General features: G+C 36.5%; 13 protein-coding genes across 16 annotated transcripts; 4 read left to right on the plus strand and 9 right to left on the minus strand.

The window, feature by feature from the left end:
• On the minus strand, nucleotides 4,423–8,696 carry LOC18789618 (transport inhibitor response 1-like protein). Its single transcript, XM_020564884.1, has 3 exons — nucleotides 6,971–8,696; nucleotides 6,117–6,618; nucleotides 4,423–6,037 (listed from the first exon to the last, which is right to left on the minus strand). Exons 1-3 carry the CDS (start codon nucleotides 7,600–7,602, stop codon nucleotides 5,273–5,275), a joined length of 1,899 nt encoding a protein of 632 aa, XP_020420473.1. The 5' UTR covers nucleotides 7,603–8,696; the 3' UTR covers nucleotides 4,423–5,272.
• LOC18788707 (GEM-like protein 1) lies at nucleotides 17,077–20,355 on the plus strand. Its single transcript, XM_007223109.2, has 4 exons — nucleotides 17,077–17,655; nucleotides 17,829–17,930; nucleotides 18,507–18,778; nucleotides 19,863–20,355. Exons 1-4 carry the CDS (start codon nucleotides 17,310–17,312, stop codon nucleotides 20,061–20,063), a joined length of 921 nt encoding a protein of 306 aa, XP_007223171.1. The 5' UTR covers nucleotides 17,077–17,309; the 3' UTR covers nucleotides 20,064–20,355.
• Nucleotides 27,018–32,645, minus strand: LOC18792593 (zinc-finger homeodomain protein 2). Of its 2 annotated transcripts, none has more exons than XM_020559219.1 (2): nucleotides 32,630–32,645; nucleotides 27,018–28,090 (listed from the first exon to the last, which is right to left on the minus strand). In XM_020559219.1, exon 2 carries the CDS (start codon nucleotides 28,049–28,051, stop codon nucleotides 27,203–27,205), a length of 849 nt encoding a protein of 282 aa, XP_020414808.1. In that variant the 5' UTR covers nucleotides 28,052–28,090; nucleotides 32,630–32,645; the 3' UTR covers nucleotides 27,018–27,202. The 2 variants fall into 2 exon arrangements, with proteins under 2 accessions (XP_020414808.1, XP_007222197.1); XM_007222135.2 differs by lacking the exon at nucleotides 32,630–32,645 and adding an exon at nucleotides 28,458–28,706.
• LOC18790365 (serine/threonine-protein kinase-like protein At1g28390) lies at nucleotides 35,287–37,579 on the minus strand. The gene has a single exon (XM_020555530.1). It carries the CDS (start codon nucleotides 37,096–37,098, stop codon nucleotides 35,563–35,565), a length of 1,536 nt encoding a protein of 511 aa, XP_020411119.1. The 5' UTR covers nucleotides 37,099–37,579; the 3' UTR covers nucleotides 35,287–35,562.
• Nucleotides 42,734–44,073, minus strand: LOC18788485. 2 transcript variants are annotated; one of them, XM_020556025.1, is made up of 2 exons: nucleotides 43,773–44,073; nucleotides 42,734–43,626 (listed from the first exon to the last, which is right to left on the minus strand). In XM_020556025.1, the coding sequence occupies exons 1-2, from the start codon at nucleotides 43,826–43,828 to the stop codon at nucleotides 43,101–43,103; spliced, it is 582 nt and encodes a 193-aa protein (XP_020411614.1). In that variant the 5' UTR covers nucleotides 43,829–44,073; the 3' UTR covers nucleotides 42,734–43,100. The 2 variants fall into 2 exon arrangements, with proteins under 2 accessions (XP_020411614.1, XP_007223956.1); XM_007223894.2 differs by having other exon boundaries at nucleotides 43,747–44,072.
• Nucleotides 47,937–59,208, minus strand: LOC18788444 (WD and tetratricopeptide repeats protein 1). Of its 2 annotated transcripts, none has more exons than XM_007221899.2 (20): nucleotides 58,821–59,208; nucleotides 58,616–58,684; nucleotides 57,339–57,416; nucleotides 56,741–56,875; nucleotides 56,540–56,647; nucleotides 56,246–56,374; nucleotides 55,082–55,197; nucleotides 54,880–54,997; nucleotides 54,252–54,357; nucleotides 53,851–53,996; nucleotides 53,551–53,721; nucleotides 53,342–53,452; nucleotides 52,201–52,312; nucleotides 51,492–51,844; nucleotides 50,815–50,905; nucleotides 49,864–49,959; nucleotides 49,704–49,774; nucleotides 49,476–49,603; nucleotides 48,701–48,811; nucleotides 47,937–48,385 (listed from the first exon to the last, which is right to left on the minus strand). In XM_007221899.2, exons 1-19 carry the CDS (start codon nucleotides 58,890–58,892, stop codon nucleotides 48,724–48,726), a joined length of 2,298 nt encoding a protein of 765 aa, XP_007221961.1. In that variant the 5' UTR covers nucleotides 58,893–59,208; the 3' UTR covers nucleotides 47,937–48,385; nucleotides 48,701–48,723. The 2 variants fall into 2 exon arrangements, with proteins under 2 accessions (XP_007221961.1, XP_020409767.1); XM_020554178.1 differs by having other exon boundaries at nucleotides 48,701–48,805; nucleotides 58,821–59,066.
• Nucleotides 60,635–64,354, minus strand: LOC18788680 (transcription factor bHLH145). Its single transcript, XM_007221719.2, has 4 exons — nucleotides 63,963–64,354; nucleotides 63,048–63,722; nucleotides 62,728–62,877; nucleotides 60,635–62,633 (listed from the first exon to the last, which is right to left on the minus strand). Exon 4 carries the CDS (start codon nucleotides 62,614–62,616, stop codon nucleotides 61,522–61,524), a length of 1,095 nt encoding a protein of 364 aa, XP_007221781.1. The 5' UTR covers nucleotides 62,617–62,633; nucleotides 62,728–62,877; nucleotides 63,048–63,722; nucleotides 63,963–64,354; the 3' UTR covers nucleotides 60,635–61,521.
• LOC18789955 (cyclin-D2-1) lies at nucleotides 78,072–81,172 on the minus strand. Its single transcript, XM_007222108.2, has 6 exons — nucleotides 80,232–81,172; nucleotides 79,684–79,770; nucleotides 79,460–79,558; nucleotides 79,138–79,339; nucleotides 78,910–79,040; nucleotides 78,072–78,733 (listed from the first exon to the last, which is right to left on the minus strand). Exons 1-6 carry the CDS (start codon nucleotides 80,544–80,546, stop codon nucleotides 78,497–78,499), a joined length of 1,071 nt encoding a protein of 356 aa, XP_007222170.1. The 5' UTR covers nucleotides 80,547–81,172; the 3' UTR covers nucleotides 78,072–78,496.
• Nucleotides 90,168–93,181, plus strand: LOC18790124 (protein CutA, chloroplastic). The gene is made up of 6 exons (XM_007223460.2): nucleotides 90,168–90,385; nucleotides 90,507–90,616; nucleotides 91,377–91,439; nucleotides 92,092–92,123; nucleotides 92,316–92,410; nucleotides 92,712–93,181. The coding sequence occupies exons 1-6, from the start codon at nucleotides 90,198–90,200 to the stop codon at nucleotides 92,791–92,793; spliced, it is 570 nt and encodes a 189-aa protein (XP_007223522.1). The 5' UTR covers nucleotides 90,168–90,197; the 3' UTR covers nucleotides 92,794–93,181.
• LOC18789763 (14-3-3-like protein GF14 kappa) lies at nucleotides 93,720–96,551 on the minus strand. The gene is made up of 4 exons (XM_007223643.2): nucleotides 95,876–96,551; nucleotides 95,471–95,593; nucleotides 94,230–94,343; nucleotides 93,720–94,137 (listed from the first exon to the last, which is right to left on the minus strand). Exons 1-4 carry the CDS (start codon nucleotides 96,371–96,373, stop codon nucleotides 94,117–94,119), a joined length of 756 nt encoding a protein of 251 aa, XP_007223705.1. The 5' UTR covers nucleotides 96,374–96,551; the 3' UTR covers nucleotides 93,720–94,116.
• LOC18790369 (pentatricopeptide repeat-containing protein At5g18475) lies at nucleotides 97,925–100,862 on the plus strand. Its single transcript, XM_007223258.2, has 2 exons — nucleotides 97,925–98,136; nucleotides 99,015–100,862. The coding sequence occupies exon 2, from the start codon at nucleotides 99,085–99,087 to the stop codon at nucleotides 100,636–100,638; it is 1,554 nt and encodes a 517-aa protein (XP_007223320.2). The 5' UTR covers nucleotides 97,925–98,136; nucleotides 99,015–99,084; the 3' UTR covers nucleotides 100,639–100,862.
• Nucleotides 101,695–107,138, minus strand: LOC18788534 (chaperone protein DnaJ). Its single transcript, XM_020555872.1, has 5 exons — nucleotides 106,770–107,138; nucleotides 106,560–106,637; nucleotides 106,378–106,453; nucleotides 102,205–102,278; nucleotides 101,695–102,098 (listed from the first exon to the last, which is right to left on the minus strand). Exons 1-5 carry the CDS (start codon nucleotides 106,881–106,883, stop codon nucleotides 102,027–102,029), a joined length of 414 nt encoding a protein of 137 aa, XP_020411461.1. The 5' UTR covers nucleotides 106,884–107,138; the 3' UTR covers nucleotides 101,695–102,026.
• Nucleotides 109,423–115,135, plus strand: LOC18793417 (glucose-6-phosphate isomerase 1, chloroplastic). The gene is made up of 14 exons (XM_007221950.2): nucleotides 109,423–110,123; nucleotides 110,227–110,349; nucleotides 110,673–110,771; nucleotides 111,197–111,280; nucleotides 111,686–111,829; nucleotides 111,908–111,973; nucleotides 112,532–112,600; nucleotides 112,719–112,826; nucleotides 113,317–113,369; nucleotides 113,456–113,594; nucleotides 113,712–113,868; nucleotides 113,957–114,035; nucleotides 114,661–114,727; nucleotides 114,824–115,135. The coding sequence occupies exons 1-14, from the start codon at nucleotides 109,584–109,586 to the stop codon at nucleotides 114,956–114,958; spliced, it is 1,863 nt and encodes a 620-aa protein (XP_007222012.1). The 5' UTR covers nucleotides 109,423–109,583; the 3' UTR covers nucleotides 114,959–115,135.

Here is a 116,194-nt window from a genome sequence, read left to right on the forward strand (position 1 = left end):
TTAAATTTACAGAATTGCATCCCACTAAATCGGAGCCTTGATCAACAAAATTAAGAAATATTATTTGTGAAGAATGGAGAATGATCCTAAATTTTCAGAGAATTTTTTGTCGTTAGTCCAAAATTCATATTATACCAACATTTTACTATTATTTTATAGTGAAAACTACTGCCATAAAATTAGGATGACGCAATAATAGAAAAACAAAAAACAAAAAACTTGGATTCTGGCAAAGAAAACAAATGTGAAAATTACTGACATAAAAATTGGTGAGAAGGAATGGTTTTTATGATTAATATATGGAAAGCTGATTTGAAATTCAGATGGTAGTGCCCAATAGCTTAAATCATCATTGTGGGTGTGTGGATTGTGGATTGTGGATTGGTGTACCATTTTCTTGAGCTTGCAAAGGAGTTGAAACTTTTTTTTTCCTTTCAAACAACTTTTGAATGTACAAAACAAACATCCAAAGTGGGGTTCAATCTTATCTCCAATAGGAAATTATGGTGCCCCTCAACAAACACAAAAACGAAAAAAAAAATTTGAAGAGGTGAGGGAGGACCCATTATTCTAGAATCTATGAGAGAGTGCCACGTATGCCCCCAGACACTCTCCTCCAAAGGGGGGCACTTTGTGTTGTGGGAGACTGACCCACTTTCCTATGTATTATGACTTTTTGGTGAGCATTAAAGGAATATTAACGGTTTACTATATGGTTGTGTCTTTTAGGAATTACATGGGGCAGGCTGTGAATTATTGGCGATTCTCACACTCTTTTGATACAAATGATGGTTCCAAGAGGGCCAATGCGGTTTATTTCATTTAAAAAGTGCCTTGATTTGTAGATTAGTGTCTCATGTTTTAATATTCAAAACTATCTCAGTCTTATCTTTATTAAACATCTAATTATAGTATTCTAATGGGATTTGCTTGCTTGCTTTGTTTTCTTTTACTACAACTGAAAACCTCTTTTTCTTTTAATTTAGACTATCGTTTCAATAAATAAAACAAATGATGATTCAGAGAGAAAAATTGAATATCGAGCTTCGAATGTAAGTGAATATTTTTAACAATTTGAATTACAAGCTCTTGTATAGCAACATGAATTCAATTAAGAAAATGGGTAATTTTTGACAAAATATAGCTATAGTTTAACCCCTAATAATACCCATCCATTTTCTTCTTTTTCACAAAAATCTAAACTTTAGTCAAATGTCTAACCTTCTTTAAATGATGCTTCAACTCCCTTTGAATATCAAATTTGGCTAAAGTTGCACTCGAAGCCCCATTTGATAAGAACAAAACTTTATCAAATGGCCCAATTGAAGCAACCTCTTTTTAACTCACTTTAGGGTTATGAGAATTTCATTCTTTCAAATTAAGGAACATACAATATTATCTTTTTTGTCCAACAATAGATATCTTCAACTTTATCATTCTCTCTTTTTATTAATTGAATTCTAAATATATAACGTCTGAATTTACAGTTTACTTTATACTCATCTTTTCATCTTTAAATTAGCAATCGGGGTCAAAATGTGCATATAGGTGCATGGAATTAATGCAATTGATAAGTTAATCATATGTTTATGATCATAATCAAGTATTTTGCATCCTCCATCAGTCCATCCAAGTGGAAGCCATATATTAGGTTTAAGTATAAACATAAAATTTGTTTGTATGTGAGGGTTGTGCCCACAATTTCCAAGAGAAATGGTTATACATCTTTTCTTCAACCTTGGAGTTTGGAATTGGCTTCGATCGGCCTGTTAGCATATGCCATGTTTGGCCACTGTCTCACTGGCTTTGCCAATTTATAAATTTATATACATGTTGCACGTGAATAGAAATTAATATGCCAAGCTTAATGAAGATACCAAACACCATTTCAATAATATTTATAGTTTATATTATAAGTTCAATTATATGATTTAAAATTAATAACCGAGTTTTCTGTTCAGCTAAAATGTCGGCAACCTAATGTTAATATTAAAATGTAATATGGTCACCTCCATGATCGGATCCAAAGTTTTCTTTATACTTATGCTAAGAACAACCCAGAATTAAATTATATAGTAAAACCCTAGCAGACATGCGTGCTTAAAAGTTATATTGCCATACTTGTATTTAAGAAATATTATATGTTAAAGACGGGACATGACTAATCATAAACATTAACTTCACGATAAACATGTTGAATCATAATGTATTAAAATTATTGTAAACAATAATTGAAATATTCGAGATACAGAATTTAGTGATATCTAACTCCCTCCTATGAGTTACATCTGCACATAAGTCGCATATGAGTCAAATAATTATCGAACCAAACCACACCAAACTTGAAATTATAAAAATAAAATAAAAAAGTTTGAATAAGGTAAGAGAAGACGTGAGATTATTAATTACAAAATTTATATAGAAGATTTTTTGTGGCTTGAAAACTAGAGAAAGAAAAGTATGCTGGGAAAGAGTGCAAAGTAGAGAAAAATAAAAACAAAAAACAAGATTTGTTAAAAATGAAAGGAAGGGGCATACTTTAGTGGTTGACCTCGTGCTTAGTTCAGCCATGAATGTGCTTAACAGGCAAAAGTTTAAATTAAAAAAAGAAATAAAAAGCCAAAAAACCGTAACTCTTTTGGCTTCACCGACTTTTGTTTTTCCTTTTTTTGGTGGTTTTTCCACCACACCACAAGCACAAGCAGCACCCACTATCCACCACTTGAGTCTTCTCTGGACTTAAACACCTGCCATTGCCATTTGGATGGTTTCTGTTGTTTGTTTGTTTGTATTAGATTTTAAATATAATTTAAATTTAAACTTTGTACGTTAGCTTCTTCTCTGCTCTCTCTCTCTCTCTCTCTCTCTCTCTGCATTACTTTAATAACAACAACAATGATATTATTGTTAATAAAAGCATGATTATTTATAATTAAAGGGTGTAACTTTCATATTTTAATGCTAATTTTAATTAATAAAATAATAATTAATGGTATCCCCCAGCAAGCTCTCATGCCGTACACGTGACCCACATACTCAATGATCACTTTGGTGGGCCACACCTTGATTTGGGTCTTCTTCTTCACCAATCAGCCACCTCCAAACAAAGCTCTCTCAACTTTTTTTATTATTATTATTATTGTTATTGTTATTAAATATTAATTAATAATGTATTTAATGTGTTAATGTGTTAATGTGTTTGCTTAGCAAACAGTATAAGCATGTGCTAAGCAAATGGGGGTTGATGGGGTGGGGTGGGGGGCTGTGTGCTTATTTCATCCAGGACCATTTAATTTGGTGAAGTTTTTATCTAAAAAATGGGTTGATGTGTGTAAGTTGGTGAGATGGCTCAATCACAAGGGGACGTTTAATGTATTGGACGGCTGAGATTGATTGATGTGTCACTCCTCGTCCTTGTGTAAGGTCCCCATCAGTTTTTTTGTTTTTCTTTTGCCCCACTTGTTTTTGTTGTTCACTTTTTCTCTGGGGACAAGGACGGTTGCTCGAAAAGAGAAAAGAAAAAAAAAAAGCAAACTTAGAAGGAATGATACAATCAAAAAGCAAAGGCTATCATTCTTTCATTCTTTGGCAATGGTCATCCAAGAGACTATTCCCACCATATGCAATGTGGATAAGCCAAAGTACTTGAAAAAACTTGATGTTCTTTTATCGTTTCTATTGAACGCGCGCGCACACATATACACACCCTTATCCGTAAGCAAATCAAACTTCAATTCAAGATCTTCGTGGATCGTGGTCATGACGATCCAAGATACATGGATGAGAGAGAGAGAGAGAGAGAGAGAGAGAGAGAGATACCAATCCTTCGGTTTGCACCCAACATTAAGTTGAGCTTCCAATGGCTCGACGAGAAAGTAAAACAAGCTTTGCTACTTTTTTTTCTTTTTAATTTTTTTTTGTCTAAACCCTTTGTGTTCCAAATCACTTGATCAATTGCACAGTCAGATCCCACTCTGATGATAAGTTTGCTTTTACCATCTTGCTAAGTGGAATACCAACGAAGGCAGAGATAGATTTTTCTCTTCTAATTATGAGATATAGAGAGCTAGAGAGCTAGAGAGCTAGAGAGCTAGAGAGAGATGGTGAGTCATTGGACTTGGCTGCTTTATAACGCAATCACGGGGGTGTGACAAGTCATCAAACTAAAGGGTCCCACTCCTAACTATATACAGGTCATACCAAAATCAATAATGCAATTCAACAGCAAATCGTAGGAGCAACCAATCCTGCAAAAGCCAGTTTTTTTACTCATCCCAAATGGTTTTCTCCATTGACCAGAAATCTTGTGTAAGCATGGTGATTTATATTGATCAGAGGGTTCTTTTTTTCTTTTGGCTAAGAGATTAGAGGAGATGATGCATTCAATTTATCATTCCACATCCAAGGGGGGGAAAAAAAAAGGAGGGCAAAGATGCAGACCTACCAAGTATACATATGGTATATGGTCCATCCATATTTTGGCATTTATTACCCATATCACATTGGCTAACAATAACAATAATAAATTCAACAGTCAGGTGCCACAACAACACATCTGAAAGAAACAAACACTTTGAAAGAGAAAGAGAAAGAGAAAGAGAAAGAAAGAGAGAATGAGATAGATGTATCAGTTTAGGCATTTAAATCTCACCAGCTACAGCTTAAACACTAAACTACCATTTGAATAAAAACTAAACAGACTAAGCTCTCTTCCTTTACTTCTCTACTGGTGGCACACAAGAGGCTAGAAACGTGGAAATTCAACCTGTTCCGAATATCCACTCCAAGAACTATCTCCATTTCCTGGACAAAAGATAAACAATATGGTTCCTTTGAAGATGGATAAATTATCAGTCTCTAATCAGCTCGCAAAACCCTCCCTCCGTTCGCCTCTGGCAGCCTTTGTTTATGATCAAATGAATATGGAAGCAAAAACAAACATTAAATTTAGAAGCGTACCAATACAACATTCGATAATCCAATACCTCGCAGAGGCATCCGCACCCCTCCTCCGAGTTCTCTTGAAGAACCAAAGCAAATAAATGTAGTCTACGGTGCTCCTTTGAATGCCATTGCACATGTGGTGCCTGATTGTCACTGCAAAAGCCCAGCCCAGGATCAGAAGTTGTTTAATCATTTTTGTGCAACAGCCACCTCGCGGGATATATAAAAGTCACCCGCACAACACTTCTTTCCCCCCACCCCGAAAACAAGGGTTAACTTGCTCAGATGCCACCATAATACAATTTGAAACAACTTCTAAGTGCAAAGTTTATAGGATCTCAACAAACTTTGGAATATCATCCCTGGCTCCCTCAAGGGATCGATACATGTATAGTATATCGACATTATCAGGCTCACCCGTGTCTTCCTCTTGTTCATTTTTCATTACTTCCACCACTAGGCCAGGAAGTTCTCGAGCAATCTCACGACAACCTTGGCGAGTTAATGTACACGAAGACATCCAGAGGAATCTCATATTGTAATAGTGATGCAAACCAGAGCGCAATGCTGTATCCCCAAAAGGGCTATCCCTGATTTCAAGCTTCTGCAAATTAGAGCAGCCCTCAAGCACATGTTTTAACCCTGTGTCACTGTCACCGGCAAAGGCAACTGAGAGAGTTCGAACCAATTTTCCATATTTTCCAATGTAACTGAAAGCTCCATCAGTCAGTAAACCAGAGACAGCAAGGCGGGTGAGCTTCTTGCAGTTCATAACAATTGCTCCAAAACCTTCATCCATGGACTCACCGGTAACATGGTCAGGCCGGTGGCGCCCCATTATACAGAGACGAAACACCACAAGATCCGAGCAATTCTTTGACATGGCTATCACAGCTGCATTTGTCATACGTTGGCAGAAATATAAAATAGATCGCAGTTTTCTACAACCCTCAGAAATTGCTTGGAGACCCACCTCAGAAACAGGACCCTCAATATCCTCCTGAGCATTAACTGGGAAAACCCGGAGCTCACGCAGGTCCTTGCAAGTTCGAGCTACTGCCTTAAGTCCTTCATCGCATATTGAATCAAGTACCTGCATGAAGATACAAAAAGTAAGCTCCACAAGCCAAAGTTCTCCAAAATGCTTAAAAATAAGTACGTAGAACACATACCCAGAAGGTCTGGAGTTTGTGGCAGTGGCATATGACTGATTTAAGTTGCTCTGCATTGATATTCGCATAGCTGAAATTCAGAGTGGTGAGATTACCACAAACAGGGTTAATTGCAGGCAAGTAATCCAGCAAGATTTCCCTGAACCCAGATAGATACACTAGGGATTTGCAAGCAGCAAAAGCAGAGCGATAATCCAGTTCTTGATCACCCTGAGCCATGACCTCTGATGTATTGAATGAACCCGTTCCTAAGTGTGTGAGTTGGGGCGCTCTAACCATCAGACGGTATAGCTGCCCAATTGAAACAAAGCGGTTCAAGCTTAGTTTCTTCAGGGAAGGTGACCTAGCCACCAGCTTCTCCAATGCCTCGAAATTTATGAGGCATTCTACACATTCGAACATCAGAGATTCGAGACAGGTTTGACTCTCCGGAAAACAACATATCCAATCCACATCATCGTCCATAACATCAGATTCAGTCAGATCAAGCACTCTAAGCTGTCTGCAAAATACAACATTATTAACCTCAGTATTGGATCCCCATTGCAATATCACATTATCTTAGGCACCTGATTGATAGTGGGTATTCAATTATTTCATGTAGGGGAGAAAAAAGCATTACTTCGGAGATTCAAATACTTAATAAGGGGAAATAGAAAACCATTACTATCCACACAAACCCTCAAAACCGTAATAGATCTAAAAACACTAATCAGATCCAAACAATACCCATTAAAGCTTCAGCCTTTCAACTCCAAATCCAAAACCCATTTCACGGATCTAATCAACGACTGCTTACGCTAACCAAAACCCATGAATTTAACCTGAAACTAATTAAGAAATTAGCAAAGTACCTGCACTTGCTAGCGACCACGGCGAGCCCACTGGTCCCAAACCCATCGCAGCAAACAAGAACAAGCTCTTTAAACCCAGGAAACGACTCAGCCAAGAGGGCAAGATCGTCATCCGTCACAGACATGCGCTTAAGGAAAAGCTTCTCGAGCCAAGGGTAAGCCTTGGCCATGGAAGAGACCCAGGGCGCCAAGTGGGCCCCCCAATGGGCCGGCATGAGATTGAAATCGGCGAACCGGGGCTTCCCCTTGATTGTCACGGCCCGGACCCGGGTGAAGCGGGCCGTGGCCCGGCGTGGAGAGACCGCATAGCAGTTGCCGATGAAGAGCTCGGATCGGGTGAGGGCCTCCGCACGGTACCACGACTTGCAGACCAATGAGGCGGCGTTGCGGTCGCTGCGAGAGGTCAGGAAGCATAGCACGTTTTCGAGAACGTTCTCGAGGACTTGGTCCGAGTAGGGGACGCTGTACTCGATGAAGTTTCCGCCCGACCCGGATGACCCGGATACTCCGGAGCAGTTCCGGGCCTTGTTGGAGGCGATTTGACCGTCGATGAGATCAAACGGCGGAGATCGGTCGTCGTCCTCGGACATTTGGGATGAAGAGGATGAAGGGATTGAAGGGTCCTCCCCCATAAGCCCTTCTCTCACTCTTTTTCGTCTCAGTTTCGCTATCAGTCTCTGAATTTGGGATGATCTGAGTCTGGGTGTTTGATCAAATAGAAATATCAAAAACAAAAATCGAATCTTTTCTCTCTTTTTTTGCTGCTGTTTTGAATTTTTAATTCAGATCATGTTATGGGCTCTGGGAGAGTGAATTGGATTTGGGGGTTTTGATGAGAGAGAGAGGGCGAGAGAGAGAGAGAGAGAGAGGTGGGTGTGATATGCAGAAATGGAGATGTGGGTTGGGATTATTTTAATTGGTCACAAGGGAGAGTGAACAGTAGGGCTCTGCTGTCTGTGTCTCAGTGTCTCTGAGCATTGGGATTCTCCATGCCATCTCTTCTTACACACACACACTCTCTCTCTTCTCTCTCTTCTCTCTCTTTCATCTGTATTATCCAATGGCTCTCCACACATCTCCTCCATTATTTGGGGGTTTTCCCCTTTACAAACCTTGTCTTTTTTCCCTTTCTTTATTTATATCATTTAGCTTCTCTTTTTTCTTTATTTCTTCCTCTCTTTTTCTGTTCTCTTCTTTTCTTTTCTTGTATTAACTATTTGAATAAAATGTAGCAATGGTCTATGAATGACCAGACTTTACCACGTTAGTTAACTTGTCCCATCCCCCTTGTTTTGCTATATGAGAAAAATCCTAAAGATCCCTAGCCGCCCCCTACTCTTCTTACTCCGTCCCATTTTTTCTCCTCTCATCACCTTTCATTTGGATTCAGAAAAATTCCTAGCCGCTCCTTTCTCTTCTTACTCCCTCCCATTTCTTCTCCTCTCATCACCTTTCATCTGGATTCTTTTTCTCTCTGAATTCTTTGTTTTTTGTTTTATTTTGTGCATGATATAGTTGTCATCTTTTGGCCCACGCATGCAAGGATTTGGCCTCAAGTTGTCAATTTTCGATGTAGATTTGGAGCTACAAAGAGGGGATGATTTCAAATTCGGGATTAGCCGATGCAAAATTATGGGTTTAGTCGGTATGATGTTATGGCTCTCATCAGATTGCCTGAGAGGATGTGGAGCAGTGGTATTATTCCTTAGTTTGTTTTAGTCTAATAATTCTCATGAACTTTTTAAGAGTTTGATATAGTTTGATTTTTTGTTTAAGATATTTTATTTTATTTTGGCTTTCAATACGGATTTGTCTTTTACGTCATTGCGCGGCAAATCTTTATTGCATATTTGAGTACATGTACATCTGGTTGCTAATTCGGAGATTTTAATCATTTTTTGAGTTGTGCATATTCTCTCTAAATAAATTCAACTTATTGTTGCGTTTGATCATTGAATAAGTTGCATTCATATTGGGTAGGACTTGGGCTATGGATTTACAACCCAAGCCCAATCCACGACTTGATCCGTTTGAGTCCGATGTGGCTCGATCCATCTAGCCTGCCGAAGCCAACCCATATTATTCATTATATTTAGTCAAAAGATATATTATATTTAGTCCACAATATGCAATATAATTTAGTTTCAATAAATTAAAACTAAATGTACTTTCAGCAAGCGGGCTCGACCTGATCAATCTTAAAAAGACCCGACCCACATGGATGAGTTTGGGCCAGCTTGGGCCGAAGCATTGAAACCTAACATCAACTAGGCTCGGTCTAGTATAATGTCTACGCTTGAAATGGCTCGATCCAAACTCAACTCAAGCCAAAAAATATTAGAAAAAATAATCATAACCAGCAAAATTGAAAACGCATATTTAGAATACAAGTTCCTTGCATCCAATCATGGGAGCTTGTTAACCTATGAAATTATATGCTAAAACTTAATCTATTTTTGAATAGATTATAATTTTAAGGCTTATTATCACAAAACGTCCCTAAGGTTTACGAAACTATCAGATTGCATCCTTAATATTTTTTTGTGTCATTCGTGGTCCTCAAGTTTAGTATGCATTATTACAAATGGTCCCTGCCATTAGGCTCCGTCAAAAACTCCGTTAGTTTGCTGACGTGGCATATGTATATCACAAAACATCCCTAAGGTTCACGCACCTATCACAAATGATCCTTACGAAATTTTTTAATTTTTTAAATTTAAAATTCATAAAATTTTTGTTTTCTTTTTAAAATTTTATGATTTTAAATTATTTTAAAATATACATTATATTTTAAATACATTTGATACTATATTATTGTAGATGTGGACTCCATATATATGCCACATCAACAAATTAATGGAGTTTTTAAAAAATAATTTAAAATTTAAAAATGACAAAACTAAGGGTTTAGGGTTCATAAATGGTCCTCAAGATTAAAATCCTTATGTAAATGGTTTTTTCATTTATAAATCATTTTAAAAAGAAAACCAAAATTTTATGAATTTTAAATTAAAAAATAAAAAAATTTCATATGGACCATTTGTGATAGGCGTGTGAACCTCATGAATGTTTTGTGATACATATATATGCCACGTCAGCAAACTAACAGAGTTTTTTATGGAACCTAACGGCAGGAACCATTTGTGATTTCACATACTAACCTTGAGGATCATGAGTGACACAAAAAAACTTTAAGGATGCAATATGATAGTTTCGTAAACCTTAGGGACGTTTTGTGATAATAAGCCTAATTTTAATGACATGTTTACTTACCAAAGAATGAGAGAAGTAAGGAATCATGGAATCATGAAATTTAAGAATGTAATGAATTGGTACGGGAAGAAGTCTTTCTCATTAAGTTGTTTATTAACCATATGGAATCAACACATAAATGTGAATCGTAAAGTTGTAAGGTTGTTTTTGGAAGGCAATAAGGAAGAACATGAATGAGATATGATCAATTGCCCCCCTTTAATTGATCTGATTCATAATTTTGAGAGTGTATGATTATCAATTTTAAGATAGAACCCTTTTTTTTTTTAATTCCTTATTACTAATAAATATAAGAAAAGTCAGAAATTGAAATTAATTCCCTTCTTCCTATTTCCATTATTTGTAAGTAAATATAGGGGTGAACAAAATTACTCTCGCTGTAAATAGAGACACAAAAACCACATGTATCTTTAGTTGACAGTTTGATTATACAAATTACAAATAGCTTTTTTCTCTACACTCGACCAAACAGAAAAAGAAAAAAAAGAATTTTGTCTGTAAGCTTTCTCTAAAGAAAGTGAAAGCACGGCCTAATCAAAAAGGAGCAAATAGTTGTTTTTAATTGGAGACTCGTTTGGTACACAGGACTGTCTTGGCATGGACTATGCTTAGGGACTGGCTTGACTTGGCTTGGCTTGGTCTAAGTTGGATAACACTTATCCTGCGTTTGGTGTATGCTTGGACTAGGACTATAATTTTTTTTTTTTCAAAAATATCTATATATATGTATATATGTATTTTATAATATATATAATATATGTATATATACATACATATAATATATATATGTATATACATGTATATAAGTATATTATAATAATATTATATATTTTAAATAATATAAACGTACATACATATATATAAGTGTATATAGGTGTATATATGTATATTATAATATACATGGGTATAATACATATACTATATATACATGTATGCTATTATTATAATATTAATATGCATGTGTATATGGGTATATTATAATAATAATATACGTGTATATATCTATATGTATTTATATATTATATATGTATATATGTGTTTATATATATACATGTATATACGTACATTAATATATAATATAATATATATTACATATATACATGTATGCTATTATTATAATATTAATATGTATGTGTATATGAGTATATTATAATAATAATATATATGTATATATCTATATGTATTTATATATATTATATATGTATATATGTGTATATATATATACTTGTATATGTGTATATACATGTATATATGTACATTATAGTATATGTGTATGTAATAATAATAATAATAATAGTAATATATGTTATTAGTATTACAATATAATATATGCATCTCATACATTGGTAAACATAGGACTAGCTAATCCTCCCTTTCTACATGGGATTAGTAGTCCCCTCCTAAGGAGGTGTTTTTGGTGGGCCCGGTATTAGCAATCCCATCTAAGACTAGAATTAAATGAAACAAACATGATACTAAATTTAGTCCAAGCCAGTCCAAGCCAAGCCTGTGTACCAAACGACCTCTTAAGGGCTTCCTTGAGAGAGAGCTGACTAAAGATGAAGCAAGATCGCAGGCTGTGCTTGGCGCTACATGCACGCGCAGTATATTCGCGTCAGAACAACCTCCCTCTACCTTTTTCCCTCCACTTTTGTATTTATTTTATTTTATACTTTTTTAAGCAGCAAGATAAATAAATAACTAAATAAAAATAAAAGAGTTGATGCAAATTGCAAATGAAATGAGCCCATCAGTCTCTTGCTTTTTTAAGTTTGAACCATCATTTGCCCTTTTTACTCGGATCTTTTCTGTAACATCTTTTGCCTACTATTTGTTTATTTATCTTCTTCTTTTTTTCTTTTTTTTCTTTTTTCCTGATCTTCTGTGCTTTTTGCAAATTGGTTAAAAAGATTTGAGTTGCTTAATTGATTTTTATGGTAAGGAATTTCACTTCTAATCATAGGTGGGAAGAGTTTTCATGTAGCTTTTTGGTTAAATCTGGCATCTCATCACCTAGTTGTCATTTACCCTTTTGGGTTAAGTTCAAAAGGTGACTGCATAATTACAAGGTTCTTTTTTTCTTTTTCTTTTTTCGAGAGGGAACTTTTTTCAATTTTTCTAACCTTCTTGGATGTAATATATTTGTATCACATTTTCTAACACCTTACGCATTATATTTCAATATAGTGTGCACCCGAAGAGTCGAGGGCTAGTTCTGCACAATACAATCACTAAGGAACTTAATTATATCTCTTGATGCATCAAGTTTACAAGTTACAACAACTTAATTAACGCTAGAAATATAAAGACTTTGCAGACTCCTTTTGTTATGATGTTGATATAAGCATGTTCAAGTTTGTGATGGGCCATGTAGACATTGGCTGTATTTGTACAAGAGCAGCGTGTTTGTAGATCGATGTTTCCAATTTGACAAATGTCAAATGCTAGCAAGATATGCAAATAGATCTTCATGACGCAAATAACAACTTGAAGAATAACTTCAAGCCATGCATGCTCATAATTATCCGATTACTATTTATAGTTGACAAAAAGCTAAAAAACATATTTGTCATTTTACATCTAATGAGATGATAAAGTCACTGCATAATCTTGTTCTCAATCTTTGTTTTGGGAAAATTTGAGAAAACCCATGTGTGGTTAGCAGCCAAATCTGACTTTCCTAACTATTAGCATGCTTTCTTAGTTCGGATAAATGGATCGTGGGAAGAAAAATTTGGAGATTTTATCTGCTAGCTAGTTGTACTTCTCTGAAAGGAGGTTCGAATCTCTTTCCTATCTCTTTCCTTAATGTCAATGATAATGTAGTTTGGTGATATTAGTCTCTATTTTAGGTTCAAATTCTATGGATAAGAATTTTATACCGACTTTTGGAGTATGCTAGGGTCGGCAATCTGGTTACTACAATTTTGTGTTACCAAATCATGTTTCTAGAGTTGCATTTTTTCCAATTTGAGCTCAATTGTTACTCCAAACGTAAACAATTTTTTTTTTTTTTTGTGGCCAAAGTTACCATGGGGACTTGGATCGAGGATCACTTGGGAGCACAACAAAAGTCTAGGCCAATCCAACTAACACTTCATTGGTCAAACTTAAACAAAGTTGATGACCGTAATATTATTGAGTTATTTAATTGCTTAATTTAATTGTAGAAACATTATTTATGCATATATAATGTATAGTTATATGTGTGAGCAGGAATAATCATTCTTAAGCTTATGGCACCCTAGCCACCAGTAAATATTTTTGCAAAAGTTACATGTTCACATGAATAAATAGTGCAAAGTTATATTTTGACATGAATATATAGTGCAAAATTACACTTAGACATGAAGATATAACACTACACTAATGAATAGAAAAAATCATTCTTCATCCCCTTAGTACTTTTGTAGGTAAATCGTTCTTTATCAGGTTTATACCATCGTACTTTGTGTCTTATGATTTAGCCACTCAAATATAAAATTCTAACTCCGCCTCTAATATACCCCGTATTTTAGGAACTCAAAATACCATCATGCAATGCTTTCAAAAACCAATATATATCTCCTCGAATTTTGTAATTAGTATTAATTTGAAAAAATAAAGAAAGAAAGAATAAAATAAAAGGTCAAAATCTCAAATTTTGAATTAAGAAACTTTTATTGGAGTGTCATTGTTCCTAATGGCAATATAGAAGAGGGGAGCCTCATCAATAGTTACTTCAGAACAAAAGGAATCTTTAAAAAAAAAACAAAAATAAGAGAAAAGTAAGAAAACAGATTGGAAAAGGAAAAAGGCAAGAAAGAAAATTGGAAAAGAATGAGTTGTGGTTCCTATGCCTCCTCCTTAAATTAGCTTTTTCCAATCAATGTTGTTCTAACATCGTTTTCCCCTCTAAGCAAATTACCCTTTTTTCCCTGAGAACAAAGTTTAGAAAGAGAGAAAGAGAAGAGCCCCATCTTTCTTTTTCTCTCATCCATCACAATTCACAAAGTAGCTATCTGGAAGATCGATCTAGGCCCCCGCCCAATTCATACGTACAAGTACAACCGTATAAAAAATTTCAGTTCATCCTCCTCAATTATTCTCAATGCATTTTTAATTTTGCTAGCATCGATCACATGTAAGCGAAATTTAACCGTTGACAGTCGTTAATTATCCGCGACTCATGCATTTTGTTGTTGAAACTAAATTTTGAATTTTTCTACATACATAGACCAAATATATGACCCTTGATACATAAGAAGTATAGGGTTTGTATTTAGGAAATCTATTTAAATAGGAGCCCATCATTTTTGGATCTAGATAAAAATTCATTGAATTTTGTGCTAAAAGTAATGAAGGATGAAGCTAACTGCTAAACGACGGAAGAGGCAACCACTAAACAGCCCATGTGGTGTGGGGAAAGCACTGCAGCCGCTGCTGCAACCCAAAGTCAAAATTTAGAAATACGTATGGGGCTGATTTTTGCATGAGAAGTGAATTAATTTCACCTTCAGGCTTCAGCTGTTGATTTGAAACCAAGACTGCGTGTAGAAAAACCTGCATGGTAACTTCGTTTTAACCTAAGGATTAAAATTAAAGCACACACTTCAACTCTTTCGACTCAACAGTTTTTACTCCAATTTGAAATTTACTTACTTCAGACCAAATCTACATGGATTTTGGAAAGGGTTATAATTTATAAGTCTAAATCAGCTAAGTTGGGTTTACAACTCCTACCTAAACAAGACCCTTTGCACCGTTATATAACCATTCTCATGAACAACTTAAGATACACAATCATCATAGCTCTAGCCTACTATAATTTGAATTCGTTGTTTGTAAGGTTATTGACTTCGCGTTATAGGTCCTTGGTCAGTACTACACATGTACCCTCTTACCTTTGAAGCTCTTCTTTGTTTTTCTCGATATTTTCGTACATTTATCAATCTTGGAAATCACGCTCGAACAATTACTAAACATTTCAATGAGAATCAACTTTGTTCATCCAAATTGCATATTTTTCATTGGAGTGCCATACATTTCGATTCATTTTCATTTAGATTCATTCTCATTTGATTCTAGGTTCGTAATAATGTACATCTTCTTTAACTTGAAAGATAAAACTTCTATCATACATTTTAGATCCTGGTAGATCTTTTCTGGAGATATTCTCCACTAGCAGAATTTTTTGTTTTTAATTTGTTCCAAAAAAGACTGCATTTTTCTGGTGTAGATGGCAGACAAGCTTGCATATCTTGGGTTGAACAAGATTGCTCGTGAGCCTTTTCTCTGTACTGCTATTGATTGGACTGGACAAACCAAGAAGGTAACCCCTTTTATCATCCCTGAGAATTATTGAAGCAGCCATTGAAAATCGAAATTGCAAATAAGACAGCTTATTTTCTTAGTGCTCAATTTGCTATGTTGTCTGGGGAAGCATTGTCCTAGTCAATAATTCCAGTAGGCACACACCAACATGCAAAAGAGCTTTCTGTTCTTGGTTTTTTTAACTTCTACTGGTCTATTTGGATTTACATTGGGCAAAAAGTCATGCTTATCAATCAGACCGCAGAATGGCATTGCTTTTAAACTGAACTTTTGGTGTAGGCTTTTTAGATATGGCCAGTAAATGACAGAAGCTATATATATATGCTGTCAAGTTCTGGAAATGACGAAAGGAAAAAAAAAAAACTTCCATGGTTTTGTGGGTTGGCCTGCATTTTGACAATCGACATAACCGAGGCACGTAGGACATGCATAGCCCTAGTGGCTCTAAAGTCCATGGGCCTCAGTCTCTTTTCTTTTCCAACAGTGCATGGCTGCAAGATATGAATGGTACGTGAAATTCTTATCCTAACATGTTGATAGTCGTTTTTCCTTATCTCACCAATATTCTTTTTCAAGTTATATTAGTTGTGTTCCTTATCGTCAACCTATTCTATTCGTAGTTATGAATTTAGATGGCTAAGAACCCATTAAGACTTATAAAAAATATTGAAGACTACACAAACCACAACCTAATCTTCCGAGTTGATAAATAGAATTAACAATATCAAAGAATTTGAATATTCGTATCTAGGCCACATCGTAGTCCTAGTAAAAAGAGATTAGTTCATTAAGGACTCAATGGAAAACATGATGATTGATGAAGACATGAGAAGCATTGAATTCTTGAAGTAGAATGTCAAGGTTGCACAAGCTTTGTTCTTGTTCTCCTTAAGGTGTTTTAACTATGACTATGAGTATGATATGAAGGAATTTGATGGTGTTGGATTATATTTTTACAGTAGTGGCCGAATCCCCCTATATATAGTAGTCCTAGAAATCCTACATAACTAAGATATAATTACAGTTATTACAAGAATAGGATTCCTACTATAATTTATTTTTTTTAATTTCTCCTTGTTTGACTTGATGAAACTTTGAACCATCTTAAACTAGGAATGACGCATTCCTTGTGACACAAGAAATGATTTCTCCTTATTTGAAGAACCGCTAGATTTTCTTGTTGTTGTTTTGTACGAGGGCTGTAACAAATAGTTTTTACGGACATGATTTTTGGGAGACAGGGGTACTGGTACTCTATTAAAGGCAAGATTTCTTCTCCTACTTTCAGTTGAAAAGGTAAGACTACGTAATTAGATTGACAATTAAACCTGTATGTATAGAAGAACTCGTATAACCCCTGACGACATAGCCCAATTTTTATACTCATTGCTTATCCTCCTATCAACAAAATAATATTGCTTAAGTTTATAAATTTAAAACAAAAACAAAAACCAATCCTCCACTAGAAATGTACACAAACGAATATTAAAGCCAGTGTTGAATTGTTTGTTCATGCATTTGGGCCTTGAGATTTATATGTATAGAGAAGTTGGCCCAAAGCCAATGTTGAATTCCCATTTACAGACAAGTTCATTGCCGAATCCAAAAATCCCCAATAAAACGCTTCTTCCCCTCAAATCCAGTTGCCCCAGGTGTCCTCTCTTCTCGTAGGCTCCGCCCCAATCGAGCCGTTTGAATTTCACAGCAACAACAGCAATCAGACAAAGATTCCATTTTCAATCACAAGAATAAAATGAGCGACCACAAGACCGCTGCAGCAGCTGCAGCACCCGATCACCACCCACCATCTCAGACCGCGAAGCCTCTTCCTCACTCCGAAGACTACGCTCCCTACCCTAAGCTCGACCCCAAGGACGTCGTGCCGCCTCCCCAGCCCGAAACTTGGACCTCTGTCTCTATCGCCTCTGAACCGCCGCCGAAATTGGAATCACCGTCAGCGCCGCCGCCTCCAGTTGCCGATCCTCCGGTTCACGTCGAGGCTCGAGCGCCGATTGCCGGCGAAGCTGCCACCTCCATGCCGACGGAGTCCAATCCCTACGTCGCCACTCCTGCTCCGGCTCCCTCCTCCTCCGTCAAGAGTGAGTATCAGTAGCCAACCAGCGCTCTCATTTGTTGTCAATTATGTGTATACATTTATATATATATATATATATATATATTTGTATATGTTAGGGTTTTGTTGAGGAAATGATGAATTTGGGAGTGTTACTGTGGATGTTGGAAATGACTGTTTATTTGTTGTGTTATTTAGATAAGATGGATTCAGTGAAAGATGTTCTTGGAAAATGGGGAAAGAAGGCTGCGGAGGCCACCAAGAAGGCCGAGGATCTTGCTGGCAACATGTGGCAGCACTGTAAGTTTTCAATTCCAGTGAATTAAGCTGTTCTCATGAGTGTTTTCAATTAAGTGAAAGATGTTAATTTTCCATGGTAATTGTCCTTTGCATCACTAATATTAGGTATAAAGCCAATGCAATCAATTTCCATTCACAAATGCTTTGTTTAGTATGCTGTAAAACTGGGGTCTTTGTTTTTTCTTAAATGATTAAGCAATTGCATGGCCTTTCTATGTGGGAGCATTCTGGTTTTTGCATGGAAGAATGGTGCCAATATGTGTGCTGGGAGTTGGAATTCAGAAATGCTATCAATATATGCGCTTTTAGATTGCAATGGATCTTAGGGTTATGGATTTTGCCTCTTGATTACTTTTTTCACTTACTTCTTTCTTGCCCCATTGTGATCCCATTCCTCATTTTTATGACTTTAATTACTCTGTTATTTAGTTATAGTTTCAGAGGTTGTGGTAGGAACCGTGAATCCTTGATGATTTCTGGGTTTAAAAATTAAAATCATTGCTTGATTTCGTAGTAAATTCTGTGCTGTTTTATTTGTGAGACATAAATCATGTACTGCTGTTTCCCTTGAACTAGTGAAAACGGGACCTAGTTTTGCTGATGCTGCTGTGGCAAGAATTGCGCAGAGCACTAAGGTACTTGCAGAAGGTGGTTATGAGAAGATCTTTCGACAAAATTTTGAGACTGTCCCAGAGGAGCAACTTCAGAAGACATATGCTTGCTACCTATCCACATCTGCTGGCCCAGTAATGGGAATTTTATATTTGTCAACGGCAAAGCTTGCATTTTGCAGTGACGATCCCCTTTCATACAAAAATGGCGACCAGACTGAATGGAGCTATTATAAGGTATAGTGGATTAGTATTGTTTGCTTATTGCCATTGAACCATTTGCCACCTTTCTTGCTTGAATTATGACTTAGGAGCCATTTATGCTTGCCAATTGTGATAGTGAAATTTGAATTTCTTTCAAATTTTTTCTGTTTTAGAAATTATACTAATCTCGTGTCATGTTATCAGTGCTGAACGCAAGTATTAATACTGAGGAGGTAGGTTTTAATTGAAAATATAAATTTCATTTTACTGATGAGTGTTTAGAATGATAATAAAGCATATATTAAATTTGTTAATTCATTTGTACGTATGAAAGATACAGATACGATGATGAATATGCCAGTGATCAACTTTGTTCGTAGATCTTTCTAAGATTTACTATGACAAGGGAGATTAATTTAATTCTCCATATAAGAGGGAGGCTTTGGTAATTGCACTTAACCTCAGGGGAGGTACATGTAATTTACCCTATAATCTTCAAGTTTCTTGTTATGTAGTAATCGCCTCCAGTTATGCACTCCACTTGTAATTGCCTAATTCTTGGTTCATGAATTTTGTGGTGATTGGTGCAACCATCGATATCACCTTCTTTTGAAAGCTAAACAATTTCAAGTGGAATGACTTGGTGTTTCTTCTATTTATGATAAGTTGTTCCAAGAAGTGTCAACACATTTCCAAGTAGGTGTCGGCCACATTTTCAACTCTTTCCCGGTGTCTGTTCAACCATGCATGTCAATGTCCCTTCATTTGTATTATCTATATATCACTATAAATCCAAACCTTCTGAATGTTGAAATCTCTTAAGCACAGAAAAATGCCCTTTGTTCATTTTACCCTTTTGTTTTCTTTCTGGTATGGTGCTTTCTTACTTAAAGGGTTACAAGCAGTGAAATCAAAACTCATATATTTTCCCCATTTGAAGATCTATTGTGATCCCATTAGTCAATTTTACTTTTTTGCTTTCTTCCGATAATTTTTTCTTTTTGATTAATTTCTTCCAATAATTTTCAAAGGTCTAGATCTAGAAGTAGTATTTATATATTGAAATCTCTCTATTAGCTATGGACATAATCCGGTATGATTCCCTTCTCGTATGTAGGTCGTTATTCCATTGCACCAGCTGAAGGCAGTCAATCCATCAACAAGCAAAGTCAAATCAGCTGAAAAATACATCCAGGTGGTCTCTGTTGACAACCATGAATTCTGGTTTATGAGCTTTGTACACTATGACAGTGCTGTGAAACATCTTCAAGAAATATTGCACCCCACCCAGCCCCAGCCCCAGCCCCAGAGTTTGTGATGAATTTAAGTCCAAACCTTTGCCCTGTTACAGCAGAGGCATCATGTTGGCAAGACGTCTACGTAGATGAAATCATGCGGGATATGGAATATATCAGCTATAATGTAGATGTTGTATGTTCTTTGATTTGTGAAATTGCTGTGATGTATTTGTTATTAGAACCCAGAGACTGATTTTTACTCTTCGGGTATAGTGATACATTTGGGATGAGGTAAGTTTCAGTCGAGTCTATATTTGTTGTAAATGACATTTGTGATTATATACATCGTATTTTCAGACTATCACCTTATTGTGAAAATATGGATGAAAACGTGTATATTCCTCTGATTGTTGGCAACTTTCTGTAGAACTACAAGTGAGGAAGGATACTGTCAGGGATAAAGCCTATAACCACTATAGACGATACCTTGCCTTTCATATTATCTATGGAATTCAAATCCAAACCCGCTACGAAGAAATATTTTATGTAAGGGAGATGATTTTGGCACTTCAGAAGTCATTTTTCACTCTTTCTATGAGAAGTGTGTTATTTGATATTGTCTTTGGATTGTCTAAATCATTACCTAAGTTGGAGTCTGGTCTATGAGGTCGATTGTTTGAAAGCCACTAATGGATTGACCCAGGCCTACACCTGCAAGGCTTAGAGCAGCTCCAGCGCTGCTATCAAACCGGGCCAAAGGCCCCCCGAGACAGCCCAGACGAGCTCCAGCGCTGCAGACGAAGCCCGGGCAAGTTGTGGGTTCCACGAGCCCGGACAGGCCCAAGGGCGAAATCAGACTGGGCTCGAGCCCGAGTTTGGTGACGTCAGCGCTGACGTCACCACACGCAGGCTCCAACGGGAAGATGCCACGTGTCGCCACCGGGTGTCTTCGATTGGTTTTTTTTTCAGAAATCCTACGGTTCTCATTTTTTTGGCTAAAAAAATTTTAAAAGATCCTAAAAAATTCTGAAATTTTTTTTAAAAAAATACCAAAAAATTATGTATTTTTTCCCTATAAATACCTAACCATTTTATCTACTTTCAACACCAAATCTTCATACAATTTCTTCTCCATACAATATTTTTTACTCTCCACTCACATTATTCACTTTCCACACCAATTCTCCATACGAACTCATCTCCTTCCAATATTTTTTACTCTCTACTCATATTTTCCACTTTCCACACCAATTATCCATACAAACTCTTCTCCTTCCAATATTTTTTACTCTCCACTCACATTTTTCTACTACTTTCCATTTGTAGAAAATAAACAAATGGCATCTTCTGTCGAAACTGGAGACTCGTGGTCAACCCAGGAAGATATTGCGTTGTGCGAGTCTTGGGTGAACGTTAGTCATGACCCTATCATGGGCAATGAGATGAAGTTCCATCATATGTGGAGCAAAATTCATGGAGAATTTTGTCAAAGATCGGGTTCCATTCGGACCGAAATGGCTTTATCTAGTAGATGGAAACTTCTAAATAAAGAGTTAGGGAAATGGAGAAATGCCTTGACAAAAGCAAGGGAGAACATTCGGAGCGGTCAAAATCTTATCTGAAATATGAGATTATAATTTTTTAAAAATATCTGAAAATCTTATCTGACATGGGACACGTGGCACAATTTTAGAGGGTGAAAATTTTATCGGAAATCTGAGATTATAATTTTTATTAATGAATATCCGAAAATTTTATATGGAATAAGACACGTGGCAACCGAGATTCTCATCCGAAAATTTAATTACAAAAGATTATCAAAATTAATGATTTAAAGTATAAAAAAATAGGAAATAAAGTACAATGAATAGTATTTGCCCTAGACTTTGCCCTCATAGTTGGAACCACAAATGGCAAGATTGATACTATTCATGTAAATAGTGGCAGCCCTTGCTTGCCCTTACCTTAGACTTTGTCCTCATGGATGGAGTTGCTCTTAGACTTTGGTCAAGCTCAAGCCCATTGCTTCGTTGGAATGAGAGCAACCAGACAGAAACCATTAGAAAAAGGAAAAAAGAAAAAACAACCTTGACTAGACACTATTTAGAAAGCAGAGAAAAAGGAAACAGAGAGTGAGTGGGTGTCTTCTCTCCAAACGTCGACAGTCACGGATTATGGAGGCATGTTACGTTGTCAGTCCAAATGAGGAAAATAAGGAGATTGGACACTGACTTGAAACACAAGCTACTTTTTGGCCCTCATATCATATCAAATGAAAAATGGGCCATTTTTCATTTTGGCCCCCAACGACTCACGCCCACACATTTCCTCACTAGGTTTTATATCTATCCTGTGACAAAAACTTAGGTGCAATTGGTATTTTTCTAATTGCCAAGGGGTTAGTGGTAAAAGCATTTGCATGTATATTAGACATTTTAAGTAGGAACGGAGTTAAAATTGTAAAGTTAGAGGACCGAAGTAGAAAATACAAGTACATAAAACACTTAAGTATTCAATAATTACATATTTATAGCTAAATATTTATAATTTAATCACGTTTAATTTGTTTTAAAGGAAACTATAACTTAAATTATAAATTATTTATTACAAATTCTATATATTTTATATAATATAATAGAGGAGAGAAAAATATGGGGGGCCAGACCACTCCAAGCCTAAAACATGCGAACTTATGAATTCTATTTAAAATTAGGGGTTGACAAAAATATGGGAGGGCCAAAGCCACTCCAGGCCTAAAAATTAGGTTTCGACCCCAATCATAACTCCTTTCTCCCTTTCAAATTTTGGCAAAAAAATTAAAATAATGATGTATATACATTAAACACCCAACATGTTACTTATGAATTCTATTTAAAATTAGAGGTCGACAAAAAACCACTTGAACCTTCAAATCAGACAAATCAAACCGATCTGAGCATTAGGTTTCTACACTAAAAACAAATGTAATCATGAACCGAATCGAACTAAAATGTAATTAGTTTGGCTTAAGTCGGTTTGATTTCGCTTAGGTAGGTGTGGTTTGGGCTATTTAGAAACTGTCTAGACCGAACCAAACCACTTTTTGGCATTTGGCATTTGGCATTTTCTTGTTGGTATTATTATATTTCATCTCACACATTGGAGATTTAGAAATTAGAATAGTGACTGCCATGTTTGAGTCCGACACTCCACCTCCACCCCCACCCCCACCCTATCCCGCATCTCCCCTTACCCCATCCTTCCAAATCCGATGCCGGAAAAGTCATCGGTCTCTCCTCTCTCACCATCGCGATGAGAGAGTGAGAGACTTTCATGGGTGTTTAGTCGGAGGAACGTTGGCATGAGCTGATGCTGACGACAGTGGCAGCGAGCGGACCAGAAGTTTTTCTTTTCATCTTGAGCTTTTCTTGGTCTTAGAAAGGTAAATGTTGGAAGATGGGGAGGAATATATGCTGACTTCACAAACAAAATGCAATGATGCTACTCATTTATTTAAGCAGATATAATAGCTGTAATGTCAGTCCAATTTGTATTTTGTGGTCAGGCTTTTCCTTGGATAGAGAGAGGCATAGAGAGATAGAGCCCACCTGTTTAGAATAAAGCAGCAACAAGTCGATCCAACTTCACATCGTTTTTTCCAACACCTTCAAACACTCCACTGCCTATAATTTGTATTCTTTACGACTTTCACCAATATATATCCCTGCATGCTTAACGTGTTGGAAAAACTACCTCTTCAACAGAAACAACTTTTCGCAAACTAGGCTGCGTTTACACCAATGGCCAATGGCTTCACATATATAGACAGAGACCTGCTTTAAGCAATCGAAGGATATATATTGTTGTTAGAGCTAGCTTGTCGGGGATGTAAATTTATGGTCTAAATCATTCTCGGATTGCAAAGCTCAGTAAGGCTTGCATGAAGGTGTTAAATATTAATACAAACTTGTGTGATAAAACTTGAAAATTCTAGAATAATTGAGAGAATTATCAAGTAAAAGATGGTTGACTCTTATTCAAATCATCTAATAATTATCTATTATAATTATAACTAAAGAAATCTAGAATTAGAAGACAACTTGTGGCCGAAAATGACTTTCTAGAATTAGAAGACAACTTGTGACTGAAAATGACTTTGGATAAGTCGGTTACTGCACAACCGACTTGTCCAAAGTAAAGTTGCCGACTTAGTATCCCTATAAATAAGCCTACAGCCTCTCAAAGTAATCAAGCTAAAAGCAGAAAAAACTAGCAGCTGTCCTATATTCCACTAAGTCCTATATCAAAGCTTTGTACCTTTTCTCCTCCATTCAAATAAAAATTACTTTGTTACTCTTTCAAAAGTTTTCCATTCCAAATTAAACTATTGTCCTAAACACTAAACCAACCATTCTCTAAACATCTTCTTCCTTAAACTAACAGAAGGCTACAATGTCAATACAATTTTGTATCAAAATAATATTTTCTCTACATATTATAAGAATGCCTAATCTTTTAAAATATATATGATGTATGCGTGTCGTGTGTCAAATATATATATATATATATATCTATCCTTTGTGGTGTCATTGTTTTGCTTTTTGGCAACCAAAAATGATTTTAACTATGTTTGGCAAAACAATTAAAAAATAATTATGGGGTCATAAAAGTGCTTTTTTTTTTTTTTAAACACAAATTTTTACCAAAAATTATCGTCGTTCTTATGATACAAGCGCTTCTAACAAAAGTAAACGGGCTCTAAGGTCCACAGAGTAGACAAGTTTGTTGATAGACTTTGTGCTATGGAGGTCACAAATTGATGATTACGCGGTTGTTTAATTGAAGATGACCATGGGTGGTTTGGTAAACCTACAAACGTGTTGAGTTAGAGAAGCTGAAATCTCTGAAGGTTATTTTAGATGAACATATCGAGGCCTCTCATAACTGAAGAATTAATGATTCCATGGGAAAGTTATAGTCTAAACAGACCAGTCAGGATGCTCCGAGAGAAGGTGTGCTAGGAGTTGTATTGGTAATCTTGCGAACCCTAATTAGAAGTAACTATGAAAAAACACCAAAGTGCTCGTAATTGTTTCTCCCTGTTATTCTGCAGTGAGAATCTCATAGTAACTCAGTGTCATAGCTCATACGTGTGAATCTCGTAAATTCTTGTATTGTTCTTTGTGATTGGTTTACTTTTGTGTTTCTCGATCACATTTATTTATTTCACACCTGTTATTTCTAACCCCAACATTTTTCAAGCTGACAAGAACACTCCAACAGAAGAACTTTGTAGAGTCAAACTATCTAGCAACCCATTATTTCTTGTGTTTTTGAGGTCTAAGTAGGTTTTCTTGAACTCTTGGCAGCGTACCTGTTCATGCAACTTAATTTCCTTTCTTGACCAGCGTGAAAGAAATTAATTAGGGACTTGACATTGAATTGCTAAAATTAATCAAAGATCACTCAAAAATATCAAATTCATCCATTGATCATATGTTCCATACGCAGCTGAGCCTCGCTCGTCACAAACATCGATTAAAATTGTTCCAAGTAATTAACCAAATAAAGGAAAAAAATTGTTCCAGGATAAATGATCAACCTAAATACATATTGGCCTCCCCCAACAATTTATGGGGCATTTTCTTCAATTGACTATAATCCTAAGGATGTACTCAAGTACTTGTTAAACCCTTTTCTAGGTTTTTGGCTTAGAACACTATAAAGCCTTTAATCACCAAATGTCACCAAATACTGGTAACTGTTACTCTTTTTTTTTTTCCTTTTTTTTTGGTTGTAGTGGAAGAACGTTAAATTGTCAGAGCACACCAAAAGATGAACACATAAAGTTCCCCATATAGTCCAAATTAGTACATATGTAAAACAAGAAATTTTGATAATTAACTGCATTAATATGAAGTTAACTTCTCATTATTTAAATTGTTAAAGAAAACAATAAATGTTTATATAACACCAAAGTAAAAGAAGAAACAAAACCAGCATAAGAAGATGAAACACAAGCTGAATGGATTAAGAAAACGAGAGCAACCTGACTAGTTTCTAAATTCAATATACGTGTAAACCAGAGCAGTCATATTAATTTTAAAATTCAATATACGTATTATAATTTGTATAAACGAGAGCAGTTTGACTAATTTCAAAATTCAATATACGTGTTATAATTTGTGTGAACTTACAGCGCGATATCGGCATGCATGCTACGTGTCATTAACGCATGCATAATGCTTTTCGAGAAAGAAAAAAAATCCAAAAAAATATTTTCCTAATAAAGAAAAGAACAAATTTATTAAACCAATCCAGTACACCCCGCTGTAAATAGATGCTCTCATCTGATGAGATCACATGTGTCCGTTAAGCTCAAAAATCGGTGAATTTGATCAGCTTCTTCAGTTTCATGCTGGATGTGTCCAGAGATTAATGCAATATGGAGGTTGAGCCAAATTAATATGAGAGAGAAAAGATAAAGAGAGAGTAAAGCTAAGGCGGTGATCATGGAAGCAAATAAGGATAAGATGACAAATGTGGATGAACGTCCAAAACCCAAAACTCAGAACTAATCCAAAAGAAATTAATAAACAATACAAAAATAGCAGGTTTCAGGTTTGCTTTGCATGCCAAAAATTACTGGTTTCGATTGGAGTTTTTGGAATTCTCTGCTTCCTTGGTAATGCGAACTAATCACAACCCAATTTAGGTTATCTTAGCATAATTAAGCTTACCCTTTATGTTGGTTTTCCTTTTTGTTTCACCAAAAAAAGAAAAAGAGAAAACTCTTACACTTCCATGGAATAAAATGGCAGAGCTGTTTTGGGTTTTTAGGGGTTAGGGCAATGTGCAACATAGGAAGAAGATGCTTAACCAAAATACCCAATTAATTATGAACACCATGATTAACCTTAAGATTAGAATCAGAGCCAGAGATTAATTAGCAAAAACACTGAAGAAGAAGACTTAATTAATTAAAAGTTTAGAACCTGGCGATGAAACCCTAGCTAAGCTAGCTACTAAAATTACCATGAATTAACACTAAATTAAGGAAAACCATTCACACAATAAATTTGCAAGGAGGCTCTCTTTCTTACGTACATGCATGAATGGGTGATGATAATCTAACTGGGTAAACTCAACATACACTGCAACACTCTTCTGAGCTAGCTAGGTAGCTAGCTAAGCTAGCTAATTAGCTATTAAATGAAATTAAAATGGTTAATCAATTAACTTAAGGCCCTAATTTCTTACCGAGGGTGTGCTTGTTGTTGTGCATCCAAACCTTGAGAACCTGTCGCTTCACTCCAGTCTCTCCACAAAACTCCTCCACCGCTGCCTCGTCATGCTTCTGAATCCTCCACCCAACTTTCTCCGCAAACTCCAGCATCTTTTCCTTCTGCTCCTGCGTGAACTTGGTCCGGTGCCTCTTCTTATTTATCCCAAATCCTCCTCCTCCTCCACCGCCACCGCCGCTCGAGCTGGGGTTCGAGACATCCTCACCATCGTCCCTACTATGAGACCCACCGCCACCGCCTGATGCTGCAGGCAAGGTTAGAGTGGGCCTTGCGTGCGGAGAGGTGATCAGGTAGCCAGATGGCGGTGGCGGTGGGCGATAGAAGGCCGAGGAAAATTGGTGCTGGAGGAGGTGGTGGTGGGACCCACCGCTCTGGTGGTAGGGCCCAGTAGTACCACCCTGATGGTGATGAATCAGCTCGCCCTCGGGCTCCTTGCGGTGGAAGTTGCGATGGCAGTTGCAGGCGGCGCATATGAGCGCGTCCATTGTTCCCTCGTCCCCGGCAGCCAGGAACTCGCAGCAGCCGTCGACGGCGTGACCACCGATGCTGACGGCGTGATTCTTGAGGCATTCTCTGTACCTGACCATGGTGGTGAGGGTGGTGGTGGTGTTGGTGATTGCCGCTGTGGCGGTGGGCCCCCTCTTTCTTGCGGTGGAGACGGTGCCCTCCCGGGCTGGCCCCATTTTGGCCCTGGAACTCGCCCCAGCCGAGTCGTAACCTGGGGGCGCCGGCTGCATCTCCATCTCCATCTCCTCCTCGTGCTCTTCGTGCTCCTCAAATTCCATTCTCTCTCTCTCTCTCTCTCTCTCTCTCTCTCTCTCTCTCTTGATTTCTTTGATTGTTTGGTGAGGAAATGAAGAAGTGAAGATCTACATGGTTGCTGAAGAGCCCAAGAAACGGATTATGAAGACGATCAACAGCAAAAAGCTTCTTCCACTGGAGATGGACATTTGTAAATGACTAAGTGCAAAATATTTGTTTGTATTACATCCAAGTGTTGGTTTGTGTTGTGTAACAGTAATATTTAAATCTTAAACTGTTAATTTTTATTTTTATTTTTGGGTTTTTTTTTGTTTGTTTTGAAATGGGTAATACTTTTTTAATTTTTAAAGTTTCTCAGGGAGGAGAAGATAAGAGAGGGGTGGAGAATTGTGGCCATCAATTCCCCTCTATGCATATCATACTCTAAACCTCTCTCTTTCATTTATTTCTTTTTATTTCTTTTTTTTTTAATCCCTAATACTTAACTAGGGTTAATTTTTGAAATCTCTACTTGTTTTGGTGCTTTGCTTCTAACTTTCTTCTTGGCATTTCTTGCTAATTGCATAATGGCATGCACTTTGGTTCTTTTTCTTGTTTTCCTTTTATGTGGAAGCACTACTTTGTTGTGTTTTGTTTCCTTTTTTTCTTTGTGGTAAAAGTGAGATTGGGAATCACTTTCTCAGTAATAGCATGAAAGTAGAAAAGGGAAATGGCAGAGAAAGAGGAAAACCACTTGCCCCAAAAAAATGACATAGTACTAGAAGGGATGATGTTTAGTAAATGGTAGACCTGCTACCCTATATCTAAAAAGCTACTCAAATCGCACCACAGTAAAATTTTCAAAGATTTCCTAAAACGAGTATTTTCGCATAACGACATTTAGTCTTCATTTTGTTACTAGGGATTCAAAATTTAAATCACATGAATAAGAGTTTATTGTATTGTTGAATAGTTAAAAGAAAATAGCAAATTCACAATTAGGTAACTCTGAAGAAGCACATATTAACTTTGATTCACCAAATTTGAATTTAACCAAATTTCTGCATATAATTCGAATTCGAGTTTAGTTTATTTGAAGTCCGTCAAATTCAAATTTTATCTTAAATTCGAATTGAGTATATCAAGTTACCCTCTCGATCTTACCCTACGGACAACTCGTTAGTAAGGTAAACGAAAAATATGCATATCAAACAAGGGAGATTGTTAGGGGACAAATTGATGAATAGGAGTGATGAGGGCAAATCAAATAAGCGATCCAGGCTGGATGGGGATCAAGAGGTGGGGTTGATATATGCTTCAAGAACTGGCAACACAGGTGAGGTAAGCTCATGAGGACACTGATTTTAAACTGTCGGCATTTTTGGGAGCTGCCTACGTGCCCTCCATTTTCAGACATCATGTGTGAGTGTGTGTCTATGTGACGTCTTCTACCCTCAACAACTTTCAACTCAATGGCTTTCAGGATATTCTATCTCAACTTCTCATGGACTTGTTTTCACAGTACCATATACCATATACTCGACCAGGCCGCCATCTCATCTTCATCCAAGTTTCGTTTGAGTGCCATTACTTTTTTGCTTTTTAATTCGGATTTGAAGAGATTTATTTTTCTTTGAGGACTTCTTTATTGCGATGGGACGATAATATATTAAACTCACACACACTAGCTACACATATGCTAGGACTCGAACTCATAACTTTGTCTGAAGAAGAGATATATTTTCTGATTAGTTGTTCATCAATCATATGTATGTGGCCATTGATTAGCTAGTATAAACCTTATCATCGTCGAATATCAAATATCATATGTATGTGGCCATTTATTTGTCTAAGACATTGGTTATGTTTTAGTTCTCCGGTCAAATATCATTTATGAAAAAGTCAATAAAATCGGAAATTGTTTATTAATTTGAGTAACAATATAATCATTTCAATGTTTATGGTAAACATTATATCCGTGTACATGCTTGATCAAAATTACATAATGTTGTGGCTTTCAAATTAGCTAATTTTCCGAAAGGGTGATCTTCAAATTGAGTCCACGGGGTTGGGGAAGTGCCTTTGCTCCCTTTCCCAATCGTTGCCCCAGACAGTGAACTCGTAGACTAGGCTTTGTCCCGAATTTAGAAGAGAATCGCGCTTGCATCGCTTGGCTCTAACTGAGTTGGAAATATGAGGAAGCAGGCAAGCAAGTAGCCCTGTCCTAGAAAACTACGTCGAGGGAAAGATTAAGAGAAAATGAAAGTTAAGAGATAGATAGGCAACTGGAATTAAGCACATGTTAAAAATGAAATAAATTGTCATATAAATTTGAAATGATTTCGATGGTAATTACCTGACTAAACTATTTCTGATTTAACTAATTTTTTGGATAAATAATCATTAAAGTGAACCTAAGAAATAGGCGCTTTTGATGATTAAACCGCAGATCATGTGCAATAACTTCCAATAATCCATCATACTCATAAGATTTCCCTTGAAGAGCACAGATTAATTCATCGTATTGTATATTGATTTTTTCTTCTCTATCTTCAACTTACATAATAATTGTGTATGTTTGAGTCTAAGCAGTGTCAAAATCATGTTATATATGAAGTGATTTCTCACAAATATATAGTATTAGTGGATGGATTAAATTAAACCATGCCATGATGCCATCACAAGGATAAGGAAGAAGCAACTAACTTTGGAGTGTGGATAGTTGGATTGGATTGGATTGGGTTCTGCAGGATTGGACTCGTCAACTGGCCGTTACACACTCACCCTCAGCATGGAGCATTGGAGTATGGAGGACTGATATGTTGGGTTGATGTGGACTTGTCTGCCAGAGTGGGCTCCTTCTACTCTCTACTGGTAGTCTCACACGTGACAGAGATCTTCAGGTCCACACACACACATGAGAGAGTCTAAAGAAAAAGGGAAAAATAGCAACAGATTTGTACAACAAGCACTGTAAATTTGGCCTAAGGTTGATGAATTTTAGTGAATTGTTAAATCATGTAATTAACGGTCCAGTGAATGTTGTCGGATATGGAACAGAAGAAATCACCGTTGGATTTGCAGGTGTACATTATCGGATATTTATGTCTTAAGACATGTGCATGAGCAAAAGAGTGGTGCATTTCCAAATTTTTTTTGAAATACAAGTGATTGTCTAAATTAAAAAGAGAAAGAGGTTTCAAACACGCACGCACACAATTAGAGTGACATGAAGGTTCGAATATGAGATCACTGGTCTGCAAATCTAGATCTTTTTTTACTTTCTAGACCATGTTATTAGCTCCTAATTTTTTTTAATGTGCATATAAAAGTGAAAAAGGATTCTAAAATTCAGTACTAAAATTGGCCTACAAAATAATAGGGGACATTAAATAAACTAGGGTGTCCAAATTTCACTAAAGATTTGTGTACGGAGGAAATGATGCTGAGAATAATATAAGTAGAGCTCAATTTTGTGTGATGTTCTATGTTTTTGTGTTAATTAATGACGCAATGAAACTGATTTAAATTTTAAGTTGTCCTTTTTTGTTTTATTTTGGCAGGTGATGTCATCCAAACGTCATGTGATTCCCTACCTTACCCTCGAATGCCAAAAGCAAAGCCTGCTTGCTTGCTACATGCTAGGCTACTTGCAAATTGCTAATTTGGTTGTGCTTATCTGACGCAACGCCTGTCAGCCACCAGGAAACACCCTCCCACTTCTTTGAACCACTTTTCAACTTTAAGACACTCAACATAAAGAGAGCTTTTGTGTGTTTGGGGTTTATTGGTTACAGTAGTGTTAATAGGAAGGGCCAGACTCACATAATTAGTACTCAAAAACATTGGTGGAGAATGGTAGGGTTAACCGTGGTGCTTCTACTCGTGGCTGGTCTTTAGTCGTTGATGTGTGTGAATTTTATTTTGTAAAATGTATGTTACTTACAAAGAAAGATATACTTTACAACATTCATTATGTGATGAATGTTAGATATATCCCGATAACACAACAAGGTCACATAATGAATGCTATAGACATAATGAGATATACCTCGATGACGCATCAAATTCTCTCATTTATGCATTGTTGTTTTTTGTTTTTTGAGTCTGAATTGCGCCAAAGCCGCCAGCAAAAACAACAAGACAAAACTACAAGCAAGATGCAGGCAAACTAGAACCAAGCCCACAACCAAAAAGAACTAAACTAATTACTGATGGGTGAACTCCGCCGGAGGACAAGGAAGGCCATCAGAAACCAATGGAGCAATGGTCCGTAAACTTGATTTTCCGTTGCGTTTCAGAAATATAATTGGGTCGGGGATTTCGGGTAGAGGTAGATTCTTTTGGATGTTTGTGTAAATTATATTCGTGAGTGAGTGAGTGAGATTTGATATGAGGGAAGAAAGCGGGGAGAAATAGAGCAGCAGCAGGGAAATGAAAGGGACCACAAGGACAGTGACAATGACAAGATAGAGAAAAAGTTGTGGAGGGGTTTGGGGCTTTCTGACCCCCGACCCTTCATTTCCTACATTTCCATCCTTTCTGGCAGCCTTTTCCATATTTTGCTTCTCATAATCCAAACATTGCTATCTTTACCATTCCTATTTCATTATTAAACCTACCTCTCTCTCTCTCTCTCTCTCTCTCTCTCTCTCTCTACTGTCCACTGACGCCCTCTCTCTCTCTCTCTCTGGTGGCCCTCCCTACAGCAACCATTTTAATTCTAAGAGAGTAGCAAACCAGTCCTTTCATTACAAATTCACTCCAAGTCTTCTATGCAAATGATCCCAACTAACACAACAACTAACAGAGCATGTGCTACCAGAAGAAAGAAAAAAAAAAACACTGACATTACATGTGTCTCCGAATGATGCATTTTGTGTTCCATGTAGGTGAGGAGAGGGAGTGAAAGAAGAAGAATTACGGGCATAGATTAGCTTCATGCATGGGTGGTGAGCCCACTGTCTTTCCAATCCCTACCTTATTGGGCTTTTCTATTGTGCTCTTCCCTTGGAAATTGTTTCATATTTTTATAAAAGCAAACATTTGTGCCCTTTAAGGATTTGGGTTTAGCCCATGAAGCCTTTTGGGTGAGTTAAGCCGAGTTAAGAGTTCAAGTTGGGCCTTCATTGATTGAAGTTTCTACAATACTGTTTGAATTACACATTTCATTGGAGATCATTTCATCTTAGTTTGCCATGTTCAATAAATGCTTCATACTTCAACAACGTAAGCATCAAACTCACGGGAAACAAACACCAAGCCATGTGTGATGGTGGGGATGCATCCCTAACACAGATAAAGAAATTAATGGCGTGGGACAATATTCAAGATGGTGACAGGGCTTCAGATGTACCCTTATGGTAAAAATAACCGAACTCATCCGACACTTGTATAATGTCAATTAGCTCTTTGTTTAATGGTTTTTTTTTTTCCTACTTAATATTGAAAAAAGTATTTAAGTTCGAATCCCTTATACTCATTATGAGAAAAATAATTGATGAGTTTATCACTTATATATAGGTCGTGAAAGAAATATAGTGACTGATGGATAACGTCTGAATGTGAGGCTTTCATTAACTGTGTGATAAAACATATGTCAAATGAGTATTACCTTTAGCTAATTATCTTTAGAACCTACAGGTCCTATTATCCAGAAACCACATTTTTTTCTTTTTTTTTCATGAACCTTCTAGCCGACATTGACCTACATGCAATGCAATGATGCAAACTTGAGCAGGAACCACATTTCACATTTGGTTAGATAACCATACGAAAACGAAAACAGAAAAAAGCCAAAAGAGCAATTGCCAATTTGCATTAAAAAGTATCGAATACGGTAGAAGAAGCATTGATTGCAATCAAACCCAACTGACAGACAGAATCTTAAAGATGATCACTGCATTAAAATGTTTTTGGAATTCAGCCCGACCGCAGTAAACCGTGGACCATCAACCGTCCACCATTTGTTAAGTAGAAGACTGAGCATATAAATGGATGACAGCAGCCACAAATCGGGAAACTTTCAAGTGTTTGCACCCTCTTATATAATTTTCCCGGTTTTCCGTTTTCTAGGCACTGACCTAACTTTCCTACTAATCAGTCTTTTTGGTTTTTAAGAAATGTCGACGCATTGATATATACAATGGGATATCTGCCGGCTTTGTATGTTTGTATGTAAAATTCATAAAACGTATTTTCGAAAGAGTACTTTCAAATTTTGGAAAATTAAATTACTCATAGTAGGTTTGGTAATTTAGATGTAGGGTTGAATCAAATACGCAATCTTCGATTTCCAAGAATAGTTCAGCAAATTCCTAAATTCCAGAATTATGACTTAATACGTGTGAGGTATTTGATCCAACGATAAGACATTTCATTTTTCATGCACTCATGCTAGCTAGGAACATATTTTGCAAGTCTGATATGATTTTATTCCATTAATCTTCTATTATTTAGGTCAATTAGAATCCCTTTAGGAGTGCAATCTTAGTGAGGCATATTTTTCAATATCTTTTATTTCTTTCATTAATAATCATGGCTTATCTTTTAAGTAAAATAATCCTTACTTGTTGATTCTTTTTATTTTCCAGTGCATTATTGATCATGTTAACGTGATTTATTTGTGTTTGTTCCTTATAATTTTTTATCAGCCTATTCAACCCCCTCCACACATTTCTTAGCTATCCTACAAGTATTTTCAGGGATTCATTAATATGAAATTGTTGACGATAAGATAAATCAGAAATGCATGAATTTCAAGTGTATCACTATATTTAGTCATTTTAAATTCAAAATATTACATTGTATATAGTTATTCTAAGTTTATATAAAATACATTGTATCTAGGGTTCAAACATTGTCAAAAATTGGTGGTTTAAAAGCACTTTCAGTTGTCAAATTATATGTTAAAGTCTTCTAAAAGCAGTCTCAAATATGTCCTAAACCTTGTGTAGTTGTCACTCCTTAAATAGAAGTTGACACAACCTACAACCAACACATCTAAGTTAACCTACTACCTCTATTCTTCATATAGATAGTTTTGCAACTAGAAATCAATTGCCGTACAAACATATAAGAGCATCTCCAAGGGAGATATCAAATACCAAACATTAAATTTAAATTTGATGGCTAATGTGACAATTTGACATCTTACACAGCTTTACACTCCACTCGATATGTCAAATTAAATTATTATTTTATTACATTTTAGTGTTTATTTATTTTTAATTTAATAATAAAATATTCATTTGGCATCTTTCTTTTGGGATGTCAAAAATAACATCTCAATCTCCAACCTTCATTCCACATCAGTTGGAGTGATGTGAGAAGTTATTTTTAGCAATTAAATATCTATGTGACACTTTTGACACATCAATTCGAGATGCTCTAACAATTTTCTTTGTGGGTCAGAATCAAAATAGAAACATTGTTTATGGGGGTGACCAATATGAGCTTGCCCCAAAAAAACTTACAAATATTTAATTCTACAACATTCCAATCCCCAACAAAATAATCCAAATCCCACTTCTTAATCATCTAATTAACCACTTTGTTACATAGAAACCAGAGGTTTCTGAAGCATCTTCCTCTCGGATTTCTCATCACCCTCCAAACTAATCACCCACTTGGACATATCCAACTCCACCGAATCAACTTCCCTCCCTCCAAACTCAAACACAAATCCTCTTTTTTGATGCCGCACGATCCTTGGACTATTCAACACTCCCGTTGACCTCGACTTGTTCAGCCTCACCACCGAAGGCACCTTCACCGCTACCCCTGCACCCTTCCGCACCTGATTATTACCGCCCCACGCCTTAACCTCATTCACCGACCCAATTGACTTTGACTTCGCCACGCGTCGATCAATCATCTCCTCGCCCTCACCCTCACCCTCGCACTCTGCGCCCAACACACTCGATACCTTCCCGTTCAGCTTCCTCCTGCTCCCTCCTCTCACAAACTTCGCATTTCCAACCTCTTCGTATTCGCGACTTTCACCACGTCGATGCTGATGCTTCCCCTTCTCCACGCGCTTCATGTTCACGCGCCGCTTCAGGCTACTCCAAATGGACGGCGCGTGGATTCTCTTGATCATCACCTTCAGACACTCGACGACCTCGGCCATCGTCGGCCGCTTCTCCGCTGTGGATCTCACGCACTTCGCTGCCAATACCGCCACGTGGCGGATCACGGCGGGGTCAGCCGGAGGTCCAATTCTCTGGTCGCAGATTCCGGCGAAGTCCCCGCGCTTTATGATCGGCACGGCCCAGTCCACCACCGACGGCGGGCTGTAGTTCACGTCAATGGCGTTTCTCCCGCTCAAAATCTCCAGCAAGAGAATTCCGAAGCTGAAGACGTCGCTCTTGGCGCTCAGATCCCCCGGCGCAAGATAGCCCGGGTCGAGGTACCCTAACGTCCCCGCCGGTGGCGTGCACTTTATGCGAACGTCCTCCACGTGTCCCCTCAGCGCCAGCCCTAAGTCGCCGAGCCTCGCGTTCCAGTCCTTGTCGATCAAAACGTTGGACGATTTGATGTCGCGGTGGATGACGGGCGGGCTGGACGAGTGGAGCGCCTGAACCGCTTTTGCCACGTGTAACCCGAACCGGATCCTCCGGGTCCAACCGGGCGGTCTGGAGTTCAAGTGGAGGAGGTCGTAGAGAGAGCCGTTGGGCATGTATTCGACAACGATCAATTTAGTGTCGTTTGCTGAATCGGAGCAGAACCCGATGAGATTTACGAGCCTGGGGTGGTGAACTCTGGAGAGAATCTCGATCTCATTCTCCGCGTTGTGAAGGCTGGCCGACGACGACGTTGTTTGGGAGGATTTGGTTTTTTTAACTGCGGCGACGAGACTGCCGCCGTCGAGAAAGGCCTTGTAGACGCTGCCGTGGCTTCCTTTGCCCAGAAAACTCTCGGCGGCGAAGCCATTTGTTGCGGCGACGAGGTCGTCGTAGTAAAAGTGCCTGATCTTGATCGGCTTGTTATTGGGTTTGGTTTTGTTGGTTTTGGGTTTTCTTCTGCGGTCCCAGTTGTACGGATCGCAGGTTGCGATCGCCGACTCTGCATTGCAAGACAGGTAGCCCATTGAGCTTAGTTTCTCACAGTCAATTAATCGAACACCGAAGAGGCAAAGAGAGGTGGGCTTGGGTGGTCGATTCTGTGGTGGGTTCTTCGAGATGGTGAGAGTAAAGAGAGAGAGATTGAGATTGAAAGGAAAAAGGAGGAGTTAAAGGAAAAGGTGGTAGGGGGAGGTGGTGGTGGAGAGCCGCAAAAGCCATTAGTGCAAAAGAGAGAATGGGGGTTGGTTTTTTTTCTGGGTGCTTAAAGTCTTCTTAAGTGGTGAGGTAATGTATTTTACAGCTTTTATTTCTGTGGTAAAGAAGGGGAAGATGTGAAAACAATCAAAGGTGTGTGCAAAATTTTGAACTTTGGCCAAAGTGGGGTTTTAAAAAAAATCATTTTAAAATTATTATTTTATTGTTTTTTACATGCAGAAGAGTGCAACTTTGATAGGCATTTCTTGGGGTTGTTGGTCTTTAAAGAAATTGGGCCTTGTGGTGGACCCATAAATTTTTTGCTTCATCATCATTGAGAAGTTATATAATACTAATTTATAAAATGGATAAACGATAGTGTTTATTTTCTCTCTTTTTAGAAAATAATATCTATAAATATTTACTTTTATTATAATACGTATACAAAATGTATTACATTCTGCCATAATATTCTATAATCTCTCACAATCATGGCTGTTGCACTTTGATAATCATCAACTTTTATTCAGAGAAACCCTCATCATGAATTGGAATTGGTTTTGTAATTAAGTAATTAACAGATACAATCGAGGAATATATCATTGACTGATAACCCATGAAAGTTGAAAGTTCAAACAAATGCCATCATTTCATTTGAGCATCTTTGTAATTAATGAATTTTGTTGGTGGCAATGGCATTCTTTGGTTTTGTTTGATAGAATATATTATTATAGGCAGGCAGTGACGGATTGTTTTGGAGCTTACTGGGACATAAAAAAATAAACTTCCAAATATATGTGTTCCAATGGATGGCACAAGTGGACCCAGATGTTTTTGTTGGGCATGATCGCTGAGACAAAGCTCACATTGTAATAAATTTTTCTTTACATTAGCGAGTGAGCGAGTGAGCGAGTGAGCGAGTGAGCGAGTGAGCGAGTGACGTGAGTTTGTGCGTGGTAGGTAAAGGGCTGGCGGTGACAAAACGATAGTACAAAGTAGGTTTTTAGGGTTGGAACATGTGCTTTACGTGCACAATTTATGTAAGAGTAGGTAATCAATAACGTAATTCATGGGACAAAGGAGAAAAAAAGTGAAGCAACTTCTATTATCAGCCACCTATTGGGGACGCCGGTGCCCCGTCACCAAGGCGTGCAGTTGAAGAAAACTTACTTATGACATGTATTTCCGTTCTTTACTCGATGAGAGATATGGAAAGAAAGGTTTTTTAGGAGTTATGGTTTCTGAACTTTGTACCCATTTGAGCTTTAGTCTCTCAACTTTCAAAATAGCCTTCACAATCCCTCAACTCTACTTTCGTTTGTAACAAAAGTCTTGAAATAACTTATGTTACTTTTTTCCGTGAAAATGAGGGATAAATTGGTCATTTTAAGTGTTTAGGTAAAAAAAAACAGCAGCCCAGCCTCCTTCCCCAAAGCGACCTCCTGCACCGACGACGATCCCCCAGCCACCTCCAGCCATAAACCCACCCCAAATTGCACGACCCTCCCCTCTCTGTCCCCATGTTTCTGTCACTTTCTCTTTGATAGGATTGTTACCTATGATACCTCACCCAAATCGCCACTGAAGTTGAGAGAGGGAAAGCAAAAATTGAACGAAAAAAGATAGAGAAACTCCTAATCCTATGAGAGAAGAAGACGAAGAGCAGAGAGGGTTGGGGAGTTGAGTTTACCTTTTTTTTTATTTTAGAAAACAAAAAAAAAATGACCGAACACTTAAAAGGACCAATTTGCCCATCATTTTGACTTTAAAAAGTAACAAGTTACTCCATGACTTTGGTTACAAATGAAAGTGACAGCCATTTTGAAACTAAAACTTAAGTGAGTACAAAATTCAGGGAACATAGCTCCTAAAAACCCTAGAAAGAAATGGTGTATACATTTATTTTACATAAGTTTTCTCGCCATTGGTCAAGTGAAAGATGTTGTATGTGACTTCAGATGAGAGTAAGTCAAATGCCCAAATGATGAAGTTGAGTTCTACTAGTTTTGCAATTTCGTTAATGATCAGATTAAATGACTTGTAATTTCCTTATTCTTTTTAAGAAAGAATCTCAAAAGTAATAGTAACTACTTGAATTACAAATTATTATCAAAATATTTATCACTAAGTAAAAACTCCCCAATAATAAATTGCTCTTTCATGGTGAATTAATATTTATACTTATGGTCTTAAGTTCGACTCTCACTTTTTAATATCGCTTTAATAGAAAAAACAATCGACCTCCCTTTTGATAAGGAACTTGGGGGCACTAATTAGAAATTGATTGGATCTTTTTCTATAAAGTGTAGATAAGAACAAAAGAAAAACAGATAAACATAAGCGTGATTGGGAGGGCATTATGCGGTTGGCTTTAACGGCACTCCAAAACGTGGAGTTAAAATACTTTGAGTTTGGGACTTGGGCTGGGTTTTGACCCCGAAGCCATTTGAATTTCACAACCTAACAGCAACAGTACGTTGGACTTCCACTTGAAGACAACCAAACATGGGGAGCATTTGATTTGATTTGATTTTTATTTTTCTATTCTGGAAGATTTGATGGTGCGGGCCATGACATGCATGGTAGACCAAATGGAAAATGCCACGCCATTATTTTCTTCAACTCCCAACTGATCCCACTTCAACTTAGCCACACTTGCAAATCATGATTTTATCTTGACTAGATTTGCCTCCCAATAATGTTCAAATGATTTGTGAGTTTTTGATCTTATCTTATCAAAACTTAGCAGGTGTCAACTTGTAAATCTACCTAAGAAAACAAACAAATGAATACCCATAAATAAAGTAAAATAAATTGAAATTCAAAAGCAAAAATAGGATCATTCCATTCCTGAAATTCAAAAGTAAAGGACTAGCTATATTCCCATTGATCCCTTCACCTCCTACTACTTCTTTCATTTTGCGCAATGTGGTTTGATAATCAAAAATGTCTATCTCTGTAGAAAATCAACCAAATAAAAAATAATTTAGTATTAACTTTATCAAATATTATCTCTAAAGTAAGCGCTTAGTTAAATAATTTTCAATTTCTTTAATTTTTTTTGCATGAAAAGATTAACTCGAAAATGAGCAGTTTTGATTATCATACAATATTGCATAATGAGAAGAGAATGGAGAAGGTATGACAGAAATGTAACAAGCATTCACCTGAAACTCTTGTCCTTGAGCCAAGAAGAATAATAGTTTTCGTCGTCCTTTCGGGCAAGACAGCACAAGATGGTGTTCACATTATGGCTGAAATTAATTAAACGTAGATATCGGTTGGACGAATTTAATTAGACCATAAATTAAGTTGGTCAACTGTCACGCTGACAATGTTGCAAGGAATATATCAAACACCTTTAAAAAACAAAAAACAAAAAACAAACAAAATGGCTGATGGCTAGTTATGTGGCCCATTTTGCAATCATGGACCAATGGTTTCAGGGCCTCGTGTGTCTCAAAAGATGGAGACTGGAATCGAAGAACGACCCATTCCCCAATTTCCATTGTCCAGTTACTACATGTAATGTGTATCATAGATCATGTCACATGATAATGCTACACACACCAAAAATTCTCCCAACACTCTTAAAATCGACTCTACATGAACCTTACACGATTTTATAATATTACGGGACTCACATCACGTGAGAGATTTGAGATAAAGGCCGAGGAACTTTTATTGAGTCTCTAGTACTTTTGATGCACATTATTAAGTGGCATCTTCAAAAAAGAGTTTTGCAGATTGAATATTGCGGGCCTTTATTGACCAAGAGTAAGGGTGGCCTGGCTATAGTAAATTTAACAAGTGGTATGCAGCCCAATAGACTCTAACACAAATTGTCCATGTGACAGGAGTTGCAATTCATATTAACGAGTCATGTTCATGTCAAGAAATAGTCAATTCTAATCCGACGTAGTTGATAAACTGTAAGATTGCAAAAATAAAATAAAAATTCTAGTGAGTCATTTGCAAAAGGGTATAACCGTCGTGAGCATAAAATCTGGATCTTTTACTTTCAATACTAAACCTAGCAGTGGCCAAGCACTAAGAATGGCTGGAAATTTTCGTCATTTTTTTCTTTTTTTAAGTTGGGTTGCTTTATTGGATCGTCATTTCTTTTGACAAGTCTCATAATTGTCATTATGAAAACACGTGTGAATTAGCTATTAGCTATTGACTACTAGTTTCATCATATTGACGATTTAGTGGTATTGAAATTTGCACATGACCATGATGATGAAAATTGTTTCAAGGTGCCATGCCAAGGGGATCCATAACAAATTATCAGTAGGACCACATTATGGAAAATGGTCAATATAGCTGGGGTGACATTTCACTAACGTCCATATAACTGTCTCATAGTAGTTGCAATTACATTCCGTTAATTTAGTTGATAAAAAGAACACGGTGCGTTTGAGTGAGAGTTTTAGATGTTCTCATTTCTTTTTAATTTGCAACTCGCCATTTATTTTTAGATTAAAAACACTTTGTTTCTTTGGGTAAGAGTTATAATTCAGATATGGAGTTTGTATTTCTCTGACTATTGACTTCATCCACCAGATGGTTATAAACCATGCCTTTTTCCAAATCAACTTATTCCAATATTTTTAACTTATCTCTTTGAGGATTATATACCAAAAAAACTAGTTACATATTCTTTTACAACGTGCTAGCATTCTGATCTTTCTCCATGGAATCTGTCAAGCTTTCCAATTAAATCCAGAGAATTCGATATGTTCCTTATACCTTAGCAACTTCGAATCTTTAGATATCCCACTTTGAGTGGAAAAATGTAGGTTCCTTTTGTTTGTTTGTTATTTTTTCTTTTTTCCGAGAGAGAGAGAGAGCTATGTTCTTTTTTTCTTTTTCTTTTTTTTAATTTTTTATAGAATAACGAAGCTACATTTGATTGTACCTATTAATTTGTTTATGGGTTGTGGCATTGTACACACACTACCATTGGGAGTCTAAATTTTACCTCATTTCACCTAATAATTTGTTTATTAATTGTACCTATTAATTTGTTGTAGGTACATTTGATTGTACCTATTTTTATAACTAGGTTTTTTTTTTCACATACTAAACTTACACACACTACACGGATGCTAGAATTCGAACTCAAAATCTTTCTTGAAAATAGCATTTGCTTCATCATTACACTAGTGAATCCTTTGCATGAATCTAAATATTTATATTTCCTATATATAATTAGAATTGGATTACTCGATTAAACAATTACAATGTGTTTAACAAAACCGTAATTGATTTATTTTTATATCAAACAAAACCTAACCTAAGTTTTCTTATATTTCTTTTCAAAATACGATAGAAAATTATACTTGGGGGGTTTTGTTCTATGGTGGTATGGTAGCGAGCTTTTTCCCCGACACGCAAAGCCATAATTCTGACTTCCCATCTCTATTTCCCTCAAGTATAACCGGCCCTCCGATCGGTGAGGTATAAACATGTACACAACTGGTTTATTTATTTTATTTAATTATTTATGCGAACATGTATACAACTGGTTATAAATAACCAAAAGTTTTTTTACTAAAATTAATACATTTCTCAACGAAGCCTAACCGAGTTGAAAATGACATTACATATAAGCGGTCTCGGTTCTGTAGTTATTGCAAATTCCCATACACTAAATTAAACTTGCCACTAGCCTTATACACAACACATATAGACTCTGTACACTGAACCAAATTCTATCTGTAATTATATTTGTATGTTAAAAGAAAGAGGAAAAAAAGAGTGAGAGAGAGAGAGAGAGAGAAGAAAAAAGAAAAAAAGAAAATGGGAAGAGCTAGTGGCAGTCAACCAGTCATTGACTTGAAACCTCATCCAAAAGCTTGTACCTTCTCACCTTGTTCCTAAAGACCTGCCTTGTAATGATCCCATTGTTTAAGTTTGATATGTCCTCTGACCTTGTCCTCCTAATCTTCTCGGCCTCCTTCTGCCCATTTGTGAGGATCCTCTTTCTGGTGGATGGAGATTTTGGAGATGGAGATGGAGATGGAGATGGAGATGCTGATCCAAAACCCTGATGGTTATGATGAAGATCAAGTGGTCTCTGTTTCTTTATAGGGCCACTTGGCTGCAGCTGCATGGTGCCCCTTAGACCCCCATATGAATTACCTCCATGCCCCTGCTTGTTCTGATGATCACTGGTTTTTGATGAGTTCGTTTTCTTGTTGATCTTGGCTGGGTCATGATCTTGGCCCTCTTTTCTGCATGAAGATGAAGAGTTTGAGGAATTTTGGGACTTTTCTTTTGTGTCCTCCTTCTGGGTAAGGCACCAATTGCAAATTCTGTAAGACTCTGCATTTGGGTAAAGATTGCTACAGTACCTGTACATGAAATTGGATCATAAAACTGTCAAAATTGAATTATAAATGAATTTTGATCATAACCCAAAATTTAAAAGAAATTAAAAACATATAAAAAGAGTAGTTTGTGTAATTTGGGACCTGTGCTGAGATCTGAATTGGCAAACCTTGCATTGGAAGAGCTCATAGGAGAAGCCAAAATCCCCACACATGCAGCACTCATGGGTTGGTTGGGCTGCTGCTGCTGCTGCTGCTGTGGTTCCTTTGCTGCTCGTCATCTTCTTGTTTTTGTTGTTCTGTTAATTTCTATTTTCATGCAGAGAGAGAGAGAGAGAGGGATGAGGAAGAGAGAGAGAGAGAGAAGGGGGAAGGTGTGATGAAATAATAGAGATTTTGGTAGGCCGACGGCCACACAACAAAAAGCCACAAAACATGTAAAGGGCTGTTTTATTGGGTTAAATAAATAATTATACATTATATAATAAGAAGAAGAAAAAAAAGCACATCATTTTTTAAAAGAAAAAAAGCCAAAAAAGTCATATAGAGAGGTAGAATATGATTTTTTTTAACGTGGGAAAGGCTTTACTTTCACAAGGCTCCTCCGTTCTGTCACACAACCAATAATTGCCTGACACTTGTCATTCAGTGAAAATTATAATTTGGGCTTGTTTTTAGTTACCTTTTCTGGATTCCGCGGTTAAAAGCCTTCGAATCCATGCGAAGGATAATTGTTTTTGGATTACATTTGGGATGAGATTACAATCAACCTCACTTTCTCGGCTAACGGTAAATAAGTCTCATGTACAAGTCGGACTAATTAGTCCTGGAGGATAAGTTAGTATTTCACATGTATAATATCATGAATATTTATAATAAGTGCACGAATTATACTATTTTACTGCGTTAACTTTTCTATACTTAAATTATAATGTGCGGACAAATAATACTTCATGACAAGACATGTTAGAAATTTTTTCCCAATACGCATGACTAAATTATATTCATACCAAAATCAAATTTGGCCTAGCATCTTTCATTTTAGGAATTGTTGTTATTAATTTCTTATTATGTAAAAATCAAATATTTTGTTGATACCACGTGAGTTTTAAATTCAAAACACGTAAGGAGTGTTAATAATATTTATTTTTTTACTTTTGAATGAAATTATGAGTTCAAATTTTATCGTATTAAAAAGATGACGATGATGGTGGTGATAGAAAGGGTGTAGATTGATTAGCTTCGGGAGGAAATGGGGTTGAAAATGAAAAGGGCAGTTGAATGATATATAAAGTTGATTTAACAGATTCTAGGGTGGTATATGAAGAAAGGTCAATACAATATATAATGAATTCGATCTGGAAGACTGCTGCAAACACTCAACGTTGTCCAGCTGTTATGAAGCATTTAACAATATATATATATACAGAGAGCTTCCATTGAGGGATCCCTCAAATAAGCTTATTTGAGGGACACCCCTTGTAGGCCCCACTCCGGATTGTATTTCACTAATCCAAACCGTCTATTTTATAGATACTCATTCAAAGATCATCTCTACAAAAAATCACTTGAATCCGATATCATTTGACCACTCAATTAAGTTATTGAAATTTTAGCATTTTCTTGAAGCACCGTGTTAATTGATTTTGTAAGACACAATTGGATGTCGAAACGGTTTCCGATTTGTCTAATTTTTTGTAAGGATGATCTATAAATGAAGACCTAAAAAATAAATGGTTTGGATCATTGGGAAAAAAATTGTAGGATACCCTAAAGGGCGTCCCTCAAATAATTTTATTTGAGGGATCCCTCAATAGAAGGGGACTGTATATATATATATATATATATACAGAGAGCTTCCATTGAGGGATCCCTCAAATAAGCTTATTTGAGGGACACCCCTTGTAGGCCCCACTCCGGATTGTATTTCACTAATCCAAACCGTCTATTTTGTAGATACTCATTCAAAGATCATCTCTACAAAAAATCACTTGAATCCGATATCATGTGACCACTCAATTGAGTTATTGAAATTTTAGTACTTTTCTTAAAGCACCGTGTTCATTGATTTTGTAAGACACAATTGGATGTCGAAACGGTTTCCGATTTGTCTAATTTTTTGTAAGGATGATCTATGAATGAATACCTAAAAAATAGATGGTTTCGATTATTGGGAAAAGAATTGTAGGGTACCCTAAAGGGCGTCCCTCAAATAAAATTATTTGAGGGATCCCTCAATAGAAGGGGACTGTATATATATATATATATATATATGTTGAAGCGCTCCTTTGGGGAGGATGAGACACGCTCAAAGTGCTCAAAGTTAAATAGATGGTCAAACTAAAACTACTTTTTAAAATTGTTCAAACCAAATAAAATTCAAGCCCATTGGACTCCATTAATTATATCTAAATTATATTCTATCATGAACATTGGACTCCATTATTGAATTCTTCTTCATTCTTCTGCTGAAATAAAATTCTGGTAGCTACAGATAGTAATCTAGGGTCAAGGTGAGCAAAGAATTTGAGGTAGTTGAGGTTTTAACCCTAAAATTAATTGGTAATATAATTCTTCACTCTTTATAATGATTATAAGCGCTTGTAAAGTTTCTTAATATTTTGAAGTGAGATAATTCTTTACATTCTCACACACTCCTAATATATGACGAAATTTTAAACCTAACGTATGAATAATTTAACTGAGTGACGTTAAACACGTGTGATCATTGTGCTTAACACATATGCAATCCAAACTCTGATATCATCATACCATAAATATAAAAAAGTTGAAACTCTAACCTCAAAATCAATTGACAATTTGAGTTTACACAAGATAGATCATATAATCCACAATCTCCCTATAGCCTCTAAAAAATTCGACAGTAAATTTTTGGACCAAAAAAAAACTAGAAGTAGGTGTATAGATGAATTATATGAGCACATGGCTTGGCATTGCTAGAACACAACCATTAGTGGACCATGCATTGCATTGGGGATGATACTTGAGCTTCTTGGAATCTAAATACAAATCAACGTGTCACTCTCCTGGTCCCCCTTGTCATAAATACATAATTCTTTAGCTGTGCATTATTCAATTCAATAATATATATATATATATATATATATATATACACACACATATACATACATAACACACCGACTTTGCAAGTGAACACATTCTGGCTCTGTCATGTTATACACGTGTTTGTTTGTACAAAAAGAAAAAATATAGGTTGAACAACTCGAATAATACGCCTACAAAACCAAGTGCCAACTGTGGCCGGCCAAATCATATCTGATGATTGTCATGAATCTTTCTTCGGATAAACATATTGAAAGTATGACGATTGAACTGTTTATTTTGCAAGTCATCTTAGAAAGGTGATTCATGTAAAAGTTCAACCAAAATGAAAATTGTTTAATCATTTGATTAATACTACAATAATTCAACGTTTAATAGACGAATGAATAATTTTTCGATTTGACTGATTTGTTGAAGAGATGATCTTTAAATGTTGGTCGAAAATATAAACGACTATGATAATGGAATTATAAAAAAATGATGAGAACGGAATGAGAGAGTGTTGAAGGGGAAGGTAAAGAAAAAGCACTGTAACTAGCATTCGCCACACGGTTAACTTGGAAGTGAAGTGATCCCATAGCCAAGTAAGACCCTCAAGAGTGAGTGACGCATGTAATAATAATCCTATTTGGTGGCTGGTGATGGAATAAGTATCGTGCTACTATCAGCACAATACTCTGTCCTTGGTTTGTTCACAGTCGTTTTAATTAAAACATGTTTGGCCGACAATATTACTCGGGAGTATCCAAAACATGATTTTTAGGGTTTTGCAGTCAAAACCGTATGGCCGCCCAATTGATTGTTTAGCACTATTCTACTCACTCTGCATTACAATAATGAAGTGCATTTACATTACACATACAAACCACCATTATTTAAATCAAAGTGACAACGTAGGAACACCAGACAGCTGTGGGTGCATAAACTACAACCACCAAATCCAGCAAAAGGTATCCAACATCGAAGTTAAATTGCCATTCGTTCATCTGTTTTTTATTTTTCTTTTACTTTTTCGTTTTATACCGGCAATATTGAAGGAGGAGAGTTGAAATAAGAACTTCAAGTGTAAGAGTGAATACTCTTAACTGCTTGAGTTGCAAGTACTTTTACTATTTTTACTCTTTTTTTCTCTAAAGTTTGGAAAGACGGGGCAATGAATCGGAACTAGGGTTGAAGTTTCGGATCCCTCATAAGTTGTCTAGTACTGTGGTGCTAGGTTTTGATATTTGCTCTATAAAGGAAGAGATAAATGATTAATAGCTCTATCATTCACATAAAATGTTTTTGGAAGAGAAAAAAAGCAACATTACGCGTGACTTTCCCCTCATAAGCGTCAAATATATATTAACTCATAAGACATGAGGAGTTTTCCCTTTCTTACTTTGTACACGAAAAAACGATAATCGATAAACGATAAACAAAATGAAGAGCATTCTCAACTATACACAGTGATGTTGAACAATATATCAGCAAGGCAAATTGGACGGGATAACAACAAATTACATTGGGTAAAACTTCACGGTTGAAAACTGGATAATAACACCTCACTCTTTTCGACATACTTACGGTAGCCCATAAGACTTTATATGTCCTGCAAGATTTCTGCCACCAGCAATAACAGTTGACCCAGATCGATCCACTTCTGGCACTACAGAGAACATAAACCTGATTGCCCTGTTTACAATTGATCGTAATTTATCTGCAATAACAGAGAACAAAAAAAATCAGAGCCAGAATCATATGCATCTTGTTAAAAAATCCGTAACCTCATCTTCCAACGTGCAAACTAGTTTTGTTATTGGCAAAAAACCTAAGCAATGAGATTTCCCATTAGACCACTTTAATCTCAATCACATATAACCAAAATCCTCAAACACAATTGGTAAAGTTGAGGCAAGTCATGAAAGCTTATCCTATACTTTACACACAAATTCTATATGGCTATAAGTAATTTTCATAATTTAGCAAATGGAGCCTAAAGGAATTTCAAGAAGGATTCAGACATGATCATTACCTCCCTGCTTCGGTTAGACCATGTCAGCTTTGAGCGCACTCAAATGGGTGCAAGCTTCCTTCAGCAAACTCATGTATACGAAAATGCTCCAGAATTTCAGAACGGCTGTATCTAACATAAATGGCATTAGTCATTGGATGAAAGAGAGGATTTCAACACCATGAGATCAACAACACATATAATCTGAAATGAAACTGGGGATTAGACTAGTTAAAAGATCTACAATTCCATGTGCACAATCGTGGATTCATTTTTCTCCCATGACATGTTTGTATTAATCTCACAGTTTGAAGCACGTCTTATACATGTTGAGACAAAGTTTGGGAATTTCAGGTTTGAATGGGAAACCCAGAGCACTCAGCAAGAACATGGGCTTGAATTCAGAGCAAAGAGAGTGAAAGGTCTGGGTGGCAACAATTTCCTTTGAAACATTCTATAAGCGGCAGAGGAGGAGACGGCTGAGGTCGTGGGATGGCAGAAAATACAGTTCGGGAATGTACACAGTTCGAAAGGTTGCATAACTCCAATAAAGCAATTTGGAAGCTATCACTAGATACCACTGACCTAGTTAGTTGGGATGTGGTTGAGCATGGCTGATTAAATGTGTGTGTGTGTTAATTCATCAATGCTCCAAACAAACTTAAAGAAATCACACAAAAGCACGAAAATGTATAGTTTTGTTCTAAAATATTTTATGCAACATACTTATAAAAAGCAATTTTTCTTTGTAACAAATGGGATAATCATATAGACTTGGGAATTTTGTAAGCCTTACAGGATAGTTTCACGATTATGAGTTAATCTGCGCTGATTGGCTTCCATCGCTACCAAAATGTCAGCAGTTTCTGGCCCTGCGGATCCACCAGCTACAATAGATGGGACTGAGGCACTTGGTGTCCATATCTAGAATAATGAACCACAGAAAATTCAGATATGATTTCATAATCGCCAGCCGCAGACCACCCCAAAAGAAAAAGAAAAGGGCTGATTTAATAATACCCACTTTTATTGTGTTGTCAATTCCACTAGTTGCCACAACACAATCAAATGGATGGCACTGTACACAGTTCACAACTGCAGAGAGGCATGAAAAAGTGTTACTCAATAAAACTACTATAGGAAGTCAGTAGTCCCATTATTTCCGTCACAGGGGAAAACATTACCAGCTTCATCTCCTTGAAGCATTTTTATCAGTCTACCAGTTCGCTTCTCCCAGATAAACCATCTGCCATCATCACTTCCACTAGCGACATATTCGCCTGCAAATCAACACAGATAAGAAAATGACCACGAAATATTTATAGTTACTACCGGTTTCCTGCAAACTCAAACTCGTTCTTATACATGAGATAAATGATATAACTCATTAGTACAAAAGTAAATCTACAATGGATGTTTCACTAAAATAATAAACATAAACACCATTACATTGATTCAATTTTATTTATTTATTTAATTATTTTGATTGGAAACAGAAACTTTTATTCAATAATGAAAGATAAATTACACGAAAGAGCCATCTATGCTCAATAGACAAACAAGAAAGATTTCTTACATCAGCTCGTGGCTAACTACCAATCTTTCTACATTAAACTGAAGGTAATATCCCTGACATGCACGAGGAGAAAGTGACAAATGGCCCATCCACTTTGTTGGAAATCAAGCAGAGACTAAGAGATCCACAACATATCATGCAGGGACTACAAGATCCACTTTAAAAAACAGATGTTAAGGGTTGGGCTCTACATTAACACCTTAATACTTGAGACCTACAAACCACCCTGTCAAGCAACAACAATGACACTGACAAAATCATCAGTGTCATGTCTCCACCTAGTGATCAGATCCAAGACACCAAAAATATATTTTAGGATGTCATGTAGCACTTTTATGATGAGGCATTGAGGTATCTCTGCTATGTAGATTCATCTAAAGGAAGTAACCACACACGACGACAGCGCATAAATAACAAAGGTTAACATTTCACAAAAAGATGTAAATTGCGCACATTTAATAGTAACATTCAATACCAAGAATGACTCAGAACTAATATGATCAAGACTCAACTTGCATTGTATCCTTATGCAATGAAGAGCAACACCAAAAACAAGTACCTCTCTGGCCAAGAAAGCTGGCCTGTTTTATGTCAGTTCCAACATTACAATGGCCAACATATCTCTGTTTCATATCAATAACTGCCTCAGGCTGCAATATAAATTTAAAAAGAAAACAAACATGTATTAAATTGAAGAAATCATTTTAATGATGTTACAGAAGAAAACAAGAGGATTTAACTTTGAGGCAATCCTGCAAAAGTAAAGGCAATTTACAAAAGAACTCGGCATAAGAAAAATGGACTGTTCTAAGCAAAGGGTGATGCAGAACAGAAAAATAACAGAAGAAAATGAAATAGAAGTAAAAATAAACAAATGAAAAGTTCAACTACAATCTTTATATAGGCAACCTCATAATATTAAAATATCCAACGTATCCTGAAATAGACTGTAAGTTGTATAAATATAGTTAAATATATCATTAAAATCCTTGTGCCTAAGCCTAAAAATACCAATTTTCTTCTTGCATCTTTCAATTAAGGGCATATGAAAACTTCTCATGAAAAAAGGGCAGAAAAGAATCTGTGACTACAAAATCAATACCTAAAATGAGGCTTAAAGAAAAAATTAGCACAATTGCATATACGTTCAGGCATGTCCAAAGGTGACTAAAAGGCAACACTACATGTTATCATTTTGAAAGCATCAGAACTTTACATCATAAGAATGAAAGCAACCTGATATAGCAGCCTTTCATTTTGAGATGACGAAGAAGGGGATCCACATGAGCCGTTTGAACCACCAACTTCTCTAGCAGAATCACTTCTTCGATGAATTCTCAGGTTTAAACTTCCTTGTAGTATATTGGGCTCAACGTCATGCTCTTCATCACCTGATATCGACGTTTCAAAGTCAACCTCCACTTCCTCATCATAATCAGAATCTTCTCTCTCAGATCTTGGACCATCTTGTGAAGCATCACTATTACCCTCCGATCGATAAAGTATGTCACTCAATGATAGTACTCTTCCACCTCGAGGTTCAGACCTGGGTGCTCCATCATTTGGCTTACCATTTCTTTCAGATTCAGCTGACCATGAAACTACAGAGTTAGAATCTCGTGACAAAGAATCAATATAAAGATATCATAAATATAATGACTTATTAAGAAATACAATTGACACTCCAGTATGCCACCCTAGTTATTTAAAAAGACAGCAACAATAGAAAGAATGTACTACTGTAGTGGATAAAAAGGCGAAACATAACCAACTTATAAAGGCAAAACGTTTTAGTTCTAGCCTACTTATAAAGGTCAAACCAGTACTAACGTAATGGATAAAAAGGCGAAACATAATCAACTTTCGGGACAGCTATTAGAGGCTGATCAATTGAAAATCTATCTGGGGAACGAAGGAATGTACTAAGACACTGAAAGTCACAAACCTGCAGCAAGATCCCTTTTTACATGCTCCAATCGGTCTGCTACTTCAGAATTTGATGGAGCCAAAGATTGGGCTGCGATAGCAAAGTCTAGGGCTTCTTTATGTTTAGCCAACTGCAAGGAAATAACAATTACCAACCAAAAATTGCTTAACAAACACAAATACAGGTTCAACCTCATCACAGTTTCCTTTTTCAGCCATAAACTAGCAAATAGTTCCGAAACATTATAGGCTAAAAATCTAGGCCCTCAAGACAACAACAGAAATGGATGGTCTAAGCTAAATCCATAAGTAATTTATAAATCCAAGCCGAAAAAGCACTATATATCGTGTGTGTCATTCTATAGTGGCTGAGCCATGAAAGGCCCTATGAGGCATTGGTGTGAAAACTTTATAACAGCTTTACATCTCTACACATTACTTTCTGGAGCCCATAACACAGAGAATGTGCTACTGTCTTTATAGCATCAAAGCTCTGAATACTCCTAATTTTTAAATTAAGTTCTTCAACCCAAATTTTTTTTTTTTTTTTAAATTTTTTTGGACGAAAATTATAATAAATTGTTTAGTCCGAGAATATAGGTTTGCCAAGTAAACCCTTGCTTTTGCAGAAGGTCTGTGAACAAGAGGAATTTGAGAAAATAATTAGGAAATTGCAATTGGGTCAAAGCATATTTGGACACACCATTTATTAAGTGACACAGAATCTAACAAAAACAATCGAGTGCAAGTCCAAATTTTTTGAAACTATCAGATCTATGATCTCAGCTCAGGGATGACAAGGAAATCATGACCAGATGGGAGAAGGAATAGATTCTCAAAGCAAAATGTTCTATTGCATCTTAGGTAACACCTATTCACTTAGAAAAATATTGGTTCTCTTAAGCTCAAACCATGCTGGCCTACAGAAGACTTAATTTAGATGAAGCTACATGAAATAATTTGTAAAATGTCATAACGACTTTAGACCTACAAAAATAAAACAAATAAAACATTCCAGTAAATTGGCCAATTGGGAAAATCAGGATGACTGCAAAGGCAATGTTAATTTAAGTGGCTGGATTGGTCACAACATTTGGTGACTGCAACGCAATGGCTAACCAAATTCATACACTCAACTGCAGTAAGCACCACAAATTTACCTGCGATAAAGCTTCAGACATATAGTAATGAGCTCTGAAAGAGGAGCTATTGATTCTCCGAGCATTATAACAATCTCTTATAGCCATATGAACATCATTTTTCCACTTGCGCTGGGAAAAGAAAAAGGAAAAAATAATTAAATACCGGAAAATATCAAACTAATGAATAATGTTCCCAACCAAGTAATTTCGCAAAATATCAAGAGAACCTTGAGCAACAATGCGGCACGAGTACATAAACAATCATGCTTCAGTGTGGGCCCAATATCACAACCATATCCATCCAACACCTCATTGCACGCCTCAATTCCATAAAAATACTCTGTCCCCTCCTCCAAGGATTTATCCGCAATTTCAATTAGTTTCCTGCACTTTGCAAGCTGAAACAACTATATTAGATAGCCAAAAAGGGTTAACAGAGAAATACCAGCTATAACCAATTCTTTTTGGCAAAGCCCATATAAAAATGACAAGGATACAAGTATAAGTAAACAAGAAAAGATCCACACCCTAGCAGTGATATTGCCTCTTTTAGGAACACCATTTGTGAAGATCTTGGATGCTGGTTGATGCAGTTCTACCCCATTGAGCATAGGAGTGAAGCTTGTTAACTTCGAAACATCTTCAGAAGTATACTGCACAGCACTCCCACTAGCTGGAAATTGCAAAACCAATCAAAATTGTTAGCTGGACATTATTAATATGATACAACCAGATGGAAAGAAAATTGACAAAGCAGAAAGTGATATCTAAAAAGCTTTTGTTGTCACATAATGTCCAAGCATAAATTGGACCTGCATCTGAATCAATGATAAATTAAGCAATTTTGATCCTATAAACTACACCTGCATCCGTAAATCACACCATTCAACTGCATTAGCAGAATAAGAATCAAGGCTAATTAACATACCATGATTTACATTCATCAAATATACATGCTCCCCACTATAACTAAGTAGAACCTCTTCTCCATCTGGACTAAATGCAACATGAGTCAAATGCATGCTTGCACGTCCCTGAAAAAAGAAGACAACTTTCTTCGAATTATATTTGATAAACTAATTGTTAAATTACTTCAGCTCAAACATACTAATAAACATCCAAAACTTCCGTCGACCATTTCTTGTTCCCCTTCCTAAAACAGGTTGGACATGAGGGGAAGAAGATTAGGATAGCAAGAATTTTTTTTTTTCCTTCAAAAAGATAAAAATAAGTCATAATCATAATAACTGAAAGAGTCCCCATGTTTTTGGGGTTGAGAGAAAGATGTGGCAATCGCCCTCAAACAAAAATCATATGTTATAAAGTGTATCCATAAATGCCTAAGCAAGACTTCAAGATTAAATTTTCTGCTAAACAATGCAACACCGTTGACTTAAACCACTATAATATATTGAAAAAGTACTAAACATCCAAAAGTTTTATCAAATAGCAGGACATAAGCACAACCCTCATATATTTTACCCCAAAAAAAAAAAAGCATTGGAGGTTTTTATAATGACAGAAAGCAGTTTGCTAATTAAGAACTTTGAACTAACACGATCAGAGAGGTGCATTGGACAGAAATAGTTAACACAAGGAGGTGGCGCCGTCCTTTTCCGACAGGATGTCAGTGGCGGTAGCATCCTTCTATCATATAAACGCGCAAACGCATCACTGCAAATATTCACAACGAGAAATCAGCTGAAATTGAAGAGCAGCAAGAAAGTACATAACGTCATTGACACAGCAAGTAAATACCTTCCACCAACTAGGAGCAAATGAGGCCTAGTGGAACTGATATCACAAGATTTCAAAGCAAAAGTTTGTTTCGGAGGATCTGCCAGTGACTTCTTTGCTCCACACCGCAAGTCAAGCTGCCATTAAGAACTATATGTGAAACCAATGATTTCCTAGTAATTATGGCAGAGAGGCAAATGCAAAGCACCTAAAGTTTCCGGCTCCAAAACAAACCTACGTAAGTAACTTTGCTGAATTTTTTTAAAGCAACAGACAAAGCTCCCTAATTACAAAGAGCTAAACTACAATTAATATTTTAGGCAGAGCTCACAAAAAACAAAACTACAGCAACTAATTGGAGAATAGTACAGTGAATAAAGCAATGAACCCACAAGAGAGCCTACTGTGTAAAGGATCAAGCCGTTGCCTACTGATTGGGCTCTTTGACTCACAGTTGCCCCAAATAAGATTCCTTGATATAGGCTTTTCATGTAAATTCACAATTGTATTATTGATATAGAAAGAAGAAAGCAAATATTCACCGAGATAAAAGATTTAATTGGTAGTTCCTTAATCAACCTAAGCATATTATCAGTCAATCGTGGACATGCCACACTTGAGAAATCACATCATGATTAAAAGAAAGATTTCACATCTAAGAACCCATTCCGGTGCCTGGTAAAGACTAAAGATAGCTACTTCCGTGTATCAAAAATATGAAATTAGGTTTTAGTTCTCTCGTTTCCTTCATCTTTCGTTCCCACTCTATATACTAACTTGCTATTAGATTATCTTTTCCACACAAAAATGGAACTGCATTTAATTATAAGAAATTAAAAATTAAAATAAAACCACTATTTTAATTTAACATCCCTAACCCCCTCTAGAATTCCATCTAATTTTATAACTAGATAGAAGGGAGCCATCTCCAACATGCTTCTCATGTGTGAAAAGGTAAAATATGCATGTGTGTGTATTCAATAAAAAAAATTGGCAAATATGCATGCCAAATTATGAGATATTGCAGAAATACAAAGAGATCAACAAGTCAACAAAAATGCGTAGCTAAACCAGTTGCTAAAGCCTTAATTTAGCAGGACAGCTAAAATCCTCTACCAAGGAAATTTGATGTTTTCATATAACATACGATGAACATAAAAAAGTCTAATTAACATAAGTGCTTACTAAAACATTGCGACATTCTTGATGGGTGGATCCAGCAGGAGGGCATGAAGTTCCCTCTCGAAAGTCATGCTGTCTCAAAGTTCCATCTTCACTTGCACTCCATACTACATTGGGATTTCCAACTTCAACCTGCAATGAGAGGCAGTCAGAAACTGTGAGACCCTAGCAAGTATAAGCAAGGTTGATATTCATAAAACAACGAACAACCCAACAATGCATTAACTTTCTTTCCATGCCAATATAACTACCATAAACAAATTTAACATCAAGTTTTTCTATATGCTGGAATCTTACAGCTAACTTTTTAACTCTTCTAGTATGACATTGATACAGAGCTGATGGAGCGATAGCATTATCATCAGTTCCTCTCCCACTCAAATGAGACAAATTAAATAATCGAACCTGCGGAAAGATAAGAAAGTTAACTTATAATCAGTGTTTAACTGTCAGCAAAAAGCATTCAACATTTGCAATTTATAAATATCCAAACATTACTTCTGCATCTCCAGCTCCAGAGACCACAAGCTCATCAGAAGTTTCAGGGACAAATTTTGTACAAAATATGTTCGCACAGTGCCCAGTCTCTATAGAATGCAAAAGCTTCTGACTAGCATAGCTCCAGATATTTATCTGCAGAATATGGTGAAGGCATTAATAACATTTTCATGTTGCAAAACATGTACAACTACATGTCCCAAGGTTTCATCTTCACTAGCCCTTTAAGAAGCATTACTGAGTTTTTGACCTCAACAACAAAAGATCATTCCAATGGAAAAGAAGACTTAACTTCTGCTAAGCACCATATATCTCATCCATATTTCCTTATCCATGCAGAGATAGCCATATAAAGAGCAATCTAATGCAATGTGAAAATAATTTTCGATAAAGAAATATACGACCCGTCGGATTTTTAGTTCCGAAGCATATTAACACATATATCCAAGCCAATAGGATGAAACAAGGAAGTATTCTGTATCATTAACTACGTACAATAATACTTCACACACCATACCAGGATCTTGTATTTTGTGCTACCAATATGTCACTTAGGAAATGTTATGAGTAACAATATGAAATCAAGTAATTAACATACCCGTGTGTCATCTGATCCAGATATCAATAGTGAACCTCTAGAATTCCAAGCGATAGAATTGACACAACCCTGATGCCCCTGTATAGAGAGAGAGAGAGAGAGAGAGAGAGAGAGAGAGAGAGAGAGAGAGAGAGAGAGAGAGAGACATTAAATGACAATTATAGATAAGCAACCATTTTTGTTTTCCGACTCAATGGAATTTTTTCCATGGCACATGTCCAAAGAAAAATTCAGAAATATACTCAAAAGGTGAATTAAGAAATACTCACTAAAATTAGTATACACAGCCAAATTTTCATATATCCTAACCACAACTGCCCACCGGAAGCTTAAGATTAGAAATCATACTAGTTTGATGTACCAAAGAACGTAAGCACCAAATAAGATTTGCACCATTGTAGTTGTACGTATATGTCAAGAATGAAGTTTCACCAATAAGACACTCTACAGTCTATACACTCTTTTTATCTGTTTAGGACATTTACAGCATAGATATCTTTCTCCTGCGGTTGAAAAAGTGCCTCTGTGAACAACGTGATATGATGAACCCCAGTAAGACATCTAGGTTCCCCAAATTGTAGGAACTCATAAATAATGACCACGGCAAGCCCCATATGCAGAAGTTTAATTGGCAGTTGTCCCCCCACACCACGAGAAGTTCACCCAGATGCCTTGGAAGTGTCATTACAGTCTCCAACTCGTCCTGAGAGTGAATCTCTTAAGTTGAGTACAATTGAGGCTGTGTTTGCCCAACTAGCTACTTAATTCAGTTTTGTCTCTAAAAAATTCCCAAGAAACAATTTGATCATATTTGAAATTGAGTGGATTTATAATAGTTTAACTCACCAATGAACACTAGCATTCATTGAGAACTAGTTTTCAGTGGAACCATGTTTTCTCTAACTGTAAATCCACAAATAACAGCTGAAGAACCAGTATGTTACTTCGATTTTTTTTTTCTTTCCTTTTTTAAAAGCAAAAGTGCAAAACTAAGTACACACGACTGACCGAACTCTCAACTCTGCCTACAGGCAATAAAATTACATCATTCGTGTATTTGGTGGTAACAATGAGAATTACCAGTAAAAGATTACAACATTCTGTGAATACTTACCATTAACACATTTCAATTGCCTTAGATTACCACACTCTCTACTTCACACAAAATTCACATGTACTGAAAATTTTTGAGTCCTTGGCAGAATAATATTAGCTGGAAGCGAAATGAAATGGTGCATAGCTATAACATGGCATAAATAAAGAAAATTGAAGCCAACCTCCAATTCTCTTTCCTGAGAAAGCCTTCGAACCAACGACGAGTGCATCTGCAAGCTGTGATTGCCATTCTACACACACCAAAAATTATTCATCTCATCACAAACAAAAAACACAAGCGAATTGCGAAAGCTTAAGCAACCACAATTCCAAACGCGAACGCGAGAGAGAGAGAGAGAGAGAGAGAGAGAGAGAGAGGAAATTTACGTTGCGAACGTCGACGTATCGGCTGTCAATCAAGTCGTGGATGTTACCGTCGTGAAAAGGCACACCCTCCATTGATGAGAGAAAAAAGCCGAAACCGAAACGCGATCGTGTAGGGTCCGATAATCTCAGTCAGCTACTCGCAGAAGAAGCGCTTCTCGATTCTTCTTCCACAGCTTTTTACTCAATTTGTCCAATTTTTTAATGAACACGAACACTCGGCTTTTTCCTGAAAATTGTTTGATTTAATTTTATTTATTTTACAGCTTCTAATTATATTTTACACGCGGAAGAAATCACGATTTATTTTATTTTTATTATTTGTGTAGAAAATTGTAGTGTGATCGTGTCGTCTGGGAGCGCGCACTTTCCACGTAAGCTCGACGGCTGTGATACGTTTGCGTTGTGTTCAAGCGCCGTTGATCTTCTTTTTATGGCGGTGATTGATATGGTTGAAACTTGGAGCTTGAGTCAGGTTCTGCATGCGGGACCCACTATATCGTCATGTATTGTTTGTTACCTCTAAGTGGGGCAGCGGTATGTCGTTTTCTAAAAGTTCAGTTTTATGGACCAAACGACGAGGCTTGGGCCATCACTGTAGAGCTAGAATTTGACCATGCTTGGGCTTCTTTTGGGGCTTTCTTCCGCGCTGCACAATTAGAAGCCCAGATGTTCGGCGAGGGCTCAAATAAGCGCACGAAAAACTCATGGCAGATGTTTGAATTATATGGGTCTTTTCAAAGCCTGAATCATCATCATCAACAAATATTAGTGATACTGATATATCATGCAACATATATTTTTTTTTTTTGTAATCAAATTTGCATGATAATAAACATCATATAATTGCAGGATACTACACTGATATAGGCATATGAGTCAATCAAAAATGACGAATAAGCTTTATTAAGTTTGAGATATTGGAGAAAACTAGAGTTCAAATACTTTATTTATAAAATTTACATAAAATTACACGTTTACTAATCATCGTGGCCAACGTATTGAGAGTATATATCACCAGGGCACATAATTTTGCCAACATTTATACATTGGATTTTTTTGGCTTAAGTTAAAATATCTTCACGGATCACACAAGTCGGATGATGCCAAACAGGTTGGCATGTGGTTTGAGGGAAATGATTTCTTATTGACCCATCTTATGTACACACTTTCTCCGTACTGTTGCAACACACTACCAAACATTGGAGATTTGTACTTCTTTGGGGTTTTTCTGTTCTATTTGTTCCTTATACCGAGATATGCTCACATTCCCAATCTCATCACTTATTTTATCTACGCTAATTTCTTGTCACTCAAGTATTTTTAAAACCAAGAACAGATAAACCATCGTCTTTCACAGAAAATATTTAATTTACCAAAAGAAAAGAGAGAGCAATTTCTTGTTAGCACATCACTCTTCCAGTGGACGTTCCAAGTGTGATTATCTATTCATGCAACCTTCACCACTTAATTTTTTTATTTAACATCAAATAAGAAATTTCACTTGTGATTTATCTGCCAGTTAATTTTGTGCATACCAGTGAAGTTAACTGCTTTACATAATTATTTGATGCTGCTTGTTAGCCATTTTGATTTGAAGTAAGAGTTAAGATTATACATGTGTTACATCATAGGGTTATTTTACATTATTCCTCCCACCGGCACCCGTGCCCTTCATGCACATATATTTTCCTCTCACTAATAATGCAAAACTCAGTGGTCCCTTCACCATCAAAACAGCATCACATCACATCCATCATCTACAATTTTAAAGAAATTCTGCAACAACATAATTTGAACAAAACAAAACCCAAAAGGAATCCACACAAACACATCGCTGTCTCATATCATAAATGCGTGCATGCGACGTAAGTACATATACATCAGGACAACAAATAACACCAACCAACATAAATTTACATCAACCAAAACTCTACGGATAATCACAGTAAAATCTTCAAATAACAGTGCCAATACAGTGAAATTTCCATATTTGTTTTTTGGCTGCCTCTGTTCACATAGCTGTCTTGAATTGAATTTGCATAAAATGGTTGGTTTTGGAGATGGAATTGGGGCCCCTTTTGGCAAGTTGCATGATGGAGTGGAGAAGGCCTTCGCTTGCTCGTGCAAACTTACATCAGATAAAGTGAAAAAGAAGAGAGAAACCCTACACAAGATGAACATGACAAGTAAACAAAAAAAGCGAGAAGAAAGTGAAGTTTGGGACCCAAAAACAACCAAAGGGGCGTGCACTCTTCTCTTTCTTGGGGCCCCTCTTGAGAATAAATAAAGTCTTTCAATCCACACCCCATGCCCAGGTGCGGATGTCACTTTCTCTTAAACCTAAAAGAAATCATTCACCTCCCTTTATTGGGACATAATGTAAAGCACCCTCTTTTCTTCTTCCCTTGGTTTTGAGAGAAAATATCACAAAACCAAAACTCTCCGCTGATTTCCCACTCCAATCATTGAAGAAATACTCTTCAGGAGGGGTTCAAGCTCTTCTTCCTCTCCACTTGCTGCTACAAATTTAACCACACCTTAGCTGGAACCTCTTTCTTATGTCAGACCATATCCACAAGCAACTCATGTACACCGGACTTATTTTCCATAATCACGTTAACAATTACTAATCAACAATACTTGAGAATGACAGAGAGTAAAGTGGCCACTAGAAACAATGCTGGAACGGACATATCCGAACTCAGAGAGAATCAAGTCCGAAGGCTTTGGCTTTGAGCTTCAATGACTTTAAATAGTGGATTGCTTCGTCAAGCACCACCATTGCATCCTTCCCCTTGCCGCCAGGAATTATGTTCTGCAGAATGTTCACAGTTTCGCGTATTTTTTCCTTTCTCATTTTCTTGTTGCTGGATAAGGAATCCACTTCTCTGAACCCAGAACTTCGGTTGCAGGCACAACTGGATTCTGCATCATCCTCTAACTCCAACGATCGGTTGGGTTTCATGGAACTCGCAGTGTCCATTATGGATGGTACCTCACCATAACCTCCATCAAATAGCTTCCGCTTTTTAGTCACTCCAGCAGAACTAGCAACTTCTTCGGTCCTTTCTTCAAACCAATTTTTCTTATCATGAACTGTCATTGTACTAGGGGAATGACCTGTGCTAGTAACTTCATCGTCCTCTTCGGTATAATCACTATCACCATCTGAGTAGAGCAAGGCATTCAGTTCTTCTGTGTCCTCATGCATCTCACTTTGAGCACCACTTGCATCGTTTCCTTTCAGCTCATCAGTCAAATTTGCTCCTGATAGATTTTTCAAATCTCTTCCAGTTTGAGGACCATCCCCGTTCAAATAATAAGCCCCTTGCTGGTTTGGATTCCAAGAAGTACGGCACAGCAAAGGATTCACAATCCCAGAACCAAAGACAAAAGTTGTTTGATCCCCTGACGAATTGTTAACAAGGAGTCTCTTCTGTTCACAGACAGAGTCTGCATTGGGTACCAATGTGTCCCCCGGACTTTCATAACGGCAAGCAGAAAGTTTCTCTCTGAGAACAGAGTGTGCAGCAGGCACGAAGGCCTGTCTGATACGGGGTAAGCAATAGAACCAACCGTGAGGTTCATTTGGTCTGCCAAGTTGTGGATGGGGCAACTCAGGAGATGCATATGCTGGCGAAGTACCATTTGGCACAGGCATATTAGTGCCAGGATTACCATATGCAGAAATGAAGTTTTGTTGCCCCAAGCCAAGTGGAGCACCGAAGGAATTTGGATCGGGAGGTTGCCAGCCAAGATGCAGCTGAGGAATCCACGTTCCAAAATCTTCACCCATCCAACTAAAACAAATACCTAAAATTTAAATAAATTTTTTTAGAAACTTAAGAAGAAAAAAATACCAAGAACAATAAATAATGATGAATCAAATGGACAATATAAAACATACCAGAAGGACGTATGTACAACTAGAAACAGCTGATTAATGTCTCCCTTTCAGCAACAATGAAATAAACTAAAAACTCCAGCTTAAACTTGAACACAAAAGCACAGAATCTTCCTACGTTACAGGTTTCAGCAAATGACGAAAGTATTCAGCCTGAAAAATACCCAAGAATCATATTAGGCATCATCAACCACTGCCAAGCATGAAAAAAGAAAAAGGAATCTACAGAAAATGAACGGATAAATTCGAAACATAAAACAGGCGAATCTGATTCTTCTCTCTTAAACGTACTGGCAACAAGTATTAAATTATCCTTGACTAACCTGGCAATCCTGGAGAGGTTGAAAGCATGCTATAACTCTAACAATTATGGTGGCGCTCCCATCAATCCCATTTTCATGTTTCAAAGCCCGAAATCTTGTTTGGCTCGCTGCTTGGCACACCATAACTAAACAACTTCCCGGCACTTGAATATTTTGGGAATGAGAACAGTCTTCCAAACAACAAGAAGTCCACCACACAGTAAAACCCAAAACTAGATTGAGCAGACTGATAGACAAGAAAGAGAGACTGAACCAGCAAAACAAGCAGGATTGGTTGATGAATGAGAACGAAGGAGAGAAAAAATGAAAAGGGTTGATGATGTAAAGCTAAAGTTAACCAACTGCAAGAAAATGAATATGGACTGAAACAGAACTTCAGCAAAAGGTTTCAGATTTTTCTGATTCAACTAATCTGACGAACATAACAAGGAACGACGATGAAGAAAGTGGATCCCATGGAAAATATCAGGTAAGACAGACTAAGAAAATTGAAGGATTTTTATTAAACGCTCACAGCTCAGTAAAAAAGAACAATTACAGAATAACTCTACAGTAAAGGTTCAAAGAGATGACTTTGCGAAAAACATCAACAGAGAGACTCAGACACCACCGCATGCTGTTCTGGTCTTACCCACAAGCTAATTTGTCGATCTCCACCACTTCTTCCTCTATCCCCTGCAATGGAAAATCCGTCTATCAGACACAGTTCAATAGCTATTTCACTTGGTTTTGCGCTGAGGCAAGCTTTGCCTGCTCAAAGCGCAATTTTTATCAAAATGTTTGTGTTTTCTTAACCAAAAAAAAAAATTCCCTTTCCATTTTCCGGCGAACTAAACTGAGAGTCAAGATCCAAACAAACATGAACAAATCGACCATTCCGCCATTAAAATTTACAAGATTGAAGAGAAAACTTACAGTGTACGAAAACCCAATTCGAGAACAAGATTGGTTAAGCCGTGCGTGAGAGAGCAAGATCGAATTACAGAACTCAGGAAGCTTTCAGAAGAAGCAGAGGAAAGCGGGTCTGAGAGAGGAGAGAGAGCAGAGAATGCAAATACAGTCAAAAACTAACCGTGGGGTGAGCACGGAGGCTGAGATTATATAGAAATTAATTTTACCGAAATGTCCCTGGTTGGGGGGTATCAATTTCCTTTTTGTTTTTTTTTTTTGTTTTTTTTTTTTTGGCGACAAAAGACAGATAAAGGGTGTTGGGGTGGCCCCGTGACCGTGGGTGGTTTTATCATCACCCTCACCTGGAGTTAGCGTTTGAGTCAGGTCAAATAGTCAACGGCCTTATTGACCACGTTGTTGGGTTCGAACCAAACACGGCCTTAACTCTGGTTGGCTTCTTCCGTCTGAGTGTTGGGGACGCTTCTGCTGTACTGCACACGTGTCTTGTTTCTCTTCTTCGTGCATCTCATCATTTTCTATCTCTAAATTTCCTAAAATACCCTTATAGTATCATTTAGTATGATCGCGTATTTGCCCTTCTCATTATCATTTTGGTAAGCATTAGGTTTTATAATACTTGCTATTTTTGGTATAACTTTGCCCTTTTTTCTTATTCTGGACATGGAGGTCTTGAATTGAATTCTACTTATAGTCCTACCACCGAAAGCAGAAAATTAGAACTCACTTGGTATGATTTTACTTTTTTTTTTTTTTAAATTTGCATTCGAAACCTATTTCATGATGACAAATGAATGGTTTATATTTTTTTTACAATGCAATATTCAAACTATTTTAATGTACAAAGAGGGAGATCGAATTGAAATGCAACACTGCCTTGGTCAACTTACCTTATTTTATGATAATTGATCAATAATAAACTTTAACAAGCCTCATCAAATTTGCCATGTTTGTCACTGTGCTCTCTAACTTTTTTTTGTTACATTGGAGGAAAGAAATCTTATTAGAGTTTGATCCTGAGTGCGATGGGGAAGGGGGAATCCCCCACTACTGTGGTGGGAACCCATTGACTTAATTCTCTACCTTTCAATTCAACTCAAACTATTCTCTTAACTTTATCCCGCGTATTAACAATTTTTATGAAAGAAAAAAAAAACACATTAAGAAGTTGTTATTTACAACCACAGTTTGTCATTGTGCAAATTAATTGTGAGTGAGAATAGAATTACCAACCTTATCACAAGTTTGTTATATTTTCAATAATAAAAAATGGTATAGTCACAATTTTACTCTTTCAATATTAATTATGAAACTTCTCCCCTCATTCTCTATTATATTTGTTTTCTCAAAAAAACAAAGTATTCTTTAGCATTTACCACTTTATTGTTAGTCATTTGTTTTAAGATTAACAAAAGAATACTTACTTTGAGATTTCATACATTAACGACTATCAACAGTTCGTGCATAACTTGTATGCAAAAAAGTTGTTACATTTTCGCCCTTGTAACTGATAAACTTGAGTTGAATATCGTCCTTTATCTTGATATCATGAGAACCACTTAAGGTGGTAACATGAATGGAAGCATATTAGGTGCTCTCACTTTTCAGTATGCCACAAACCGTGAAAGATGCAAGGCAGGGCAAAAGGGATGGTGGAAGAAGAAGGAAAGGCAAATTAGGGCAAATGTATATACAGGTTATAAAGATTAAAAATAATAATTAAAAAAAGGATGGCATCCAATGTTTTACATGAACACCAATAATTTGGAGCTTGACCATTCAAACACATGAATTATAGATGCATTTATGGGGGTCCCACTGATCTGGATTGGGTAATGTGATATCCAAGACTCACATTCCACCTGACATATTGCATCTCTTCTCTTTGCTACTATTTATCCATCAATGTCCTCTTTTAGGGTTAGGGTTAGGGTTAGGGTTAGGGTTAGGGGGTGGTTAAATGGCCAATAGGTCTAGACCCCGCCACATATAGGGTACAATAATACTTTTCATTGATGTAATATATGGATGTGCCTCAACCATCAAAGTAGCCACTCAATTGGTTGGCCCAAACCAAGAGCGAAGAGTCGGAAGCATTTGATTAAGCTTAATCACCCTATGATTTACAACATGGTTCACATTTATTTAATCAAAGCATGTATTTCTTTCGGTAAATCAAAATTAGGATCATTTTATGTTTTTGCTTCAAAAGATGTATAGTTTTGTAGTTATCCTACTGTAGACGACATTCAATTGCACGTCCAAAGTAATTTTTCACACTTTTTTTTTATATGTTATTTTGTCAAGAGCATCTCCAAGAGTACCACAAAACTTTTTTTTTCAAAAAATGACACTAGAGTTTGTCTCCTTAAAAATAAAGAGGAGTGAAAATAAGAAAAATAAGTCAAATTCAACAATTGCTATTTTTATGGGACACAACTTCTCTTTTCTTTTATTTTTTGGTTGGATGGTCTTTCTTAATTCTTGAGTAAAAACACAAAAATAAAAAACCAAAAGGGACTAGTATAGTAATAATTTTAAAATATAACTTACATTAATAATAAGATAAATGGTTCGACATAGGCAGACAAATGAAGAATAATAATAATTATTTAAAAAAAATCAAAAAAATTCCCTTATTTAATTAAACTGCAAAATTTATCATAGGATTCTAATTTGAAATGTGACGGACTTTAAACAACGAGACCAAACAGACAGGGGCCTGCATTAAAAAAAAGTATGAAGAAAAAGAAGTGGAGCAAGAAGAAGCTAAACCCTAGTGGCTAGTGCCCACTGTTGTTAAACCAAAAAACATATAATAATAAAAAGGTAGACCCATGATTTGATCAGCTGAAAGAGATCTTAAGGCACAGATAAGAAGATCTGAAGGACCTAATTATAAATGTATTTAGGGTTTATTTAATTGGCAATAATATACATACTTTCATGCCCTCTTGTTTGGAGTGGAGGGAACAATGGCCACGCCCAATCAAGTCTCTTCCTCCCCTCCCAATCTCATTGGGTCGACCCTTTTGGTGGCACTGAAACACTCTCCCTTGTACAAACTACAAAATGAGATGTAAAGCAAGGATTCTTTGTTCAATGTTCATCTAAAAAACAAGTGTTTTTTTTTAAAAAAAATTAAAAAAGAAAAAGAAAAAGAAATATTGCTTTCCTCCGCACGTCTTATGTGTTATTTAATCATCATAGCCACTTTGAATATCAGAGAATTTTATACTTTATGATATTTCAAGAATAAATTTGTTGAATGGTGGTTGTGGATTGACCACTTGACTAAAGTCCTTTTGTAGCACGAATTTTTATTATTATTGATTTTGTTTTGTTTTTTAAAGTTCAAGCTCAGCTTACCCACCAAGAAGAAAGGAATGGATGATTCTGTGTAACGCATTTGAGCTGAGTACTAATCACAACTAGTGGACCCTCCATTTTCTGTGGATGTCCGGCGGTTTTCTGTTTTCTTTCTAAAAACAATACATTATTGCTATAGGGTTAATGTGCTTTGCTTCAAATTTATGTAGGAGGGGAAATCTAATTTGTGTGAAAGCAATCAGCACACTGATCTGATCAACTAGTTAAATTTGTATATATTTTATTGAGCTAATTTTGTTATAATCTTTTTAATTCGTTGGGAATTTTGGTCTTTTCTGTCTAATTGGATGTTGATATTCTCAAATGAGGGAGCCAATGCGCATATTCGACAATATTGTTAACAGATTAAGATACATGAAACAAATTAATTAAAACGAAATAATGCAAGCTTATAAGGACCAAAAATGTGTTTAAATCTATAGTCTTGATTTAACAGTCTAATAAAGTATTTATGTTCTTAAGCTAAGAATGTAAAGATGTATGTTGGTGTACATGGTTTTATGATTGACATAAATGATTTGTTTCAACAAATAATCATATGCAAATGCTTTTAGGGTTTAACTTGCCTTCAAATCATATATAGCACAAGCTCATTCATAGTCATGGTGAAAGCAATGGACAACTTCTATCAAGCATGATAGATGCATATTTTTTAATTAAATCAACTGTAAGCATTGATTGGGACATTTTATTTGATCTCGAAATGTTTTATGTTCATGTTTCAAAAAAAAAAAATATATTAAATTACTATCTTTTTCAATATGCATTAAATGAGAGCAATTCTCAACCAAATTTATTTGAAGACATTAGAGTTGTTATTGACACTTCGAAAAAATTATTGTGCATTTCAAAGAATATGTTATTCTTCTATAAGGGGAGAAACGTGTAATTTCTCCCTTTCGTTGTTATAAAAGATGAGTGCATAATGATTTTTTTGAAGTGCCTAACAGCTTCTAAATATATGATATTAACTTATACAACATTTTGGATTGTTTGATAAGATAGACAGTGCTACATATTACAACCTTCTATTGAAAAAAAAAGAAGAAGAAGGAAGAGTTGATAGGGCCGGACATCAGACGATTAGAGACGTGAAACGTATCGCGTTGCAATTGACCGAAATTTTATATAATTTTATTTTATAGGAAAGAGAGGGAGAGAGAGTTTCTTTAGGAGAGACCATTGTGATTAAAGTTAATTAACATGTATTTGAGTTTGGTGGGGGAGCGTGGGACATGAGACCATGGAGCCATTTGGTTGTGGAATCTCCAACAAAAACATCCACGCTTAGAAAGCTAAAACAATACTCTCTCCACCAGCCCGCACTAAAAGCTCATATGCCGTGCTTTTCATAAAAATAAAAACACAAAACCCACAAAATAAAAGGAAAGAGAGCAAAAAAGTGAAGGAATCCATGCCCTCTTTCTCCCTCCTCCCATATTTTATGGCAACATACATACCACCCACTTTCTTAGACTTTTTTCCACCCTAACTTTATTTATTAATTAATTTACCAAAAGAAAATGTCCCATTACGTAGTGTCAACCCTCTCCATCTCTTTGTTTAATTTGGTGTGTTTGGAAGTTAATATAGTAGTTGTTCGAGATTGCACGATTGATTAAGTTGGTATGGTTAGGCTTGAAATTTACATCATCAAACACGTGCAACCAAGCACGCCTACATGAAAAGAAAAAAAATATGGAATTATGATGGGCAAGTTTCAAGTGTCTTCCTCTAATTATTAAGGTTCTGATGTAAGGTTTGGTGCTTATATAATTGGTTTTGGTTGAGGTCATTTCTTAGACCTAATTATTAAGCATTTGTGGTTAGTTATATGTTTTTGTTACAATCATATAAAAATATAAGTATTCGGTTTTAGGTTTTCACTAAACTACGTATATATTTTTAATTTGGTAATTATGTAACGAGTTTTATATAAAGTTAAAGATCATGTTGTGCTCTCAAGTGGTCTTGAGTTCAAGGCCCCACGATATCCGTGTGTGTGAGTTTAGTGAAAAATAGGTTTTGGTCAATTTGAACATAAAAATGGTTTGAAATATCTTGTTGCACGCCAATGTCCCTTGGATGGCAAGAAAATAGAAACTTTGGCATCACAATCTATAGATGTGACGTTGAAGAGGTAAACTTCTCATCCACCCACTAGTTAAGATAGAGTTGAAATTAAGCGAAAGAGTTGGGACCTTTTGAGGTAGCACCAATTATATGGTGTTTGAAAAATAAAAATTTCGAACAAGAGGAAATATTGATGGTTATAAACTTCTAATCATGCCAGCCCTATATCATTGGACCCGAACACACGACGCACATCCATTGAACATTAGGCATCGCAAGTCAACAAAAGAAATAGTAACACTATGGCATTGGCGCTCCAATCAATACAATTCAGAAAACCGATGTCGAGAATGATATTGATGTGCGGTATAAGAGGATGTGGACGACGTTAATCATCTTGAAAAAAATATGTTTGAAATAACACATGAACTACTTATGATGAAAAATCAATCTTTTCGATCTTAGGCGTGCGACCCGATTACTTCTTGAAGTGCGGATGTATTGTGGCTTCGTGTTAATGTAATAAGAGCAATGTAAGTGGAAAACACTTTTTTGTTGGGACAAAGGGGAAGACATTATAGTAGTGGACTAATTGCCGCTAATTAAGTTCTAATGAATTGAACCGTGCGTACATTTCTAGGTAATAATAAGGGCAATACCAATGTCACATATATAATGAGCTCATGCTTCCACATTACTTCTATGCTAAGGTTGAAAATAATGGATGAGAGGCATAATTAGGGTGCTTATGTTTCACATTTTTCACCCACGAATGAGGGTTTCATTACAATTTTATATATGGATTACTTTGTGTTAATTAGTTTAGGACCACTAAGTCAAGGTTATCCACCCATAGCAGTGCAGTAATTATGATTTTGACCCATCAAAGTAACGTCTATTAAGCTAATACCCATTCACACAAAAGAAAAGTGTGCTTTTATCTTAGTGGGTAACTTGGACCTTATGACCTAAATTATACATTTTTTTGGTAATTGGAAGGAAGATCACACGCATGCGTGTAATGTGAAAATGTAAAGAATGTTAGTTGGGATGTGGGTGAATTTTTCAATTTTATTAATTGGAGAGGAGTCATTTGAACTAAAAACGTCTTTCAACATTGAATTAATCACTAGACAAATATCTAGTCGGTTGTGATGCGATTAAAAAGGAATAATTTGAACTTAAAATGTCTTCCACCGTTTAAAAAAGAACTATCAATTATCAACCAATACATTTACTATTGATAAAAATGGATGGCCTAAAACTGTGGTTTGGTACTTAGCTGGGTAATTAAATTAATCACTGACCTTGTAAACCAAAACACTTAAAAAATTGGAAGGTTTTGAGGAGATTAAAATAAGATTAATAAAAAAAGGGAAGAAAATCTATGAATCCCAGACCACCAAATCTCCGGGTACAGTAAGGAACAGCAGACTTTAGGGAGAAAAAGTTGGTCACGCGACCCGCAAACTTTAATTAACAAGGCCGTCTTATCATCCCCCACCAGAATTGCTCATTGCTGCCACTACTGCCAGTTTCCAGCTCGACTGTCCACGTGGCAGAATCTGTGAGTTCACGCCCGATAAAAGTCGTCACAGGCGGGTGAGGTTAAGGCAAAAGACAGAAAGAGGAAATGATGAGCGTGAAAAGCAGGGCGATCTGCTGTGTGATACGCACCGTATCGGCGTTGGGATCTAGTGGCAGGAGGCGCATGGCCGCATGCTCTGGGCTCGCGGTTCCAGAAGAAGAGGAGTTTTGGTCAAACCGTAGTTAAATGGGCCTTTCAGCCCATGCACGCGAGGCTGCAGCAGGGGCCGTACGGGGGAAGTTGGTCGGATGGGCGACACGTGGACTGAAGATGGAAACCCTCGGGTGTAGGGCCCACCGCATCAGCGGAATTATTGCGAACGCGTAGCCGCCAGTTAAGCGTGCTTTCTTCTGGCGTGTTTTTACGCTTTTTTTTGACAGGGAGTTTTTCTACGCTTTTGTCATGTTTTGGGGTGATTTTTTCTGCGTTTTGACCCCTTCCTCTAGTTTCGGGGATTTCTTGATTTCGCCCATGTCCACCATGCCTCCTATATTTTGCCCTTTTCACTTGAACAATGTCCAGCCAAATCCAAATGAATGGTTTTCTACCAAACTAAATGGCTGATTCTATGATATAGACGCAATCAAGATAAATTGTCAATTCATGACATTCAAAATTTGAAGTTTAAACCTTCATGAATGCAGTCATTTAAGTTTACTTAATACGTATGGTTTGTAGATGATTGCACGTATACGTAGTTTATATTTACATGATAATAAGTTGTGAGAACTTTACTCCCAACAAAAATATTTCTAATTAGATTATTTTATATATTATGTAATTCGATCTTCAGTTAAAACCAACCACATGTATTCAAATTAACACATGATTATTGTTCATAAGTTGATATGAACACCATAACAGTATGAGATTACAAAACACTTCATATTGACTAAACTTTTATTGCATTTCACCTAAGCGATTTATCTTCATCGAAACCCTAAACTTACCAAAGCACTTTAAGGTCAAAAGTTCCAACCATTAACAATTTGTAATGACTAGTTCCGCAAGTGTTGCGAAACTTGTAGAATATATTATTACCCATAGGCTTTAACACTCCCTATATTCACATTCCTTAAGTCACGTGTAAATATTAGGCACACATGTATCAATAAATGAATCTCATATAACCCAAACCAACTAATTAGGTACTTGTTGAATCATCTTCACTTCTTTTTTTATGCTGCCACCAAACTTGATGATTGTTAGGCGCATATCTAGCCCTAATTATAACATGAAATCAACATTGAAAATGAAATTGCAATTCTATAATATTCATCTGGGGATATGCAAGAGAATGGAGTAGAAATACAAGTAAATAGAGGGGGTTAAAAAGAATAATAGCAAAGTAAAAGGGTATGAGTAAATAAATAAATAAATTTAAAAAGGGAAATCACGCGTGGGGTCAACCCATCCAATTCAGAAGTAACTCCAAAGTAGGTGACAGCGATGAGGTCCTTTAGCCGTGATGCATTAGATTCCTACTGGATCGTCGTCAACCTGGTATATGAAGGCTAAGTCTAAAAGGCAAATTAGGGTTTACTTTTTTGTAACGACGCGTCGCTCTACTGCATAATGGAATATTCGGATTTTGAGAAAGAGGCTGAGGCGGCCAATGGACTGAAAATTATGGTTTTGTGGTCCAGTCCATTGGTGTCGTATGATTGTGGCGTTATCTTTTTGGATTGGCCATTGTGAAATTATCTAAGGTCGAAGGTGATGCTGTACATTGGGGTCGATTGGACCTATCAAAATAAAGTTGTGGTGGGTCGGTCCAAGGCTGATCTTGCAACTATTCGTAAGTGATTAACGAGTCAAATAAAGTTTGCCCCATGAGGTAAGTATATGACTCATGATCCTACCTAATAGCTTAACCATTTGTTACTTTTTAGGGTCGATTCCAGCTAGGCTCCAAAGTTTGGCTTAATTGCAATGACACTATCTTAATGCATGACACACACGATCTCTATCGGCAGTCAAATTTGACAGAACATGACATTTGAATTGGATCATGCTTAATTTGCTGATAAAATATATGCAATATTGAAGAGGGAAAATCAAAGGGAGATTCACGATTATATTTAGTATAGGAGTCTAAATTATAAAAAAATTACATATGAAATGAATTTTAGAAACACACTTAAAGTTCATTTACAACATAACAAAGAGACTTTTAACTTTTTATAAATTACAAAACTGTCATCGATTTATTAAAACAAACCTAATCCGAAAACTTCATAAAAAAACTCAAAACACTCAATGAGTTTGTTTTTAAAAATTAGTACTAAAAATAGATATACGACTCAATATATCTCAAAATAAAACCTAAGAGCAAGTCCAATTGCTGGGACTCCAAAAAGTGCATATAGAGCTCCGACTAATCTAAAATCGTGCTCTCAATGGTTTAAAGCTCTAAATACAAAATGAATGTATGGAGCCCATTTATTGTAAAATACAGGGCAAGTAAGCTGCAACTTTTGTTCCGCATGGGATACACTGGGTTTCAGGGGCTTGAACAAGCTCTATACATTTGTGGACTTGGTTGCAATGTTCCGGTTGGGTTTGACCATTTAGAGTCAATCCTATTTCATTAGAGTAATTCTATCCATTTGCCCCTTGCCATGACAAGGGGGGAGTTAGGGCAGCCACTATTCACGTGAATAGTAGTTGCTATGGCAAAGGGCAATTACTATTCATTTTTTTGTTTTGTTTTTTACAAATTTGTTTACCTAAACAATTAATTTGGATAATATTTTCGGATAAGATTTTTGGGTTCGTACATGTCAATATTTATTATAAATTCAATATCTCCATCGGATAAAATTTTGGTATTTATAGAAGAAAAAAAAAACAGTAATTCAATTTTTTTTCATTTTTTTATTGCACAAAAATTGGCTGCCGTTAGATTGGATAAAAAAATCTGATCGGAGAGCCTAGAGCGTGACACGTGGACGTAGCACTGTAGCGGTACTGTAGTGCTGACGTCAACACCAAAACGACGGTTGGAGTTTGGGCCAACCTTGCCCTCGGGCCAGCCCAGGTTGCTAGGTCCCACCTTGCGCCCGAACTTGGGCTCCTCGCTAGAACTGGAGTTTTTTTTTTTTTTTCTCCCCCCAACCTTGGGCTCAGCTGATCGCTGGAGTTGCTCTTAGGGATGGGTTTTTGAGGTGGGTTGCTATACTTTGCAGCCCTAAGGTGGTTCAGCCCCAATTAGAGCTCTCATTGGACTTGCCTTAAGACTTTAGGTGCAGTGATAGATACTCTTAATTATTTGGGCTACAATCTCCTTGTTCCCTTAAGCTCATTGAAAACAAACTTTTCTTTAAACAATACCCACTATACCAACCCCGGCACCCTCTGTGATCCAAATCAAGAACAAAATTTCGAAATCGCATGCTCGGGGCACCATGGTCGACGAGATGGAGAGGCGAGAAAACATTTTGAGCTGACGATAATAAGGGAATCATGAGCAAAAGCAAATGGATCAAGAAGGTAACACAAAACAAAAACGTGGCTTCATCTTCGACAACAAAAACGAATCGTTGGAAACAAAAAAATATTACAACGTGTTAAATTACCACATAAGTTATGAAATCAAAATTTATCATCTTTCATTCTCCCCTAAAATGAGAGGGTCTGGTTCATGCACAGTCGTGGCGCTAAATAGCGCAGGAGGGCTGCTGGAACTTTTAATGCACGATTTCGTATAGTTTGGGTCTGTTTGGGGCCTATTCAACCAAAGCTAGGCCTTATATGATGGTACGCCCAATACGAGATTGAAGGGCCCAACAAGAGGGATATAATAATAATTGAAGCTTCACCGCCATTCACTTGAAATCAAACTTAACCAGTCCCGCCTTTTCTTTCGCTATTTATGGTCCTCCGCCATTTCCAGCTCACATCCAGCTCTGCGCCCCGGAGGGAGAGGGAGGGAAGAGAGATTGTGGTCTGCATCCTGGAGAGCTTCTTCTTCAACGAAGGTCAGTTTGCATATTCAACTTCATCTGATATTCTAGGTGAATCAGACTGCTTAGAATTATATTGTCGATCAATTTTCAATTGAAAAAAAAAATTAGGAAAAGAATTTGATTAAAGGTTCATATGCATATTCAGATTCATACGATTTTATACCTGATTAAAACTGCTTCCGTCTTGTGCAGTTTTTGTTTTTTTGGTGATTCATGGAAAATCAATGTTCAATATAAGATCTAACAAATAATCATTATTATTATTTGTTTCGGTTACCGTTCCATGAATTCATTCTTTGTGCCATTCCTTTTTTCTTTTTTTTGTCGATGATATTTCATGACCTATTCGACGCTTGAATCTTTGCTCACATTGTAATTTTGTATGATCAATGTTCTTAGACGGTTGAGTTTTTGTTATTTTCAGGCCCAATTCAAGCAACTTGAAAGTGTTCAATGAGCATTGTCCACATGCTGCTATGTGGTATGTTTTCTCACTTGGGCTGATTGGCAAATGTTTTTAGAGATATAAGGAAAAGACAATTTTTTATAAATTTTTAATCGTTATGATTTGTACTGTCTTAGTTACACCTGTTCTTTGATGAGAATTACCTTATGACTCACAACTACCAACCTCATCAGTCATCACCCTTCTCAGCCTGCTCCTCTCTAATTTAATCAACATATGTATACACAATAGTAGGTAACTTCCGATTGAGGGATCTTAAAATAAGTTTATTTAGGGATATTATTGTATGGCTTCTTTGGCATTGTATTTCAATAATTCGACTGTCAAAGTTTAAATAAGTGTATTTTAGGGATATTATTGTATGGCTTACTTGGCATTGTATTTCAATGATCCGACTGTCAAAGTTTATTCCTGCAAAAAACCGACCTGAATCAGAAACCACTAACCACTCAATCATCGTCATATTATTTCTTACAAAGATGATCTTTGAATAAATTTTTAAAAAATGAACAATTTGGAATTGTTGAAGTACAAATGCAAAGTGGACTCCAGAGGTACCCCTTAAATAACTTTAGGGATGCTTCAATAAAAAGGCTGTCCACACGATAGTTTTATAGAAGTGACAAATCAGGCTGCTCTGCATGTTCATTTTCTTGACAAATGATTGATTCTCACCAGCCTGTTGCAGCTTTGATGAAACTGGGAAAATGACAATTCATTCACTTGGATTGGACCTTGAATAAACTTTCTCATTTGCCACCCGGATGGTGGTAGGATAAGCAATAATGTGAATAGTTATATATATATATATATTTTTATAGCTAATGCTTTAGGATAGTTTTCTTTGACATCCTTAGGATAAGCATCTCCCATACACTAAGCCATTCCTCATCTACATCCTTTAAATTGTCACAAGCTTGGCCTTAGATTTTTATTGTTCTGTATCATATTGAACTGTCATTTCATCTTAAATTGTTGTCTGAGACGTTTAGATTTCCAAAGACTGCTTAAATAATTGTTTGGACTTTTTTGTTTGTTTGCTTGAAATTTCATAGATCAAGAAAATGATTTGGCATTGGTGCTTGTCAGTCTCATAGGAAGGTAGCTTTTAGAGTTTGGACTTTGTCTAATAGGTTCAGCTTTGCAGCACATCCTCAACCACCACGGCTGATTCTGCTCGATTTGCTTTGGTTTCAAACTTATTTCTTTTACACTGAGGTTCTGAAATTTTGTTTTTGAAGGACGGTGGTTTTACAGTATCAAGACTTATGTCCTTTCCTTCATATATTTATCTATTTCCCTCAACGTATTTTCAGGGTTCTCTGCTATTTGTGATAATTCTTAAAATAATGAAAAAACGACATTACTTAGTGGAAAACAAACGTCTGCTGTTGGCACATTATTGATCAGAGCCCTTGTACTATTTCTGTTGATTTTCTTAGCCTCATTTTGATTGATTTATATATATATATATATATATATTTTTCTCTGTGGAGAATATCCCCAAATGGCAATTTCCTTAGGCTAGTAGTATTTGGTGTGATTCTCACGATTGTCGGTACAAATTAACTTTGTACAATCGATGTGCACATGACATTATTCTTACAGTGACTTGTTGTTCGATTAGTCTATTGTTGTTGTTGTGATCAACTATTCCTTTGAGAGGTTGATGGGTTTTTTACTTTCATACGTTACATAAAATGCTTGTGGTCAGTGTTTTAGGTGTTCTTTTGATTCTTCTTTTTGAACCATACTTTGCTTTTGAGTTATAGAATCATTCGTAACAGTTGCCAGGCTTATCCTGCATTTTCATATAGGGTGCATAAGAATCATTTGCATATTTAAATTAGGGAAATGCTTAAAAATAATCAGCACACACCCGCAGACAACCATCAACCATTAGTGTGTGTAAGCTTCCTAGTGGATCTACAAGCATCTTTGGTTGACAATTACTGGTCCACATTATGTATGTGCATAGATTGTCACTAATTTTAACCTAAACTACAAAATATGAGAAAAACTTACATAGTACGGGATGTATTGCCTCTTTAAATATCTCTCTATAAGTGATTTGCACATAAATCAGGAAGTAGGAAGGGAGGATTCTGAAGACGGGATAAGTTATCTCCCCACACACTATGTGATTATATGTTAGTCACTTGAAAGAATAATGTTTAGTCACATATCACATGTAAGTTTCTTTAAAGAGAACCATAATTCTTTCTGCTAGCATTAGGACAAGCTTTAAAGACACTTTAACCTAGAGCTTAAGAGAGGCCAAATATTTGACCTAAAAAACCAAGAGAGAGCAATTACGACTTAATAGGCCTAGAAATAAATTCCAAGGATGGGTTGAAAGGTCATATACGTTAAGTGTTGCTTTTGGACTTGGACCTTGGTGTGGTGACAGCAACTAGATGGACAAACCTAAATGCTGTAGGTGGATAAAATAGGTTCCCTGTTCTCTGACAAAGATATCACCTTAATTTTACATTAGTATATTCATTATTGCATTCCCAAAGTCCCAATGTTCATCAAAGCTGCAGACCCCATCACCCCCACGGTCCAAAAAGGACAATCAGTCAAACAGAAACAGAGCACTAGATAAAGTAAGACTGACAATAAAAATATAACATAAGAACATATAAAATTCCTGCAATCATATATTACTTTTTATCTGTTCCAATTTTTTCTTTTTTCTTTTTTCTTTTCGTAACCAATTAAAAAAAATACAAACTCCAAAAACTAAACCAAACTGTATCTCACAAACAGAACTAGCTTTTCCATTTCCATTTTGTTCCCCACTTTTCTCTGCTCATAGTCTCTGGCTGCTAAGAAGTCTAATATTTAACAGCTGGAGAGGTTTTCTTCTTCATGCCAAAAGCATGGCACATATTGTTTCCCTTCTCCATCCTCCATCCATGACCTAACTTATTCCATTCCTCCCATCATTGTACTTTTCCAACCTTTTTTTTTCAAATTTTTTTTTTTCCTTTGATCAACTTCATCAAACACACCAATCTACTTATGTAACAAAAATAAAAATAATTTAGCTCTATAACTCCACCTCACAGGCTCTGTTTAGCTTCCTTCTTTTAGAATCAGAGCTATTGTGGAAGGAATTTGCACATGACCCAACTGTGCTCTCTTCACTTTTATAGCTGAAGCATGCAGCATCCAAGACCCCAATTGGACTCTGGGGCACAGACTGGGCAGAGCCACTAGCATCCTTAAAGGCCCCACTCATTAAAGACATATCATGAATCAAATTTACACACTTTACCACTCTCTCCTGCAAAAACCAAAATAAAAACAAAAAAATTCAGTATGGCATGTCTTTTAGGGCAATCATATTTGTATATTTGTATTTGTTTGTAATTGTAATCAACTCAAAATGATATGAGCAAAAGCTTTAAAAAAACCATCATTTATGTCTCCCTTTGGGGACTTGGACCACCAACCATATACCTTTACTAAGTCTACATGTTGAATGAGCATAGAGATTGCTTTCTCAGTGTCTAATGTTTTGGCTTCTCCTGCAACAGAAATTGCTATTGCTGCTGCAACCTCTGATGGCCTGAATTCCAAGAAGTCAATTCCTGCATTCAATTCCCACCCACCACAAACATCAGCCCCTCTTTCATAATACTGGTGCAATTGCAGAGAAATTATAACATATAGCAGAAAATGCAGTACCTTTAGCAGTGGTCAAAATGAGTTGGGATGATCTCAAGATTGAAGCTCTGAGAGGGATTTGATCCTCATTGATCTGGAGAAGGAAAGAATCTATGAAGGAGAAAGGGGTAACTGCTTGCATTCTCCATCTTAATGTGCTCAAAACCAGAAGCTCCATCCTTTGAATTGTTCTAGCCTCAAATACAAATTTTGACTCTGCCACCTGTTTGATTGAATGAAAATCCAAATCTTTAGGACAATTAAGATCATCTAAAACAGAAAAATCAAGAAAGATCAAACAAAGAAAACTTGACAACAGAGGATGCAAATGAGTTTCTCTGACCTGTAAATCTAGAGAGAGAGGAACATCAATCTCCTCCATTTTGGCTGCAAGAGACAAGCAAGCCACAGCCAACAGTTGCATAGTCCAAGCTTTGCCATTCTTCACATAGAATGCAAAAAGAATAGATGCAATCAGCAATGGACTTGGATGCAATAAAAGAGACAATGTGTAAGAAGCACAGGTAGGTACTATAAGTCCTGCTTGATTTTTTCCTTCAGACTTACAGGTAATTCATAGGCAGAAAGGAAGCGATCCAAGTAGTTTATGGATAGATATTGGCAGAGAGGTCCAAAACTGAAATGGGCATTTGCCTGTTGAAACCAAAAACAATGTTAGCAATAATCATTAACTTAATCAACCCAAGAAAAATATAATCAAACTTTTCCCCTCTTTTTCTGGCTTGGTCCTTGGCATGTACATCTAAGAACAGGGTAAAGGGTAAAATTCCAATTTCTGTTTTGGCTTTGGCCCAAAAGCAAAACAAAAAAAGATTCCCCACCAAGCCAAACTAAGAATTATTGGGATACAATGAGATGTCCAAATGAAAGACAACCAGAACCATGTTCATCCAAAACCCAAACATAAAAATTTACCCCAAAAAAACATTAAACTTAAGGTTCACTTGCAAAAACCCAGCACCCTTATTTCTTCGAACCCAAAAACAATTGAAAAGAAAAGCTCTTTCTGATTGGAGAATAATACCCATGTCATAAAACTTACCATCAAATGAAAAGAACCCCAAAAAAAAACAAAAAGAAGAACAAGAACCTACCTTTCCAATCCAATCAAGAGCCTGTTTTCTAGCACCCAGGTCCAAGTCTCCACTTTGCAACTTCATCAAGTAATCAGAACCAGGCAAGTGGTGGCATTCCTTTTCAACCATTGAAGCCAAATACTCATCACTCTGCAATGGCAGTCCACCCTCATCATCAAAGCCACGATTTTGATGATAGTTTCGATGATTTCTAAGAGGCCACATAGCCTCCTCACACTCCTCCAATCTCACAGACCCAAAATCGTTATCATCGAAAATGTTGTCTTCTGCGCAAAGCAGGCTTGAAACCGTACAGTCAAAACTGGGTGCCATTGCAACAACAACAATAATCTCTCCAAAACGGACACAAACTCTCTCTTTATCTCTCTCTCTCTCTCTCTCTCTCTCTCACTTTGGATACCAAAATTTCATCAACTATGAAACAAAAGTTATTAAAGACAGATACTTTGGTTTTTGTTTTATATATGCAGTGTGTTTGTGGAGTGTTTTCAGATAATGGGGATGAAGAAGATGATATTTTCAATCAAAGAATAGAAGAACAAAAAATAGATGGAAGGAAATAAAACCCAATAAAATGAATAGTGTATTGAAGTGAAGCAGAGACCCTCTCACTCCCTCTCTGTCTCTCTCTCTCTCTCTCTCTCAAGGTTTGCTGAAAAGACTGCCGCTTGAGAGGAGCTTATGAAGGAAATGAGTGGCTCTTTTTAGGGTAAAGTGAGTATGAGAGAGAGAGAGAGAGAGAGAGAGAGAGAGAGCACCAATAGGGAGATTGAGAAAATATACACAGCTGGAGACCAGAAGGGTAATTGCCAGATTTTGTGTGTGTGAGAGAGAGAGAGAGAGAGAGAGAGAGAGAGAGAGATGTTACTGTCAAGGAGTGAAATGTCATAAGGGTGTGCATGGCAAGAAGATTTACTAGAATTTTAATTTTGGATATTTTCTATGACAATAATAAATCGATTAATAAATTCGCTTAACTACCATATGCTAATGCTAGCCACCTTGTTATTTTCCGTGTAAACAATAAATCAGATTATTCAAATGTTATTCTCTTTAAATGTGAATCAGTTGGTTCGTGTAAATGAAATCAATCAATCATATCCATTCCAAGACCAAGAAAAAGTAGTGACAAAGGACTCAAAACCATGTGATAGAAGAATCAAATTGCATAATCAAAAGTTTGACCATTGCATCAAAATATTGTTTTTGTTATTTAGATTTGTCATATTGAGCATATCTAAACCACATGTAGCTTTTCTAAAATTCCTTTATATACTTTTTTATTTATAAATTATCTTAGTTGTGTTAGTTTTGTAATACTTGTTTGGTACGGAACTTATTTTTACTATACAGTAAATGGCATGATAAGATATTCGCATTACCAGATTGTGAATTTAGACTAAATTTCATATAAGAGAAACCTAATTAATAGTCAAAATTCAACATATCCATTTTATGCTATATGACAAGAGAAGAATTATGTCCGTTTAGTTATTCATATATGTTTGGTTCTCTCTTTTCTTTAATTATAAAATTTCCTATCTCAATAAAGAATTGCTGAATTCCCCAAAAAGACACAAATAAAAGGACACTTTCGGGCTAGTAATATGGTTCAAACTATGAGGGTAAAAGTGTAAATGCGAATAAAGAAGAGGGAGCGTTGGAGCATGAGGCTGTCTTTTTGCTCCCATGCTGACGCGTGTACAAGCAGCGGATGACTGTAAGCATCCGCTTCTGAAATTGGACCGTCTTTGGCCTTTCTCATGCGTGCTCTTTATGAAAAGAAAGTATTTCCTTGACATACGTGTTTTCTGAAATTTAACTGTTTATTTTTACCTTTCTTTTTTTACTTGTTAAATAGTTGCCACATCTTAGACCTCTTGGCTAGGACGATATTGAATTCTAAAACTTCTGTAATTAAAGGTGGAAGAAACCACATTCGCCAACACTGTGTGAAATGTGTTTTGAATCAGTTACCTTTGCATATTTTAAAGCATTTGTAGATGTTTACTTGTAAAACGTTATAAATCGTTATATTGTTAGTTACGGTAATGAGAGGCATTATACATGATACATGTTTAAATTTCTTTATCAAAATTTGTAATTCTTTTATTGTTTTATAGTAACAAAATGTGTATTGACTTAAAATGGTAACGATATAAACTGCTTTAATTTCATCAAAATCGTCTCAATTTTAAATTTACTCAAATCAAACTTTCTATTTATTTTACAACAACTCATTTTTTATATAAGTTATGTTCTATATACAAAGAATAAGGTTGTAAGTTGTAACTTAACGAGACAATATAATACCATTCAAAAGGTAATCATGATTTCATGTAAATTTATAAATAATGATAGAATTGATAACGTGTGGTGTTTTAATGTGTTTGTGTCATATTATATTTGTATAATGTGAATTTATTCTATCCTGAACATAAAAATGTGGCCTTGTGTTTACCCATTTTACCTATAAAGAGAGATACAAACATCTTCATGTCAATAGTGTTCAATGAATGAACATTGACTCGATTTATTAAGAAATATTCATTATTGTGTCAAACTGTTAGGGATTCGACCCTAACACTTAATTTTTCATACGTGTTCATGTCGTGTTATTGTTCATACATGATTTTTAGCAATGCTACACAACTTACTCTTACCTATTTGGTGGCTCGCATTCTAGCACCGGAAAGGCAACAAGCTAAGCCAAATTTGCAATGAGAATAGTAGCTAATGACTGATACGTAGTTTAGTGAGTGGTAATAAATTGTCGTAAGTATTTAATACATGAAAGGGAGATTGAAATTAATTGAAGAATTTATTAGCATTTGAGAAGTAACTAGATATTGCAAGTTGAATTTAAGCATATTTCTATGTATGCTTGAAAGTTAATGAGAAGAACATTTTGGAATAATATTTCAGCTTAGTTACTCTAGTGTCCTTTTAAAGATGTCATGAATCTCATTTTGCCTCATGAAAGTCATTTTTACTCAATTTGTCCTAAAAATTTACTTTTTGTGTCCCAATTTAATTCCCACCGTCAAACATGTTAAATTTTTCGTCCAAAGTAAATGTATAGTTCTTTTTTAATGTGGTTAACTATTAAGAATATATCATCAATCAACGACATCAAAAATTATAAAAATTAAAATATCAATAATATCGACAACATATTGACAATATATCGATCACGTAAATCCATTACATAAAATATATTGTACATATGCATAGTAGTTCTAGCACTGTTACAAATCGAACCCGAGACTTCCTTAAATTTCCTCTGTATTTTATATTTAAAAAATAGTTAGACGCTCTTGAAGTTGCTTAATATTTTATGTAATTATCATTTATTATGAAGTACGAAGTTTAACATAAACCTTGGCACTAGCACTAGAATAAGATAGAATGTCACATCACAGAATATAATATATAGTGTCAAACCCTGTTCTTTTATTTTTTTTAATTTTGGGTCGAAACGCAATTCTGCAAAACAAACTTAACTAATTAACTATTCAATTCTTTTTTCTGAAAATGCCAAAGAAGCATTGTATATATCATATTAATTAAGCCTAGAAAGAATTAGAGATGCTTAAATCTATATATATAAAGCAAAAGGCAGAGAATGGTGAAACATTCAAAATACCAGAAAATGCCATTTGTTAATTCAAACATTAAGAATTGAAATTATTAATTAAATGAGGATAATATCGTAAATTCATATTTTTTAATATTAAAAAAAATAAAATTAAAAACAAAATAAGATAATAGGTCCTATTTTTATGGAACATAACTACCCTGTTATTTTTTCTTAATTCTAAAAATAAAAATAAAAAAGAAAACCAATTGGCACATGCGTGAGCATGTGTCAAGGGGCTAGTATATATAAAGCAAAAGGCAGAGAATGGTGAAACATTCATAATACCATAAAATGCCCTTGGTTAATCCAAACATTAAGAATTAAAATTATTAATTAAATGAGGATAATATGATAAATTCACACATTTTCATATTTAAAAAATTAAAATTAAAAGAAAAATCAGATAATGAATCCTATTTTTATGGAACACAACTACCCATTACTTTTTTAAATCTAAAATAAATTTTAATTTAAAAAGCCTCTCGCAGGCGCGGAAGCGCGTGCAAAGAGGCTAGTCTTAATTAAAGAAGAAAATCACATATATATTCACATTTATAAATTAGCCTAAAATGTGCAAATAGTACATCCGTGTATTTCCTATTACCTTTTTAACCGCGTGCATCTCATGGCCATAGCACCAAAAGCTATGTTAGAAAAAAAAATTAAAAAAATAAATTAGGGTTTGTCTTTTTAGTGACCAAAAAATCCCAAAAAGAGATGTACTTTTGCTTTTTTTTTTTTTTTTGGTTGTTGCTTTATTTATTTATTTTATTTTTACTTTTAGGCATGATATCTATTTTTGGAATGTGTGAAATTGGGGATTTATATGTAAAGTACAAAATTTCCATAACATTCAGCAATAATGACTGTTAGTCTTGTAGATTAGGACACTTAATCACAAAGCATAATGACAGATTTAGATAACAGATCTTATAAACAACGAGTCTAAAGAGAGCCTACGAATGCTAAGTGGAGACCTTGACTTGCTAAGTTAACCCGTCCCCCCCTCAGTCAATATAACATTATATCTTTCTCCTTGAGAATGCTGTTGATGATTATTTACTTAGTTTAAAATTCTGGGGGGACAAAAATCATGGAAATTTTCAACTTTAGGGTTACAAAAGCTGGTCCATTTCCTATGGTCCTTCTCTCAGATGCTTCTCGACTATGCCTTGCTATTGATTTTGTGCAGAATGAATGGTTTTGGTCACTGCAGCAGAGTTGAAACTTGAAATTCAAGCTTTCTTTCTTTCTTCTTTTTTTCCTGTTTTTTTCTGTTTGTTTTTCAGGTGGGAATCAGAGTATTGTTTATTAGAAGTCATTGATTAAATTGATGGGACTTAGTGGTACTAATTCAGCTTAAGAAATTATATAATCAGATTTCAGTCAAAATATTTGTACTTGGATGAAAAAAATTTCAACTATTTGATTCCTTAAGACAGGATTAGGACACTTAATAGTGACAAATTTGTGTGATGTAAGTCCATAAAATTATTATTTCATGACTTGCAAAAATTATTAGTTCTTAAATGGGTTCCTATTTGTTTGATTACTTTGACCATGACCTAGCAAACACACTGGTAAAAATAAAAAATAAAAAAAAAATTAAAATGGTTTTGGACCACATATTAGAGTAACTATGTTTTTAACCTTGGATGCTTGTTCCTTGGATTCAATATTAAGGCATGCTTATATATTCTAGATCCAAAAGAGACTTTAAGGGACACAAATTTCTAACCCTTTTCCCCCCCTTCTGCCTTCTTTCAAATGCTCTTTTTCTACTCTTTAGAATTCACCTTTTTTCTCTTTATTTTTTTTTTAAACAAAAACAAAACCAAAACCCTAATATTAAACTCTTTGTCTATGTCAGATCCTGTGCTAATTTCAAAGACCATAACCCTCTTTATTTCAATAAAAGATGAGGCCCCCTCCTCCTCTAAAGACTTTTCCTTTTGGTATATGAATCTTAAAGAGAGTCTTCTTGTTTGAGATCTGAGCATACAGAGTGTCATTCAAACCCACTACACATTTTTTTAACTCATCCAGTGCTACTCTCTTTTTTACTGCTAAATTTCAATGACCAATGCTGAGCCATATGACTATATTTAACACTTGATGCAAAGGAAATCCAATGTTTTATTTCCTCGCCCCTTAATATCGTTTGTATTAAAATAAAATATAAAAAATTCACCACCTCGTTGCACCATTCGTTATTTAATGACGTTTATAACTATTTTAACTCCTTAAGCATGCATGGAAAAACAATTCATGGGGAGGATAGAGATAGGGTTATTATTATAATCAATTTTCATGATCTTTGTCTTTAACTTGAATTTCTACATAAACAAAGTGTTCATTTGGATCACGCTTGCATTATAATTGACTAATTAAGCATTCATCAGCTGCATCTAATTGGCTAAATCTTTGATTAAAATTTGCATTTACAATAGACCTAAAGTGCTTGAGCTATTAAACTCAAACCTAAGTCCTTGAGATTCACCACTTCATTGATTAATTTCACTTACAAGTTACATCCTTTGACTGCCAAAACCAATTTGAAAGAGCTTACTAACAAAACCCAAGTCATAAATTAAGCTTAAAAAATTGGTTAATTAAATTTTAAGAACTAAATATTCTATGCATGTGCAGCAGCAGCAGCAACGCCGTGGTCCGCCATCCACAGAATCCAGAACATCCGCCGCGTCTTCCGTGTCTCCACGACAAGCCTTAGAGCCATCGATCAAAAATAAAGGCTCCACGTGGCACAAGATTGGGGTCCACACGTCCGCCCTTTTCGTGCCTCTCGTGCAATTTTATATGAACACCATGTCCTTAGTGAATTTTTAATTTGGTCTCCCATTAGCAATAACATTCTTATTATAGACGTTAAATTCTTTTCTAACGCAGATTGAGCTGGCAAGCGAAGCAAGCCCACCTGTCTTAGCATTCTAGCTTCATTTTGTTAAGCTATCTTGAAGCTTTGTCTTTTATCTAACTTATTATAGAATTCATATGGCTATATAGTTCTATCTTAAGAAAATACTAAAATCTATGTTATCGTCAATCGTTTATGTATATGTTTACGATTTATTAACATAGATAAATGTAGAATTCACATTTGATGAATGATTAGAATGTAATTTCTGACCAAAGAATTAGTTGATTAAAATGTAACTATTCATCCAAACTCTTTAATATACCGTAGTTTTAATTCCTGAATCGCATTGAAGATATTTGACTTACTTAAATAAGATCGAATAATTCAAATATCAACTTGAATTAGCATTTTTAGAGATGACTTCATATCGTTACGGTTAACTAACAAATCAACAGCTATATCATGTGATCAACTAATATGGTCATAAAAATGACGGTTTCTAAGCTGCAAAACTTATGTGAGTTTTCTTCCAATGCTTACTGTGCGTTGGGGATTCTGTGTGTGTTTTGTAGGTTGGGACCATATGGTTGGGAGAAGGGAGGTACATTTCTCATGTCATGTCCTTAATTAATAGATTAAATAAAGTATTAAATTGGGAATCCCAGTCCATGATTCATCTCATGTTTAGTCAAATGCACTCTCAATGTCTCACTGTGGAGATGCCAAACTCCATTTAACAAAATGCCATAGCAACCAACAAAACCTCGCAATTCGCATGGAGATGGAGGAGGGGGACTTCTTTCTTATTTGTGCTCCTCCTAGGACCATTTCTAACCACACTTGTTTATTCAGCCATGTCTTCGTTTCATTTGTCATCACATATTTCCATTTTTAATAATATCTAAATATGACTTCATGTCTTTTGTTTATTAATTACAAGTTGTCTTTCCACTTCAAGTTGTTATAGGAGGGAAAAAAACTTATATATAAAGGGGATAACATTATTTTGTTATCCTCAGTCAATAACACAATGACATATGAAAAAATTATTCTATGTATCATTGCGTTATTGGCCAAAGATAACATTTTTACTATCCCCGTTGCATGAGAGTTTCTCTCCATAGAAAGAGTTGCGACTTCATGAGTAATAAAAGAGAAGGTGCTTGACCAAAAAATAAAATAAAGGAGAAGGTTGGGAACTGAGAATAATGTATTGGATGGAGTAGATCTTAGAATTCATAATACTTTTGATGGGCCTCAAGAAAACTGCAACACTGGATGGCCCAACCCAACATCTTAATGCTAAGGCTTTTGTATAAGCCCATATCTTGAGGGTGGCTGTAATAAAGGCCCAAATATAAAAATGATACATTAGACCAATGCAATGCAACATGGACACTAATTTTTGTCTCGCCTATAATGTTACGAAGAATAATAGTATTATTATTTTAAGGCTTTTTTTTTTTTTTTTTTTTTTTTTTTTGGGGGGGGTTGCGAAGCCCCTAGGGCAAGAAGGTCCGAAGAGGTCAAAGTAAAAGGGAGAAACAACATATAAAGGAAGATCATTCTCCCACAAGTAGAAGGAAGGAATTTCATGCCCCAAGTTCGCTAAGGCGTCAACTACAAGTTTAGCTTCCCTAAAAACATGCTGAAAAATGACAGCCTCAACAGTACCCCAAAGGCATATATCTTGAACAATTTATTAAATATGCCAAGGAATCGTAACTTTCTTAAGAACGTAGACAATAATCAACTTGGAGTCACCTTCAACCACAAGCTTCTTCTAGTTGCGGTTAAGGGCATTGGCAAGGCTATCTCTCAGAATTATGCCCTCAGCTAAAATGATTGTCGATTCTCCAAGCTTATTAGCATCGACAAGTAACACATGACCATCATAGTTTCTTATCACAAAGTTAGTGGTACTTTGATTTTGACCCGGGTCATGCTAGAGAGATCACATTTTATATATCATCTTGTGTACCACATTTCTAATATAAGTGGAGGCCACCAATATGATGGGTCTCATCAGTGACGGAGTCAGGATTTCACATTAGAGGGAACCCTTCACAAAATTTTAAAAATTAATTAGAGGGTTCTCGTTTTATTCAGTGGCTCAAGCGCTAACTGGTTAATCTACATTAACTACTTGTTTTGGCTCACCTCATACTATCATTTTATATTAATTAATAAGATATCAATTTAGTATAACCATATAATTGTTTTGAATTTCAAATTTAAAAATGGTTGAAGATTAATCTCATCATCTACACTATTCAGACTCAAAAGAAATACAAAAAAAGTTCATAAATCCCAAAGTTATATAAAAAGGAAGAGAAAGATTTTTTAAACATCACAAGAAAAAACAAGCTAGAAACCAATGCAAAAGGCCCAAAGTCAACAAGAACTAAAAGCTACCGTGCGAATTAGATCACCCAGAGAAACAAATGACCAAAAACACCCAATTCGTGTATACATATATATACATACATAAGTACACATATGGAAAAAATTGAGAGGGGCATGGGCCCACTCTGGTCCTTAGATAGCTCCGCCCCTAAGTCTCACATCTATTAGAGATATGGTGCACAAAGTAGTATATAACTGCGGTCTCCATAACATAACCCTTATTATAAGTTACAATTGAAAATTATTTTATTAAAATTACGAAAAAACTTATTTGAAAAGGAAGTATATTTGTTTTATTTTGTTGTTGCACTTGGAAGTTGGAACCAATTACAAGTTACTTGCATATTTTTTTTTATGGAATCAGGCTAACTCGTAATTCATTAGATTTATTTGGTATTTTTTGTGATAGAAATTTGGATAGAAACTTGGGGTTTGGATATGGATATTTAGCTTCATTTTTTTTTCTTCTACAAAACAAAATTTAACCTCTTTCAAATTACCAGTCGGACATTATTAGAGCATTTTCACCCATGACATTTTGTCATGAAAAAAAGCCCCCTGGATTAAAAGAACCTCTCCACCAATGCATTCTAATCCCGGCAAGACATGGGCTGCACCAAGACTGGACAAGCCAAAAGGTAAGGTTAGCCTGAAAAGATTTTTTTTTTTTTTCAAAAAATCAAAAAAAATTCATAATTTTTTTAATACATACCTAGCAATTTTTTTTTTTTTTCTAAATCTCATACATATAAATAAAATCAATACCATGTGAATAGTAATTGCCCTTGAAAGCACAAAAGAATTACTAGAACATGCACTATTCACATAAATAGTAACTATCCTTACCTCCTTTTGTCTTTTGTCATGACGAATGAGTTAAAGTGCTCTTGGCCCAATAGAAATTCAACCAAGAAGGAGAATTGCTTGGCTGATGTGATTATGTTATCCCGGGTGGGAGCATGAAGTAAAGCATCCCAAACAGGCTTAATGATGACGCGCAACAAAAATATGATAATTACACACCAACTGCTTCTCCCAAATGGCTTCAACACTCTCGTGCAGAGCCAAAGCCATACGCGCCCTATCCTCCCCCACCACAGTACGACGTCGTCTGCCCCTGGTGGGAGCATTCTGCGTGCTCAGCTTGGGCATCTCCAACCTCTTTCCTGCTCTTTCCTTGTCCGCGTTCAAAACGGGCTCTGCTCAGTCTCTCGCTCCTCTCTTGAGGTACAGCGCCACCAGCCTTCTTCACCTTGTTCTTTCTCTGATTTCAAAAGTTTTTTTTTTCTTTCTGTGATTTCATTATTTATTGTTTAATCAGAATTTGTGTTGAATTGTGGGTTTTTAGATCAAGGTTTGGTAGCCAAGCAGCGGCTGTTCACTCTGCGAAAATGGAAGGGACTAGCACCACTGTACCAAGTATTGTTGTTTATGTGACTGTGCCTAACAAAGAAGCAGGTTGGTGTTTTATGAATACTGGGTTTTCTTTATTTTTCTTTTTGGTTTGTTATCCCTTTGAAAAAGTTATGTGATTAATCATTATATGGTACTAACTCTTGAGTAAAAAGGATGGGTATGGTTGAATTGATGTGCAAAGCAAAGTTATGAGGACTTGAGAGTAGTATGCATGACAAATTATTCTATGAGCATTCTGTAACAAATAGGTGAGCTAAATGGCATTTCTAATGATTGGATATTTGCAAATTTGGGGAAAATGGGACAATATCTGCCGCAGGAAGGCACAAACAACTGGAGGCACAAAGTGTCATTCAGTGATGTAGTCCTTCACTAGCTGAGAACTTTATACATCCCATTTCAAGCCATCCTGCTAGCTTTGCGTTGTATGAATTTAGGCCAGAAAAGTTAAACATGGACATATTGGAATGCTTACAAGCAACAAGCACTTAGAGACGTGGGATATTCTTGTGTTTGAACTTTGTTTTTCCAGAGAGGGTTCTGTAATTAGATTTATGAATAAAGTATTCTTATTCGTTTTCATATATTGTGATATATTTAGTTGAGACTCCAATAATAACAACACACATGGGCTTACAATAGCCTATGTTTGCACTGTACTCGATCAATATTACGAGTTGCACTATTTGCTCATAACTTCTAAACTGCATAACTACTGAGTTTTTTTTTTTTTTTTTACCATCTGGAAAACTGAAGTTGAAACCGCTTTATTTATTATTTAAGACATACTATCTTTGTGCAGGAAAGAAGTTAGCTGAAAGCTTGGTCAGAGAAAAACTTGCAGCATGTGTTAACCGAGTACCAGGTATGCGCTTCAGCTTAATCCTTTCATTATGCTTGTATATTGCATGGGCTGCTAAGTTCACAGTTGCTTGTTCCCATGATATTACCGAACTTTTTTGTTAAATAGCAAAACTCAACCACAAAGTACTGAACACATTTTCCACAACTTGATATTTTCTTATGTCTGAATAAGTTTTCAGGTCATCACCAACCATCCGACTAGGAACTTCCCCGAAGTTTTGGATCATTTAAGTTGTCCAGATTTTTGCAGCCTGTCAACAGAACGTTGTTCTTATTTCTTACTGAAGTGTTGCAATCTAATCTTTCTAGTAGTCATCTAAAACATGGTTGTGGCCCGTAGTTCTTACTGAGATTTGTACCTTATTTATTACTCTTTTTTTCTAGTGTTCAGCTTGTCATATATTACTAGTAGACCATGGACTATGTACTGCTTAACATAAACTGTATCTACTTTGAACTACTATTTGCTTCTTCTTAAAATAGAAATATGTATAATAAGAAAAAGAGTATTTACGTCCTCCCTTCCATTGATATTGTGCTTTAATCTTCAATTGACAATTGAACATTTGAATTTTCTTATTAATATTATTGCATACAACTTGCATCAAGCTTTTAGTTTCTTGTCTGATTCATGATAAACTCTGTGAATGCAGGCATTGAGTCCGTCTATCAGTGGAATGGAGAGGTATGGATCACATTCCCCAAGATATCCTGGATTATCACATGATCATAGAGAAGGGTGCATAGAAACCCTTATAACCCTTGCCATTTGGATTATTTACATGTTACTTTGTTGCATTGACATTTGTATATTTGCACAATTCATGAGATATGAAAATATGTTGTACTGATTTCACTTTTTAATATCGGTTGATAGGTCCAGACAGATTCCGAGGAACTTCTTATAATCAAGACTAGGCAATCCCTTTTTGAAGCTCTGACAGAGCATGTGAAGGCAAACCATCCATATGAGTAAGCCCAAAGCTTCTCCAGTATAAATTTGACATAACTGATTTACTTTGCTTTTTGGTGAACTTTGCTGTATCAAACTTAGTTGCAAGCTGAAAATGGCAAACAAATAGAAAATGTGGTGGCCACAGTACTCTACGGAATTAATACACAAGATCATATGCCTAATCCCCTCCGTTGGGACTGTTGCCACAAATTGTACCTGGTAGAATCAGATGTTTATGCATTCCCTGATGGCTGAAAATAGAGCTCCACCTTGACATTAAGTACTCACTTCTTTTTTTGATGTTTCCTCATTGATCAGTGTTCCAGAAGTTATTGCGCTACCTATCAACGCAGGCAGTCTCCAGTACCTAGAATGGGTCAAAAACAGCACAAGGGGCTGACTTAAAGCTCATTATTAGGGTTCAAGTACATAGAACCATTTGACTGGTTCTTGAAGTGGGCAAGCAGATGGTTTATGTGTTTGTCTGTGTGCAAGTCTGTGTGTATATGCGCATCTCAAATAAAGCGAGCTGCATGCCAGCTTCTTAGCTTTATGTATCAGCTTCTTAGTGTTACAGTTGTAATGGGGAATCTTTAATCGCCTTTGGGTTTTCTGTTGGTTACTTTCTAAGATAATGTGCGGACTTATTTTAGTAAAAGCATACTAGTTGAATATGCCCCTGTATGGCATTCTGCTTCCTCACAGATTTGTGTCATCTTTCAGAGTGTTTTATTTTAACTATAGGACGGGTATAATACTTATAAAATGTGGGTGTATTATTTGGCAAATTTCTTACGCACATACGGTGAAAAATTCGGTCATCACATAAAAATTTGAATTTGTTTATTTAATTTTTGTTATTTGTATTCTTCTTTCATTAGCAGTAAAAAAACAAGGCATAAACACATGACGAATATTGAGAAGGGTTGTAAGAATTGGGTTAAAGTGGTGAGTAATAATAATTTATGCAGAAAATGCTTTAAAAACGTCAATACGTGAATTTGAAATGGGTATTATGTTTGGAACAAATTACACAGATGGAAATTGGCCGTTAATTTTCCTCCCGTGTGATGTGCCGTGAGAGATAGAAACGCGTATGAAACATAGGATTGACAAGGGATAAAAATAATTTCATTCGAAGTTCAGGAAACTAATTGAACAAGTATTTGAAAGTAAATAAATTTAGATCCGATTGAAAGAAACTAACCACATGTTCCAAGTTCGTCCTTGCGTCACTATGAGTTACAAGGTTTTCTCCCCATAGAGAAGTCACTATGAGTTACAAGGTTTCTCACCATAGAGAAAAGCAAAGTGTCCCACAACACAGATTCTAAATTCGATTCTTCCTTCTCGTTGATTAAGAAAAATCTAATTTACAAAGTTTCGATGAATCCCATTAAACAAGTATCAACGAATCCAATGACACTACCATTTTTCTCCTTTGCTATCCTCGATTATCTCATATGCTATGATGCTATAATCCAAATTCAGAATAAAAATAGCTCAAAAGACAGCTGGTTGCTGCTATCAGATTCTACCCATTCCAAATCACTTAACAAATCAAGAACAAGTTCAGTTTCAATGTTTCGAACAGCATATATTGCATGACCTAATATACAAATTAACACACTTTCTTTCAATCAGCTTCACACAGGCAAATGACATTCAACGCCCACCTCCTCCAAAGGAAGGATAGGAGGACCCTTCAAGCTTTCAATGCTCTCTATGGTTCATCCAACTGGTCCTGCATAAACCCAACATATAATTAGGTCTTGATCAATCAGATTCTGAGAGAGAGAGAGAGAGAGAGAGAGAGAGAGAGAGAGAGAGAGTTACCGCATCTGAAGTCCAAAGAGTGAGGTTGTCCCTCAAAAGTTGCATGATCAGAGTGCTGTCCTTGTATGATTCTTCTCCCAAAGTGTCTAGCTCAGCAATAGCTTCCTCAAATGCCTAATTATAATAAAAGCAACTTAACTTAATAAATATGTAAAATCCAATGGAATGTTTGTAGAAAAAGGCCATTTCAAAGTAAGAAATATTGAACCACAACAAGCCTAACATGGCCTTAAAGTGTCAGTCTTTCAGGCTTTAAATGCATGAATGTCAGGAAGCAAGTGATTTCCTTTGGTACTTAATGTGGGGCATGTTTCTCACAGAATATGTTTAATTTCATCATCTACTTAAAGTTGGGACATGTAAGGCAAATCATGAACCACAATTTATATTAATATCCCCTTGAAATTTTAAGCCATCCAAGGATATAAAAACTAAAGATCAAGGAATTTCAGCAAAATGACTTAAATGGATCATATCAAATAAACAAATTCAGCAAGATTTTAACTAGACTGTCAACTTCCAAACACATGTGGAGAGAGGTACTGCTAATAAACAATCGTACCCCCAATAATTCATGTCACTACTGGTACAGCAGGGATGAAAACAATAATTTACAAACAGAACATGATCTTCTTTCGTTTCCGTATATATCTTTTTTCATATTATATTTATGCATATAATATAATTGTAAATTATTAATACAGTCCACCGCCAAACAGATGTGCAAATAGGTATTCAAAATAAATACATACCCAACAATTTATGTAACTTCTAGTGCAGCAGACATGCAAGCAGCAAAGTCAAAGAGCAATAATTATCAACACAATACTCGTGGGTGACTTTCTTAAAAATCAAAAAATCAAAACCTATTAAAGTCCCATCCCCACAAAGTCATATGTAAAACAACCCAAATTCAGTTATTATCATGACTTGTTGTGACTTGATGCCTAAAAATACACCATACAGAAACCAATTATGACAAATTAAACTTCACTCCATTCACACAGCTAAGCAGATGATTCAAATAAATAGATAAATTGACCTTATATAGAACACTTGAGCAGTGACACAAAACAATATACAAAATTCACCACATCAACTTACCTAATACCTCACATGAGTAATCAAAATTTCAAAGTGATTCAAAGAGAGGACAAGAAACAATAGAAAGAAAGAAAGAAAGAAAACCAATAACTGGAAAATCGTATTAGATTCTAACAAGATGGGATATCGAAAGATACCTGTTTGGCCATGCTGCAAGCTTTATCAGACTGATTGAGAATCTCATAGTAGAACACTGAGAAATTCAGCGCTAGACCCAATCTTATCGGATGCGTTGGTGCAAGATCCGCAAGCGCTACGTCCTTCACAACGAAAATTCAAGCCTCAAAATTTCAGCTTTCAAATTCTAATCAATACCAATTACCAATCTTTTTAAAAGATTGAAATCGACAAAATTCCACGTTTGGGTTTTTACTCGCAAACCCAAAAATGAAAAGACAAATAAATAAGTGATTAAAATGTCAACGCTGACTGAATGACTGCCTCAAAACTCTAAAACTGTAAAACCCCCAAAAAATAAAGGTGAAAAACCCAGAGATGTTTAAAAGGTCAACACTTTAGAGTACATGAAATGACGTCATCACCTGGGCAGCCTTGTAAGCGAGCATGGTGTCTTCTGCAGCAGCCTTTCTCTCATCAGCAGCCTTGAACTCAGCCATGTAGCGGTGGTAGTCGCCCTTCATCTTCAGGTAGAAGACCTTGGACTCGCTGGACTTGGCGGAGGGCACGAGATTGGAGTCCAAGATCTTCAAGATGCTGGCGCAGACATCAGAGAGCTCGGTCTCGACCTTGGATCTATATTCCTTCACCAGAACCACGTGCTCCTCGTTCTTGCGACCCTCCTCCTTCTGCTCGATCGACGACACGATGCGCCACGCGGCTCGGAGCGAGCCGATCACGTTCTTGTAAGCCACGGAGAGCAGGTTCCGCTCCTCCACTGTCAGCTCGCCGGCGGGGGTTGCGCCGACGACCAGCTTCTCCATGAATTGGACCATCTCTTCGTAGCGCTCGGCTTGCTCGGCTAGCTTCGCGAGGTACACGTATTGCTCTCTGGTTAGGTTGTCGGGGACCACGGACGCCATTGGAGTGTTTGAGAAAGAGCTCTGCGTGTGATGTGTTTGTGGAAACGACCAAGAGTAAAAGGAGGGGGAGGGAGGGGATTATAAGAGAGGGGAAGTGGGGCCCAAGGGACGGGGGTTTAATGGGGGCCGTCGGATTTTGATAGTTGGTGGTGACAGATATGGCTTGAAGAAGGTTGGTTTATTGCTAAATGCCAGTCAGCAGCATTGTCATTGGTTCACTTTACTTTCCTAAAATTAAATTTTATTATTTTTATTTTATTTTGTAAGTTTGTTTAGGGTTTTCGTTGGGAACAATGTCTTTAGCCTTTTCCTAATGCCGTCAATGCCTGCCTTTAAATTTGCCTCGTCACCCCTTTGGAATTTTATTCGAAATGTTTTGGACCCAAGTGGGCCACAGTCTAAAAATGAGGATGGGTTTGCATAAATAAAATATATTAATAATGGTTAAATTTGGTTTGGATTGGATCAAGTGAATAGGATTTGGTTCGATTTTGAGTGAGGAGACAAAAAGAAATGGAGCATTTAAAAAGAAACGCTAAATTAAAAGTGAATACAGAGATCAAGTTTGTGTAGTTAGAATTTTGAATATAGAAATGAAAAAAAAATATAGATGTAGTTAGAGAGATAGAGTTTAGATCGTACGCAAAATTAAGCCAATAAAAACGTACCACTTGAAAGTACATGCAATATTTAATTAAATATTAAGTCATTGGGATTAGCTCAAGTGTTGTTTTAGAATTATAATATGCTCAAAGTTGAATAAATGATTATAAAAAAAAATTTAGGACATTTTCTATTAAGAGAGACGATAACATACTAAATTCATATATACTATATAGATGCTATGACTCGAACTTATGACCTTTTTTAGATGAATAATTATTCTAAACCAGTACACGTGGGGCCTTCGCATAAATATTTTTAATCGAATAAGATAAAGATGAAAATTAGCATAAATCGTTTTGATTTGTGACTCTTTAAACTTTGATTTAAAAGATATAGAGATAAAATTCGTCAAATTAGAAAAGAAAAAGATATAGATATAAAATTGGACCAACCAAGTTCGCACGAGTTCAATCAATCAGTTTTCTCTAAATTCAATACGTACCCAAGTGTGGCATATCTTCAATGCATCAATGCACTAATTAAAATAAAAAATGTCGTGATTTGTCAAATTGGGAGCATCTAGCCCCCCTTCTCATATGAACGAACTACTTTATATGGAGTCTCCTTCTATTATCTCTATCTAAACATGGAGGAAAGCAAAATAACTGGTTTTATGTAGGGACAATAACCAATCATGGCTATTTTTTGAAGATAATTATAACTTATTTAATACTTTAATCAGTGCATTCAATCATAAAAATGGTCAATTTAGGATATGTTTCTTTGTCATGTTAGGCAGCTGATTAATTATCAAACGCTTATGCAGGAAAAAAACAAACAAAGATCTCCCCCGAAAAAATTAAGAAAGAAACTGGCCATATGCAGCTTGGGCTTTTTCCCTGGCCCTCAAAACCCACAATGCTCATGACCAAAAACAAACCCCACAACGCTGCGTTTTGAATTTGGTGCTCCTTCCTCACTCAGAACGGAAGCAAGCAGCACTCTTTCGTCTTCTCGCCCTGCTGGGACGATCCAGTCCAACTTTACTAGGTTGAAAGTGGTATGAGCTCAAGTTAACAGCTAGATTTTGGTCATAAAGTGATTTTTTTTCTGCTACAAGGCAAAGGGTGCTGCTGCAGATCACATTAATTACTGAGGTCAGTTTTCCAGGCATTGCAATGTGTAATCCAAAATTTATGTATTTGTTTGCCTCTTCTCATACATATGAGTTTCCATGAGTATTAAGGAATTTGGGTTTTCTTTGTTCTTTCTTTAACTTCATTTTGTGTTGACCTTCGGATTGATTTCAAGGAACTTTGATCGAAATAAAAGGAAACCCAGTATAGGAATTGAGTTTAGAAACTTTCTTTGCCCACGAAGCATTTCATTTCATTTCTCTTTTAAACATTTATGGGGCATGTGGTGGGTTGGATTTTCAGAGAGCAGGTTTAGAGGATTAGGATTAGGATGTGAGAATTAATTTTACTAATTGAGGATGGAGAACCCATATCATGCAATTGTGATGCCCCTATGTTCATGAATTTTTTGTTGTTTTTGTTATATGGCATTCAACTTTCACAGCAATGGTGTATAGTGAACTGTTTTGTGGATTTGATGGATGGTTCAAATGAAACAATTAGTATCTAGGGACCCAGGGTGTTATATGAATAAGACTAAGTTCATTCAAATTGGCGGTCAGGGCAGAAATATATTAGATATCTGAATCCGTTTGCTTTGTGTTCTCTTTTGGTTGATGACTTTTGTGTGTATAGCCAAGATAATTCCAAGGGTTTCCTCATTAACTCATTTTATGCGTCTTGTGTCTGTTTATCGTATTGTTTGAGTCCTACTCAATCTTTTAAGTAGAATGGATTTTTCATCCAGGTTAATGACAATTACTCAATTTGCAATCGTTTGGATGAATCCATGTTTATACAGCTGCTGTCTATGGCTATTATCTTATGTGGTTGTTGTTGTCATCGCCATTATTCTTAACTGTGCCATGGACTGATTTTACACTATTCCTTTAAAACAGCTCGACGTAGGTATTTAAGATCCTCATCTTCTTCAGATGGGAGGGCCCTAGCAAGACAGCAACAGTTTTCATGAATGTTATGAGAGTTAACTTTAGTCAGTGCCGGTGGTTCTCATCCTCTCCTTCAACACTCTCAGCATCACTTCCATGGATCTCTCCTCTTCAGTTTACAAAAGTCAACACTCACAAACCAGACCCCCCACCCGAAACCACTACCACCCAGACGGAAACCAGGAGGAAAACCAAGTATATTTCTCACGAATCTACCATCAACCTAATCAAACGTGAGAGAGATCCACAACATGCCTTGGAAATATTTAACATGGTATCGGAACAAAAGGGTTTTAACCACAATAATGCCACTTATGCAACTATCCTCCAGAAGCTTGCTCAGTCCAAGAAGTTCAAGGCTATCGATGCAATTCTTCACCAAATGACCTATGAGACCTGCAAATTCCATGAGGGTATATTCCTTAACCTCATGAAGCATTTTTCAAAATCCTCTATGCATGAAAGAGTGCTTGAAATGTTCTATGCTATCCAGCCAATAGTTCGTGAAAAGCCCTCTCTCAAATGCATCAGTACTTGTCTCAATTTACTGATTGAATCGAATCAGGTTGATTTGGCCCAACAATTTCTCATGCATCTGAAAAAGAATCTTAACTTCAAGCCAAATACGTGCATTGTCAACATCTTGGTTAAGCACCATTGCAAGAATGGGGACCTTGAATCTGCCTTTGAGGTTGTGAAGGAAATGAAAAAGTCTAAAATTTCTTACCCTAATTTGGTTACGTACTCAACTCTGTTGGGTGGTCTCTGTGAAAGTGATAAACTCACAGAAGCAATGGAGCTCTTTGAAGAAATGATTTCAAAGGATCAAATATTGCCTGATGCCCTAACTTACAGCGTTTTGATTAATGGGTTTTGCCATGGTGGGAAAGTTGATAGGGCTAGGAAGATATTGGAGTTTATGAAGAGCAATGGATGCCAGCCAAATGTATTCAATTACACGGCTCTGATGAATGGTTTCTGTAAGGAGAAAAGATTGCAGGAGGCCAAGGAGATTTTTCATGAAATGACGAGCTTTGGTATAAAGCCTGATACAGTTGGCTACACTGCTTTAATCAATTGCTGCTGTAGGACAGGAAAAATGAATGAAGCTATAGAGTTGCTCAAAGAGATGAAAGAAAGAGAATGCAAAGCTGATACTGTGACTTTCAATGTGATACTTGGAGGGTTGTGTAGAGAAGGTAGAATTGAGGATGCTCTTGAGATGCTGGAGAAACTTCCTTATGAGGGTGTCTATCTGAACAAGGCAAGCTACAGAATTGTGTTGAATTTCTTGTGTCAAAAAGGTGAATTGAACAAAGCGACACAGTTGTTGGGGTTGATGATGGGTAGGGGGTTTGTACCACATTATGCAACTTCAAATGACTTGCTGGTTCGACTTTCTGAGGCTGGAATGGCAGAAAACGCTGTTATGGCTTTGTCTAGATTAGTGGAGATGGGGTTCAAACCACAGCCTGATTCATGGGCTCTTTTGGTAGAGTCAATCTGCAGAGAAAGAAAGCTGCTGTCTGCATTTGAACTGCTCGATGAGTTAGTTGTTATAGAGCAGGATTAAGCCCATAGATGGATTTCAGATGCAACAGAAACTTTAGATCCTGGCTTAAAAACCCAACGGATGAAGATGTTCATAATAGAAAACAGTTATGGAATTCTGACCTATTTTGTAACTGTGATCTACATCTTCTATTCGGTAAGACGAAATGGATCTTATTTTTTGATATTATTCAAGAGACGCAGAAGCTTTAAATCCTTCACATGAAAATGGAATTTGAAAGATAGTATCATGCTACAAAATGAAAGAAAATAAATTTTCATTTGAGAAACCCCTTGGATCTTTGTTCAAGCCAGTATTGGAAGGTCAAGGGGAAGCTGTTGAACAAAGAAAGAAGAGAAGAAAGAGGTCTATAAATTGTGCTAGGGCACCTCTATTTTTAAGGGAGCATCAGTAATTAACCTTGTTTCTATAAAAATTGTATCATTAACCAATTACATGGTAGTATTCTTTGACATACGTAATGTAAAATCTTTTTGCTGATTATATATGAGATAAAATTTGAAACCCAACAGCATGCTACGGGTAGAGAACTCCCCATCATTTTTCGGTTTTAAACACTACTTGAACACCTGCGTCCTAATAGAAAGAGGTCTAAGCCGCTAGGCAAAATAACCAGGAACATTCTCTGCAGTTGTTGGGCCATGCCTTCAAGGCTTCAAAAACTCATATGTTGGTTGGGTCAGTTGCAAATCTGACTCTTGATATGTTTTGAACCTCACTCGCATGAACGAACAGGAATCGCTCATGATACATCAATGAACAGGAACAGGAATCGCTCACGATTCAGGATTGACTGTTGATACGGTTTGAGCCTCACATGCATCAACAAACAGGAATCATCCATGATTAACCATGACTGACCCGTAGTATTTTTCTTTAATATTATTCGGTGATTGTATTTCCATGTTTTGATTGCAATAGATCTACCTGGACTAAAATCCACAGATTACCAGTAGGATAAGAATTCAACAGAAGAGATCAAAAGGCAAAACCTGAAGAGCCATTAAAAAAACATAAACAATCTACCATGTGCGCTCACATGCCACCCACAACCAATTTTAGTACCCAAAAAGAGAAAAAGGATTGTGTTATGTTTGACCATTGAACAATTCATAGTTAATAGTTAATGGATAAGCATAGGGGCAACAAGATTATACAAATAGAACTCTACAAGAGTAACGTGGGCAAGCATGAGACATCACAACAAAACGATAGTGATATCCCCATTTTCTATTTTATACATGAGCACATGATAATAGTAACCCCAGAATACAACCAAACCAACCCACCAGTCCTTGTCCCCAACTATGCCAGTGTCACCAATAATGTGCCAAGCATGCCGTAAGGTTTTTCCGTCCACGCCAAAAAGGATATATGCATGTGTTGTCTTACCAAATTGAATGCCTTATCCCAAGGCCATTGCATGTCAATATAAGACCTTTGTAGCGATTAAGATACTCCTGCAGACAAAAAAGTAAAAGTTGCAAGGCAAGCAAGCCACAAAAGGGAAATGTAGAAGCAGAAAAAGAAACATATCTGATACCAAAGAAAGAGGAGGATACTTACAGTTACATTGTAATCATAGACATAAAGCATCCCTTGCTTGTCATATTCTCTTCTCTTCACTGGATCACTCAAAACTGTATAAGAAAATCAAAACACCTTGGTTAGATTCAAATCATTTGCTACACATTTCATTACAGTTATATTATAAAGGAGAAACAAATATATACATATACATGGAAAATTATAAAGGATGAAGGCCACACTGGCTCAAATAAGTTTAATCTCAATTGGTTTAGTTACAATAGTCTTCTTCTGCCATTACATATTCTCTCATATATCCAGTACTTAACTCCATATGATTTTTTAAGGGGGGGAAAAAGCCATACAATTTTAGGCCTCTCATTGTGAGGATACAGTTTTCAATTCCCACTATTTAGCTCCTAATATAATTAGTAGTCGTAAGTGGCAATTAGTCAGGTGGCCACTAGTACTCAAATCTCACAGTGCTCTTATATATTAATCAATGTTATGTCAAGATAAATGAGTTACACATCTAAAATCACATTTCACACAATTATAGTAGAGACTGGATAACATAATTACCCAACACAGTTGATATTCCAGGGTTACTATCACACATCCGGTCTATCAAAATGGAGAACGATATGATTTTAAAGTTTTCTAAGGCCATTAAAATACGTGAGACATACATCTATTGAATATTTGGCATTGTCCATATAATACTCCAAGACTGCATTTGTGTATGAGGAATATATCCAGGGAACCAATCTAAGTGATTATTGCCTCAATCATGCTTGTTCTGCAAATCCAGCTTATCTTAGGTGTGATAGGCACAAATTAGGGGTGCAGAAAGCCAAACTATATGCTCCAAGTCCTATCTGATCTAATATTTTGGGGAGCCAATAAAGATCCAAATAAGCAGCTAAAAACCAAAGATATCAATACAAAAGAAAGGGCAGTAGGAAACAGATAAAGCCCAAAATCAAGTAGTTTAATCTAGATGTAACCCTTGCGAAGCATGCCTTCTGAATGTTATCAAACACATTGACAGGACCCGCCCAATTCCTTGGAACCCGGGACGAATCCCATCGTATTTCCGGCATCACCCCGATGTCTGGCCCACTTACTAAAGACCGAGACTTTTTACCAAAATTTTGGCAAAATCTCCCCTGTAAATTGAATAGATAAGGGTACTTGGCCCGCATCTACGCCTTGGGCTCCCAAGTAGCTTCTTCAACAATTTGACTACACCACAGGAAGGGATCTAGATGTAACCCTTGCGAAGCATGCCTTCTGAATGTTATCAAACACATTGACAGGACCCGCCCAATTCCTTGGAACCCGGGACGAATCCCATCGTATTTCCGGCATCACCCCGATGTCCGGCTCACTTACTAAAGACCGAGACTTTCTACCAAAATTTTGGCAGAATCTCCCCTGTAAATTGAATAGATAAGGGTACTTGGCCCGCATCTACGCCTTGGGCTCCCAAGTAGCTTCTTCAACAATTTGACTACACCACAGGAAGGGATCTGGAGCGCAACATTTGTTCTTTCCTATCCAAGTTGCTCCTCATATGTCAAATCTTCTCTCAACTCCACGGGTTGATGTTCCAGAACATGAGAAGGATCAGGCATGTAATTCCGTAGCACGGATACATGAAACACGTCATGGATCCAAGATAGTTCTGTAGGTAAGGCAAGTCTATAGGCAACTGGTCCAATGCGCTTTGCGATCTCATAAGGTCCAATATAACGAGGGCTTAACTTCCCAAATCTCATCACACCTTTCCAAGGAGAGAGTTTCAAGAACACCCAATCTCCAACAGTAAACTCAAGATCCTTGGACCTGTTGTTTGCATAACTTTTTTGTCGGTTTTGCGCGGGGTTTTCAACTTCTCTCTAATCATCTTCACCTTCTCAAGCTCGAATACTTTCTACCTTTTCCACTTTCTTGTCACCCACCTCATTCCAACAAGTAGGAGTTCTACACTGCCTCCCATATGAAGCCTTATACATAGTCATCTCAATGCTCGAATGATAACTGACTCCACCAAGGCAAGGTGAGTATTCCAATTATCTTTCAACTGTAATACACAAGATCTTAGCATGTCTTCCAAGGTCTAGATGGTTCTTTCTGACTGTCCATCGGTGGAAAGCAATACTAAAACGTAACTTGGTACCCATAGCCTCATTCCCTCCAGCATACTCTCCGACAGGTGGAGGAAATGAGCTCAACCTACGACATTTATTATCTCAGTTCACCCGAACCGTGAACCGTGTCTACGGCCTTGCAAGGGAGACATACTGAGGGCTCCGATATAAAGATGGTTAAAGAAATGGGGGCAAAAGAGTTCTATGGTGGTTCAAATCCTACTGAGGCCGATGCTTGGCTTACGGATATTTGAGGTTTTACAGTGCCCTGATGGAGATAGGGTTCGCTTGGCCGCCTTCCTTCTGAAGGGGAATGCTTATCACTGGTGGAAGACAGTCTGCAGAGGGTATGCTAACCCTGCTGCCCTTACTTGGAAAGAGTTTCAGAGGGTATTCTTTGATCAATTTTACCCGTATTCTTACACGAATGCGAAGAAGTCTGAGTTCGCAAAGCGCATTGGACCAGTTGCCTATAGACTTGCCTTACCTACAGAACTATCTCGGATCCATGACGTGTTTCATGTATCCATGCTAAGGAAGTACATGCCTGATCCTTCTCATGTTCTGGAACATCAACCCATGGAGTTGAGAGAAGATTTGACATATGAGGAGCAACTTGTCCAGGTCTTGGATAGGAAAGAACAAATGTTGCGCTCCAGATCCACTCTTGTAGTGAGTTTTATGGCAAACTCAAACTGTTGAAGAAGCTACTTGGGAGCCCGAGGCGCAGATGTGGGCCAAGTACCCTTATTTGTTCAATTTACAGGGGAGACTTAGTAAAAATTTTGGTAGAAAGTCTTGGTCTTTAGTAAGTGGGCCGGACATCGGGGTGATGCCGGAAATACGACGTGATTCGTCCCGGGTTCCAAGGAATCCGGGGCGGGTCCTGTCACACATAGTCAACGGAAACTCATATCTAAGATAATAATTCTAGATAGCGTTTCATCAAGTTGGGAAACTTAAATGGATGAAATATATTGACCATGAGAGATGACGCCCACATTACTTATAAGGATTCTCAAGAACAAAAATGAAGAAACTGGAAAAACCAATTCTGCAAACATTTACGTTCCCCACTATATTCTTTTGCAAGGCTGTCTAACTATTCCCTCACATTCTGCATGATACATTTGGTAGTAAAGCAATCATGCATCAAGTCATTGTTTGCCCATAGATGTTCTCCATGAAGCAACTCTTGAACTATTATCACCATAGGGTTCAAAATCTACTTCAATACTGCCTTAGTCATAATAGGGTGGTGAGCCATTAACAATTGCTGACACGCCAATTTCTTTAATGAAATTTGGTTTGAATCAGCTACAGCATGAACTAGATGAGCCACAAAATGTACAACTCTAAAATGAAATTCTCATCATTAGAACCATAAAAGGTGCCAAAAATTTGACCTTGAAGTGCTTGTTGCAAGTGTACCACATTCAGACGCACATTCTATAACAACCTCGAGCCACCTTCCTCACACTCTTATCTGGCAAAGAGGGGAACACAAGGTTCCCAAATACTACAGCTGGTTCATTAACCCTATCTGGTTGACAGTCAAACTGCAAAGCACTAAAGACGTACAAGAATAATGAACAAAGGATTGAAACACGCTAAATGGGTAGGATGATTCAGTGGTGACTGGTGACACCTAAATGTTGCACTAGAGTCCACTAACAATACACCAGCAACAGCTACCTAAGTGGTCGACTGTTAGGTAGATGTAGCAAACCACCAAACGAGATTTTTAAACCCCACAAACGTCTTCACCAACATATACTCTTGTAAAAAAATTTAACCATGAACGCCACCACTTCCTAGCCCGAAAATTATTAAACCCCACAAAGCCATATCTAATAACGCAGTCTCTGATTACTACCCAAATCAAGACATATGCTCCCCAATTAGCACACAAATAACTCATGTCAAATAGGATGTTCTAAGCTCAAATTTTTGCACCAAACCCAGGCTTCTTTTTCTGACAACCTAAAAATTCTAACCAACCAAGCAAAGCTCAAAAGTATAAGCAAAATGCAAAAGGGTAAGAAAGTGAGTGAGTTACCTTGATATGCCTCGTTTATCTCTTGAAACCTGGTGGTGGCACTGTCCTGGTCTTTTTGCTTATCCGGATGCCATTTCTGCAGGCAGAGAGCAAAAAAATGCAAACTTTAAAGCATTGCAAAGTAGTAACAAACAAAAATAAATAAAAACAAAAAATTTGTATGAAAGAGAAAAACCACAAACCAAGGCGAGGCGGATGTAGTTGGAGCGAATGGCGTCGTCGTTGGCATCATAATCCACTTCCAATATCTTATAGTAATCCTAAATATCCATGTAAAATAGAAAATTAAAAGCTGCCCAATTGAAAACTAAAAATTTCAAAAAAGACAAAAACAAAAAATAAGAACCCTAATTTTGCGGTAAATAAATAAATTAAAAAGAAAGAGGAGGAACCTTGGGCTTGGAAAGATCGGAGAAGAAATCGAAATTCAAGTGGGAATCCGGGTCGGGTTGCTGCTGTTGTTCGGTGTGGGAGAAATTGGCGTCGTCCCACTCGTCCCACATCATGCTGGTTGTTTGGTGGCGGTGGGTTTGGGAGGTGCGGAAATGGGAATTTTGAAAGATTTGGTGTTGGGGTATATGATATGCTGAGCCTGAGGTGGTCTTGCTGTCTTTTCTCTCTCTGTTTATCGCGAGAGCCGATGCGTCTCTGCATAAATTTGTAAAATGTAAGTCATGTTTTTTTGTCTGTTTATTTATGCATAACCTCCTCTTTGCTCCTTTTTTTTTTTTTTTTTTGGTTTTTTGTGTGTGGATCTTTATCAAAAACTCATTGTATTGATCCAAACAATGAGCACAAAAACAGTCAAATTTATAAATATATCTGGTTTCTAGAAATTTACACGCAGTTCGGTGTTTAGATTATTTAATTAAAAAGTATGCGTGGGTTACGTAAGTTAGTTAAAACAGTGAATCTGTTCTCTTGCACTAGTATTCGAATTTTCTCCTTATAAATTAGAATAATTTAGATCATCACTTATATTAATAAAATTTTTAAGTTAAAGATAATTTAGTTTTTTCTTGAGTTGGAAAATAATAATTGGTCGTTGATAGTTGCTTTTTTCTAACTAATCCTATATTTTTGTGCGATGATAAAAGCTAAACCCTATATTTTCTGTATAAAAGTAACGACATTTATCCGGAATTGATAAGAAATATCTTTTTAACTTTTGAGTAGTAGATATCTTTTTTGTTAAGCTATTTTCCTTCTTTTGGTTATATATTTTTTGTCAAACTTGAACCAGAAATATTAGGAGGAAATAAGAAACTTGATCCACAACAAAATAAAAAATAAAAATCTGATGTTTGGTAAATCACGGAGCCCACGTTGCATACCGGACCGAAGGCCCGGATCCAAATCTGCAACCTTGACCCGAAACAAGGTCATAGTTGGATTGGATGGATACCATGATCATGAAAAAAAAAAAAGGAAAAAGGCCGAAGACATTTATGTCGAATTGTTTTGTATTTTCTTTTGGGTTGAACCCATGAGCTGCTCAACCAACACAATTGCTCCCATTAATTGACATTTTACTGCTGGGAATTTAAAAGAAAAATTATATTGCTAACTACGAAGTAAAATTGAAGAAATGTGATTGTCCAAGTTTGAAATAATGTATCTTTTAAAGTGAATAAATGCATTACTTGGGTCACATATTTTGAATATTCTAGTTATTGGCGCAATCGAATTATTTATACACTTGTATATACATACACGCAATGCACTAATGCTGGAGATGTGGACATAACTATAATTATAAGATTGAGAGACCGAAATGTAAATATTAATTTGAGAAATACATAAATATTAAAAACTTTTTATTCCTTCGTGTACTCATTTGTTGGGAGAGGAGGCCATTGTAGTGTCTCATAAAAGAGTCAATATGAGTGTTGAACACTAATTTAGTGCAAGGATCTTATGGTTTGAAATATTACTACCCATATTTATCTTAATTAAGTATAGTGATACAAGTGATAGTGGAGTGCAAAATTATCTTAATTACTTGTAATTAATTTGTTAAATATATATTATGACATTATGAAATAATCATGTGTTGGCATTTTACCTTTTGTGATATTGGTGGGTTAAGAGCACATCCATCTCTATACTCAGCCTGGGCAGGAGGTCTCTTAGGTCCGCAAAGCAAGTAGTCCAGGCAGATGTGGGCTCCATAAGCCTGGGCAAGCTCAAAGGCAAAAACAGTTTTGTACTGTTGCATGAGGATGAAAAAAAAAAAATTTAATAAAAAAAACTTCTGAAAAATTCCAACAAATTCAAATATATATATTTTTATACATACCTAGTATTTTTTATTATTATTAATCTCATACATATAAATAAACTTAATCTCATGTAAATAGTGTTTGCCTTTAGGTTGGCATGACAATGGATGGAAACAGAAATTGCCTTTTACAAGGGCTGTCACTATTCACATAAAAATATTACCTGCCCTTACTTGCCCGCCCTTACTTGCCCTTGTGCTTTGCCATAGCACCATGGGTGAAAATGCTCAAAGAGAACAAGATGATGTTTTTATAGAATTACCTTTAATTTGGTCATGCATACGAAGGTTGTTGACAATTGCATTTTAGCATATTTTTCATATCTATTTATATATATATAAGTTGGCTCAATTTCTATGTTAAAAAATTCAAATAAAAGGCCAACAGAGTCAGCCTCTTATTTGTAGATTAGTGGTCTCTAGTTCAAACATGTGTAAATTACAGTATGGCTTGTATTTAAAAAAAATTAAAAAAACAAAGGAAAAAAGAGAGCAAGGGAGGCTATAAACGTGAATCGTCGTTGATGCTAAGCTGAAATAAAATAATCAACGGCACTGAAGCGGATCGATAGCGTTTGACAAAATTGACCTTTCAGGACCTAAAGGGTTAGTTAATCCCGCGCCGGCAAATGACGAAGACCAGAGGGCAAAAAAGAGCGCGCAGGAGAAAAACGAAGAATATTCGAGGGTACTACCGTAATAACAGGACCAACAGAGGCCCATTTCCGTCGAACGACAAAAAAAAAAAAAAAAAAAAAAACTACCAACCAATCAATGTGTGAACCTTGTGAGACGCCGCCCGTTCACAACAGAGCCAAAAAGACAAAGCCGCTTCTCAACTTCAACTCCCGAGCACCAAGAAAAAACCAGAGGCACATCCATGGTGTGAGGCCAAAAGTCCCAAAATTCCTCAGTATCAAACCAAATGGCTTCAATTTCAGGCATTTACTCGGCTTCCCCAACTCTCAAGCGCCAGAAACCGCTCCTGAAATCGACGAGTTTGTTCCGGAAGGACTCGGGTTCCGTTTCTGTTTCATTCTCCGCCCGGTCGAAATCGGCCGATCGGGGTTTTTCTGCGTCTGTTGCTCGGGAGATCTCGGCGGAGTTGTCGACGGCCGATGGGGCTCCGGCCAAGAAGAAGGGGCTGGTGAAGGATCCGCATGCGCTGTGGCGGCGATACGTTGACTGGCTGTACCAGCACAAGGAGCTCGGGTTGTTTTTGGATGTGAGTCGGGTCGGATTTACGGACGAGTTCGTTTCGGAAATGGAGCCCCGGTTTCAGGCGGCTTTTAAGGCCATGGAGGAGTTGGAGAAAGGCGCGATTGCTAATCCCGATGAGGGTCGTATGGTCGGCCATTACTGGCTTAGGAACCCTAAGCTCGCCCCCAACTCGTTTCTCAGGTTGCAGATTGAGAACACGCTCGGGGATCTCCTTAAGTTCTCGAACGACGTCGTCAGCGGTAAGGTCAGATTTTTGTGTTTCTATGTGCATTTGTGAAGTGTTGTTAAATTTGATAAGAGGTATTGGGGTGTTTAATAGAGGAAATGGTGTTGGTTGAAAATTGCAGATTAAGCCACCATCTTCTCCAGCTGGTCGCTTTACTCAGGTACTTTCAGTTGGAATTGGAGGTTCAGCACTTGGGCCACAGTTTGTTGCTGAGGCATTGGCTCCTGATAATCCTCCTCTTAAGGTAAACTAATAAGCATGCAATGCAAACACCCCTTGCTTTTTACTCTTTCTATCTCAATATTTTGTGGTTGGGTTTGTTTGTTGGGTATGGTATTTCCCAATTAAGTGCAATATCTTTGCTGCCTATATGCAATTTTTTATAGACTTCCCCCATTGAACTAAGAGCGATGTACTATCTTTATATGCTGAAAGAAGGCCCAAGCTTCTGCTTTTGTATGAAATATGCTATTGGATGCGGTTAAAGTTGAATCACTTTATCCCTTCTATTTTGATCCTTTAAATATGTGCAACTTAACACCCGTTTTTTTTCCTTCTTATTGGTAGATAAGATTCATTGACAATACCGATCCAGCAGGAATTGATCACCAGATTGCACAACTTGGCCCCGAGCTGGCTTCTACACTTGTAATTGTGATTTCAAAGGTTTGAATGGACATTTAATTTTCCCTTTACTCTGTTGATGTGTTAAATTGTTAATGCTACTATATGAAGTAAACTATCCTTCTGTATAGACTTGTGTTTTAAAGTTTGAACCATATCTAAAAATACTAGAGATATTTGCAAAAAAATAGTTGTAACTTTTTATGCCATATCAAAGAATTTTACTTCATCCCCACTCTACCGGCAAAAACCTTCCTACATCGTCCTTTTTCAGTTAACTCTCTGATACCACAGATTAGAGAGAAATAATCCTTAAAGTATACGACAAATGTGAGAACCTAATATGAGACAATGTGTGTGCATGCATTTATGTTGCATTGCCAGCTAGTTTTGTATTCTAAAGTTCTTGTTCTTGATTATATTGTGATGCATGTTGCTGATATAATGCCGATTTCAATTGTTTTCAGAGTGGAGGTACTCCTGAAACTAGAAATGGTTTACTGGAGGTACAGAAGGCCTTCCGTGAGGCTGGCCTGAATTTTGCAAAACAGGTTTTGATCTCAGGTTTTTCTTTCTGCTTTATTAAAATTCCCCTGCTCAATTTATGAGATGTTAATTTTCTCCCCGCTCCATAATAGAAAAGTAGAAACAAGTGTTAGTGCTATTGGGACTGATGAAAAGGCATAAATTTCATGGGCCTGCGGAAATTGCATTTGTCCTTTTCCATTTCTATAGTGGAAGATGATTGTTGGTATCTGTCATGGTTTATTGTTTCTATTATAGGCAACTTCTGAAACCTGCTCCTAAAAGCATTATTGCTTTGTTCTGGTTTGCCCTTTTGAATCATAATAGTTAGCCTTTTGAATCATAATAATAGAGTATGATAGAGGGATAGTACTCATGTCCACATGGGGCACCCATAACAAAATTGTTCATGCTATTTGTGTGTGTTGTAGGGTGTCGCTATAACTCAAGAGGGTTCATTATTAGACAACACTGCCAGAATTGAGGGATGGTTAGCTAGATTCCCCATGTTTGACTGGGTTGGTGGTAGAACATCTGAAATGTCTGCAGTTGGTCTTCTTCCGGCAGCACTTCAGGTTGGTGACCTTAACTTCAGGTTTTGGTGCAATCATCATTCATGTTTTTATGGGATATGTATTTGATCTTTGCTTCAGGGAATTGACATTGAAGAAATGCTCGCTGGTGCCTTGTTGATGGATGAGTCAAATAGAACCACTGTGGTAAGTATTCGTTCGTTATCTCTGATTTTTATGTTTGGATATATTCCAGTTTGGCAAGGGCGAAGTTACTGATTCATAAAGTCAGTATGAAATATTTATTCTGATTTTGACGGCAAGTCATGATTCCTGTGATGTACTTATTTGGGGCAAACGAGCAAGGCTATCAACAAGGGTTAATTTTGTAAATAGTGGAAAAAATTATTCAGTTTATGTGATGGATAATTCTGCTGTTGCAAATATTTCTCTTCTGTATCTGACTTGATCTGCTACGAGTTATGATTGAAAGTCATTTACTTGCCATCTCTGTTTACTGTTGTATTCTGCTTTCATCAGTAAATCCATTTCTTGTTGTTTGTTGCTGATAATATAATTTCTTCTTTTTCCTAACGGTGAATGATTTCCCTGTAGAACTTACATGAGAACAAAATTGCATAACTAAATCGAAAGTAATAAATAATGACTAGTTCTATTGTTTGTCTAGTACTTCCCTAACCAAAATGGGAGTGGAAAACAAAAGATTAATGTTTTTCACAATTTCACAATTTTTTTTTGGTTCAGGTTAAGAATAACCCTGCTGCATTGCTTGCTCTAAGTTGGTATTGGGCATCTGATGGGTTAGGATCCAAGGTATTATATGCTCCCTCTATTTATACTCACTAAATTGTGTTACATTTGATTGAGATTTCTTTATGGTGGGTTTTTCTTTCTGAATTTTTTAAACTGTTCATCCTTTCTCTTTCCCCAGGATATGGTTGTTCTTCCGTACAAGGACAGCTTATTATTATTTAGTCGGTATTTGCAGCAGCTGGTCATGGAATCTATTGGGAAGGAGTTTGACCTTGATGGTAATCGGGTATGTGTAACAAATCTGCATACCCATCTTTTGTTTTTTAATCGAAAAATGAGCATCCCAAACACGCGAGTTTGATTGCCAATATAAACATATTTGCAGTATCTTGAGGTGTTAGTCTTTCAACTGCGGGGCATGATTTTCAGCTAACAACAGGGTAGTTAGTTGATTCTTTCATTTGTTTTTTAGTACTCTCAGAATGCCATTTACCCAAGATGATGAGGCTTCGGCACTTTTACGAGGCTGCATAAATGATGAGTTTAGTATTAGTCATGCAGCTCCATGAGCTGACTTGCTTCAGAGTTTATCACTTGTCAAATAGCATAGTTTTCATTCTGATCCTTCTTGGTGGCCAAGCATAATGGATTGTTTAAGTCTGTTCCTGCCGTACTTAGTAGTATCCATCATTAAAGATGCTCCACCCCTAGGTTCTTTGTACGTATGTATAGTTTCATCATTGTTTGCTTGCAGCTCACCTTTTTGGCTTTCACAGGTGAATCAAGGACTTACGGTTTATGGAAATAAGGGGAGCACGGATCAGCATGCGTGAGTTCACATTTTTCTTTATTAAGTGCAGCTCATCTATATCTTGATGCAAACTATTTGCGAGCCTGATGCACCTGTTTGTGCAGCTACATCCAACAACTGAGAGAAGGCGTCCACAATTTCTTTGTGACATTCATTGAAGTATTACGCGATAGGCCTCCTGGTCATGATTGGGAGCTTGAACCAGGCGTCACATGTGGGGACTACCTGTTTGGAATGCTACAGGTTGGAATGCTACAGTTTTTATTATTATCTGGAGATGATATTTTAGTTTTATTGTTTTACAGCTTGCTCTCCTTTTAGTTCCTGTCTACCTATATCCATCTGAACGAGTTTTTACAGGGAACAAGGTCAGCTCTTTATGGTAACGACCGGGAGTCAATTACAGTTACTGTGCAAGAAGTGACACCTAGATCTGTTGGTGCTCTTATAGCACTTTATGAGAGAGCAGTTGGGATATATGCTTCACTTGTCAACATTAATGCGTATCATCAACCTGGTAAATAAATATGTTTATCCATCCTTGGGTCTGGAAGTGAGAAAGCTTTTCATCTTTGTTAACCCCTTTCATTTTATTCTTGGCTCAGGTGTGGAAGCTGGTAAAAAAGCAGCTGGAGAAGTTTTAGCTCTTCAGAAGCGGGTTTTAGCTGTACTCAATGAGGCCAGGTATGTTGTCAATTATTAGCAATCTAGCTCATTTTGTGTATAGGTTCTGAAATGTGTTGACTCCGCAATTCTGTGTGTGGTGGTCCTTGCAAATAATTTTGATTTGTCCAAAATTAAAGGAAAAAAGCTATTTGCTTTAGGAACAAAATTGGTGTCATTCACAGACATCCTTGTATTGAAACGCCTGATTTTGAGTGCAAAGTTCATACAAATATGGGTATGGCGGGGAAAAAAAGGTGTGTGCAAGATGTTCCTGCAATACTTTTGAGAATGTGACAACAGATCATTATTTGGAACGATTCTTAGAAACAATCCAGATCAAGTAGTTTTGTATTTTTACAAAATTAAAAGGAAAAAGGACAATTGCTATGGAACAAAATTGCTGTCACATCCTGGTGTTGAAATGCCTGATTTTGAGTGTGAATGTGTTTCAAATATGGAAAGAAAATATGTGGAAGGTTTTTACCTGTTATCCTACTGAGAATATGACAACATTATCATTATTCGGAAAACAGACAAAACCCAGATGAAGGACCACCTCTACCATGTCACATAAACTAAAGATGTGACTGGATTTGTCATTGTTTTTAATTTTCACCGTTCACCACCATCTTTCTGTTTTCAGCTGCAAGGAGCCTGTTGAACCGTTGACGCTTGAAGAAGTAGCTGACCGGTGCCATTCTCCCGAACAAGTATTTCCAGTTTCTCAGTTTCATTCTTTTCTTTATGAAATCCCGTTTCAAAAATTAGATACTTTCTTCGCTAACCTTGTTACATAATTGCTTCAGATCGAAATGATTTACAAGATCATCGCTCACATGGCCGCCAACGACAGAGCACTCATTGCCGAAGGCAGCTGCGGTTCACCACGGAGCATCAAAGTTTTCCTTGGGGAGTGTAATGTCGATGCGTTGTATGCTTAAGTTTGTTTTCCCCTGTATTATGCATGTGTTTGAATTTACACATCCGAAGATTTGATCTTCCTTCCCATTGTATCTTGTCTCTTATTTGGCAAAGTTAGCTTGGAAATAATAAAAAATTATGTTCCGACATTTAAGAATAATAAGCTGGTTTATCAGAAATATTTATATAATATTGTCATAATCTTCATCCTTTGTCAACATTGTCTGCAGTGTGTCAACATTTTTTTTTTCTCTTGATCAATGTTTATTTGATTATAGTAATAATAATAATAGCAGATATTCCAACACCCCAAGCACATGAAAGTATTGATGGTATGATTGAGGGCCCATATGGTAATATACACTTATTGTTCATAAACGCGTTTATTATAACGTCATACTTTTCGTTAAAATTTCAAGTGCTTTTTAAGTGTTAAGTGCTTTTTCAGAAAACGTTTGTATGTCTTATAAACACTTTAAAATTGTTTTGTCATTATCAAGGCTTAGGTTTGAGTTATACTTCTGACAATCCCTCTTTGTGGGTAATATGTAAAAATAAAAAGAAGGGATTAAGAGATGGCGTAGCCTCCCCTCCCTCTAAACTTTTAGCAAGCAAAATAATTAAAAAAAATGTTCTGTCAAATGCAGTTAAAAACGTTCTTGGTTAATTCAGAAGTACTTTCAGAGTCAATTTTCAAAATTTCAAAATTTCAAAATGCTTTTTGAAAATGGTACTCGACTAAAAATTGACAAAATAAACGGTCTCAATAATATGGTCCAGCACAGAGGCTGCAAAAGACAACAACGGATGATTGTGTGTTTGGGGCTGTGAGATTGAAATCCAATTTGTCCATGTCACTGTCCATTTCCAAGGCTCCAACTGTTGCCTACCCTGTTTTCATTATCAAACAGCACACGCCTAATAAATTCCTTGTACTCCTAATACTCATAGTCATTGTCTTAATTAAATAAGATAGTTTGAAAAGTGCACCGCTGGAAAGCTTCATCTTTGATTTTTTTTCCTTATCAATGTATCCATCTTTTGTGTATCTTATGGGAAAAGGAATGTACAACTACTAGTAGCACTCAATGGAGTACGGACAATCCAAAATTTTTAGATATGACCTTAGGAGACTTTAACCATACACTATCCATATAGTCAAGATGCATATTATTTTCACTCTTGTTTTTGGAGATTTGTCGTATCGCTTACTCAATCGGTATTTTGTATTCATATATGAGTAAAAGATGAGTCAA

Source organism: Prunus persica, chromosome G1, assembly GCF_000346465.2.
Source record: "Prunus persica cultivar Lovell chromosome G1, Prunus_persica_NCBIv2, whole genome shotgun sequence".
NCBI classification, from domain to species: domain Eukaryota; kingdom Viridiplantae; phylum Streptophyta; class Magnoliopsida; order Rosales; family Rosaceae; genus Prunus; species Prunus persica.

Excerpts from the sequence above, each read along its gene's own strand:
- LOC18788707 (XM_007223109.2), top strand. The coding sequence starts at position 17,310 with ATGAGCGACCACAAGACCGCTGCAGCAGCTGCAGCACCCGATCACCAC. Across the intron at positions 17,931-18,506 it reads TGGCAACATGTGGCAGCACT|TGAAAACGGGACCTAGTTTT; the intron begins GTAAGTTTTCAA and ends CCCTTGAACTAG. Across the intron at positions 18,779-19,862 it reads CTGAATGGAGCTATTATAAG|GTCGTTATTCCATTGCACCA; the intron begins GTATAGTGGATT and ends TCTCGTATGTAG.
- LOC18790124 (XM_007223460.2), top strand. The coding sequence starts at position 90,198 with ATGGCTTCAACACTCTCGTGCAGAGCCAAAGCCATACGCGCCCTATCC. Across the intron at positions 90,617-91,376 it reads TGTGCCTAACAAAGAAGCAG|GAAAGAAGTTAGCTGAAAGC; the intron begins GTTGGTGTTTTA and ends ATCTTTGTGCAG. Across the intron at positions 91,440-92,091 it reads ATGTGTTAACCGAGTACCAG|GCATTGAGTCCGTCTATCAG; the intron begins GTATGCGCTTCA and ends CTGTGAATGCAG.
- LOC18789763 (XM_007223643.2), bottom strand. The coding sequence starts at position 96,373 with ATGGCGTCCGTGGTCCCCGACAACCTAACCAGAGAGCAATACGTGTAC. Across the intron at positions 95,594-95,875 it reads TCGCTTACAAGGCTGCCCAG|GACGTAGCGCTTGCGGATCT; the intron begins GTGATGACGTCA and ends TTCGTTGTGAAG. Across the intron at positions 94,344-95,470 it reads CTTGCAGCATGGCCAAACAG|GCATTTGAGGAAGCTATTGC; the intron begins GTATCTTTCGAT and ends TATTATAATTAG.
- LOC18790369 (XM_007223258.2), top strand. The coding sequence starts at position 99,085 with ATGAATGTTATGAGAGTTAACTTTAGTCAGTGCCGGTGGTTCTCATCC.
- LOC18789955 (XM_007222108.2), bottom strand. The coding sequence starts at position 80,546 with ATGGCACCCAGTTTTGACTGTACGGTTTCAAGCCTGCTTTGCGCAGAA. Across the intron at positions 79,771-80,231 it reads CTCTTGATTGGATTGGAAAG|GCAAATGCCCATTTCAGTTT; the intron begins GTAGGTTCTTGT and ends TGGTTTCAACAG. Across the intron at positions 79,559-79,683 it reads TTTCTGCCTATGAATTACCT|AATGGCAAAGCTTGGACTAT; the intron begins GTAAGTCTGAAG and ends TTCTATGTGAAG.
- LOC18789618 (XM_020564884.1), bottom strand. The coding sequence starts at position 7,602 with ATGGGGGAGGACCCTTCAATCCCTTCATCCTCTTCATCCCAAATGTCC. Across the intron at positions 6,619-6,970 it reads GTGGTCGCTAGCAAGTGCAG|ACAGCTTAGAGTGCTTGATC; the intron begins GTACTTTGCTAA and ends TGTATTTTGCAG. Across the intron at positions 6,038-6,116 it reads ACAAACTCCAGACCTTCTGG|GTACTTGATTCAATATGCGA; the intron begins GTATGTGTTCTA and ends ATCTTCATGCAG.
- LOC18788680 (XM_007221719.2), bottom strand. The coding sequence starts at position 62,616 with ATGGGTGAAGATTTTGGAACGTGGATTCCTCAGCTGCATCTTGGCTGG.
- LOC18788444 (XM_007221899.2), bottom strand. The coding sequence starts at position 58,892 with ATGGAGGGTGTGCCTTTTCACGACGGTAACATCCACGACTTGATTGAC. Across the intron at positions 56,648-56,740 it reads CTGGAGCTGGAGATGCAGAA|GTTCGATTATTTAATTTGTC; the intron begins GTAATGTTTGGA and ends ATCTTTCCGCAG. Across the intron at positions 54,998-55,081 it reads TTGCTCCTAGTTGGTGGAAG|TGATGCGTTTGCGCGTTTAT; the intron begins GTATTTACTTGC and ends GAATATTTGCAG.
- LOC18792593 (XM_020559219.1), bottom strand. The coding sequence starts at position 28,051 with ATGGAATTTGAGGAGCACGAAGAGCACGAGGAGGAGATGGAGATGGAG.
- LOC18788534 (XM_020555872.1), bottom strand. The coding sequence starts at position 106,883 with ATGATGTGGGACGAGTGGGACGACGCCAATTTCTCCCACACCGAACAA. Across the intron at positions 102,279-106,377 it reads GATAAACGAGGCATATCAAG|TTTTGAGTGATCCAGTGAAG; the intron begins GTAACTCACTCA and ends TTTCTTATACAG. Across the intron at positions 102,099-102,204 it reads TCTATGATTACAATGTAACT|GAGTATCTTAATCGCTACAA; the intron begins GTAAGTATCCTC and ends TTTTGTCTGCAG.
- LOC18793417 (XM_007221950.2), top strand. The coding sequence starts at position 109,584 with ATGGCTTCAATTTCAGGCATTTACTCGGCTTCCCCAACTCTCAAGCGC. Across the intron at positions 112,827-113,316 it reads TTGACCTTGATGGTAATCGG|GTGAATCAAGGACTTACGGT; the intron begins GTATGTGTAACA and ends TGGCTTTCACAG. Across the intron at positions 113,370-113,455 it reads GGGAGCACGGATCAGCATGC|CTACATCCAACAACTGAGAG; the intron begins GTGAGTTCACAT and ends CTGTTTGTGCAG.
- LOC18790365 (XM_020555530.1), bottom strand. The coding sequence starts at position 37,098 with ATGGGCTACCTGTCTTGCAATGCAGAGTCGGCGATCGCAACCTGCGAT.
- LOC18788485 (XM_007223894.2), bottom strand. The coding sequence starts at position 43,883 with ATGACGAGCAGCAAAGGAACCACAGCAGCAGCAGCAGCAGCAGCCCAA. Across the intron at positions 43,627-43,746 it reads CAATTCAGATCTCAGCACAG|GTACTGTAGCAATCTTTACC; the intron begins GTCCCAAATTAC and ends TTTCATGTACAG.